Source organism: Leptodactylus fuscus, chromosome 1, assembly GCF_031893055.1.
Source record: "Leptodactylus fuscus isolate aLepFus1 chromosome 1, aLepFus1.hap2, whole genome shotgun sequence".
Lineage (NCBI taxonomy): Eukaryota > Metazoa > Chordata > Amphibia > Anura > Leptodactylidae > Leptodactylus > Leptodactylus fuscus.
In genome coordinates, this window is record NC_134265.1 from 30,239,789 (window position 1) to 30,383,967 (window position 144,179).

Genomic DNA, 144,179 nt, shown 5'->3' on the forward strand with positions numbered 1-144,179 from the left:
TATATATACTGATCTACTCTGATGTTGCTGAATACAGAAGCTGTTTTTGACTGTAGCAGTTTTTGATTTTATGTTCCATCTTCAGCTTAGGCTGCAATTTTCACACCGGTCTTTGGTACTTCATTGACATATGTAGTTAACACCCTGTACTTTGGCATCGAGAACTCATTATAGCTCAGTAACCCCGCACTGGAGCCATGTAACATAAGCTCTGGAGATCCAGTGAAGAATATATTTTCTATTTCTTAACAAAGCTTTTATTATATTACAATCTGTTTCCCATTACTATACTATTAGATTTCTCTGTCTACGAATGCTAATGAAGGCTTCTTTCGTGTTTTTGGATGGAGTAGTTGAGTTCTACATCATTTCACGGAATATCTGAGGAGGGGACACTGCTGTAAAAGAGGCGCAGGCCTTATTTATAAAGACAATGGGCGACATTCTAAGAAAATGTTCCTTATAAGTATAAGAAATGTTCTATGAATTGTATTATGTCCTGATAAATGGGGGGTGGAGATTATTATAAAAAGATGTAATGTGTGCTCATTAGCGTTACAGCACATAAAGAATAATAAGGGAATGTTCTGCTTAAAGGGACACTCTGGGCAGAACACAATGGAAGGGGGAGGTCCATGACGCCAGTGTTCTTATTGAACCTTAGCTGCTGCACAATGTGTTACTTTACAGAGTACCTGAGGTTCCATGGAAAGTTGAAATATGTGCAGGGTCTTGCCGGGTGGTCTGTTCTCTAGCTGTATAAGCCTTAGTGGAATAGTAGTGGAATATCAGTTTTACTGCTGCTAATAGCCCCATTATGGCTGTAGCACATTTTACTTTTCTTCTTAAAGCTGGAATTAGGTACAATACACAACCCCCCCCAAACATCCCTATTCATTACTACTACTGATTTCTTTACATGTAATTCTTCCAGGAGTAACTGTAAAATAGCAAACAATTAGGTGAGAGAAGCCCACTAAAATATAATACAGGGATTCAGGTCTGCAAATACAGTGCTTGATGCAGCTAAACATATCCCTGACACAGAAAAAGATAAAGGAAGGCTAGTCAGAAGTAAATAAAAGTTCTTTCAGCACCTGTAGTGTACAGAAAAAACTTAGTGGAGTCTGTATGAAGAGAGAACAGACCTTCCTAATCCACTCATCGAGAACCCAATTTTAGCCTGATGTTTCTATGGAAGGAACTTCCCTAGTGACAGGGAGTGAACACCAAATTAGTTAGAAGGAGGCATCCAGGGGCATGGACTTTATATAGGTTTTTCAGGCAGAAAACAGCAGAATTTTTAAATAATGTGTGTTACATTTTGGTCTAGAATCACAAGCTTTATTAACCAAGACTAAATTGTCTGAAAAGTTAATGACCAATGAGAGTTAAGTTATGTCAATTCCTTAAACAAAAGCATAATTGTAGATTAAAGTGGCTTGATATGCAACGATGAGAATTTGTCCCAATACAAATAAGAGATGACATACCATTATACGTTGTATCCAGGGTGGATAGATGTTTTTTATTCTTGTATGCTCTACATTTTAGACCCAATTTGGTCTTCCCATAACACACCAGAAATGATGATTTGTGAACTGTGCCCTGATAACAAGTCAGATGTTTCCTCTCCTATTGAGTCTGCAGGACATGGCGTCCATGGTTACTATAAAGAATTTCACATTTTGATTCATCTGACCACAGAATAGTTTTCCATTTTGCCTCAGTCCATTTTGAATACACTTTGTCCCAGAGAAGCAGTGCGTCTGGATTATGTTTTTATATGCCTTGCATTTATAGCTTTAACTTGCATTTGTGGATTGCACTGTGAACTGTGCTCACAGACAATTCATACTTGCTGTTAATGCAGCACTGAATGTGGCCCTGTAGATCATCCAATATTGACAGATGGCTTTGTTCCATGTGAACATGGAATTCTCCAGATTTTCTGACTCTTTTGATGTTTAGTATACATAAGTAGTAAGCGAAAGCAGAGAGGAGATCTCAGCTATTGCAATTTTTTTATTCTTTTATGATGGTGGATTTAATGACCATTGAGAATTAAATTATGGCCTCAAATATGTCAGTTCCTTAAACAAAAGGAACAATTGTAGATTAAAGTGGCTTAAAGTGTATTTGGAGTTAGGGCCCCTTCACACAGCTGATTCGCTGGCTGCTTTAGACTGTGTAAACGTTCCGTAGCAGCGGCGTCTAAAGCAGTTCCCATTGTTTTCTATGGGTGCGCTCCCCATAGAAATGAATGGAAAAAGCAGCCCATTCATTTCTATGGCGAACGCGCGTCTGCCGGCTCCCATAGAAAACAATGCGATCTGCTTTAGACGTCGCTGCTACGGAACGTTTACATGGTCTAAAGCAGCCAGCGTATCAGCCGTGTGAAGGGGCCCTTAGGAGGGAATTTGGAATTTTAACTCTGCCTAGGCATCCGGCCTAGGCAGAGCCGACTGCGCATGTGCGGGTATGCACGCGCATGCCCGCGCATGCGCAGTCGGCTCTGCCTAGGCCAGATGCCTAGGCAGAGTGAATTCCACCCGGAAGAAGACGCAGGGACAAAGCGCGGAGAAGACTTTGGAAAGATAAGAGAAATACCAGCGTTGATGGGCAGAATGTATAGCATTCTGTCCAACAACACTGGTTCTGCATCGAACCTTAAACTTCGAACAGCTAGTAGTGTTCAATCGTGTACGAGTATTTCGAATACCATAGTATTCGATCGAACACCTACTCGATCGAACACTACTCGTTCATCTCTATTTGTCACCCATGAAGCACTATTATACTCTGAGTCTCTTAAGAGGTAATACATGGAGGTCCAGTGGATGTGTGGTGACATTACAAACAGTAGCATTCACCTTCACTTTCATGGGCATCTGACAGTTTGGTCAGCAGTCACATGGGGCTCGCTCTTGTCACGATGCTTTATATGCCCAGGAAAGGTGAGTCAAGGTGAGTATATCTGTCTATTATGTTGCCGCATTTCCCCTGGATCTCCTCTTATTATACTTATAATAATAGCACTTCCACTTCCATCCGAACAAGTTCAGAAACAAACTGAATGGCTGAACTTCCCGAATATTTGTCTAAACGAATTGTGAAAAAAAACAAAAAAACTTTTCAAGTCTTCAGTAGGTGATACCTTTTTTAATGGCTAACTCATAATGATGACAGAATATGACGTTTCAAAGCTTCCTCTGAGCTCCTTCTTCAGATATAACTAAAAACACTTTCTAGAGGCTGAAGTGTTTTTAGTTATATCTGAAGAAGGAGCTCAGAGGAAGCTTCGAAACGTCATATTCTGTCATCATTATGAGTTAGCCATTAAAAAAGGTATCACCTACTGAAGACTTGAAAAGTTTTTTTGTTTTTTTTCATATTTCATAACCACTGGCTAACACGGTACCAAAACAAACATTTTCCTTTTACTAAACGAATTGTGTGAGGTTCTCCCAACATGTGGCTCTCGGGCTGCCTGATAATGTAATCTGCAGCCCCCTGCCTTCTCCTTGGTTTTTCCAATCACCATGAAGAAAAGAACCCCAACTCAATTCTAAGGCTTCCCAACCTTGTAGGCCATAAACCTATAACTTTAGTGTAGATTCTTACCTCTCCACTCCCTGGCATTTCATACTTTCTTCTCCTGATCCGAGCGCACTGCTTTGAAGTATATGTACCTGGAGCAGGAGAAGAAAGCATTATCGAAGCAGTACTGGCTGGGGGCTACTGGTGAGGGACAATGAACTTTGTGGGGCCATTGCTGTAGAAATTAAACTGTGTAGGTCTACTGCTGGAGGGGCATTAAACTGTGCAGGGCTCACTGATCAGGGAACATTAAACTATATAGGGCCACTGATGAGGGATATTAAACTGTGCAGGGCCACTGGTGGGGGACAGTAAATTGTGCAGGGTCACTGGTGGGGGACAGTAAACTGTGCGGGCCACTGGTGGTGGACAGTAAACTGTGCGGGGCCACTGGTGGGGGACAGTAAACTGTGCGAGGCCACTGGTGGGGGACAGTAAACTGTGCAGGGCAACTGGTGGGGGACAGTAAACTGTGCGGGCCACTGGTGGTGGACAGTAAACTGTGCGGGGCCACTGGTGGGGGACAGTAAACTGTGCAAGGCCACTAGTGGGGGACAGCAAACTGTGCAGGGCCTCTGGTGGGGGAAAGTAAACTGTTGCAGGGCCACTGGTGGGGGAAAGTAAACTGTACAGGGCCACTGGTGGGGGACAGTAAACTGTGCAGGGCCACTGGTGGAGGGCAGCAAACTGTGAAGGGCCACTGACAGGCACAGTAAACTGTGTGAGGCCCCAGGTGTGGGATCTTTATCTGTGTTTGGTCATTGCTAAGGGAAACTAAATTGTACAGGGTCACTGCTAGGGGGAGACTAAACTGTGTGGGGCCACTGCTAAAAGACATTAAACCATACAGGGTCACTGGTAGGGTTATTTAACAATCAATTTGTTAACAATGGAACTTGAACTTGTAAAGAATGCGACCCTTCAACTTCCATTTTTTTTCTATGTACAGCCCATTTGCCTTGCTGAGTTTGAGACCGACCTGTACAGGGACATACACTCAACTGGCAATGCCCAGTTGCCAATTTATTTGTAAGTTTCAAGCAGGAATTAAAGGGGTTGTTTCTTTTTTTAGTCCTTAGGATAGATCATCCATAAAAGATCAGTGGGAGTCCGATACTTGGGATCCCCTCTGATCACATGTTTTGAAGGGACCTTGGCACCATGAACCCCTACAGCCTTGTCCTATTTACTTTAATTGAGTGAAGGACTTTTTCCTCCACCAATTTTCGAGAGACACTCTGACGGAGTCTCCAAGGAGCCTAGGCAGAAGAACAGCAAGTCTCAGAGATATAAAAAAAGATGTTCCAGAATTGTTATCTCATTCCAGGAACGGGTCCTCTTTACGTATCCAATACCTTCTGACCTCCACCAATACGATGGCTATAGAGTAGCACCAGTGACATCACCGACAGCAGTCAGCGGGGTCAAGTTGTATAAACAGCTCTGAATCCAGCGGGCTCCATAAAATCTGTTCATGCAGCATTCAATGTAAAGATATGCCACTATAACATTTTATTGGAAAAGTTCCCAAAATGAGAATGAAGTAGCAGAAGGTCTTATAGGGAGGAAGAACGAGACATCCCTGGCCTTTATTAATGGCATGAATAATCGTATGTGAAGAGAGGAGACATGTTCATTCCAGATCTTGTCCCATTAAAGCCAAAGTGTTTCCCTATGTTCAGCAATAATCTTGTTAATCCTGAGGCTCTCGCATGGCCTGACTAGAAAATAACGTTACCTATCCATTTAATGGTATCCCCTAGGAGCGAGTAACTGGAAAGGCCATTCTATGAACTTCCTGTTCAGCTGCAAAACTGGAGATTTTCAGCTGAAAAACAAACTGCTCCTGGTTTTCATTTGCTGCGCACGGCTCGGCTTCTCTCTGCCTTCACCTATCTCTCCATCCGAGCTTGTCTCTTATACGGCACAGTCTACATTTCTCTTCTCTATTGGTGGCCAGAGACGTTGGATTTTTTCTCCGTGGATCGATGAAATATTGATTCTTATTGACTTCGGAATAGGAGTATGGAAGTATTAAAACAATGAGTTCAGACCAAGTTGCACATCTGTGTTTATGGAGACTCCTGGGTTATAATTGATACTATACCTATAGGAGGTGCAGAGGTTTCAGCCGAACCTGGGTCTTGGAGCCTAAGGGTCCATGCTGGAACATCTGACAGATTTCCTAGTCCAGACGTAGTCCAAGAGACTGGATGCCTTGCATCATAATGACCAATAATGGTGGAAACCCCTGCCTGTCCGTAGTGGTGTAACTAAAGTCTTGTGGACCTTGTGCAGTCTTTTGCCCAGTGCCCCCTACCTCATCCCAATAGTGATGGCAGCGCCGCACCTCCCATGAGGCGACCTGAAGCGACCGCTTCAGGCGGCGCTATGCCAGGGCCCGGGGACAAGCTGTCCTGGACTGGCTTAGGGTCACCGTCACTGAGCGGTGGATTGGGGAAGCCGCTGGAGCAGCGCTGCTCCAGCGGCCACCCCTCACGCTCAGGCAGAGAGCAGGTCCTCTCCCTGCCTGCTCTCTGCCTACTAAAGACGCTCGCTCTGCTCGGCCCTGCCCCCTCCGCTCGGCCCCACCCCCTCTGCCTGGCCCCGCCCCCTTCGCTTTCTGACGTCCGCCTCAGGCAGCAGAAACCCATGGTTCACCCCTGAGTGATGGTTATGGGTGCTAAGTTCAATGTACCTTAGTGTGATTAAGGTAATCTGTGGGTCTCCTTGGCTTATGGGCCAGATGGAAGCTGTAATCTCAATACTGATGCAAGTGCTTATGGCCCCCCTAAGGCTCCTGGGCCCTGATGAGACAGCACCCTCTGCACCCCCTCAAGTTACGCCCCTGCCTGTCCATGGATTCACTGTCCTAAGCATAGTATGGACAGTACAAGGAGGCAGGGATCACTATGATTCAAGGCATCCAGTCCCGGAGCGCTGGTCCAACTTGAATAAATCTTTATTCCAAATAGGTGTACCGCACAACGCGTTTCTGGTAAAACCCTTTCTCAAGGGTGCATCAGATGACTTGCCACAACCTTAAAAAGCAAGCAGCCAATTGCTAGCTATCCCTCATATTTATTCTTACTGTATTACATTATTAGCGCTCTGTGATGTTGTTATAAGTATGTTCTATATGTTCTGTTCTGCTTACTTATTCTGCTTTGTCTGCCTAGCAACAGTGAGGTAGTAATGGAGGAGGAGCTGAGCTTAGGGGGAGGGGTTGTTAGACAGGGAGCCATGATGGAGCATGGAATAAAGTGTTCTGATCTATAACAGTAACCATCTCACTGTGGACTTATTCCAGAAGACCTGCATCCTCACTACAACACTACACGCTCCGCGACGTCTGTTTTTCTACTTTCTTGGTATCTTTTTTTTTTTTTTTTTTAAGTAGATTGTGAGCCCCATATAGGGATCACAATGTAGTTTTTTTTTCTCTTCCTATCAGTATGTCTTTGTAGAATGGGAGGAAATCCATGCAACACAGGGAGAACATACAAACTCCTTGCAGATGTTGTTCCTGGCAGGATTCGAATCCAGGACTCTAGCGCTGCAAGGCTGCAGTGCTAACCACTGAGCCACCATGTTGCCCCTTACTTTCTTGGTATCTGACTACATTCAGACTAGGAAATTTCTGCCCAGTCTGACACTTTCCAAAATTTTAGGCATGCTTGACTTGCACCCTCTGACTTACTCTGCAGCAAGGTGACAAGGTTAGCACTAGAGATGAGCGAACAGTGTTCTATCGAACACATGTTTGATCGGATATCAGGCTGTTCGATGTGTTCGATTCGAATCGAACATCACGTGGCAAACTCCAAAAAAATTCGATTCCCCTCCCACCTTCCCTGGCGCTTTTTTTGCACCAATAACAGCGCAGGGGAGGTGGGACAGGAACTACGACACCAGAGGCATCGAAAAAAATCGGAAAAAGTCATTGGCTGCCGAAATCAGGTGACCTCCATTTTAGACGAATAGTGGATTTCAAATCCGGGTCATATGAGAATGTGAACTTTGTGACTATGAGACAGGGATAGCTGTACAGGCAGGGATAGCTAGGGATAACCTTTATTTAGGGGGGAATGTTATTAAAAATAACTTTTTGGGGCTCTATCGGGTGTGTAATTGTGATTTTTGTGACATAAACTTTTTCCAATAGGAATGCATTGGACAGCGCTGATTGGCCAGAGTACGGAACTCGACCAATCAGCGCTGGCTCTGCTGGAGGAGGCGGAGTCTAAGATCGCTCCACACCAGTCTCCATTCAGGTCCGACCTTAGACTCCGCCTCCTCCGGCAGAGCCAGAGCTGATTGGCCGAAGGCTGGCCAATGCATTCCTATGCGAATCAGAGACTTAGCAGTGCTGAGCCAGTTCTGCTCAACTACACATCTGATGCAAACTCGGCTCTGCTACATATGATGCACACTCGGCTCTGCTGCTGCATCAGATGTAGCAGAGCCGAGTGTGCATCAGATGTAGCAGAGCCGAGTGTGCATCAGATGTAGCAGAGCCGAGTGTGCACACTCGGCTCTGCTACATCAGATTTAGCAATCTGATGTAGCAGAGCCGAGGGTGCACTAGAACCCCTGTGCAAACTCAGCTCACTCTAATAGAATGCATTGGCCAGCGCTGATTGGCCAATGCATTCTATTAGCCCGATGAAGTAGAGCTGAATGTGTGTGCTAAGCACACACATTCAGCTCTACTTCATCTGGCTAATAGAATGCATTGGCCAGCACTGATTGGCCAGAGTACGGAATTCGACCAATCAGCACTGGCTCTGCTGGAGGAGGCGGAGTCTAAGATCGCTCCACACCAGTCTCCATTCAGGTCCGACCTTAGACTCCGCCTCCTCCGGCAGAGCCAGCGCTGATTGGCCGAAGGCTGGCCAATGCATTCCTATTCGAATGCAGAGACTTAGCAGTGCTGAGCCAGTTCTGCTCAACTACACATCTGATGTAGCAGTGCCGAGTGTGCATCAGATGTGTAGTTGAGCAGAACTGGCTCAGCACTGCTAAGTCTCTGCATTCGCATAGGAATGCATTGGCCAGCCTTCGGCCAATCAGCACTGGCTCTGCCGGAGGAGGCGGAGTCTACGGTCGGACCTGAATGGAGACTGGTGTGGAGCGATCTTAGACTCCGCCTCCTCCAGCAGAGCCAGCGCTGATTGGTCGAGTTCCGTACTCTGGCCAATCAGCGCTGGCCAATGCATTTCTATGGGGAAAAGTTAGCTTGCGAAAATCGCAAGCTGACAGGGATTTCCATGAAATAAAGTGACTTTTATGCCCCCAGACATGCTTCCCCTGCTGTCCCAGTGTTATTCCAGGGTGTTGGTATCATTTCCTGGGGTGTCATAGTGGACTTGGTGACCCTCCAGACACGAATTTGGGTTTCCCCCTTAACGAGTATATGTTCCCCATAGACTATAATGGGGTTCGAAACCCGTTCGAACACACGAACAGTGAGCGGCTGTTCAAATCGAATTTCGAACCTCGAACATTTTAGTGTTCGCTCATCTCTAGTTAGCACTAATCCTTGCAGCGCTGGAGTCCTGGGTATGAATCCAACCAAGGGCATTACCTGCATGGAGTCTCTGTGAGAATAGCGTCTTACAAATATTTGTCATTGCTTTAACCCCCATTTGCAATTGACTCAGCAAGACTACACAGGACCCCTATATAAGATTACAGCTACATTAGTATATTATTAAGGGTGTATTGCTGTGTCACCTTTATCTTATATAAGAGATGGAGGTTACATGTTCTGGACTCTTCAGTCTCTGGACAGTAGAATATGATATATTTAAGCAACAGCGAAGGCCCCATTTTTTGCCCCGGGGCCCTTCTGCCCTGTATATGCTGTTTGCATCCCTCTGATGTATAAGTAGGTACTTGGGACAGATCCCATATACGGCTCAGGATGCCCGCTCTAGATCATTATCATAAGTGCATTTTCCTATTTACTTTTCTGCAATTAATAAAAAAGCATTTAATTCTAGAAGGCCTGGAGGGTTTCTATAAACTCATTATATACAGGATGCATTTGGTGTTCCTGTATGAGTGGATTGTATGAAGGAATTCATCTAAGGGGACACATCCCTCGGCTAGGATAATGGCTATTGAATTAAGCAGCTATGTTGACAGGAACAGCCATTATGATAATAGGGTCTTTATTTACTAGACCATCCCATGGGAGTTTATTCCTATAATATAGTGGGTATGAGGAGCGCTCGGGTTCACATTTTCTATTTCACGTTAAATAATTAAAAAAAAAAAAAATATATATATATATATATATATAATATATATATATATATATATATATATATATATATATATATATATATTTTTTTATTTAAAATCCTATTAATATTATAAATGTGAAAGTTTGTGGGTTTGTGAGTTTGGATGTTCGGATGTTTGTTCCTCAATCACGGAAAATCCGCTTGACCGATTTGGCTGAAATTTTCCACAAACATAGTTAATACACCCGATTGTGCAATAGGCTACTTTTCGTCACAATAGCGCACATACGTTTGTGCCAGGATCCCCACAAAACCCAAACTCACACCACCATCTCTGCAATCTCACACAGTTTGGACCATAGCAAGCCACAAAATTCATATTGCCCTCTACAGCCTAGCCCCTAACCCCACACAATCACATATACATATACTTTACCACTTTGCCCCTCACCTTACCGATACTCCAGGAGGTTCTCTTTAACGCTCCGGAGCAGCCATGTTTGCCGCCCCCCACCGCTCTGACAATCCGCGACACCACCCACCCATGTCAATATCCCTAGGCGGTCTAATAAATGCAAAAAAAAAGTTTACAAAAAGTAAAAAAAATATAAAAAGGATTAAAAATTCAAATCACCCCCCCTTTCCCTAGAACACATATAAAAGTAGTTAAATACTGTGAAACACATATACGTTAGGTATCCCCGCGTCTGAAATCGCCCGCTCTACAAAGCTATACAAATATTTTTCCTGTTCAGTAAACGCCGTAGCGGGAAAAATGGTCAAAAGTGCCAAACCGCCATTTTTTGATTCTGATAAAAAATTGAATAAAAAGTGATCAAAGCAATAACATTTCCCGAAAATGGTAGAACTACAAAGTACACCCTCTCCCGCAAAAAAAAAAACGCCCTATACATCCCCGTACACGCACGTATAAAAAAGTTACGGCTGTCGGAATATGACGACTTTTCAAAAATAATTTTTTAACAGTTTGGGATTTTTTTAAGGGATCAAAATGTAAATAAAACCATAGAAATTTGGTATCCCCGGAGTCGTAACGAAACACAGAATACAGGGGACAGGTCATTTTGGTTGCACAGTGAACGCCGTAAAACCAAAGCCCCTAAGAAAGTCGCAGAAATGCATTTTTTCTTCAAATCCACCCCATTCTGAATTTTTTCCCTGCTTCCCAGTACATTATATAGAATAAATAATGGCGGCATCATGAAGAAAAATTTGTCCCAGGAAAAATTAAGACCTCATATGGCTCTGGGAGCGGAGAAATAAAAAAGTTATGGGGTTTAGAAGGAGGGGAGTCAAAAACGAAAATCAAAAAATGCCATCGGCGGGAAAGGGTTAACTTCAAATACTTCTGTCCCAAAGTCACTATGTAAAGTTTCTCACAACACCGTATATATAGCGGCTCAAATACAAATTAACTTCAACACAAAAGTCTCATGTATTCTCTGAATTACAGAAAAAACAAGATACAAAGTTACATTTCATATCCCATCCCTTATACACACTACGAAAACCTTACCCACGCCTGTATATACCCACTGCTACAATCACCGCAGACGAAGTCGCGGGTAACAGCTAGTAAATAAATAAATATGAGAGACATAAAGATTGATAGACAGATAGATAGATAGATAGATAGATAGATAGGAGATAGATAGATAGATAGATAGATAGATAGAAGATAGATAGATAGATAGATAGATAGATAGATAGATAGATAGGAGATAGATAGATAGATAGGAGATAGATAGATAGATAGATAGATAGATAGATAGGAGATAGATAGATAGATAGATAGATAGATAGATAGATAGATAGGAGATAGATAGATAGATAGATAGATAGATAGATAGATAGGAGATAGATAGATACATAGATAGATAGATAGATAGGAGATAGATAGATAGATAGATAGATAGATAGATAGATAGGAGATAGATAGATAGATAGATAGATAGATAGATAGGAGATAGATAGATAGATAGATAGATAGGAGATAGATAGATAGATAGATAGATAGATAGATAGATAGATAGATAGGAGATAGATAGATAGATAGATAGATAGATAGGAGATAGATAGATAGATAGATAGATAGATGACAGATAAATAGATATGATAGATAGATAGATAGATAGATAGATAGATAGATAGGAGATAGATAGATAACAGATAAATAGATAATGTATAGATTAGATAGATAGATAATAGATAGATAGAAAGATAGATGATAGATAGATAGATAGATAGATAGATAGATAGATAAGAGATATAGATGATAGATAGATAGATAGATAGATAGATAGATAGATAGACAGACAGACAGACAGACAGACAGACAGACAGACAGATAGATAGATAGATAGATAGAGATAGATAGGTGATAGATAGATAGATAGATAGATAGATAGATAGATAGATAGACAGATAGATAACAGATAAATAGATAGATAGATAGATAGATAGATAGATAGGAGATAGATAGATAGTTAGATAGATAGATAGATAGATAGATAGATAGATAGTAGGGTTGAGACGATCTTGAGATTTCAGGATCGTTTTTAAAATCCGATTTATGATCATTTTCCAACCGATTGTGATCGTGAAAATTGCTCGATCGTTGATCAGGATCCGATCTTTCCCAATCCCGATCACTCAACCCTAATAGGTAGATAGATACAATGATAAACAGATATAGGAATTTTCTTGGACAACCCCATTCTTGCTCCCTATCTTTGGGCTCGTTGCTCTCTTACTGGAGATTTTTCATACAAATTCATGGACAGAATTCGTTCTGTAATGGAGCTCTGCTGTCCAATGGAACTTACCATAATCCTTTTATGTATGATACTAGGGGCATACAATAGGAGATATTATGGATACAGACAATCTGGAGGGTTCCGATGGATCCAAAGACACGGACATTATTCTGTACTGACCAAACGTCCTACTTAGGAACATCCGTGAGATCAGACAGATTTAGATAATCTATAACAACTATCAAGTTTAGATCAGACAATGTTATTGCAAAATTGAGCCAATAGACTCCCAACGTCAAGCATGACCATAATGGCTTGGACAATCTTGGTCACTACTTGATATTCAGGAAACCGTTTTTTTCCCCTTCTACTGTCAAATGAGCCCAGTTGGAGAGGAAATAGTTAACATTTTCTGCTGCAATCTGTACAATACGGCATTACATAAAGTACATTTGGTTGCTATTAAGGGGGTAAGATAGCTAACATGCAGACAAGATGTGAAATGGTAAAACAGACTGCTCTGCAAACTCCAGCGTATGTGCGGTTCTCCATGTGAGAGGGGTCAGTAAAGTTCATCAGGGATACACCATGGATCGAATGATGAAATCACAACCATATATCATATCTCTTTATCTACTAGGCCAAGTGTCATTGACATGCTTCTAAGAAAAGAATCTTAGAAAGGGGTAAGGGGTAATAGCATGAAAGCAAAGTGGGTTGGCGGAATAATTTTAGAATGCATGAACTGGAACCCTGAAGTAATGTATAGCAGAGGAGCATCGGGAAATTACAATATATAGCAGTGGCATGGCAGATTCCAGGGACTTGCAAATTGTCAATGCTCTCAGGACTCAACAAAAACAACCTGTATTTTGCATGCAGCTGGACTTGAAGGTGGTCAGGCTTCAGTGGTGTGATATGTCGTCCTGTGTGGGGTTGCGGACCTTACTGGAAGTGATATAGATATACTCAGTTGCTACAGAGGTGGCTTATGGATCTGGGATTCACCCTTCAAGTCCTATACAGTGATCTGGACTTTGCTGCAGATTTCCGTAGTCCTTGTTACCAGCAATTGACACAATTTTGCATGTGGTACCAAATCAGCAGGCAGAGGTCGGGGCAGGTGGAGTTTGTGCAAAACAGTAGACAGGTCAGGGATAGCAACATTCATTCACAGCATTAGTCAGGCAATAAGTCAGGACGGGGGACATACAGAGGACAAGTCAGGTCAAAAGCCAAGAATACAAACAAGAATCTTAGTAGTATCTGAAGAATCCTAATGCTAAGGCCCAGTTCACATCTGCGTTCACATCTTCCTCCCAGAACGGAATACCAAACGCATTGACAAGCGATAAGCTTATGAAAGCACACGGACCCCATAGACTATAATGGGGTCCGTGTGTTTTCTGCGCACTGTCCGCACGAGTCATGAGGAAAGAAAAGTACTTCATGAACTACTTTCCTCTCCACATGTTCTGTGCACAGACCGCGCGGAAAACACATGGACCCAATTATAGTTTATGCTCACCACTTGTCAATGCATTCATTATTTTGCTAGGGGGTCCAAACGTAGATGTGAACCAGGCCTAAAGCACAAGAATATAGGAGAAACCTGTGAGGAATATATATTGGTTAAAGGGCTGGAGTAACCAACCAATTAACCAATATACATTCCTCACAGGTTTCTCCTATATTCTTATGCCTTAGCAATATGATTCTTCAGAGACTACTAAGAAGCTTTCTTGTTTATATTCTCAGCCTTAGACCTGACTTGTCCTCTGTATGTCACCTGTCCTGACTTATTGCCTGACTACTGCTGAGAATGAATGTTGCTATCCCTGACCTGTCTACTGTTTTGCACAAACTCTACCTGCCCCGACCTTCTGGTGGCTAGCTGCTAAACTGTGTCAATTGCTGGTGACAAAGACTACGGAAACCTGTAGCAAAGTCTGGATCACTGTATAGGACTTAAAGGGTGTATCCCATATCCATAAGCCAACTCTGTACCAACTGAGTATATCTATATCACCTGCAGTAAGGTGCACAACCCTACAAGAGCAGAGAGCCTTGCAGAGCAATGATGGGGAAAACGAGTCGGGTTTTCAACAACCTTGGGGAAGGGCTGCAAAGAAGTGCAGGACATTGAGCGTGCGGGCATCGTGGAATAGGACTATCTGATGGAGGGCGATAATCATGATAGAATCTTAAAAATTACCAAATCTGAGGGATAATTGACAACTTTTGTGGCTTGCAAACCCTATAACAGGGTCTTGTGTCAAAATATTAGAGGATTCTTATGTGCCTTTGGAAATCTGTGGTCAGGGCAGGCCAGGTACAATTGCTATTATTGCACCCGCTTTAGCTACTACCCTGGACCATACCATTTTGCGTAGCTGGCAGAGGTAATATCATTATTCTAGTAAACAAATAACCATGGCGTACAAACATAATGCAAAGCGGGGACATTCCGAAACAAGCAACAAATTTCATTACATGTTCAAGAGCAAGAATTGGTGGCGTGGGCCAAGTCGACACCACAAACCACATATTGTTGTTCTCGGTTTTCCTAGTACTTGCTAGGATAAAGTATCCGTCACGTAAACACACTGAGTCTTAAGCAGATCTTATCGTTCTCAGAGATAACCTTGGCAAGATTGTAAAATGTTCTACAAAACATCAGGAATAGTGGTACGGAAGAGATGGGGAATGGGCTGAACTTGAGGTCTTCTGATGTTACAGAATGCTGCTATTACATAGAATCTGGGCCAAGAATCTGCAGATCTACTAAGTGTGTGTTGGCTACTTCATCCACGGCCATTGCCAATGCAAAGTCAAGGAATCTCAATAGATAAACATAATTGTAGTATGGGTCAAGCAAGAGCTTAGTTGCCTTCAATATAGCCAGTACTACCATAGTACAATGTGTATGGCGACCTTAAGTGCAGTTGTCCTTGCAAACATCTAGAAAGCCAAGTGCTCAAAGTGGATAGTCCATAAGAATTGGCTGTACGGGGTCCCAACACTTTTTAGATGTTAAGTGGGGGCTTCATAGATTAGGGTGCCGCGCCTGAGCCCCTGTCATGCCAACCATAGCTGGAATGGTGTAAAACTAGCGACAACCTAATGTACAATATCAGGATATTTCAGATCTGATCGATCTAACAGAGGATGTAGTAGATAAAGGATTTAGGTTTTTATGGCTTAGCTTTAGGATAGGCTATGATATTAGGGCCCCTACACCGATCAGCTATATGGGGTGGGTTGTTCCAGATTTAGGGTTTTTTTATATCCTGACCTTAGGACACGGCCATAAAAACCGACCACTTCTGAGGCTGGTACTATACACAACAAGGGGTCAGGAACAGATAGCTCCAGTCCTTGTATAGGGGTTGGGTGTAATATCATTGCACACCCATTATACAAGACACAGAGCTAACTTCTAGAAGGAGGGGACAGGTTCTGAGGAATAGAGTCGAAAGGATATCTTTGGATAAAAAATCTGATCAGATTATGTAATAAGCCACCTAAACAGTGTTTTTAGGGCATGTTCGAGGCTGCCATAGTTGGGTAGCAATCTGTTTGTCTGGGGTAAAGCATTCTAGAGCATTGGTGCAGCTCAAGAATAGTCTTGAAGATTGGAGTGGGATTTTTGGATAACAGAGGATACAAGTCTAAGATTCCTGGCAGACCAGAGAGGACGGTTAGGGCGTTAGACAGTGATGAGAAAGGAGACATAGGGGGTTCAGCGCTATGGGGGACTTGTGGATGAGTGTGATAATTTTATATTGTATTGTATGGTGGATGAGCAACCAGTACATAGACTCACTCAAGGTAGATGCCTCTGTGTACTGGAGTGGCAGAAAGTTGAGCCTGGTGGCCGCATTCAGGACGGATGTGAAAGTTTAGTAGGAGGAAGTCCAATACGAAGACCTGATGTTAGAGACAGCAGAGAGACAGTCATTGGTGGTCTGTATTAGTGCAGGGGTGATGTCACGGGATGAGGTATATAGCTGGGTGACATCAGCCTAAACATGGTCAACTCTAAGTTCAGTATTCCTGGTACACTTCCACTTTTCCTTCTGTTTGTATAGGCTAACCATACTTTTCTCGCACGTTGTGCTTAATAGTTCGTTCACTCTTTCTGCACTCTCCAAGACCAAGACGTTCGAAACACTGCAGGATCGTGGATTAGCAGCGGAAAGGGCCATAAGCCGCTGCTTACTTCATGTTTAAGACATTTCAAAGGGAAAAGACAAGCTTTCTTGTTCTGTGGCTGTTCCTTAATACGGAGCAGTGCACGTCTGTCTGCACCTCTTAAGAGTCCAGCATAAACTGAGGATCAGAGACTTGTATAGCCGGAGCATTCCTTGCCTCTGCTTATGTATGACAATGCCACAAAGCGCCAAGCTTAAACCTGTGCGGGAAAATCCCCCAGTCTGCAGGTGAAGCCAAAAACCATCATACGTAGCGTGCACTAACTTAACCATGCGAAATCCCAATAAGGAGCCTTGTTTTTATCTTGAAATAATAATTCAGTCAATTTCGTTTTGTAAAGATTTTTAACATCTGTTTTATTGTCTTTCGGATTCGCCTTTTTTACTTTAATCTCTTGTTGACAAAACATCATCAAATTAATTTTCGACTTTTTTTTAGAGAGTTGAATGGAAAACATGTTCTAAGAAAACAGCGACAGAGGAGATAGTGATTTATCAGGATCTTTCAGCAGGGTTATAGAGTGCGACTGCAGGTGGATTACGCGTATCCTAAGCCATGTTCTAACTTACTTATCTACAATTAACACCAAATTCAGAGATAATTTCTTATCAAATGGAATTTTACAGATAAATTACAGGGTTTTTCTGGATAGATTATTAATATTTCATCAGTGGGGGCTTAACAACTCACATGAATGTTGACTCTGCTTCACAGACCATTGTCATCACATTTGTTTGGCCTCTGTACAGTTCAGTCCCATTCAAGTGCTACTCTTGGCATTCAGTGAATACCATACAGCTGATCAGTGAGGGTCCTGGGTGTTGGGCTGCTACCAATCAGATATTGACTTATCCTAGGGACCATGGTCACATGACGCCAATAGGATATGTTGGATACTTGGATGTTGTAAGGAGGGCTAAAAGAGGAAAGATGAGTTTTTTGGTTTTTTTTTTAAATCTTTTTCATCTCCCTTGGGTCTCCATCTATTATACTCTGGGGTCTGAAGAGATCTCAGAGTATAATAATGTCACTTTCACTGTCATATAATTTGGCTGTGTTTGCCTTAGAGAGCTAGAAATTAGACAGAGAGGTTCATGGAAGCCATGGCAGTGTCCTACACTATGCTTTATAGATAGGTTCCTAGGAGACCTGACAGTGTTATACACTATCTTTTATAGATTGGTTCCTAGGAACCTTGACAGTGTCCTACACTATGTTTTATAGATAGGTTCCTAGGAGCCCTGACAGTGTTCTACACTATGTTTTATGGATAGGTTCCTAAGAGCCCTGATAGTGTTTTACACTATGTTTTATAGATAGGTTCCTAGGAGCCCTGATAGTGTTCTACACTATGTATTATAGATAGGTTCCTAGGAGCCCTGACAGTGTTATACACTATGTTTTATAGATAGGTTCCTAGGAGCCCTGACAGTGTTATACACTATGTATTATAGATAGGTTCCTAGGAGCCCTGACAGTGTTATACACTATGTTTTATAGATAGGTTCCTAGGAGCACTGACAGTGTTCTACACTATGTTTTATAGATAGGTTCCTAGGAGCCCTGACAGTGTTCTACACTATGTTTTATGGATAGGTTCCTAAGAGCCCTGATAGTGTTCTACACTATGTTTTATAGATAGGTTCCTAGGAGCCCTGATAGTGTTCTACACTATGTATTATAGATAGCTTCCTAGGAGCCCTGACAGTGTTATACACTATGTTTTATAGATAGGTTCCTAGGAGCCCTGACAGTGTTATACACTATGTATTATAGATAGGTTCCTAGGAGCTCTGACAGTGTTATACACTATGTTTTATAGATAGGTTCCTAGGAGTGCTGACAGTGTTCTACACTATGTTTTATAGATAGGTTCCTAGGAGTGCTGACAGTGTTATACATTATGTTTTATAGATAGGTTCCTAGGAGCCCTGACAGTGTCCTACACTATGTTTTATAGATAGGTTCCTAGGAGCCCTGACAGTGTCATACACTATGTTTTATAGATAGGTTCCTAGGAGTCCTGACAGTGTTCTACACTATGTTTTATAGATAGGTTCCTAGGAGCCCTGACAGTGTTCTACACTATGTTTTATAGATAGGTTCCTAGGAGCCCTGACAGTGTTATACACTCTGTTTTATAGATAGGTTCCTAGGAGACCGGACAGTGTTCTACACTATGTTTTATGGATAGGTTCCTAAGAGCCCTGATAGTGTTCTACACTATGTTTTATAGATAGGTTCCTAGGAGCCCTGATAGTGTTCTACACTATGTATTATAGATAGCTTCCTAGGAGCCCTGACAGTGTTATACACTATGTTTTATAGATAGGTTCCTAGGAGCCCTGACAGTGTTATACACTATGTATTATAGATAGGTTCCTAGGAGCTCTGACAGTGTTATACACTATGTTTTATAGATAGGTTCCTAGGAGTGCTGACAGTGTTCTACACTATGTTTTATAGATAGGTTCCTAGGAGTGCTGACAGTGTTATACATTATGTTTTATAGATAGGTTCCTAGGAGCCCTGACAGTGTTCTACACTATGTTTTATAGATAGGTTCCTAGGAGCCCTGACAGTGTTATACACTATGTTTTATAGATAGGTTCCTAGGAGCCCTGAGAGTGTTCTACACTATGTTTTATAGATCGGTTCCTAGGAGCCCTGAGAGTGTTCTACACTATGTTTTATAGATAGATTCCTAGTAGTCCTGACAGTGTTATACACTATGTATTATAGATAGGTTCCTAGGAGCCCTGACAGTGTTCTACACTATGTTTTATAGATAGGTTCCTAGGAGCCCTGACAGTGTTATACACTATGTTTTATAGATAGGTTCCTAGGAGTTCTGACAGTGTTCTACACTATGTATAATAGATCGGTTCCTAGGAGCCCTGACAGTGTTATACACTATGTTTTATAGATAGGTTCCTAGGAGCCCTGAGAGTGTTCTACACTATGTTTTACAGATAGGTTCCTAGTAGTCCTGACAGTGTTATACACTATGTATTATAGATAGGTTCCTAGGAGCCCTGACAGTGTTCTACACTATGTTTTATAGATAGGTTCCTAGTAGTCCTGACAGTGTTATACACTATGTATTATAGATAGGTTCCTAGGAGCCCTGACAGTGTTCTACACTATGTTTTATAGATAGGTTCCTAGGAGCCCTGACAGTGTTCTACACTATGTTTTATAGATAGGTTCCTAGGAGTTCTGACAGTGTTCTACACTATGTTTTATAGATCGGTTCCTAGGAGCCTATGCACATTGTGACCACCATTTTAGTTTGTCCAAGGCAAATCCCCAGTTGTTCAAGTTTGTTAAAAAACCAAACAATTTGGAATATTTAGGTTGAACCCAGATTGGAGCGAATTGATTCAGCTATCTCTAATGGTTATAGTCCAGACATGGTTGTGTCAATATAGTCTAAGGGTACGACTAGATGATATGGTTGCACATGGCCAAAGCCCTGCCCATCTATAGTGCCCAATATCTAGTGGATGCAGCAAAAAGATGGCTATACCCTGCAGCTTGTCGTACATATAAGATAATTGTCATAAAAAGGAAATAATGATCAGCTAGAAGAAACTTTGGATGACACTTATTATCTGGAAGGGACAAAGGACGGAGCAGAATGAAATCCTACACGTCTAATCCTTGGTTCGATCGAAGGCAGAAGTTGTGGGGAAGTCAGCATGCCCCTATATACATACTGTATATATTTATCTAATGTATGTGTGTGACAAGTAAAGCCTCTAATAATATCATGTAAGAGGATTACTCGTGGTAAGCCGACGGGCTCAGGGTAGAAACGGAAGCATTTCTGCTTGTGTTTCGTAATGGCATCTTGAAGAAGTTGGAAAGGACTAACTTAAGAAAATCTGATAAAATAGGGTGTCGAAGGTGCGGTTAGGACATTGAAGAGTGACAAGGAAAGTCTAGGAAAGGAGTGGACATAGAACAGGAAGAGCCAGTCAAACAATGAATCCACTATCTGATAAGTGGGGACCATCACACAACAATGGGAACTAGGGAGAACAGCAAAAACTTTGTTCTTAGTAAAATCTTATTGTTAAAATTACTGCAATTACTTAGAATTCCAACAATGTAGTTTTAGTCATTTCTTATTCCTTGAAGGAAAGTAAGATGAATGATCTTTGATTTAGGGTATATTATATCTTCTTGGGCAGTAATTGGTTAAATTTTGGACATAATGGTAAATCTGGCCTTAGACTCTGGACTTTCTAGACCATCTAATACTAAGGCCTTAGTCACACAATGACACTGTGTTGCTTTTGGAACAGCTGTTAGGTGCCCACTTTACTTGCTTTGTTTTTTTTGGGCCAAATACTGTAGAAATCAATGGATCTTTTTTTAATGGATCGGTGAGTTGGGTCAAAAAAGAAATACCAATATCCATTTTTTTCACTGACTGGTGACACTTGGCCATCAAAAATGGAAAAACAGACTTGTACGCTTGTTTTTAGATACCATTAGATCCATCAAAAATCTTACTGTCTTATTCACATAATAGTGCTCCTTTTCCATAGACCTAAGGTCTGTAAAAAAACAGCAGCGTTGGTCCTTTCAAGTCCAAGGAAGGGACTTATTCACTAACTTAGGAAGGATTACTAGCATTAAAGCAGTTATACATAATTTGGTATTTTTGCAACTGATGCTGTGATTTCCTACTGGGAGAGAGAGACAGCATCTACCAGATACACAGTATGGACTGACATGACTTCTGTCAAATACAGGCAAGAATTTTCGAAGGGTCTGAGCGAAGAAAACATATGCTTACCTCTAGATAGATTTTCATTCTTTTCTGAAGAGAAGGCTGACTATTGTATTACAATAATTGTGATAAATACTGTACTTCAATAGCAGTGGTCCCCAACTAGTAGCTCAGGAGTTACACGTAGCTTGTAATGCCCATGTAGCTTGCTATGGAAGCCCTCCATTATGGCTATGGCCCATTAAATGGCTCGCCATGGAATCCCTCAGTTATGGCCATGGCCCATTATGTGGCTTGCCATGGAAGCCCTCAGTTATGGCCATAGTGGTAACTATGAAAAAGGTTGTGGACTAATGTTTTAGGGTTAGAGATGGACGAAACCCCCCAACATTCATTTCAGGTTAAAGAGGTTTGGTGCCCCGATTCCTTTCGGGTCAAACAAGTTCAGATAGAAGCATAGGTGACATTATTATACTCTGGAGACTCTTAAGATCCAACAGTCTAATAGATGGAGACTCAGGGGAGGTGCAAAAAATAAAAAACATTCCTACTCACCTTCTGTTACATCTTTTGGGCCTCAACACAGCGTCCAGCAGTCTCTCTCGGTTTCCTCGATGATATCATGGTGCTTAGGGTGCCCATGTTAACGTTATGGCCCAATCACAGGCCGCCGTGGAGACTCCAGGGTGTATGATGTCAACAGGAGAACACCAGACACCACGACGAAGCCCAAAAAAGGTTATGGAAGGTGAGTTAAAATGTTTTTTTATATTTTTCACCTCCCCTTAGTATAATAACTTCCTGCAATGCATATTGCCTTGACCATTTTAGTTCATCCGAAACAAATCCCAAATTGTTTGGTTTCATTAAAAACGTAACAATTTGGAATATTCAGGTCGAACCCTGCTTGTGATCAAGCAGATTGCACTTCTCTATTTTAAGAGTAGCTTTTGGAAAAGATTTTGAGGTGGCTTCGTGGAATCTGCTCCCGAAGGTGAGGTTTCTTTTGCGGGTTTGCATACACTTGGGGAGATTTACCAATCCCTCTACGCCAGTAGAATGGAACAGATGGATGACATTGTGGCCCACATTTGGTGCGAGAGCCTTCCTTGTACCAAACCTCAATTTTGCTTCATGCCGGAATTTGTCTCATTGGAGATTCTTGGAGACAAAAGGAGAGAGACACTGAACGCACTAAGTGTAGTATTTAACCTTGGTGATATAAATGTGTTGTAGAAAAAGCAGATGGCCTCTCACCTCGTGGGGTTGTGAACAGTCACAACACTCTATAGCTCATGTAGATGTTGATTCAAGGTGAGAGTGGCAGCGGTTCGACCTGTAGCCTCCGGAAGACCGGAGAGTTTAATGGACAGCAACAGCAAAGATCAGAGGTCCGTACCAGGGGATCCACGCTCATTGGTGATGAAGGCCTGGTGGACCTCTGGTACTGACCCCTGGACTTTGCTGTTGCTGTCCATTGGAGATTCTCGGACAGATTTGGCAGACCACTTCTCTTTAGAGTGCATCTCCATCATGGCCATCATGGCTTCACATTATTTCCAATAGTGGACAGATTAAGACTGATTTTTGGAGAGGATTTTAAGGTGCAAAACGTGGAAATGGTCCACGGTATAGTCCTAAAAAGTGGCACTACATGCAGGAGTAACGTGACACAGGTCTGACAAGCATGTTATATTATCAGCTTTATTGAGGAAGACCGCACAATCTAACCATTTTGCAATTTATGGGAAAGCTCCTTTAAAACAGCTAGTACTTAAATAAAAGATTTTACATTGGAAGTGCCGGTAAAAAGCATTGACTCAAATAACTTATAAAACCACGACCAGTATTTCTAGTGGTTAAATTTTTAGTAAAAAGACACATTAGTAAGTATCTCATTTGTACCAAAATACAGTTTCCAAAGAATAAAAATAAAACATTTTTTTTTACAAGAAATTTGAAGGTAAAACTGCAGCATCAATATAATCTCATATTACCAGGTAAAGTGTTTTAACAAAATAATATTCTTAGACTACATTACTCTTAGAAGGACGCTGGTTAAAAAAAAAAAAATCATGGTAACACTAGTGTTCTGTGATGCCTGTTGTGCGTATAGGACGTGGGATGTTCTCATCTGTTCATAAATTTTTTTAAAAAAACTCAAATAAATATTTCGGCTAGGTTCACGCACATTTGGGTCAAAAGATGTCCATAGACTTATTAACTTATTTGTATGTCAAGAGTGCCCTTAGTATATTGGTATAAGTTTGCTCCATGAAGATAATCATATGGGAACCAGATTGTTCAGTTGCATAGGGGCTTAAAGACTGGAAGAGGCCAACTCTGTCCATGGGCAATGGACGACAAATCTCCTGCTTTTCTTACCCCCTTACCCTGCGCAATCTTCACGTTTCCTCATACATTGTGCTGCAAAGTAAGAATGCTTTCAAAAATAAAACCGCTAATACTTTATTGTTTTCAATTTTTTTTTGGTATCATTTTTGATAGAACTGGGCAGGGTTGTTCCCGCCATCTTGGAGAACTAAGCACAGATCTTCTGTGGATGTAGGCTTGCCCCAATCCTTTTGTCTCTTCATGTCTTCCCAGACAGATTGGATGATGTTGAGATCAGGGCTCTGCGGGGGCTGTATCATCGCTTCTAGGACTCCTCCTCCAAAGGACAACCAAATATTGATAGGATTTAGATTTCACTTTTCTTCATTCATTTGATAAAAAATACTATTAACATTTCAATTTTCTTAAAAACATTCTTACTTTGTAGCCTGCTGTTGATTAACCTGAGACTGCATCGTACTAGTTGGCCAATCACAGAGACTTTTATTGTCTATGTCTGAGCAGTCCACAATCCTAGACCACCAAAGAGGTTATTGATATTTCCTTCATTGGCCCTTTGAACCAAAGACCCCCTTGGACTGCCTTGGACACAAAGTCTAGGGACTCAAGTGGGCCAACAAGACAATTTGGTGCGGGGTTCCATAATATCTGTGCCCACCTTTGACTCAGATAATGGATACGATGAAGTGATGTGAAGAGTCTGCCAAAAGAGAATAGAGGGGCTCTTCATTCTAGGTCATAAAGAGAGTCCTAAGTGATGGAACCCCTTACATGTCTACAATCTATAGGAGAGTCTTCTCGGGAGAACATGTCATTGCATGTTTACAGATGACGTACGCAACTGCATAGACAATGTTTGGATCATTTGAAACAGTCTGGCCAAACTTCTTACCCAAACCTGGTGTGAACCTAGCCGTAAAAAGGAAGGAGAAAAAAACCCTTACTAATTTAGGTGAGAGAGTATTAATGGGTGGATTGAATATTAACGTATGATAATGAGTCTTGAATATTTTATATCTCAAGTTGCAAGAGTCCAGATATGTAATTTTTTTGTTTTGAAAAGGGAAAAAAAATTGAGAGATTTTGTAATTTTTTTAAATTAGTTGCCAAAAAAATTATAAGATAAAAAAAATTTTCATAGTCTTTAACTTTTTTTTCAAACAGTAAGAGACTCTAGGGATGGCTGGCCATTTGTATTGTCTCTTTTAAAAAAAAAAAAAAATGAAATCAAAGATTCAAATTTGGAAATTTTTGAAATTGTACTGATTTTTTTAAAATTTATATTTATTTAATTCTATTGACTGTATTTTTTTTTTTTTAAATTAGAAATATATTTATCCTTGGGCTTTAAATATGGCTGTATTTAAATAATGTACGTGTTATATGCACTTTTTTTGGGCACTAAATGTATATAACCGTACATGTATTTTCAAAAAAAATTCTTCAACTCTATTCCGATACAGACAATCAGACAATGATTTCGATGTAGAATTTTGATTATAAGTACTCGTAGAATAACAGGCATTATACACTGTATCATAACTCTACAACTGAGACCATTGGCTTATATCGTCTAAAAGAGGTACATACTGTACTATAATAAAAGCGGTAAATATGAAACCGATATAATTTCTGCCTCAAGATAATATTATATGACCCAGAGTCGTAGCTAGGCTTCATTCGGAGCAAAGTTTCAGACTTCTACCCTAGTCCTGTAGCTAAATACTCTGGCCAAGGCAGAATGGCTTGTTGGTGTTCCCATTTGGTACCCAGCACCTGGGGGAACACGACCCACCAGCCCGGCCTAGCTACGCAACTGATGTTACCCATCCATAATAAAGTCAGTTGTTATAGGTTATTATCATCTCTTTATGTAGAAGACATACACGACATGGAAATGGCACAGAACAGATTACATGTTACATTGATGATGTCTACACAAGCCAATCTCAATGCAGTAAAAAAAGTCAGTTCTCCTCTTGGTGACATCAACCGTAATGCCGCTTTATTAATATGGCCCAGCGAATCCCTTCTTTTAGGTCCTTACAAGCCATAACTTACAAAATGACGACGGTAGAAAAAAAATAAAAAAATATGGTAATGAGTTGTAAAAGAGAGCTGTTAATGTATCACTATGATGTGTAGACTATGGCCCTAGTAAACTCTCAAATTTTTCATTTCAAAAACATTCAAGCCTCTATCTTCAGGCCTAGCCGCTAGGGTTGAGCGATCGGGATCGGCGAACGAGTAAATTTCACAATCGCAATCGGAATTCCGACCCGATCTTTCCCAGCGGGATCGAGATCGGGGGTTATCTCAAGATCGGCTCAACCCCAAAAGTGACTTTTCCCATAGAAAAGCATTGACTAGGGTTGAGGATCGGGATCGGAAAAGATCGGATTCCGATTGGCGATCGAGCTTGGGATCAAGATCGGCTGGAAAATGATCGGAAATCGGATTTTAAAATCGATCTTGAAATCTCAAGATCGGCTCAACCCTACTAGCCGCCAAAGTAACCTGCCTATAGGATCAACTGATAAATAGAGTTTTTCTATTTTTTCTTAGATAGAAATGTCTCCACATCTTTTCAGAACTAGAACATTGTCACGTAGGATGTTTAAGCAGAACAAAAAAAAAAAAAAAAAATCTTAGGCCTAATGTATCGAAGCTGCTCAACCAGGCCAAGGAGGAAACGCAGCTTTAATTGTTGGAGATTTTGGTTTTTTTAATGCCAAAGCTAAGAGTGGATTGAGCAGAAGTTAGAAGGGTAAGAACTTTCTATATAGTTCCGATTCCATTTGTAAACATTCTTGGCTTTGGCTCAAAAAAACCGCAACAGAATCTGCAACAATACAAAAAAGTTACGTTTCAGCGATATGGGGCCTCGGTTTTAGACAGTTTTGATAAATAGGGCCCAATCTCGTTTTATTAATGAGATTAAAACAGATGCAAAATTTGTAGACACACGACTCAAACACTGAAGAGACATAGTAAACGTTCTATTAAATAAATAACTTACAAAGAAACAGAGAAGGGATAGGGGATGGTAGAATACACAGGCATAACACAAGAGTCATTTTTTTAGAACAGCTCGATCATGTTTCCACATCTTGATCCTATACATTCTTTTTGGGTGTCTCGTCAGAAATATCCGTTATTCCTGTAGGGTTGACCCAAGTGCTTCTTATAATTGCTTTTGTGACTTCTCATTGGGCCCAAATAAGCATCGATGATCTCGGATTTGAGTTAGTATTCCATAAATAACTTTCCCAGATGATCGTCTGTCAGATCGTCTCCTATCCATGTATCGTACAAATAAATCCTCGAAGAGCTTTAGCTTTTAGAATTCCGACTATGACACTGTACCAACCAAAAATTCTCAAATGTTCCGACACACACATGGTCCACCATAAACGTCCTTCTTTTACGAGTTCTTTAGAGCGTTCGTCGCAAGGCCTTAGTCCAAAAATACCTCAAATCCTTCATGCAATGTTATAAAGGCATGGGGAGAAAATGGGCGTTCATGTTTTTCCTCCTCGTTTTTGGTCCTCTCTTTGGGGTTCCTTTCCCGTTTAGTGCCACAAACATTTGTCTCTCATTATTTTTCCATGTGAGTGATGCGTACGTGTTGTAGCCATTCTCCTCTATTCTCTCCCTTAGTTTACAGTCTATATTAAATTCTTTCTGTTAATATAGAAGACAAAAATACATGATGAGTTAAAAATTTATCTAAAACATAAAAATTGGGTAAATTTAAAATCGGTGGAAACAAGACAATTCGACACTTTCCCGATTTTTAACTTGTATCATTTTACTTATCGACTGCTTTGTGTTGTTCCATCGTGTAAAATCTCAATAACATACATTTAAGTTTCTGGTTGTAAGGTGGCAAAATTTAGGAGATAGTTCATCCTGATGCTAGGTACACACTAACGTTGACGTTTCTGTTGTTTGGGTCCATTTGGCCACCCAAACACCCACTAAAGCCCATAAACCCCATAGACTATAATGAGGGCTGCCGGTTTTCTTCCTGGTTTTCGTCTGAAAAATGTGCCATCCACAGAATCCCTGAAGGGTCACCAAGCGCAGATGTGAACTCAGCCTTACACTTTCTAACTCATTCCACAAATAGGTTAATCTGCCTTCCATGAATGACCCTTAGTTAGAGATGAGCGAGTAGTACTCGATCGAGTAGGTGTTCGATCGAATACTACGGTATTCGAAATACTCGTACTCGATCGAGTACCACTCGCTGTTCGAATGTAAAAGTTCGATGCAGAACCAGCATTGATTGGCCGAATGCTATACAGTCGGCCAATCAATGCTGGTTCTTCTCCTACCTTTAGAAGTCTTCTCCGTGCAGCTTCCCCGCGGCGTCTTCCGGCTCTTCATTCACTCTGCCAGGCATCGGGCCTGGGCAGAGCCGACTGCGCATCTCCGCTTGTAGTGTGGGCATGTGCACTCGGCTCTGCCCAGGCCCGATGACAGAGTGAATGAAGAGCCGGAAGACGCCGCAGGGCCCCTGCAAGGAGAAGACTTCTCGGAGGATCCAGCCCGACTCTCACTCGTGGACTTGGTAAGTATAATTTGATCGAACGTTGCCTACCCCTGAAACAAGCATTTTCCCCCCATAGGCTATAATAGGGTTCAATATTCGATTCGAGTAGTCGAATATTGAGGGGTTACTCGAAATGAATATCGAACCTTGGACATTTTACTGTTCGCTCATCTCTACCCCTAGTCTGTGAATATGTGAAGCGCACGAACCAACATCAATTAATAATTTTCCTCTCTCGAAAACCCTCCCAAAAATTAATTTAAAAAAATAAAATAAAAAAGTGAAATACTTACAGAGCCATATACTTTGCCTTTTTTACTCATGGCTAAATAAAAATTGCTTATGACGGCTCTGATGGCCACAATCCCCCCAACATCCACAGATGTTATCTCCAATGCACCTAGAATACACAAAAAGAAGAAGGTTAAAATTTTTAGATCCAATTTTACTTAAAGAAAACAACATTATTTTGAAAGAACCGGAACGAACTGAAGCTCACACTGAAAACTTGTGATGTTAAATAAACCTCAATAGACTAGCAATTACAATTGTCCAAAATGTTTTTTGAAACCATTGGCCTTAAAGGAATTTCTTTTAAAAAGTTGGCAACAAACAGAATGTTAAAAAAAAATCAACAAAAAAACATATTTTTTCAATTTCAGCCAGCACCACCACTCCAGCGGTTAAGGTTGGTCCTTACCGACCAGTCATACATGTGGCCACTGTAACTAATCACTGGTCTAAAGCAGTAATACAGATTGAACAAATGGCTAAATTTTGTAAATCCGAGAAAACCACTTTAATGTATTTTAGAATTGGGATAACCCCATCCATGTCAAAGATAAAGTGACTCTCCACCCTCTATTTTAACCCTGCATTACCCTCCCTTGAAGTCATCAGGTACCCTCCCAAAGATCAGCTCTTCTAGTCCCCTTGTATCTCCAGGGACACTGTCTGTAAATTATGCCTCCCGTCCAAGCCCTTGGCATGGGAAGCTCCTGATTTTAGTCCCAGTCTTCTGTTCCCATCATTCCCAAAAGATCACTGCATGCGGGATCAGCCCTAACACAGCCTGTGCAGCGTTGCTTATTCTCCTGCCCAGAATGGTTCCGCAGGGGTGTGTCATGGCTGTTCCAACTTGCGGTTATTTTTTAGTAATGCCTAGAAGAACCTGAAGAATGGGATGACATCATTGCTGCTATGTCATTGGAAGGGATTAGGTATTCTCTGATTTATAGACAGGGCCCCTAAAGGTGCCAATGACCATTTTATAGTGGAGGACCAAAGAAATGGGGACATGGTTTCTGGAACGAAGAGCATTAGGCAAGTAAATGTCGTATAGGTAATGGATATATATATATATATATATATATATATATATATATATATATATATATATATATATATATGAGTCACTTTAAAGTTAAGTCTGCCTTATGTAACACATACAACACAATGGAAAAAATTGGAGTGACTGCGCCAGTCTCCATCTGTCAATCAAATAACAGCACGTCCGGTCTCATTGACCACTCTGTCTCCTATTGGTCACCTAGGAGTATAAATGGGAGCCTGAGGGAGAACAGGGCAGGGGAACCCTTCCCCCCATTAAGCTTGTCCAAAGTGGTCAACCCATTTAATGTTTACTCCAGCCAACAAACTGGGACAAGAGGTTGCGACAAGGCAAATCTGTCCATAAAGTCATCACCATTGGTGCACTAGAAATGGAAGTAACAAACAGGAAAAAGAAACAACGTGAGTGCAAACAGGGGCAAACCTAAATTCCAAGCCAGGCTCTGAGACACATGCGTCCAATAGCTGCAGGCACATGGAACATGTTTTACTGGTGTCAATAACCAAGAGATTACAGGAAAGAAAACAGAGTTAACTAGTCACTTGTGCCAAGTCAACGTGCTGAATACTTAACATACTTCAGCGGCACAGTCTTTCGCACTATGGTGTTCTGCCAAATCCACCAAACAAGTAACACGATAAACAGATGAAGTGCCGGCATATGTAAAACAGCTGCAGTTCACATCTCTATGCATTTTATGGATAAAGCGTATGGAACAGATAACAGCCGTCATGGCAGCCTATGGCCGCGCACAACAGATAACTGGGCGGATCGCTGTGACATGGACTGCAGGTGTTGGACTAATCTTCACGGCCAAAAAATATTTTAATTGCTTAGATTTTTTTTCATTATAAAAAGTAATAAAAGGTAACGGCTGATGGGAAAAGCAGACGTAAACTATTTCATATGGAATTTGGACATCATTAGGGGTAATATATACAGCTTGAGTGGGCTTTATTTTCACTTTATTATCCTACCATGTTGTAGTAAAACATATTAACACGTGTTATTTGTTTTTGCACATTTTCCACATTAATAAGAACATCTTTCAGCTTCCCAAGAGGGAGAGGTGTCAAATGGTCGATGCATAGGGCTGGATTTACCTATAGGTACCCCTGGGGGGATCCAGGACAGCTGGATCCTGCAGGCAGCTATTAGAGTTGAGCCGATCTTTACTTTTCAGGATCGACTTTAAAATCCGATTTCCGATCATTTTTCATTCGAACCCGATCTCGATCCCAGTTCCGATCCCAATGCAAGTCAATGGGATTTTTTTATTAATCGGAGATCGGATTTTAAAAGCAATCCTATTCACTATACAGCATGGAATCTAACAATTGAACGCTTTAATTGTTAGAATCCATGCTGTGTAGTGAATTACTAAGTAGCCAGAGGATTTTTTTTTAAACCTCTGGCTACTTAGTCCCCCCTGGTGTCCACTTACCTGCAGAGATGGCTGCTCCGGTGCCCGGAGTTCTTCTTCACCTCGCTGCCGCTCCACACTGCTCTTCTCGCATGGCTGACCCCTGTCTCCCAGATTAGGAGAATGTGGGCGGGTTAGGAGAGTGTGGGCAGGTACTGGGAGGGGAGACGTCACGTCTCCCCGCCCTTTACCCGCCCACACTCTCCTAAGCCACAAGCCCCGCCTTCCTAGCGCTTTAAACACTAACCTGGGAGGCGGCAGCAGCGAGGCGAGAAGAGCAGCATGGAGCGGCAGCAAGGCAAAGAAGAAGGAGAACACTGGGCACCGAACCAGCCATCTCTGCAGGTAAGTAGCTACTAGAGATGTTAGTTTAGTCTCCCATTAGAATGAATGGAGGCAGCCGGCGCGCAGGGGGTTAAGGCTGTGTGCCGGCTGCTTCCATTCATTCTTATGGAACCAGAGCAGAGCCATCACACTGAGTATACACTCCACTCAGAATAAAGCGGAGCATATACTCAGTGTGAAGGCTAAGCAAAGCATTGTGGGAAATAGTACCGATCGCGATCGTGAAATTTTCTCGATTGCCGGTCGGAATCCGATCTTTTCCGAACATGATTGCTCAACCCTAGCAGCTATATGTCTATGGGGTTAGCTGGTATAATTTTTTTTATTTATATGTAATATTGTGATTTAATGGTCATTGAGGGGTCAAGGGGCACTATGTGGGGGCTACTTTAGGGGACACAATATTGGGGGCACTTTTCAATGCTTTGAATTGGGTCCCCCAATATGTAAAAACCTCCCTGTCTATAAACTAAAATAATGTAGAAATCTGGTACTATATGACCACAAAAAACATAAATTAATCTAACAATAAACTGTATAATAGTAGTATACTGTTCTGATCAAGTTGCGAAATATCCGCCAACAAAAAGTATACGGTTATTACACTGTTACATAGTAGTTATTCATTCGAATGATCTATTCTCATTGGAGAAGAAAGTTGCTTTTTGTCTTTTCCCTGCTGTAAAAGGTCTAAACACATATGACTATGTCTGGAGTAGACACGAGTAAACTGGTTCATATCAAACTGGATTCGACCAAAATTTTCCAAAATTTTCAGAAGTCACCTCTGATGGGCTACATTGCGCCATCAGGTGCTCCCTTGGGCTCCTCTTCCGGGATCCTGACATGGACATCATGGCCAGATGGGCCTCCAATTAATATACACTGGGGTCTGAGGGGAACCCAGAATCTAAAAATTAGCACTTATGATTCATGCCGAATAAGTTTGGGCTGAAACAAAACAAGTGGACGAACCCATAAATATTTGTCAAAACAAATCTCTTAAGGTTTGCCCATCTCTAGTGACTGGGCTGTTGGCGACACACCTAGGGGTCTCTCAAGAGACCTTGTGAAAGAGCTAAAAATTCAGAATGGGTCTTGAAAAAGTTGCATGGGGAAAATCCTTAGCAAAGGGCCCTCCAGGGCTCATGAGTCTTTACCTATGCCCCTATATTACCTTATATGTTTTTGTTGGTTCTTAAAAGCATGGTTGGATTAAACCTTAAAGATAGCAAATATATAGGCATTTGAGTGTTTCAAGTTTTTGAAAATTTTTGAAAAAGTTAGTAAACCTATAACAACTTGAACTTTATGCTATGGGTGGACACCTATTTCTAATGTAGATAGATGAATATGTAACCTTACTGTGTTACAGGCCCATTCAGAACATGATGGCTCAAAAAGACTATATCCAAAATTTTTGGAAGTGAAATCAGAAGGTAAATGAAGAACAATAACAAAAAGTTGATAGGAGATTGCAGAATATTCTTTAGACGCTTCTAGTTCTCGATGTTCGTTGTACAGGGTTTTGATCTGCACATGTGCCGTCTTCCCCGCGCCTGTTTTTGTTGGTGTACATTTCCAGAGTTAACAATCTGTATCAGATTTATTGGGATTTTTTTGATTAATTTGACACAAAGATAAAACTGTCCAGTCCTGCAAAGCATTCAGCGAAGAGAAGGGATGTTTATAGAAGGATTCCAGCCACAATACATGAGGTGGGGGTGGAGGCCGGAACACTCAAAAATAGCTCAAAATTTATCAGTTAAAAAAAATTAAACAAATATGTCCCTACTCGACTTTGATCGACCATGACTTGTATTATAGATAGAGTAAAATAGACGGAGAAACATTTTGCGATAGATAGGTAGGTTACTTGATAACAGATAATGTAGACACATAGATAGGAGATAGATAGATAGATAGATAGATAGATAGATAGATAGATAGATAGACAGACAGATAAATAGATAGATAGATAGGAGATAGATAGACAGATAGATAGATAGATAGATAGATAGATAGATAGATAGGAGATAGATAGATAGATAGATAGATAGATAGATAGGAGATAGATAGATAGATAGGAGGTAGATAGATAGATAGATAGATAGATAGATAGATAGTAGATAGATAGGAGATAGATAGATAGATAGATAGATAGATAGATAGATAGATAGATAGACAGGAGATAGATAGATAGGAGATAGATAGATAGATAGATAGATAGATAGATAGATAGATAGATAGATAGGAGATAGATAGATAGATAGATAGATAGGAGATAGATAGATAGATAGATAGATAGATAGATAGATAGATAGAAAGATAGATAGACAGGAGATAGATAGATAGATAGATAGATAGATAGATAGATAGATAGATAGAATAGACTGAAAGATATTATGTGACAGAGATTATTTGATAAAGATAATGCAGATAGACATACAGATAGATAAATAAATAGACTATGAGAGATAGATATAGATAGATAGATAGATAGATAGATAGATAGATAGATAGTATATAGATAGATAGATAGATAGATAGATAGGATATAGATAGATAGATAGATAGATAGATAGATAGATAGATAGATAGAATAAAATAAAATAGACTGCTAGTTATTACATATGCAAGTAGACAGATTATTTGATGATAGATAATTCAGGAGAAGGAAGGGAGGAGGGACTGTAGTATTTATAATGGAGATTCTAAAAGCATGGTTGACAAATCTGACAATTTACGTATTCAAATCCTCCTCTGGGTTATATAAACCCTATAGATTTTTTTTTTTTTGTAGATTGTGAGCCCCATATAGAGATCACAATGTACAATTTTTTTTCTTCCTATCAGTATGCCTTTGTAGAATGGAAGGAAATCCACACAAAAATAGTGAGAACATATAAACTCCTTGCAGATGTTGTTCCTGGCAGGATTTGAACCCAGGACTCCAGCACTACAAGGCTACAGTGCTAACCACTGAGCCACTGTGTTGCCCCTAAAATCCTATAGATTCTGTAACAGAAAACATAACGGTTGTCATCCGGATTTCTCAGAACAAGATGAACAGTAAAAATAAAACCTCTCCAAAGTAAATTGCGGCCCATTGAGAAGGATTCCCCACCTTATCTAAACCAGTTTTCCACCATATTTGACATTGACCTTCTTTTAGAAGACAAGTCCTCCTTTTCACTTTTCAATGTGTTTTTAGTGGTTTTCTCAAACCCCTGAGTAGAATATTAAGACTTGACACATAATATCTCTCCTACTAATTCTGAGATCCACCTGTAGCCCGTGATGGTTTATTGCCCCTGCAAAGTATCATCGTCTTGGTCCCGGCTACTAGTCCTAGAAAAACTGCTGGAGAACTTGAGTCTCTTCCCAGACATCTGGTTCACGTCGCCTCCTCTCCCAACACCTGCCCTTTGGTCAGACCCTTTTAAATCTAGCTTCTTTGAGACGTGTTTCAGGTGTCTCATTTGCAAAGTACAGATAAGACACTCAAAGCATTAGACGGAAAATTAAGAGACTCTCATGGGGGTCAAACTTCGCCTTTGAACATGAAAGTCTCTGAAGCTGTGAGATCACTGACAACCACCTGCGAGAACATAGTCCATTAGGAGGTGTGAACATGATTATGAGGTGCAGGGATTTTTTTTTTTTTTTTTTTTTTAAAGAACGGCAAAAAAACAAAAACATTTTTCTCATGTGTTCATGTTAGCTCACCAAAATAATAACATCCCCACTTATGTGTCTTCACAAGTACGTTGTAGCCCGGGGCAATGAATTAGGAAAGGCAGAGAAGTTTTCTATGTAATATAGAGAGTGAACAGATACAGATGTAGCAGAGCCAGACATGTGCACGGAGCTAGTATGGCAGCACGCCTAATGGTTGACAATGTAAATTTAGATACTACACCAGATTTATTACAGTGACTAATGCTGGATGATCCATTTGGTATATCTTTACACTGTCTAGGTTTATACCACCTGTTATTAGGAGCATGGTAACTTGCTGCAGCGTGATATCTAATGACAGAAGTGCCATTTAAAAGCCAATGAAAGAAACAAGTTAACACTCAGTCCCAGTGTTGTTAACATGTTAAGTGTCATGTTTAACTGCGCTACATCTGCAGGTCATAACAAACTCGACCACCCACACATTGACCATATTGGGGGTGAAACATGTCCAGAAAAGAAAATTGGCACTGGGAAACTGAAGATGGGATGGCAGGGCATAGGACAGGTGAGTATATTTTATTTTTTATTTTAACCCCTTCCCTGTCTTTGCTTAAATTTAATCTAGAGACCGTAAAACCCCTTTAGGCCAGGGCCCCATGTGGCATAAACGCCGTGGTTTGGCTTCAGCGTTGTACAGTCACTGCAACGTGGATGGGATTCTAGAGCACAAGAGCACCAATATTATTAAGAAGCTGGAGCCCAGTGTTGGAATCAAATTTCTTGGGCCCATAAGATGGAATGATTCTGGGAGCTCACCCTTTAACAATCAGTAGGGAATAGACCATAGTACCATGGGTGTAACTACAGGGGTAGCAGCAGTAGCGGCTGACACAAGGCCAGGGACATTAGGGGGCCTCCAGAGTATAATTATCGGAGGGAAGGTGATGGAACATAAAAAACACTTTCACTTACCTCTCCTGGCTCTGGCAGGCTTTCGGGCCTACTTGGTGACGTCGTAGACATCACATGGGCCTATGTCCTTATGCGTTGCGACGCAAGACCCGGCTCAAATTATGTCTCTGCCATCATTGAACATGGCTGACATCATCAGGGAGCCCAGGAGAGGTAAGTAACAGTGTTCTTTTATGTTTGTATCCTCCCATAGTCGTGGATCATTATACTCTAGGGTCTCAAAAGACCCCAGAGTATAATAATTGTTCATGGGTGGTCCACAATGGGGCATAACAGTGTGTGCAGGGTCCACTATGAGGGATAATACTGTGTGCAGGGTCCACTATGGGGGATAATACTGTGTGCAGGGGCCACTAAAGGACATAATACTGTGTGCAGGGGCCACTATGGGGTATAATACTGTGTGCAGGGGCCATTATGGGACATCATGCTGTGTTCAAGGGCCACTACGGGGAATAATATTGTGTGTGCAGGGACCACTATGGGGAACATTACTGTGTGCAGGGGCCATTATGGGGAACAATACTGTGTGCAGGAATGTGGGGAGGGGGGTTATTCAGTTGGCTGGGGTCTTCGGGAAGGGGGGGAGCCCATATCAAAAATTTGCCATGGGGCCCTGCCATTCCTAGTTACGCCACTACATAGCACCCTTTAAATTTGGGTGTTTACTGCTGGCCCATTTTTGTGTTAGAGTCTGAGCCCACCAGAGGATCCTTTGGTTGTCTGGTGAACAAAACCAACCGTCTTCTTGCCTGTCGGAGAATGGATGAAGGCTTCATGCCCACCAAGTGTGCTATATGTCGAAGCCAACTGTCTTCCAGGAGCTGATATTCTTTAGAGCAGGTCCTATTTGGATCTGTTGGACCTGGGAGACCTGGAAGGTAGTTGTCTTCGAATCATATAGCCCACTTGGTGGACATGAAGCCTTCACCCATTTACCAACAGGCAGGAAGAGGGTTGGTTTGGCCCACCAGAGAACCCCAGGATCGTCCAGTGGAATACAATTCTCATACACAATGCCAGTCTTAATAAATTCCATCCGTTGTGTCACATGACAAACACAGCGTTGCTACATCTGCACCGACTTCCATGTATGAACATAATAATAGTAACTACCAGCGTACGGCTATAAGTAGCTAGCTGAAGAAGCTGGAAGTGGCTTTGCTGTGAAGGCTTCTAAGCTTTTCCTTCAGACTTATGCCAAAGAAGTTTGTCTTTATGCCTCATCCCAAATGATTTCTTCACCCAGAATGAAAAGCAGCTGCAGCGCAGAATACAAGGAGGAGAAATTAATTATCTGGTAAATCTGGAGTAGATTAGACTTAAATAATTGTATTCTGTCCTGTAACATAAACAGTCCCCCCCCCCCCGATACACGGACGGTACACGATGAATTCATAAACAGTCATTCAACACCCCATCACACTATGATAAAGACTTTCAACTCACCAACATACTTGAAAGGCCATCACACCGCGGCCATCATCTAACACCTTGGCACATTCATTACCTTCACATGCATTTTGCAGGACGGAGTAGTTACATCACGTAGCTGGATGTCAAGAGGACGTCCAGACTGACACTGTGATCTAACGTTGCGTGTGAATACGGGGCGACTACAATGGCGAGTGATGACAACTCCGTAAACTATGCAAAACATTAACTGTGTTAGCAAGACGCTACGTTTCAGAGTGAGGGAAGGGTAGATTTGTACCCAAAATTTCAGGTGTACCTTATTCGTTACTAGAGATGAGCGAACACTGTTTGGAACAGCCGTTCCGAACAGCACGCTCCCATAGAAATGAATGGACGTAGCCGGCATGCGGGGGGTTAAGCGACCGGCCACCGGCAAAGTGTACGTGCCAGCTGCTTCCATTCATTTCTATGGGAGCGTGCTGTTCGGAACGGGTGATCCAAACAGTGTTCGCTCATCTCTATGCGTTACAAGAGTTGTCTATTTTTGTGTTGTCCGGGATAAACAGAAACTCCATTCCTAAACTAAATTCCCTCCCCCCAACTAACTTCTAATTGACTTTTTTTTTTTTTTTTTTTTTAAATCTAGATTTACCTATATACCTGGGTCGGTCACGTGAATGCTCCAGGCACATTTTCTGCCGATCCGGTGATGTTCCGTTTCGGCATTTCCGGAAAGGAAGTATCACCAAAACTCCCCCACCCCCGTCCCTTATATACTTACCCATTTTCATTCTGGCACTTCCTCCGCTTCTGCCAGCACCTGCGCGATAGAGCTTTACTGTACAGAAGTGAGGAGCACATATCACGCATGCGCAAGAAGTCCACAGAAGAAGATGCCGAAGGGACCGAGGACGCTAATCTCCAGGACACAGAAGACAGGTAAGTATGATTGCGGAAGGGGGGGGGATTGGGGCTCAGTGAGGTAGGTAGATAGGGCAAGTAGTCCACGTGCTAGCTAGGAAACAGGGAGGGGAGTGAGAGTGGAGGATCATGGGAGTTGTAGGCTACGACAGCAGGAAGTTAGGGAAGCTGTAAACAAATGCAGAAGATACCATGAGGTTCCAGAGATAGCCAGAAATCCCTCAAAAATGCATTTTGGTGCAATTATTAACCCATTAATAGCACTAAAATACCTTTTTTAAAAATAAAAAAAAAAGTTTTTTGTCCGGAAAACCCCTTTAAGGAAAGGTCTATGCAAATAGGTGTTTCTGAATGGTATAAAGGAGTATTGTCCTCTATGCCAACTTTATAGAAAGGTAAGGTAGTTCTCTACAGATCAGTGGCCTTCAGGAAGCCTAGTGATATGATCTGGGATTATTCAAGTCAGAATATCTCCTAAAAAGTGAAGAAAGATCCATCCATAGTCAACTAGATAACTGTATTGTGGTTCTTGCCCCATCATCAGTGCGAAGCATGGGTACTTGTGGACTAGATGAGAGGCCATACATGTGGGTCAGGAAGGCTACTATGTCTCCCCAAGGAGGCCATCTGAGATAAGGTTGTCCTGCTGCTGGATCTCTTAGAGATTAGCTGTAATCTGAAGAGGGGCCAAGAAGCAAATTTAACTTCCCTTGAATCACCCCCACAGAGAAAGGAAGCACCCCATAAAGTTCCTGTGAAAATGAATGGGTTGTCCATGTAATTGGTAGACCATCTGGGACCTCCAGAGACAAGGAACCTCTTATTACCAATCCAGAGTGTCCTAGAAGGTTAGTGAAATAAGGTTTTCTAAACCAGGTGACCAATCTAATAGTGGACCACAGCTAAAATGGTCTTCTAATCTATGTAAAGGACATGGTCAAGGTTAGACCACCAATTTTACCATCAAAGTGGTCTCTCGAACCACCCAAAGATGTCCTTCGGTCCAATTCTCAAACACATCTTAGATGTTGTTTCAGAAATTTTCCATGATATTGTGCCAAGGGTTTCGTTTTAGGAATATGACAGGGGCCTGAAGAGAGAGAGAGATAAACTTTTTTTTCTGCACTTAACTTAGTAACATAGTTTGTTAGAACGAAATCCATCTAATTCAGCCTACTACCCGGAAAAGGACAATTTTTTTTTCTCCTTTTTTGCAAAACTGACATTCACTCTGAAATCTCTTCCAAATCTGTCTTTGTGTCCCAACACAGACTGCTCCTCACTGAAGAGTCAAACTACAGCTCACAATATAAGTCTATGGGGAGGAGAGTGAGGAGGAGAGGCGGAGTGAAACAGAAGGAAAAAAGGAAGAGATGCTGCTGCAGCTAATAGTAAGTTTTATAGCTCAGCCTGTGTTTGATCATTACTAGTTAATATTTAGATACAATGTCGTATATATGATGTTTCTGAGTGAGAGTTGTGCCATCTATGGGAGTAGCTAGTGCCCACTCCGCAGCTATCCAACACTGAGAATTACAGATACAACCTGTAAAGGGGAAACGTGCTAGAGAATGTAGGATATACAGTAAGTCATATGGCCAGAAATAGTGATAGTCCTTATTTACACACATAGGGTTAGATACACTACAAATACTCTCAAGGAGTGTTGTTTCTCCTTGCCATAGGCAATGCTGAGAAAAGTTAACCTGGCTCTCTAATGCCACCTATAGGTTGCAGCCATGTAAGTCAATGTCTGACCACTTAACTTGAAACTTGTCATATCAGCCATTAAGAAGGAAACCTATTTCTAGGTTTAGTGAATATAAGGTTAACTTGACAGGTAGCTCTCGGAGGGCACTGTTTCTCTGTTACAACCAATATGGCCGCCATCACGTAACACTTTCCCAGACCCTTACATGTCAAATCCGTCTTGCCAATTACTTGATGGACTTTTTTTGACTCGCTCCAAGTGACCCAAATACCTACCCCCTACCACAATAACTGGACCTACACTGGCCCCTACCTTATAACAAGAGACTCATAGCACTCCCATGGTCTTCCACCAAGGAATGACGTCCATTGTTAATCACAACCCATGCCTTTGAGCAGAGTATTACATTATACATATTCTAGTCATGTTTGCACCTCGTGTTCTTCTATTACACTTCTGCCAAGTAGGAAAAAACCCAGTAAATTCTTGATCCAGACTTCTGCACTTCCCGTCCAATCTAGTCTATTACGCCATCCGTTCCGTCCACTAATCATTACGCTTCCTGCATTCTTAAAATTATTTGGATATTTTTTTCTAATGCAGCCTTTTTTTTCTACCTTCCAAGGCGAGATATCCAGCATCTCGGAGAGACTCGCTATCTACAAGCTGACAGATGTTTAGAGATGGATCACAAAAGAATGCACGGCCCAGGTTTTTGATTTGCATAGCGATTCGCAGAAACAAAGCGTAGGAGCGCAACGGTGCCTCAGCTAATAGCCTGGTCAGAATGTAACCGACTTTGTGCTATAGCAAACTTCCTCCTGTCTCCAATATATGCTCCAAAAACATGAAGTACAGTGTGTTAGGGCCCCTCCAGTAATGAATATGGTTAAATGCAGGAAAATTGGAAACACATTGATGCGTAGCCGTACTGGACCTGAGCTCACTAGGCTGCATATGCCCAAGGTTTGACTTTTCAATAAAGTTTTTAGAAGTGATATTTGAAGGCGGGGGTCAGGCAATAGGTCAGTGCACAAAGACCTAGTAGATGAGAATGCCCGCTTTAAGGTAAGACGCCATGTTGCAGAAATGCAGTTTTGGAGGTTTTGGATAATCTCATCTATACATTGTTGCATGGTCATCACATTGCACGAATGGGGTAGAATGGGAACAGGGTGGGAAGGGTCTTGGGTGCCTTAAAGATTCATTATAAGTCGCGACAGACTCTCCATTCCGGCCCTGATTTATGAAGGAGCCTTCTCATAAACGGCTCATTCCTTGCACCAGTTGCGGCCTTTAAGACTGGTGTATGATATTCCGGTCTTAATAAATCTTCCCTAATGCGTTTTTTCTGCGTTCTTGGCTGCACAGGGATTTAGCCTTATAGACAGAAATCTGTGCAACTGTCCCATAGATTTGAAATAGGGTCTATAAAAAGTCAGGTGTTGCCACAATAATCACCCCTTTTCTCGGGACCCTCCTGAACCTTCCAGAAGAGTTGATGTAGAGGTAAGGGAACCTAATAAAGGAAGCAAGTGGCTTACAATAGCTAATAATGGAAGACCATGAAGAAGGATCCGATGTATGAAAAACTAACTTGGTTAACTGACCAAAAGGGCCACTTGGCTGACACAAGCTTTTACAATAAAGGGGCACTACAGGGAAGTTTTTTGAGTTTTCTATGGAGTATAAATCTTTGAGTCTACCATTGTATCATCAATGTATTGTGTCTACCCTTGGTTGCAATTATGTTTCGATCACCACATTCTACACCTAGCAAGTCTCAATGCAGGTCATGTGATTGAACAGGGAACCTGAATGCCCCTGGTAAATTGAGGGCACAATAGAACAACAGACCCTTCACGCTTGGCAGAAAAGATACAAATTTGCTTATACATTATACTTATACATTATCCTTATACATTTTATGACAAGTCTTTTATGCTATCCTATAACATTTATCAGTTATCCTAATTTCAATGCTGTATTGCAAGGTGTAAAGTATTGAGCAACTCCCCTGAAACTTAGGGTGAAACAAGGGGTATTGAAGAAGCAGTCACACCCAGGACTCAATGGCTTCTCTGCCACATAAGGAGACACCACATGGTGGCTGTGACGAAACAAGCAGTGAGTGTCAGGGCTCGTTCACATCTGCGCCCAGTCTCCGTTCTGCAGGTTTCCGTTTCCTGCACAAAACTGATCAGGAGACGGAAACCTGCAGGACTCTTTCAAACCCATTCATTTGAATGGGTTTGAAAGGTGTCTGACCGTGAGCGGCGGCGAGGGTTTTATGCTCTCCGTCGCAAAACCATTTTTTTTTTAAATCGGACACAGAGTCAGACATGCAATACTCTGTGTCCAGTTTAAAAAAAACAGTTTTGCGGCACAGAGCATAAAAAGCTCACCGGTGCTCACGGCCGGACCCGGTCTGACAGGATTTCGTCTTCTGCATGCAGAAAGCTCAGAACGGACTCCGGGCGCTAGTGTGAACCTAGCGTCAGATGTTTACACCTGCATTCGGTATACCATTTGGGGAGTCTGCTTGGAGACCCCCACAAACGGAATACCGAACGCATTAAAAGGCAGTGAGCAATACCACACGGACCCCATAGACTATAATGGGGTTCGTGTGTTTTCCGCATGATGTCTGCTTGAGTCATGTGGAGAGAAATGTGCTGCTTGCACATTTTGTAGGGATCTCAGTTTGTGGGGGTCTCCATGTGGACTCCCTGAATGGAACACCAAAAGCGTTTCGAAAGTGTCTACAAAGTTTTAAATGGTGAATAACACTGGAATTCGGTGCATTTTGCTCAATTTGCCCGCTATTGATCGGAACTGTTCAATTGAGGCTCTGTCAACTGTGTAGTTTTGACACCTGTAACTTCTGTGAACAGCTGATCAGTAGGGGTGCCGGGTATTGGACCTGATACCGATGACCTCTACTGAGGATGGATCATCACTATCAAAAATGGACAATTCCTTTAATTCTACTGGAAATTTTGAATTTTACAAGGTGTTACCATTCCCCTTGCCAGGGGGATGCCACAACACAGTTTGGCACTAGCACCACTGACTGTCCCCTCTATAAAACTTGTTTTTTGTTTGTTTTTTTTTAAACTAAATCCATTTGAGGTTTATTTACCTAAAAAATTTAAAAAAAATTTTTAAAAAAATTCCTTACGACCAAGGAAAAATTTAACAGATGGCCAAGTCTATATATATTCTTCCCATCGACAGAGATGTTGTAGTTTCTGGGGGAAAAAAAATCCAGGACCAAATGTTAGCACTAAATAATTTCTTCTAACATATATGCTGACTATAAAATTCTCTCCCCATAGTGATAATATCACCGGGCCACATCCTACAGAGCCGCCTCGGTGACCTTCTCAATAAATATCTGCAAATCGTTCTGCATGTCAAGAAAATAATAATGATGGCGGGAGCTCAGACATTACTTAAAGTGGATTGTAATTTCCCTTTAATTGCTTCTGGAGTGTGGTGGGAAAATAAAGTAGCTGAATGAGCCTCATAAAACATGTGCTGGAGACAGTTGGAACATTATTCTTCCCTCCCTGCAAACATGGATTATGTTACTTTAATAAGAATACTATGCTTTCATCTTAAAGATTTGTGAAGGTCAGCGGGGTCACTCATTAAGGAACCTTAGTGCTGATTGTGCAACTGCCACTTGGAAGCTGCCAGTCAAGCTGCCACCAGGTTTAGGGCCATAGACAATGACAAGAAACACTAAATAAGTGTGATGGGGGTTGTTACTATAAAGTGAGAGTTATACTTATAACCCTTTGGTTATCTGATGTATTCCTTGGCCAATGGGAGATACATGACCCAGCTGTGGTGAGCCTTAAAGATTAAGACTGGTTTCACAAAACCAAGTTTTATCCAAGTTACTTTATCAGCCGAATTTATCGGCCAGAACCTGGTTCTATTCAGCATTTGGACCTCTAATCCTGGCCAAGCCAAACTTGACTGTTTGAGACTAGAGATGAGCGAACAGTAAAATGTTCAAGGTTCGATATTCGTTTCGAGTAGCCCCTCAATATTCAACTACTGGAATCGAATATCGAACCCTATTATAGTCTATGGGGGGAAATGCTCGTTTCAGGGGTAGGCAACATTTGATCAAATTATACTTACCAAGTCCACGAGCGAGGGTCGGGCTGGATCCTCCGAGAAGTCTTCTCCGTGCAGCTTCCCCGCGGCATCTTCCGGCTCTGAATTCACACTGTCAGGCATCGGGCCAGGGCAGAGCCGACTGCGCATGCCCGCACTACAAGTGGACATGCGCAGTCGGCTCTGCTCAGCCCCGATGCCTGGCAGAGTGAATTCAGAGCCGGAAGACGCCGCGGGAAAGCTGCACGGAGAAGACTTCTAAAGGTAGGAGAAGAACCAGCGTTGATTGGCCAACTGTATAGCATTCGGCCAATCAATGCTGGTTCTGCATCAAACTTTTCCATTCGAATAGCGTGTAGTACTCGATCGAGTACGAGTATTTCGAATACTGTAGTATTTGATCGAATACCTACTCGATCGAGTACTACTCGCTCATCTCTATTTGAGACCCATCCTTTCTGCACCTTCCATTATACTTATAACATGTCATAGGTTTTGCTGACTCGTGATCTGGGTGGACCACATCAACCACTGAAATGAAGAGTAGAACTACTTAGCCAAATACTGTGCCCCTTTGGTTCTTATTGGCTCTCCATAAAGTGGTTAGCCCTAGACATCTTCAGATTTCTTTGAACTGTCTTTGGTAGCCCAACCTCTCCGAAGACATTTCCGAGGACCACTGCGGTTCAATGGTTGGTTTGGATCCAAGCAAAGCTTTTGACATGTTACCATGACAAGTCAAAAATATCATGAAAGGATAGATACCGTTTAAGGAAAACATTCACATAAAGCCACATTGCAAGGATCTCTTATGGCACCCTTAAGACGGCCATGGGCATCTAATGTCTTGGAAATAAAATGATGTGCCTTACCTCATGCCATATGAGGAAGGTCTTAGAAGTATTTAAAACTGAACTTCTGCAGCCCATGAGCGTGCTCCTAGCCAAGCTATATTTACATTGACCTGTGACTTTGTAGTAACATGGTGTCTCTCCAAAGACAAAAAATGGGAGACAGAAGGGCACATGTACATCTAGGAAGCCCATATGGGTGTTGTGGTGCGCTTAGAGAGAAAGGGTCCTGTCCTGTTTGGTCAACCCAAGGGTGAGGACCTAGACAGGAGAAGAACTGGATTATTAGCAATCAATTGGCAATTGGCCCATGGGTTATGGAAAGACAAAAACTAGATTCTTCTACCTTGTTGGTGGCAAACCTTGGCACCATAAAGAGTGTTTGTTTGCTTGTTGCTCCCGCTCTTTTTCATCTTCACATTCACACAATGTTAGGTAATGTAAGATTTTCAAGGGGTTGGATTTTGAAACATCTCTGGACAAATAAATTTTCACTTTTGGGTCAGACCCACTAGAGGTCAGCTTTTTCATTCTAGTAGGTTGTTTTGTGCTGTATGTCCAGCCCTGTATTGATTGCTATAGGGGCAGTGATACGTATATACTGTACTAATGGTATCGATGTAAAGCACCAGATGGACATAATAATCAATATGGTAATCCCTCTCCAAGCCGTTATTCTTAGAGTAGCATACTGCAGGCAAAAGAACGAGAAACCAAGACTGTACGCATTGGCTGGATATTGGACACATCCAGTAATTCCTGGTCCGTAACACAAACTATCATGTCCCCAACGTCTACAAACATTCAGCCATTATACAAAGAGATGACTCCAGATAATCGTACATAGAGCCCATTGGAGTTTACAAAGAAGTATATACTGGGTGGCTTCATTTGTAATACTTTTTGTTACTTCTATGACCCATATTTTACTTATTTATTTTTGCTTACTTTTATAGTGCCATCATATTCTGCAGCTTTTACAGATATTGTCAAGACTATCCCCAAATAGGGCTCACAATCTGAATTTTCAGTATGGGGGGAGATTGGAGTAGAAGCAATTCCCTTATATCAAGTTATTAAAGAGAACTGTATACATGACCATAGCTAGTGAAGGCGACATTACAGCTGCCAGCATGTGAGTAACCTGTAATTCATGCCCATATATACAGGAAGCCTGTGTCTTGCTTCTTATGCCCATATATACAGAAACCCTATGAGTCCTGCTTCTCCTGCCCATATATACAGAAAGCCTGTGAGTCCTGCTTCTTATGCCCATATATACAGAAAGCCTGTGAGTCCTGCTTCTTATGCCCATATATACAGAAAGCCTGTGAGTCCTGCTTCTTATGCCCATATATACAGTAAGCCTGTGAGTCCTGCTTCTTATGCCCATATATACAGAAAGCCTGTGAATCCTGCTTCTTATGCCCATATATACAGTAAGCCTGTGAGTCCTGGTTCTCCTGCCCATATATACAGAAAGCCTGTGAGTCCTGCTTCTCCTGCCCATATATACAGAAAGCCTGTGAGTTCTCCTTCTTATGCCGATATATACAGAAAGCCTGTGAGTCCGGCTTCTCCTGCCCATATATACAGAAAGCCTGTGAGTCCTCCTTCTTATGCCGATATATACAGAAAGCCTGTGAGTCCTGTTTTTCCTGCCAATATATACAGAAAGCCTGTGAGTCCTGCTTCTTATGCCCACATATACAGAAAGCCTGTGAGTCCTGCTTCTTATGCCCATATATACAGACTTTGACAAAGGAAAACTTATCCGAAATGCGTCAGTCTGACGCCCAGATTCCTGTTTTGTACGTGTGCTGCTGTGGTTTTGGAAATATTTTAATAATAAAGAAGAAGCTTGTTTTCACCTCTCCACGTGACCTGGCTGGAATCAATTTTTCTTATTTGGATACACCATATATACAGAAAGCCTGTGATTCTGCTTTTCCTACCCATATATACAGAAAGCCTGTGAGTCCTCCTTCTTATGCCCATATATACAGAAAGCCTGTGAGTCCTGCTTCTCCTGCCCATATATACAGAAAGCCTGTGAGTCCTGCTTCCACTGCTCACCATAGAGGAACCCCTCAGACAAGATCCCAAGCAAAGCCCATCTGAGTATTGTAGCAGCCCTGAGACTCTTGGTGCCTAATACTTTAGCTTTGTCTGCTGGGCAGTGGCGAGGAATTTGATTTCCCCACCGCCGCTATGTTCTGTTGTTGGAACTGGTTCATCTATAATAACAATATAATATAAGAGAATCTCTTAATCTACATTTCCCTAATGTTATATATGTATTGTCAGAAATAATCACCAACATATAGCACGTAACATTGCTGCTATCCATACTGGGACCAATCCTCGACACCACCGTCACTTACTGTATGGGTAAACAAATAGAATAGGTTACTATATTTGCATAATTGAAAGAAGTTTTATAAGCAGAACAATATGTTCTCAATCTATTAGGAATTCTCTCAGAACAATGACTTACAGGCGAACAATAAAAGAGGCCTCAATATTAGAAGAAGGATATGAAAATACTTCAGCATTGCGGATGCCAAGCACTTTATGAGGAGCGTAAGGAGCAGAGTCGCCATACTGTGTCACATGGCAAAGGGCAGAGGTGACGCATCAATGGTCCGCAACCTGGGGCCGCCCCAGATCACTGCCTTACAATAACATAAACTGGAGATTAATATCTGAGTTTTTGGATGATGGAATATTTATTTTGACTGAGGCTGGCCAGAAATGTGCCGATAATTTGGCTGAACCAGTAAAGGAGGATGCTGAGAAAGCTGACAAAACAATGAGGAATTTACAGGAAATGACAGTCAATGAGAAACAAGATTTGCAAGACTATGACTACATCTAAAAATAGATATGTATGTTATCTGTCTATCTTAACTTCAGGCAAAAACAGTGTGAAATAAAATCCTGCTCGTCCGAACTATAACTCAGCAATAAGTACTAATTGTACATGTGTCTTACTACCAACCACACAAATCAACAAAAAGTGCACAATACCGCCTCAGCAGACTATCAGTGTGTCAGGACAGACCCAGCCACTTCCTTTCATTCCCAGGATCTGCCCTGAAGTGCCTTTTATGGCTCAGGGAAAAGCCCAGGACTCACACTATCTATCTATCTACCTATCTTCTATCTATCTATCTATCTATCTATCTATCTATCTATCTAACTATCTATCTATCTATCTATCTATCATCTATCTATCTATCTATCTATCTATCATCTATCTATCTATCTATCTATCTATCTATCTATCTATCATCTATCTATCTATCTATCTATCTATATCTATCATCTATCTATCTATCTATCTATCTATCTATCTATCTATCTATCATCTATCTATCCATACATCTATCTATCTATCTATCTATCTATCTATCTATCATCTATCTATCTATCTATCTATCTATCTATCTATCTATCTATTGTATCTATCAATTGTATATATTGTCAGGGTCTGGGGTGGCATAGACACACAAGTCCATTTTCTTTTTAGTCCAAAACAAAGGTAGAGTTTATTTTCACTCAACAAGGTAGTGCAGCAACAAAATACAAAAATAAATCCCTGCCTGGCTAGGCTCTAACTAAACATAGGTTACCTCACCTAGAATAACAGAAATCCAAAAGCCAGTAGAATCATTCAGGACACAGCTCCAAAAATATGACCTCTCTGTTGGCTCTCCAGCCAAACTCTGCCCCCAGTCTGCTGCTGGAGCTGGCTTCTTAAGCTCCCTTGATGAGCAGACTCTCTGCAGCTAAGTCACTGCCAGAACATCCCCAAAGTGTGGACTGGAGGGGGGTGGAATGACAGGTCCCGCTACCAACCTACCTGCCATTCCTAAAAATCCAGCCAAATACTGAGCATTTACCAAAATGCTCAGCAGACGAAAGTTGTCTGCTGAGAACAAACATTCCTTCTGGAGTTTTCTCATCTCACCCACCTTAGTAGTCTGGGTGAAATGTACACCCCCTCCATTACCTGACCAGCCATCGGCTTGCAATATCCATCTATTCTGTCTATCTATCTATCTATCTATCTATCTATCTATCTATCTATCTAACTCTTTAGAAGGTATCCAACAAGCAATGCATTAGAGGATTCTTATATGTGGAGGTTAAGTGGATTTATGGTGGTTATTTAGATACATAGACATCTTTGTACATAGCACCTCCACACAGTGATGTCACTGAGATCTTGGCTCAGGAATATATTTATTACATGACTTTTGACTATACGATCGCTCTTTCAAAGTAGATTAAAAATCAAATGAGAACCAAGAATAATCGGGGTTAGGTAAAGTACCAGTAATTGGGATGGATCCTCCAGATCTCAGACATATTGTACCAGAGTTGTAGGGGCCAAAGATATCAATGTAAAAAAAAAATCTATTTCTATCCTTTTTTTAGAGGGACACCAAAAACTTGGCCGCCTGACTCCTCAACCACCAGAGATGAGGCCACTAACATTCTAACTGGACATGATCCAGCTTTCTAGTAAAGACAGATGTCCAATATCTCAGAAATCCTATGTTACTTCCTTAGGTAACTTATATGCAGCAGAATGAACACTAAAACCAATTAGTTTTCTATGTCCGTGGATGGCAAAATTTCCCATTTGCTATTCAATCTTTTAGTATCTAAATTTTGCAACGTGTGCACATCCATAAGGGTAATTTCAGAATTGATCCTAGATCCAAATGTTGGACAAGACGCCCTACTACATACAAATAGTGCACAAGAGACTTTCACTGTTATGAACCCTTTATAGCACTGAACATGAAGAGGCCCTGTCACCAGGTGTGAAAAGCCCAGTAATATACATTATCTGATAGCCGCTAACATTGTGAGCATTTTGATGTTTGTTTTATGTAAATCCGTTCAGCCATTCCTAAGCTATAAGCCCTTTAAGTATTCATGCAAAATAGGGTCTACTGGCCAAGTAGCCAGTAACACTGCATGACCCCGCCCCCAATCTTACTGCCCACTTGGCTAGTAGACTGTTGTTGCATCAACAATAAAGAGGCTTATATCTTTGGACTGGCTGAACGGATTTGGATAAAAAAAAACTTCAAAATGCTCAGGGTGACAGCACCGATCAGATGATGTATGTCATCGGGCTTTTAACCCCTGGTGACATATCCGCTTTTAGGAAACCATTTTAAAAGAAATGTATAAGTTATTTGATATCAATAAAATGAATTGGAACAATATTATCTTGAACAGGTTTAGGCGTTTTGAGCCAGTTCTTACTTATACCATGTTATAAAACAATGGCCGCCTGGTAAACATCACCCACTACATAATAGGGCCAATCACAACATGTAAAAATGGAACAGTATTGATGAGTCCACAACCATCAAATTTAATACCCCAAATATTAACGCTTTGGAACCTGCTGGTTGAGGGCAATTCAATTATTATTATTATTATTATTATTATTATTATTATTATTGTTATTATCATCCTCTATAATAACAATAATAATCAAATATTAATACTAGGATTGAACAATCGGGATCAGAAAAGATCGGATTCTGATCGGCGATCAAGTAAATTTCACGATCGCGATCGGAATTCTGATCCCAATCTTTTCCGGTGGGATCGAGGCCGGAGGTTATCTCAAGATCAGTTCAACATTATTCATGTATATATCATTAGTAGGGTTGAACGATTGGGATCGGGAAAGATCGGATCCCGATAGGCGATCGCGCAAATTCCACGATCGCGATTGGGATCGGCTGGAACATGATCAGAAATCGGATTTTAAAATCGATGATGAAATCTCAAGATCGGCTCAACCCTAATTAATACCATAGATCATTATTAACAATCATCATTGGCATTCAGAAAATCATTACGTCTATGAACAAACACCTTTATGCACACCTAAACACAACAAGGAACGCTATAGTAAGAGCACGTTCACACAGGGCAAGAGGGGGCGGATTTTGGTGCTGAATCCTCCTCAAAATCTGCCCCCTCACAATAGAGGTCTATGCAGACTGCTAGGGAGCTGCCCTTTGTTCAGGCGGATTCGGTGCCTCGCGGCAACACCCTCCGGACTAGGACCATTCATTCGGGCCTACTCCAGAACGGGAAGCCGCGACTGTTGGAAGCCATGACAGTCACAGCAGGCACATTCTGGTCCTATTCTGTTGCGGTTTCCCGCGTCAAAATCAGGATCAAAATATGTGGTCCCTATCCCCATGTGAAAGATAAGCACAAAAATTGATCAGGCTTCAGGCACATGACCATGACTCTGAATACAGGTTTCAAGTTGTATGGCGGTACATTGAGGTGACCATAGAAATATGTAACCTGGGCCTATCTGTACAATGGAGATTTGTTACGACTTGCTCTAATATACAGCAACATATGGAGGCGTCATACAACTAGACTCCATGTGCCCCATGTACAAGCTCTGTGCGGATACTTCGGCCATGTGCATGTAGACTTATATACCGAAGTAGAGAAATGAAACCGTCATTAAAAACTAAAAAACTAACCAAATCCAAAATCTGTGGAAGGATCCGAAACCAATCATGTGTCTTTTATTATGCTAGTGCCAACCAACTTGGGTGAAACTTGGGCCCCAATGCAAAATTTGTCTCGGGACTACTACCCCTGCACTCCCCTTAGCCACGCCCTTGGTGCCACCAATGGAACCAGGTCCCTGGTGCTGTTGCTACCTCTATACCCCCTATAGATCTCATTCTGCCCTATATAGACCATGAATAAACCTCACCAGATAGATCAAGGGTTCCCGTTTTGCACACAGGTTGAGCGCAAACATCTACTGTGGCACATCCTATGGTTATGCCATACATTTCCAAAGTTGGACTACTTTATTAACACCTGGGACCAGTCCAACCTTGTTGTAAGGATCAGTATTAGTTCCTGGGTCCACTCCTGGTTTTAATACTGCAACACAACTCAGTACAGTATTATTTATGGCACAGATTATGCAGTATATCATAAAGATCTTTATACTTAGTGCCAAGGACACATCTCCTAGGACTGCCATGTTGACGTGTGAGATCCCAGATGACATTGCGCTCTTGCATCCGTACGGGAGTGACATCCTTTTGGTGGCAGTGTCCCTTTAAAGGACGGACACAATTATGGAGTATTATTTATTCAGCACCTGCAGGTTTATTTATTTATACCAACACTTAGACTCCGATAAGAGAGCCGCGGCTGTGATATGAGACTGATCTTTCCAGCTCTCCAATGTTTCCTATAGGATCAGGTTGCCATTTCCACAGGACAGGTAAGATAATAGCATTCCCTCCCCAGCCTCGGGTTTAACTCAAACACACACAAGGGAAGGAAGGGCGACTCAAGATAAAGACAAAGATGCTGAGAGATTCATTCTAAATCCTTGGTGATCAAAGATAGCAGGAGCCCGATACAAAAGAATTTCATGAGAAACTAGGGGGAGTTGTGGCCGCGACGGCCTCCTCATCCTCTCATTATATCTTGTTTTCTTCATCGAAACAGAATACCGCGCCGCTATAGAGAAGAAAATGAGCCACAATTCACTTTAACAAAAGCATCTGTCCTACTTGTTTAGATTTTCCAAGGCTTTGATGTGACGTTAGAAATATCCGCGTGGTTTTACCCTTGACTACCCTGATTTAAGGTTAAGTTCAAAGGAGCGCCCAATACCATCAGGTCGTGTCATTATCGGAAGAAACATCTTTGAAAAGTAACAAACATCGCCTTCTGGGAATCAACAAAAACATACAAAAAATTGCACAGACAGCAATTCCCTAATGTGGTGTTATTATTGAAATTGCTTCCTTCCAATAGTCAAATAGCGGGTTGTAGGTGAAGTCTGCAACGTCTGTAGTCTGTCAATGGGCTCAGATAATGTAGAATACATCTAACAATCTAATAATCAACATTGGGTTGCACTTTGTCCTCCGGAGCAGCTTTTCCTACCTTGCTTGCAAAGAGGAAGTTGCAACTACACTCAGTCATCAAACGCCATATAGTCGCCCAGTCATCCAGGATGTATATAAATAGTCTTTACACTTCCTTGCTTGATCCTCCCTTTTCTCCATTTGTGTCAGTTCCATAGTCCAAAGCTTATGCTGGAAGGAACCGCAGCTGAAGCAGGGGGGGCAACGATCGTGAACAGAGGGAGTTCGATCGCAAGGTATGGGGTCAGCGGCCAGCTGGAGATGGTAGGGGCCTCAATCAACTATGACAGTGGTTGGAGAAAGCCTGGTTCGCTGACCATCCCAAGGGTACAGCAGATCATGGACTAGCCAGATGGGGTATCAGGCCAAAGGACAGTGCTCACCCGGGTAATTCCAAAAATCTTCTTTAATGGTAATCAAACATAGCGCAACGTGCTTCGGACACGTGATGGTCCTTTCTCAAGTGCACAATCACTGGCCTGGATGGCTCCAAATAGCCCAGGGGAGGTGAATTAAGGTAATAATTAGTTATACTCACCTCTCCTGGGCTCAGCATCCTCTCCAACACTCTTCCGTCTCGTGACTGAGGCCTGTGATTATGCAAGGGACACGACAACGTAATGACGTCACTTTACCCCCACTTGACTGCTGAGGACCAATCACAGACCTCAGCAGGGACGTCTGGAAGATGCTAGGAAGGGGGTCCCGTACACAAGTTTCAAGACACTTGTTACGCCACTGCAAACACTTAAAGCAACCCTCGAGATTGCAATAAAAATTCACAATAAATGCATGTACAGTACATGAATGAGCAAAAGAGAAATAAAATTCCATCTATATTTGGTGTGACCTTTGCCCTTTGCCTTCCGCCAGTTCTGCTCAGTACTTGCAGACAGTTTTTGTCAGAACTCAGCAGGGAGGTTGTTGCTGCCATCTTGGAGAACTAAGCACAGATCTTCTGTGGATGTAGGCTTGCTTCAATCCGTCTGTCTCTTCATGTCATCCCAGACAGACTGGATGATGCTGAGATCAGGGCTCTGTGGGGGCCGTATCATCACATCCAGGACTCCTCCTCCAAAGGGCAAAGGTGACACCTAATATTGATGGGATTTACATTTCTCTTTTCTTCATTCACTTTATAAAGATAAACTATTAACACTTCTATTTCTGTAAACATTCTTACAAGTGCTTCCTTATGCGCAGCCCAAATGTAGGTATTCCCGCAACCCTAAAAGACTATCATGGCATCATACCATGACCACTAAAACGATCACAAATAATAAAAACAATAATTATTAAATAATAAAATACAAACACTACAAGAATCAAAGAAACAAGTATAGCAATACCCTCATTGATGAGAGCTGATATCTCAGAGTAGGTAGAACCAGTCTAGACAGGAGAATCCGGGACGGACTTTGAACCACACAGACGTTCCCGATCAGCTCACATGTCCTCGGCTTTCCAGGAATTCCAACTAGATAAGACTCCTACAAGGTGCTTTCAACTGGAGCTGTGCCAGTAGTGGTGATGAAATGTGGTTGTCTTAGACTACGTTCACATCTGTGTTGTAGGTCATTATAGAAGCCACCATGTTGCCTAGTTCCATACTATGATGAATTCAATTGATGTTCTATTATTCCAGAATATCAAGGTTTTTGTCAAAACATAGCCCAAGTATTATAGCTTTCTTGCCTCTCCGCTCTACCATATGTAGTTGTTCAACTTTAACCTATTTGCGAAGAGTAAGTCTACCAAGTCATCAATACAAGAGAAATTTAACAAATTTGCAATTTAAGACCATAAGTAATCTGGTTGACAATTTCTCTAGGAGCTATAATGGTGGACTAGTCATCATACAAGACAATAAAAAATGGATTATTTATTGGAAGAGGTCAACAAAAGCAAGGGAAGGCATACAGTACCATAGGTACAATGTATAAGACGCATGGAAGAAATGGATCATACTTTTCAATGAGTTCAAGTACTAAAGAAATACAATATATCCCATTCTAGGGCTGGACCAACATATACTGTAGCATCCATTTATAACATGGAAGACTAGAGACTTGTTTGCCTCCAGTCTTCCAACAGCTTCGAGCTTGCATGTGTTTGGAATGGTTGCAAGGAAGTAAGCCTCTGCCAGATACCCCTAGCCCAGTATACTTTGCCTGTAAACCGGGGATGTGACTTGAGGGGGTGCAGAGGGTGCACCGGGCCCAGGAGTCTTAGAGGGCCCCTAAAGCACTGGCATCAGTATTGAGATTGCAGCTTCCATCTGGCCCATAAGCCAAGGAGACCCACAGATTACCCCAAGCACACTAAGTTTGGTTATACTCCTTATCACCCGAAACCATCACTATCTAGAATTCGCTGTAGGGATAAGATAGGGGGCCTTGGACAAAAGATTGCAGTGGAGCCCACAAAACGTATGTTATGCCGCTGCTGAAAAGAAAAGGATCGGGATTGTTGAAATCCAATTGCTGATCATTTTTTTTCCAACAGAAAGCATTGGGGCACCTCCATATACATTATAGAGTTGACTGATCACGTTGATATTGGTGGGATCAGCTAATGTGTATGACCACCTTAAATATGACCAACATCAACTAGTTACTTCTATCACTTCCTTGGGTAATGCATGGTAAAAGGCTTAAGATATTAAAGAATCTTTCCAGGCTTAATAATTGATGACCTACTAGTGTCTTTAGGATAGGTCACCAGTTGAAGCTCAGCAGAGGTCTTGGTATCACAGCTCAACCCATTCACTTGAAGGTAACTGAGCTGCAAACAGGTCATGTGGTCAGTGAATATAAGGAAGCTTTGATCCTCAGGGATCATCTGATCCTTGGGGTTCCTCTGATCCTCAGGTTTTCAAGTGTCTCTACTTACCTTCAGATGGTGGTCTACCTTAAGGATAAGTCATCAGGTAATAAGTCCCATAAAACCCCTAGAACCCATCCACTCCTAGAGATCAGCCTTTATCTGACCACATCCAGTTCTGGTATATCTATAGAGGTTCTCCTCATTTTGAAGGTACCTGACAAGGGGGGTCACACAAGCTAAAAAGCCAATTATAGAGGTCAAAAAGCTAAAATAGCAAAACAAGCGGTGACAGCCACTTCCACACAAACAGATAGAAGTTTCCCTGACCAGGATTATGAGAGGACTGGGCTGCTGTTGTTGTTTCAGAAGTTTTGGGAATCTATCCTCTTGTATTACCCAACGACACCGGGTTGGAATTAGATTTCTGTCATCCGCATTGGCAGCTCGAGTGAAAGACCTGGAGCTAAAGCTCATGACAATTTACAACTGTGCTTGGCCCATCTTTTACGACACATCTGCTATAAAGTTAAATGAACATTTCCTTTCTGGCTGACTCTGTGTACATGTTTGCATCAAATGCTTGTGGCTGACACCTTTGATCTGGCCAGTAAGTGATGTTCTTCTCCAGAGCTTTTGTAGTTAAGCAAGAGGAAAAGATGGCTTGAAGGGTGCTAAAAACTACTGTCATTACGTTAGGACAACCCATCCTGTACGTTTCATCGGTGCTACGTGTCAACAACATGTGAGGCTATTACTTTTTATTGTGCACTTCCACATTCAGCTCCGAAATTAAAGGAAAACCAAAAATGTCATCTATCAGCATTCCATAAAAGATGGCGTAGTGGGGGAGCTCCGTGTAGTTGGGACTGGATTTGGTGTAGTCAGGAGGTATAACCAGGTCTGTAGAGTCAGAACTGCGATGCAATTTTGGTCGGAGTTGGAAAAGAATTGCAGACTCCGACTTCAAAATGAAATTATGAATTATTTTTAATTATATTGAACAATTATTAATATTATTACAGTTTGTTACATATTTACTTTCATACGAATCCAACCATTGGCTTTTTCATGATTTAGAGAATCTTTACATCTTGTGTCTGACCATGGCTGTAGCCGGGGTCGGAGAAGGAGTTGGAGTCAGGATGTGGTAAAATAGTGGATCTCGAGACATTGGCTTGGCCAACTGATCCCATAGCCCTGGATATAATGGTACTGTATATTGGGATCTTTGTACCAAGTGGTTGCCTCACTTGTGTTGGAGACTGGGCTATTGCTGTATATCCCAAGAGAGATTCCCTTAGTTGCTGGTACGGTCCAACCAAACAACTGTGGTGGCTGGTTGTCTACTTGAGTCTAATAACTTCTTCATAAACTGATGGCCTATCCAAGTATGTAATTATTTTATAAGGTGGAAATACTTAAAAAGAGGGAAAAGGAGCAAAAAACGTTCCTAAGATTGAGGTTACACGTTGCAGAAAAGCTGATTTTTTTTGTTAAAAATGTTGCTGCACTTTTTTGAGCCAAGACCCAAGGTGACATCAAAAGGAGTAGCAAATAGAAAGGAAGATCTTATATACTTCTTGTGTCTGCTAAAGACACTCTTGACTTTGACTTAAAAAGAATGCAAACTGTGCAACAAAAAAAGCAACGTTTCTGCAATACGTGGCCCCAGACTTAGGCTAAGGCCCCATGGGACGTCCCGCAGCAAAAAAGCACTGCGGGAAAAACTGCAGCGGCAACGCATCAAGGTTCTTCCCGCAACGCTGAGTTTTCCTCTGCTGACTTTCTGTTACAATTATATCTATGGGGAAACCGTTGGCGTTTCCATAGATATAACTGACATGCTGCGTTTTCCAAAACCGTGCTGGTTCCCATCCACTTTGCCCTTACAGTAAAATGCCGCAATTTTTCCCATGGTGGCAATTTCGTCCCATGGGGCCCCGGCCATAAGAGGTTTTGCCATAGGTCTGGCTTCTGACGCCACCTACAAATAACTGATTTTTTGGCCGGAGGATGGGGGAGGTGAGACCATACAATTTTCCTGTAGCAGTCACTCCAAGGGAAACGTACTATGACAGAGCTCACATATCGGGGTCCTAAGTAGGGGATCCCCCCACGGCACCATCCATGTCTTACTGTACTATGGCCTAGTGGTGGAGAATATCTTTAAGAACAGACCCAACAAAGTTAACTATTGTTCTCAAATTAATTTTAGTGGCATCTTGTGGGTTTGAAACATTTTTATAAATTTTGGTCGCAGCATGTGGGTGAGATTTGCGATGGCTTACCTGCTACGATTACTGCTCGTGTGGCCCCTGTACTCACGTAGGTTTTTTATTTTTTACTTTGTCATGTTTTTTTTTGCCACTTTTTTATTATCCTTGTAATAAACACTAATGAAAAGCAAATCTCACAAGGAGATATTAAATCTCCAGAGACGGCCAAAGACATAAAAGAAGACCAATTACCATGACAAGGAAATTCTAAATTCTGCAGCAGCAAAACTAAGCCTAAAAGACATATAATACCGTGCGGCTACGTTATTAAATAAAATAAGGTGTCTGCTCCTTTTAAGTTGACATGCTAATAAGAAGGAGGCCATTTTAATGGAGCCTTCTGAAGGAGTAAATTTGGCCAAACATGGCAAATTGTCAGCTATAAATTAGACGTTGTAGAGATGTTGAGTGAAAATTCACAGGAAAGGCTTTTTCATAAAAGTTTGGGTTATTAAAGAATAATAAAGCAGCTGGGGATTTCATTCTGAATCTGTGATGGACACACTCCAGAGCAGGGAGCACGGCTACTGCATGTCCTGAGTCACACCAATCACTTCTAGGAACACATGTAACATATTAACAGGCCAGTAATTAGCAGACATTCCTACAAGCTTCCCTCCCGCACACTCAGCCTCTCCTCCTCCTCCTTCGGGTTTTATTACCTTTCATGAATCACATTAGCCCCTAGCATGCACCGCTCTGCCCTCCATATTGTGGCTGCACACAGACTTCTCCACCAATTTTATAGACTGGGTTTAGATATGCAAGTGCAGTTTAGAAATTTGTTCTGAATTTCTAAAAATTGACATTTGTCAATCTGAAATATTATTTCATAGTATCTTAGATTGAACCTTCCCAAGGTAAAGATGGCCGATTTGGCTTGTAACGAGTCAGGTTCCTCGCAAATAATTCTAGCTCTTATTTTTTTTTACAAAACCGAACAAATGGAAATACATCACGGGCAAACTAAAATGGATGCTGCATTATACTGTAAGGTGTCTTCAGAGTATAAGAGGTGAACGCTAAGGTGAGGTGTAAAAAAAACAAAAACTCATACTCAACTTCTGTTATCTCTCTTGGAACTTCTTCTGGCACTCTTTTGTGGCATCACTGGCCTGGGCTCAGTGGGGACCTGGGCATGCTGAGCTTCATGACAATCAGCGAGCCCATGTGACTGCTGGTAACCCAATCACAGGCCTCAGCCATGACCACTAGGCTGATGACATCACATGAGAGCACTGGACATCACAAGGAAAGTGACAGACGCCGCAAGGAGACCAGAGAGGTAAGGAAAGGTGAGAATGATTTTTTTTTTTTAACACCTCCCCTGGGCCTCCACCTATTATATTCTGGGGTCTGTGACTTTTCAATTTGAGATAACTTTCACTATGTTGGCTTTGTTTGCTTTATAGAACTAAAAATTGGATAGATGGGTTCCTAGGAGCCCTGACAGTGTCCTACACTATGTTTTATAGATTGGTTCCTAGGAGCCCTGACAGTGTCATACACTATGTTTTATAGATAGGTTCATAGGAGCCCTGACAGTGTTATACACTATGTTTTATAGATAGGTTCCTAGGAGACCTGACAGTGATCTACAGTATGTTTTATAGATAGGTTCCTAGGAGTCATGACAGTATTCTACACTATGTTTTATAGATAGGTTCCTAGGAGCCCTGACAGTGTTATACACTATGTTTTATAGATAGGTTCCTAGGAGCCCTGACCGTGTTCTACACTATGTTTTATAGATAGGTTCCTAGGAGCCCTGACAGTATTATACACTATGTTTTATAGATAGGTTCCTAGGAGACTGGACAGTGTTATACACTATGTTTTATAGATGGGTTCATAGCTTCCCTGACAGTGTTCTACACTATGTTTTATAGATAGGTTCCTAGGAGCCCTGACAGTGTTGTACACTATGTTTTATAGATAGGTTCCTAGGAGCCCTGACAGTGTTGTACACTATGTTTTATAGATAGGTTCCTAGAAGCCCTGACAGTGTTCTACACTATGTTTTATAGATAGGTTCCTAGGAGACCGGACAGTTTTATACACTATGTTTTATAGATGGGTTCATAGCTTCCCTGACAGTGTTATACACTATGTTTTATAGATAGGTTCCTAGGAGCCCTGACAGTGTTCTACACTATGTTTTATAAATAGGATCCTAGGAGCCCTGACAGTGTTATACACTATGTTTTATAAATAGGATCCTAGGAGCCCTGACAGTGTTCTACACTATGTTTTATAGATAGGTTCCTAGGAGACCGGACAGTTTTATACACTATGTTTTATAGATGGGTTCATAGCTTCCCTGACAGTGTTATACACTATGTTTTATAGATAGGTTCCTAGGAGTCCTGACAGTGTTCTACACTATGTTTTATAGATAGGATCCTAGGAGCCCTGACAGTGTTCTACACTATGTTTTATAAATAGGATCCTAGGAGCCCTGACAGTGTTATACACTATGTTTTATAGATAGGTTCCTAGGAGCCCTGACAGTATTCTACACTATGTTTTATAAATAGGATCCTAGGAGCCCTGACAGTGTCATACACTATGTTTTATAGATAGGTTCCTAGGAGCCCTGACAGTGTTATACACTATGTTTTATAGATAGGTTCTTAGGAGCCCTGACAGTGTTCTACACTATGTTTTATAGATTGGTTCCTAGGAGCCCTGACAGTGTTCTACACTATGTTTTATAAATAGGATCCTAGGAGCCCTGACAGTGTCATACACTATGTTTAATAGATAGGTTCCTAGGAGCCCTGACAATGTTATACACTATGTTTTATAGATAGGTTCCTAGGAGTCCTGACAGTGTTATACACTATGTTTTATAGATAGGTTCCTAGGAGCCCTGACAGTGTTATACACTATGTTTTATAGATAGGTTCCTAGGAGCCCTGACCGTGTTCTACACTATGTTTTATAGATAGGTTCCTAGGAGCCCTGACAGTATTATACACTATGTTTTATAGATAGGTTCCTAGGAGACTGGACAGTGTTATACACTATGTTTTATAGATGGGTTCATAGCTTCCCTGACAGTGTTATACACTATGTTTTATAGATAGGTTCCTAGGAGCCCTGACAGTGTTGTACACTATGTTTTATAGATAGGTTCCTAGAAGCCCTGACAGTGTTCTACACTATGTTTTATAGATAGGTTCCTAGGAGACCGGACAGTTTTATACACTATGTTTTATAGATGGGTTCATAGCTTCCCTGACAGTGTTATACACTATGTTTTATAGATAGGTTCCTAGGAGCCCTGACAGTGTTCTACACTATGTTTTATAAATAGGATCCTAGGAGCCCTGACAGTGTTATACACTATGTTTTATAAATAGGATCCTAGGAGCCCTGACAGTGTTCTACACTATGTTTTATAGATAGGTTCCTAGGAGACCGGACAGTTTTATACACTATGTTTTATAGATGGGTTCATAGCTTCCCTGACAGTGTTATACACTATGTTTTATAGATAGGTTCCTAGGAGTCCTGACAGTGTTCTACACTATGTTTTATAGATAGGATCCTAGGAGCCCTGACAGTGTTCTACACTATGTTTTATAAATAGGATCCTAGGAGCCCTGACAGTGTTATACACTATGTTTTATAGATAGGTTCCTAGGAGCCCTGACAGTATTCTACACTATGTTTTATAAATAGGATCCTAGGAGCCCTGACAGTGTCATACACTATGTTTTATAGATAGGTTCCTAGGAGCCCTGACAGTGTTATACACTATGTTTTATAGATAGGTTCTTAGGAGCCCTGACAGTGTTCTACACTATGTTTTATAGATTGGTTCCTAGGAGCCCTGACAGTGTTCTACACTATGTTTTATAAATAGGATCCTAGGAGCCCTGACAGTGTCATACACTATGTTTAATAGATAGGTTCCTAGGAGCCCTGACAATGTTATACACTATGTTTTATAGATAGGTTCCTAGGAGTCCTGACAGTGTTATACACTATGTTTTATAGATAGGTTCCTAGGAGCCCTGACAGTGTTCTACACTATAAGAAAAAGTGGTGTGTGCACTCAGCCTCATTTCATTTTATTTTATTTTGTCATCCATTCAACCTTTTTTTTTATTATTATCTTTATTTTTTCATTATATTATTCTTCATTCAATATTCAATTTTCAATTTCATTTCCATCGATCTATTTACTTAATACATATATTATCATTGCAATTACTATATATCTTGACATTAAATACACAATGCATAATGGAATATACTTTTTATACTTTATATCACATATTTTCGGATTGATCTTCTCCGCAGCACTAACACTGAACCGACAGGAAAATCCTTCCAAGGTACAACATTGGCTCTACCGTAGACAGTGACCACTTCCGTCTATGATGCGGTAGGGAGGTACTTTTTAACCCCCCCCCCCTTTTTGTTTGTACGTATTTGTCACGGGATGGTTAGAGTCTATACTATAGGCAATGTGTAATATATATTTCATGTGGAATGTATTCTCTAACCTGTTGTAAACATCAGTGTGTAGTTGGCTGATTAGGGTCTAGTGTGTTAGCACATTGTATGCAAATACCTCTAACTAGTGAGGACCAGTGAGGACAATGGGTGGAGATAATCTGATCAGTGTCTCCAAGAAGATGTTGGACGGTGCATTGTCCACAGGAGACAGGGAGTCTGCTCTCCTTGGTATAGGTGAGGGGGGAAGGATCTGTGACTCAGCCCTCCCCACCCACAGATAGAGGAAGTAACAGTCTTAGTATATAGTTGTAGCTGGAGTTAGTATGTGTTAGCCGGCCTGTGCACAGCTCTGCAGAGAGCCAGGATATAGTTACAGGACCAAGGAACCAAAGTTATCATTGGATTGTGACTTCTGTGGACTTATTGTTATTACGGTTGATGTGACCGCTGCCGGCTACTAACTTTGTGGATTACAATAAATTGCTGTTGTCTCCCGACCTCTTGCGTCCGTGTTGATTCAAAAGACCATCCGGAGGAAGACGTATACCTTTGCTCCGTGACAACTGGTTGGCAGCGGTGGGATCAACAGCGGACAGCGAGATGGACTACAGCAGCTCAGCGATTAATGGAGCCACAACCTCAGAATACAGGAACTGGACTATGGCAAGTCTACAAGTAAGGGCCCGGGAACTAAACCTGAGTTACCAGGGAAGAACGAAAGATCAACTGATCGAGGCACTGGAGGAGATGACCCTGCAAAGCGACCATGAGGAGGGCTGCCCCCAGGAGACTGGAGAGATACAGGAGTGGCAGGTACAGACCCAAAAGAGCAGATGGGTTGTTTTGTATGAGGAGGAATTGGCAGTGCTGGGGCTAGAAGCAACTGCAGAGCAAAGGAGTAGAGCGTTACAGAGGGCTCAGGAAACGGAGAAGGAGGAACAGAGAATGGCGCATGAAAAGGAAAGAATGGCGCATGAAATGCGAATGGCTGAGATAACTATGAGGAATTATAATCAAACGTCGACCCCCAGCCCAACAGTGAGAGAACCACCATATGTCTCCCATAAACACTTCAAGACCTTTGAGGAAGCGGCTGGGGATGTTGATGGATATTTTCAGGACTTCGAACACCAGTGCCGCCTGATGGAAGTCCCAGAGAAGGATTGGGTCCGGTATCTGGTGGGGCACCTACGAGATGGGGCTGCGGAAGCTCTCAGAGCCATGGACCCTAGTGATCAGCGGGACTATGAGGCCATTAAAAGAGCGGTGCAGAAGTATTATGCAGTCACTCCAGAGACCTACCGAGTTCAGTTCCGCTCTTTGTCTTACAATGGGGGAAGCTCCTTCCACATGTTCGCCCACAAGTTGAAGCAAGCATGCAAGCGCTGGCTAGAAGGAGAGGAGGCTGTCACAGTCGATAAGATCCTCCAAGTCATACTTAAGGAACAGTTCTTTTCCCAGTGCCCCGCTGAGATCCGTGAGTGGGTGCTGGAACGGAACCCAGCCACAGTTGAGCAAGCTGCTTCTCTTGCAGATGAGGGCCTGACCATCAAGCCGCAGTGGAAGAGGTTGTTTGCAGAGGAGCGGAAAACTACCACAGTCCGCCAGACACCCTTCAGCCAGCCAACCACCTTTCGTGCCCGGCCTCAGGATTACAATTCCCCCTCTACCCCTGTCCCAGCCCATCGGCCTCCAGCTATGAACAACCCTGTCCCTAGACAACGACCTACTGGAAGAATGCTAGAGCGCAGATGTTTTGGGTGCGGGCGGCCTGGACATTTGCAAGCTAGTTGCCCTGTTAACATGGGGGCACGGGCCACCGTGGCATCCCGGCCTATTCACTACCTGGGAACCACTCCTAGGACAGAAAGTTTGGCCCCATTTCCAGATGACTCCATGAATGACACATCTGTTCCACCTCCAGGGGTCTATGGGATTCAGCCTTCCGCCACACATCCCGCAAACCTTCAGAGGAAGCACTTGCAGGAGGTCCTACTGGATGGCCGAACAGTTGTTGGATTCCGGGACTCGGGAGCTTTCCTAACGGTAGCGAACCCCCGAGTTGTGCGACCCGAGGCCCTAGAGGAGGGTCCTGGCATTTCTATCAAGTTGGCAGGGGGTACTCAAAGACGTATTCCTAAAGCTACCGTGGAACTCGACTATGGTTATGGACCAAAACGATGCACAATTGGTGTGATGAGCGGGCTGCCGGCCGATGTTCTGTTAGGCAACGATGTTGGAAATCTACAGTGCCACTTTGTGGGAGCAGTGACCCGAAGCCAAGCTCAGGGAGAAGCCAACATGGATCCACCGGATTTTCTGACAGATGCCAGCCCTTCAACCCTACAACTTTACCATTCAGTACCGCCGAGGGAACCAACACCAGAACACAGATGGGTTATCCCGGCAGGAGGAAATATGAGCTATAGAGACTGATGTGCATTCCCCAATTTACCTGTGTAGGCCAATTGTGTCATGCACATGTTTTGAGAGGGGGAGGGGTTGTCACGGGATGGTTAGAGTCTATACTATAGGCAATGTGTAATATATATTTCATGTGGAATGTATTCTCTAACCTGTTGTAAACATCAGTGTGTAGTTGGCTGATTAGGGTCTAGTGTGTTAGCACATTGTATGCAAATACCTCTAACTAGTGAGGACCAGTGAGGACAATGGGTGGAGATAATCTGATCAGTGTCTCCAAGAAGATGTTGGACGGTGCATTGTCCACAGGAGACAGGGAGTCTGCTCTCCTTGGTATAGGTGAGGGGGGAAGGATCTGTGACTCAGCCCTCCCCACCCACAGATAGAGGAAGTAACAGTCTTAGTATATAGTTGTAGCTGGAGTTAGTATGTGTTAGCCGGCCTGTGCACAGCTCTGCAGAGAGCCAGGATATAGTTACAGGACCAAGGAACCAAAGTTATCATTGGATTGTGACTTCTGTGGACTTATTGTTATTACGGTTGATGTGACCGCTGCCGGCTACTAACTTTGTGGATTACAATAAATTGCTGTTGTCTCCCGACCTCTTGCGTCCGTGTTGATTCAAAAGACCATCCGGAGGAAGACGTATACCTTTGCTCCGTGACAGTATTGTATATTTTTTTTGTATATAAAGCTTTTATTTGATAGTCACCAACATGCCATGATTAAGGTCAGGGCCGCCATCAGGAATTTTGGGGCCCCATACAGCCTAAGTGTCTGCCCCCCCCCCCCCGCCATTTTAAAACGACCTTATTTTGCGACATACCAATTCTGTATCACATTTCCCTTTATTTAGCAGCATTACAAGGCTTAATCAGATTCTATTTGCAGGTATCATCTACTATGTGTAGAGAGCCAGCACCATCTATAAGAGCCCTCCTAATAAATCCTCAGGGTTTATTCACATTGCGTTTTTGGCCTCCCTTGCCGGGATACGTTGGTAACAAGTCAGAATCAGCTGTCAACTTATCCCTGCACAAAGAACTGGCCATTAAAAAAAAGGGGGGGCCTGCAGTTCTCCGTGCAGGGATAAGTGGGGAGCTGATTGTGACTGGTTACCAACGTATCCCGGCAAGGGAGGCCAAAAACGCAATGTGAATACTCCTTTAAAGTGAAAGTCCCACCCCCAAACAGGCTGCTATGCTAGTAGCATAGCTGCCTACATCATTATTAATACAAAGCACACATAGCTTTGGAGCTATTGTGTGCTTTGTAGTTCTCCAGCTAAAAACTTATATATTATATATTATTGCCCCAGCTTCCTCTCCGCAGTGCCGCACACCCGATGTCCCAACAATCCCCCTCCCCCCCCCCCCGTCCACCCTCTAACATCTTTCCATTGCTCCCAGTACCCATATCTCCCAACTTTTGAAGAACCATAAGAGGGACAAAATGTGCGGCGCGCTTTGCGCGCCACAGGAAATTTAGCCCCACCCACTGTTATGTTGACTCCGACAACTCATTAATTTTTCATGTGCCCGCACACAGTATAATCCTCCTACAGTCACCTGTAAACTATATGTCCCCCCTCCGTCTCTCCCCCAGCTTCATATACACCCTTCATCTGCCTCCAGATTCATGTCCCCTCCATCTCTGCCCCCAGATTCATGTCCCCTCCATCTCTGCCCCCAGATTCATGTCCCCTCCATCTCTGCCCCCAGATTCATGTCCCCCTTCCATCTCTGCCCCCAGATTCATGTCCCCCCTCCATCTCTGCCCCCAGATTCATGTCCCCTCTCCATCTCTGCCCCCAGATTCATGTCCCTCCATCTCTGCCCCCAGATTCATGTCCCTCCATCTCTGCCCCCAGATTCATGTCCCCCCATCTCTGCCCCCAGATTCATGTCCCCCCCATCTCTGCCCCCAGATTCATGTCCCCCATCTCTGCCCTCAGATTCATGTCCCCCCATCTCTGCCCCCAGATTCATGTCCCCCCATCTCTGCCCCCAGATTCATGTCCCCCCATCTCTGCCCCAGATTCATGTCCCCCATCTCTGCCCCCAGATTCATGTCCCCCCATCTCTGCCCCCAGATTCATGTCCCCCCAACTCTGCCCCCAGATTAATGTCCCCCCTCCATCTCTGCCCCCAGATTCATGTCCCCTCCATCTCTGCCCCCAGATTCATGTCCCTCCATCTCTGCCCCCAGATTCATGTCCCCCCAACTCTGCCCCCAGATTCATGTCCCCCCATCTCTGCCCCCAGATTCATGTCCCCCCCAACTCTGCCCCCAGATTCAAGTCCCCCATCTCTGCCCCCAGATTCATGTCCCCCCATCTCTGCCCCCAGATTCATGTCCCCCCAACTCTGCCCCCAGATTCATGTCCCCCCAACTCTGCCCCCAGATTCATGTCCCCCCTCAATCTCTGCCCCCAGATTCATGTCCCCTCCATCTCTGCCCCCAGATTCATGTCCCTCCATCTCTGCCCCCAGATTCATGTCCCCCCAACTCTGCCCCCAGATTCATGTCCCCCCATCTCTGCCCCCAGATTCATGTCCCCACATCTCTGCCCCCAGATTCATGTCCCCCCATCTCTGCCCCCAGATTCATGTCCCCCCAACTCTGCCCCCAGATTCATGTCCCCTCCATCTCTGCCCCCAGATTCATGTCCCCATCTCTGCCCCCAGATTCATGTCCCCCCATCTCTTCCCCCAGATTCATGTCCCCTCCATCTCTGCCCCCAGATTCATGTCTCCACAGCTCTGCCCCCAGATTCATGCCCCCCATCTCTGCCCCCAGATTCATGCCCCCCATCTCTGCCCCCAGATTCATGTCCCCCCATCTCTGCCCCCAGATTCATGTCCCCTCCATCTCTGCCCCTAGATTCATGTCTCCACAGCTCTGCCCCCAGATTCATGTCCCCACAGCTCTGCCCCCAGATTCATGTCCCCACATCTCTGCCCCCAGATTCATGTGCCCCCATCTCTTCCCCCAGATTCATGTCTCCACAGCTCTGCCCCAGATTCATGCCCCCCATCTCTGCCCCCAGATTCATGTCCCTCCATCTCTGCCCCCAGTGTCATGCCGTCCTCTCCTTCATCTGCCCCAGTTTCACGTTCCACATTAGACTTACCTTCTCCTTCGTTCCCCCGTTGCTCTCTCGGCGCCTCTCTCTCTTACTGGCGCACAGTTGTAGACGCGATGCGACGTCATCACATCGCGTCTACACTGCCGGGTAGCCGGCGGCAGCGCTGAAGCGAGGAGCTGACCTGTGTCAGCTCCTCTCTTCGCTGCTGCCGCCGGTCTCGCTGACACATATGCGGCTGAAGCGAGGAGCTGACCTGTGTCAGCTCCTCGCTTCAGCCGCATATGTGTCAGCGAGAGAGGCGGCAGCAGCGAAGAGAGGAGCTGACATAGGTCAGCTCCTTGCTTCAGCCGCGTATGTCTGCAACTCAGATCTGCGTCCTCTGGACGCAGATCTGAGTTGAAACAGCAGACATAGAATGACTGCTGCCGATGCCAGGGGGCCTGGGCCCCCCCCATTTTTAAATTTGGCCGGGCCCCTGACGCCAGTAGCAGTAGTACTGGCCTATCGGCGGCCCTGATTAAGGTGCTTCGGCACTGAAACGCGTTGGCGAGAAACAGTACCACCTTAGCACATGGACCCTGTACTTTGAGATGTCTGTGAAAGCAAAGTTTTTTTAATGAAACCAATAAAGATGAAGTTTTGATTTGAAACTTACGAGGAGTCCCCGGTGCTGGATTTTTCTTCGTTTCTAAGTGTTCTACACTATGTTTTATAGATTGGTTCCTAGGAGCCCTGACAGTGTTCTACACTATGTTTTATAGATAGGTTCCTAGTAACTGAAACAAATAGAATTGACTGCCCAGGACCAGATAGAGCTAGATAAAAAAAATTCCAACTGTGCCAGAATCATCGGAGCTGCAGCTATTGAAGGATGCAAAGATTTGGAGTTGGTGGAAGTGGTGAAAGATCGTCTTTTAATGCAAAAATGCCCAGAATCCTACAGAGAAATGACTTGTAGCTGCTTTCAAGTCTGGCTATTCGTTCAGCATCTTAGGGAGCCTTCACTCGGAGTTTACGCTCCGCTGATTCTGAACGTAAACTCGTTCACAGTGAGCGGCGTAAAAAATAGATCCCATTGACTTGAATGGGTTCCGGCATACGCGGGCTACCCGTTGAAATCAACGGTAGGCTTTTTTTTTTTTTTACCTATTGCTTTCAATGTGATACGCGAGTATGCCGGCACCCACAGAAATCAATGGGATCTGTTTTAATGCCGCTCACTCTGAACGAGTTTTACGTTCAGAATGAGCGAGCGTAAACTCCGTGTGCAGGCTCCCTAAAATGGGGTTTTCAGGAGCTGTTTGCTTACGGAGCACTGCTTTCACTTCAGAAGCCATGTGACATCACATTCATCAGTTATATAGCCTGATTGCAGCTCAGTCCCATTCAAATGAAGGACCTGAGCTGCAAAACCAAGATAGCTAGATATACAATATCTACCACTGATAGCATTCCTAAAGTAGTCAGCTGACTTCAGGAGAAAGTCATTATATAGCATTTTATACTATAAGACCATAATATGACATCAAACCTACAGATCTATACTCATTTACCTTTGCTCAAATTTGGATTCCAATTTCTCATTAAACAAGTTCAATACAATATTGAGACATGCTAATATAAGTTTACAGGTTGCAATTCAGAACACAACCACAGATGACTATAAGTAAGCACTTATAGAATGGGCATCTCATGACAGAGTATCACAAAATTATGTTTTTTTTCAAAGCTGGTCATGTACTAGAAATCTCAAAAAAAAAATAATTTCATAACAAAGTTTAACCTAAATCTTATAACTTAATATTCAAGGTATGAAACAAAAGCCATTGAAAAAGTAAAAATTTCCTTAAGTATTAAGTTAACTTTGCTACATCTGTACCACAAATTCAGTGCCAACCCTAAACTGAGTTATATCGGTTGCCTTTATAAATACGGCTCTGGTTATATGTGACCGAAAGCAAACTGCAACATCTTATGTCAAAGATTTACACTTAATGGGGTTGTCCAGGAATTAGAGAAAACTCAGAGACTTCCAGGTGTGGAACAAAACAAAGTCCTTCTACAATTCCTGTCCTCTTTAACTCCTGTACCAGAACTCACCAGGCTGGAAGCAGCCAGACATCACTCAGATACATCACGGATTCCTTACCCGTGACTACTAAAGCCACCAATTGGTCTCAGTGGTCATGTGAGCCTCTTCACTTCTAGAACTGAAAGTCCTGGCATGGGAAGGAAAGGGCCGAGCATAGGTAAACATGACTTATTTTTGGTTTACACCCACCTCAGCCACCTGTGAATTTTCTAGAATGGGTCTTCCATTTCAGAGTCCACAGGGTGGTCGGCAGTAGGTTGGTTATTGGTTAACTTAAGGGTTCTCGCTAGAGATTTCTTTCTCAAAAATGTCTGCATGTCATTTAATAGTCTTTGAGGTTTAGGGATGGATGGTGGTTCCAGGGCCTTATTTCCACCATTGTATCTAAAACACAGAGTAATACGGTTGTCTGTGTGCACCAGGAAAAGGCCTTTATTTAGTAATCAGTCCTAGCAGGAAAGCAAGAGGGAAATCAAGGTCGCGGTAGGGTAAGTAAGAGTAGGCTATATCCCCGAAGTGGTCAGCTGCTACAGTGATCTCTCTATTTCCAGGCGGGGGATGGTGAGGAACCCCTTATGTTGGAGTAGGGGCTCGGCACTCCCTTCAGCTCACCGTGGCTACTGCCAGGAGGAGCAACTGAGCAACAGAGTCTTTTTTGCAGGTTATTGTTAAGAGACAGTAGGGGTTATCTGACAACTCACTGCAGCAGATGAGAAGCTATGAAGTTGTACTTCTAAGTCTATAGGTTGTAGGATAAAGTCCAGTACCATAGAGGTCAAGGGGCTTAAGTGAGCAGCTGGGGGGGGGGGTTATTTTTTGTAAAATTTTTCAAAAACATTGAGGTGTACATGTCTCTAATACTTGGTTCACACTAGAGCTGCCTCCATCGGAGGACCAGAACACCAGAGAGGTGGACCAGTAAATAGCCTTAGCACACGGAGTTGGATGGACTCCATTGACTATAATGGGGGCGGTTATTTTAAAACTGCAAAAGAACTTTTTCCTCCACTGATTTTTAGACAGACCCTGTAGTGACAGCTTTAAAGATAGCATGCTATAATATTACCAGTCTCTGATATATTTTGTGTTTTTGGAAATTACCATTTCCTTTACGAGGCCATAGCAAGATTACAGCTAACCTAAGAAGCAGTACAAGAAGTCATTATTCTTCTTTTCAGCCTTTCTGCGGTTGTTATAGATGGTATCCATATGCAACTCTTGAACACCTTAACAATTGGCAGCTATTAACCTCTTTCCCAATCTCGCTTTGGGAAAGGTCATTCTACTTCACTGAAGTAACAAATGACATCCTCTCAAGCATGGTCCAAGGTCAATACTGCTTTTATTGACTTGCCAAAGGCTCTCAGTCTGATAAACTCTAAACTGTGGCTTGGAGTAACAATTAGGAAAAAACGCCAAGATGATCAATCAGAACAGATGTCAAAATTGCTTCTGAAATCGAGACAAAATAGAATGGTAACGTTTGATGGTCATTAAAGAAGTTCCTCAGCTCCATCAAACTCAATGACAGAAAAGGAACCACACGCACACACATATGAAGCTCCTGAGCTTCCTTGGCATAATGGTCAAGAAGAGTTGACTTTCTAGTTACATCTGGAGAAAAAATAATATTTAGAACATTTGTTTCCCAGGGACATTTCTGATGCAAGTCAGAAAGTTCATTTGTTTAAAAATGTTTTCTTTGTGAGAAAAGAACCTGATCTGAGCCAAAAAGTAATACAATGGAAGCCTGCGGAGAACATCTGTGAGGTAGGGAAGCTGGCAGATCATTGATGGTTTCTGCTGTCATCATGACACATACATTGACAGGATACTTACATTCCTAGCCCTTGTGATCATTGGAGATCCAGTCCCAAGGTCAGGTTTGGCCATAGAGAGATGACCATCCCATCTGCTGATGGGAGATCCAGTCTTAAAGTCAGGTCAGGACATGGACCGATGAACACTTCATCTGAACATGGAAGTCAGGATTGGCCATAGACAGATGACCATCTCATCTGCACATGGAAGATCCAGTCCTAAAGTCAGGTGTGGCCATAGACAGATGACCATTCCATTTGGTGATTGGAGATCCAGTCCTAAAGTCAGATGTGGTCATAGACAGAGGAACATCTCATTTACAGACTGGAGATCCAATCTTGAAGTTAGGTTTGGCCATAGACAGATGACCATCTCATCTACAGATCAGAGATCCAGTCTTAAAGTCAGGTGTGGCCATAGAAAGAGGGCCATCTCATCTACAGATGGGACAACCAGTCTTAAAGTCAGGATGGGCCATGAACAGATGACCATTCCATTTGGTGATTGGAGATCCAGTCCTAAACTCAGATGTTGTCATAGACAGAGGAACATGTCATCTACAGACTGGAGATCCAGTCTTGAAATTAGGTTTGGCCATAGAAGATGACCATCTCATCTACAGATGGGAGAACCATTCCTAAAGTCAGGATGGGCCATAGAGAGGTGACCACTGGTAAGTCATGGTCCAGTACTTCTACCCAACAGCATAACAAACATATCAAACCATGTACTTCATAGGCAAAATTAGACACTTGTAGGGTAGTTGGGAAAACAACTTGAGGACAAGCTTCAGATTAAGCAGATCCTCTACTTCTAACACCTTTGGGTACTTGACAATGTTGCAAAATCTTTTACATGTATGACCCACTATGACCTGTACCATGTGAGCACAATAAAAAATGTTACAAACTGCTTTTACCCCCATCCAATGACTGTGATTCTTTAACCATCTCAGAACTAAGTCTTTTTGTTCCTTACAATAAAAATTTAGTCGAAGAAGGTTTTCTGACTCAGATGTTTTTGCCATATAGGGTGGATGGTGGACATTATCTAGTGAGGGAAGTGGGCCAGTGTCAACCACATTTATGTAGCTGCATCACCTCACCAATTACCCCTGACTCCAATTTGGTGAGGTGATGCGGCTACATAAATGTGGTTGACACTGGCCCACTTCCCTCACTAGATAATGTCCACCATCCGCCCTATATGGCAAAAGCATCTGAGTCAGAAAACCTTCTTCGACTAAATTTTTATTGTAAGGAACAAAAAGACTTTTAGTTACAAGATGGTTAAAGAATCACAGAGGTCACACGACCGTTCCATTGCGGGAACTTTTATATTTATTTTTATTGTCAAAGGGTAAAAATAAAATTCTAGCAAACACTTTTCATCATGAAAAGCAAATGTGTTCCCTCAAGCCATTTTTATTGTTACACAGCAGATCCTATGTATACACATCACAGCTCGGGCCGGGGGCCAGGATCCTGTATGGGTTGGATAACGCAGTGCTCGACATGTGGATGATGGCAGTTGCATCTTGTCATTCGCGAGGAACATTAGAACATAAACAAAGCGAGGCCGTGCCAGAAGAGACAGTTGTGTTCTGTGCCTCGAATAATCACGTTTTCACACTGCGATTTATCTCTCCATTCTGACAGCCTCCAAATATTCCACCTCATAGCTCAGCTTAACCATTATTACGCATAAGGCCACCTTATCTAATTCATTCTGCTCAACAAATTCATTATTCCGCTCTTCAGGAGCTTTCCCAAAACCACATGTGCCTGGCTGCCCAGAATTGCCGTCTTCATACCTGTGCTTTGGCAGTGGGATGCAGGTAGCAGTAACACAATCTGCCTTTTATAGAATTTTCTGGGGCCGTGCTTTGATGACAGGGACTGGCAGCTTTTTGACTCCATGCCCTATACTTTTTACTTGTGTTGCTGCCCAGTTATTGTTCGAGTGTGTTACGGGAAATGCACCATTTCTGGGCCAGGGAAGCGTTCACGCCGTGTTCTAATCAACATGAGGTTCTTGGTGTGACTTCCAATTATGAACAAACACTTCCATAAAGTCATCTGCTGTGGCACCGCAGCCTGTGTGGTCCACAGGCAATGCCGTATAATGCCATAATCAGATCTGACTGAATTATTCTCAGGCATGTTGAAAAAATGAGTGATGATATCTGGTATCCTCTGTTTCTGTTGATTTTCCAACAGACCAAAAAGCCACAAAGAAATCGGATCTCTTAGCTACCCATGAGTCCGTAGGCCAAACCTCATTTGACCATCCTACTTCTAATTTGGATGACCAGAAGGGATAACAAACACTACAATTCCTCTTCTATAGGTGACTGACATTGGCGTGCCGAAGTTACAACATTCCAGACAACTGATTCGTATTGTGCCAGATTGGACTCGAACTTTTCAAAAGTTCTGAGTTCGACTTGAACCTGAAACTTTGGGGGGTTGTCACCCACGATCTACAAGTAATATTACTATACTCTGGGGTCTCTTCAGACCCCAGAGTATAATATGTGGAGGACCAGGGAAGGTGAGAAATAAAATAAATATTTATACTTACCTTCCCACACCTCTCCTGGGCATTCTTGTGGAGTCCGGTGCTCCCTCTGGGTCTTCTTCCAGCTTTCTAGGTGATGTCACATACCCTAGGGTTACCTGTGACTATGTAGCATCATGATATTGGCACACCCCATGTGACCACTTAGGCTCAATCACAGACCTCCGTGGTGATCCTGGGGCACATGATGTCACCCAGAAGAACGGAAGAGGACCTAGAAGGAGCTCCAAAGATGCCCAGGAGAGATGAGGGAAGGTGAGTAGAGATGAGCGAGTAGTATTCGATTGAGTAGGTATTCGATCGAATACTACGGTATTCTAAATACTCGTACTCGATCGAATACTACTCGCTATTCAAATGGAAAAATTCGAGGCAGAACCAGCATTGATTGGTCGAATGCTATACAGTCGGCCATTCAACGCTGGTTCTTCTCCTACCTTTAGAAGTCTTCTCCGCGCAGCTTCCCTGCGGCGTCTTCCGGCTCTTCATTCACTCTGCCAGGCATCGGACCTGGGCAGAGCCGACTGCGCATGCCCGCGCTACAAGAAAATGGCTGCTTTGACTGTAAGCAGCCATTTTCTTGTAGTGCGGACATGCGCAGTCGGCTCTGCCCCGGCCCGATGCCTAGTAGAGTGAATTCAGAGCTGGAAGACACCGTGGGAACGCTGCACAGAGAAGACTTCTCGGAGGATCCAGCCCGACCCTCGCTCGTGGACTTGGTAAATATAATTTGATCGAATGTTGCCTACCCCTGAAACGAGCATTTTTCCCCCATAGACTATAATAGGATTCGATATTCGATTCGAGTAGTCGAATATTGAGGGGCTACTCGAAACGAATATGGAACCTCGAACATTTTACTGTTCACTCATCTCTAAAGGTAAGTCCAACTATTTGTTATTTTTCCACACACCCATCTGGGCCTCAACTCTGGGATCTGAAGAATCGGTGATTTGGGTGGACAACCGCAAGCCTGCAACTTCTTTCCACCACCAATCCCACTGGATCAAAGTTGACTAAACAAATTTAATATCTATCGGCAAGACACACATTCAGCGGTTAGCATGTTCTTCTATGAGAACAATGGATTGGACATACTGATATTCAACATGCCCAATCCTTCTCTCTCCACCATCACGTGGAATTGCCGAAACTGTTGAATTTGACCATGTTTGTTTTTATGTTTATGGGACATTAAGGATAGATCATCAATATCTATTCCAGGTTCTGAATTAACCAGGTGGCTAAGATCTGCCATCGGTATACAGTGTTTATAAAGCCTGTATACAGGCCATTGGTTATTCTATATATCCTATACATATTACTGATTATTACCACAAGTGCTAGTAATATAAACCAATGGCGTATACATGGTCCGGGCCCATAGTACATCACTATCAATTACACGTCCCATGCCCTATTATTTTTGTAGTTAAAAATCTTTCACTTTCAACACGTTTTATACAAAATCACCTAAACTTTTGTCTGTCTACCAGGTTTCTTCGGCCCGTCATATTGTAATGTTCCCAATGATAGATTACACATGCAAATGTCATGGCTACATGTTTATTTAACAAGGATATATTTTTTTTTCTTCTCGGCAAGGTCATGCTTCACACACTTTGTAAAATAAATCCAAAGCTTTGACTCATTTTTAGCTTACTCCCAAATGTTAACACAGGAAAGCTTGTGGAAACATAATATTTTGTATGATGCCCTCCTTCTCACATGCAAAGTCATTAATAAATCAAATAAACATGGCCATCCAGCGAGAGGGGTCCCGGGCCCGAAGTAGTGTGTGCTGACATGAAAGAGCAGTGTACAGAGTCTATATGTGTATATAGGAAGGGATAGACGGTTCGAAGTCTAGCGGGACCCTCCCCCATAGCTTTCTCTTAACTAGTTCTCAGAATATGGTCCATGATACAAAAAAACACGACGCGTTTCCACCATGATCTCTTCTGCAGCCTATTTTGGCTACGGCTCGCTACGTCAGGTCTTAGCCTAAATTCTTAAGGATGAATCCATTTTAAAAAAATGAAAGGGGATTCACCCAGTAGATGACTGAGGAATGGGTCACACCATGTGGAAGTGATATCATGTTGGTTCTCTCCGTATGTCTTAGTGTAGGTCATGTGGGTGTTACTTCCAGTAAAATAGACTCATTGAGGTGAGTGCCAACGTGACCATCTACAAGTGGCACAGCGTATCTTTAGACTCTTCTGTTTTCCAGTCGAGAGGCCATTTAAAGGGAGTCTGTCCTAGAACCCAGCATATCAACCCAGCCCCGAAGATAGATAGATGTAGGGGACCGAAGAACAAGGACCGCGCTTCACCCGTTCAGATAGGTTCAATACATAGATTTATTACGGTTCACACACAACACGTTTCAAGTCATAAGAACTCTTGTGGACAGCTGATTGATCGAAGATAGATAGGTTATTGTCACCTGAATCAATCAAGAAACTGGGTTGATATGTTGGACTCTACTGATGTAATGGATATCCTTGTATGGCTACCCCTTTAAGGCCTCATGCACACAACCGTAGTGAATTTATGGTCTGCAAATTCTGATCCACAATCCTCATATAGACATGTCTGCATACCATCATGATCTTGAGATCAGTTGCCCCCAAGGGTATCTGGAAACAACTTAATTCCCTTCCCTATATAGTACACATGCACGCTTAGTTAGGGTGAGGCCCAGTTCGCATCTGCATTCGGGTTTCTATTCGGGGAATCTGCTTGGGTAGCCACGCTGAATGGAAACTTAATCCACATAAAAAAGTGGTTACCTAAGGAAACCCATGGACCCCATAGACTATAAAGGGGTCCGTGTGGTTTCCGCACAAACTTTTTTCTCCACATTTTTCACGCGGAGAGGGGAGCGGAATGGCCCAAACACAGATATGAACCGGGCCTGAGATGACCAGTTTATAACCAGCTTATGGAGTCGTTCTACAACCAGTCCTATATACATTTGTCTTCCAGTTCCCATGCCAGGATTACTGGCTGTATCTGGCGCTTTAACAGTTAAGAAAAAAAGACAATTTCCAGGGGTAAGTATTTCCTTCTGTGGTCTTCTCCAGCACTAATGTCCGGATGTGGCTTCCTAAGGCATTTAATAGGCCCCAGAACTAGTTATAGAGAAGTGGGATCGACATACTAAATAGAGATTGAGGATCCAAAGGGGTTCGGGAACAAGTGCAAATAAAGAAGTGACGGAGTTTATATTATATATATGACTGCTAATGTTACCATATTGTTAATGGACAAGAGCGAACGCCTCCACCTACTCCATAAAACACATGACAAGGCTTCATGTTGTATTATAGCCGGGTCTTTGAGTAGGCAATAAACATCCAGGGCAAGACATTTATTGGACATTTCCAGGAAGGATTTGCTCTATTATTTAGAAGGCATCACAAATATTATCTAATATTTATTTTATGTGTGAGGAGCCTATACAGTCCATATGTGTAGCCATGACAAAACTCAGACAGGATATGTAATATATAGGTAATATATAGGTAATAGACATAAATTTAGTATTAGTAGTAATGAAGGTTCAGTCCATTAGTAAAATGCTTGCAATACACTACATCCACCAGCATGGGCGCTGTGCTCACATCATATCCTATAATTGTCAACACAGAGGACCACACGGACCACTCAGGTCACAGTTTGGACATGAGAGATGCATCAAGTGACTGCATGATGACAGACACACTGTGGAAGATGTCTCAAAAATCGTGTATACAGTCTGATGAGGGGCAATGACCAAAAATCAGCACTCGGTAGATCAGACTCTCTTCCTTTTGTTATACAGTATATGTTCTGGTTTGGTTTTAATCCCAGTCCATACCACTTGGTTTTTTAGAAAACCAGGCATTGATGTATAGGGGGCTACCTTCCGAAAGGTGGTGCTAGAGCAAGTTTTTCTTTTTGCATCAAGGAGAATTTATCTGCATATTCTTTCCAAGACAATTCTATGATAATAGTTCAGGATTAACACCTCTTGACCAGAGAGAAGAGGACTGACAAAGAGTCTTACTCTGGAACTCTGGTGGACCTCACCTGCCCTGCATTACAAAGGCAGTACATGTATTACAAAGGATATCATGTAATATCTCATTTGGTCTGTGGTGGCGTTGCAGGAAAATGTTAAGGATCCCCTGTAGATTCCAAGGGGAAATGTTATGATCTACTTATTGTCAGGGAAGTCTTCTCACTAGTAGGGATTGTTGAAAGTGAAGACCTCCTTAAAAGGACCATGCTCCATCTTGACTAGTTTGTTTCTGTGACAGAATTAAAGTCCCAATATAATCTAGGTATATTGGTATGACTGGTGTGCAGGAGAAAACCACTCTTAGGCTGAAGCTCCCACATTGCGGAAATGCAGCTTTTTTTGTTGCAGATTTTGCTGTGGTTTTTTGAGTCAAAGCCAAGAATGGCTATGATAGGAATGGGAAATATATAGGGAGTTCTTATACTGCTACTAGGGTTGCGCAATCATGTTGGGAAAAGATCGGATTCCGATCGGCGATCGAGAAAATTTCACAATCGTGATCGGAATTCCGAACACAATCTTTTTATGTGGGATCGAGATCGCTGATCTTTTCCCACAATGCTTTGCTTAGCCTTCACACTGAGTATACGCTGTATACTCATTGTGAAGGCTCCGCTGCAGTTCCATAGGAATGAATGGAAGCAGCCGGCACATAGCCTTAACCCCCTGTGCGCCGGCTGCCTCCATTCATTCGAATGGAAGGCTAAACTAAACATCTCTAGCAGCTACTTACCTCTAGAGATGGCTGCTCCAGTGTCCTCCTTCTTGCCTCGCTGCCCCGCCTCCCAGGTTAGTGTTTAATCCTCTAGGTAGGCGGAGCTTGGGCTTAGGAGAGTGTGGGCGGGTACAGGGCAGGGAGACGTGACGTCTCCCCTCCCAGTACCCGCCCACACTCTCCTAACCCGCCCACACTCTCCTAACCTAAAAGGTAGATGGGATCAGGGATCCGCGCTCAAAAGGTCGTGGAGAGAAATGGGTCCAAAAACCATTTAGTTAAAAAATGAAGATTATTTATTATGGAAAAAACAGTAGGCACAACGCGTTTCGGATTGCAAAAGAATCCTTTTTCAAGTGCTGGAAATAACTGGCCTGTGTGAATCCTCCCATTACTCTCTCTGGTCATGGTAATGGGAGGATTCACACAGGCCAGTTATTTCCAGCACTTGAAAAAGGATTCTTTTGCAATCCGAAACGCGTTGTGCCTACTGTTTTTTCCATAATAAATAATCTTCATTTTTTAACTAAATGGTTTTTGGACCCATTTCTCTCCACGACCTTTTGAGCGCGGATCCCTGATCCCATCTACCTTTTGTGCTTCTCCCGGTCCTCCGGTGTTTTCTGACGGAACCGCTGCCACTCTCATTTGGCCCATTCATCCCTCAATGCGGAATCAGGTGTTGTGACTTCTTCACAACCCCTCCAGGTGAGAGGCTTTATTGGTCGCTTCTTTCCTTCAGTATAAATTATAATTTTTTCTCTCATAAGTGATAATACGCTTAGAGCGCTCGGTGTCTCTGTTCTTGTTTTGCACACTCTCCTAACCTGGCAGGGAGGGGGCAGCGAGGGGAGAAGAGCAGCGTCCAGCGGCAGCGAAGTGAAGAAGGAGGGCACTGGGCACCGGACCAGCCATCTCTGCAGGTAAGTGGACACCAGGGGGGACTAAGTAGCCAGAGGATTAAAAAAAAATCCTCTGGCTACTTTAGTGATTCACAACACAGTGTGGATTTTAACAATTGTTAGATTCCCTGCTGTATAGTGAATAGGATTGCTTTTAAAATCCGATCTCCGATTAATAAAAAAATCCCATTGACTTGCATTGGGATCGGAATTGGGATCGAGATCGGGTTCGAATGAAAAATGATCGGAAATTGAATTTTAAAATCGATCCTGAAAAGTCAAGATCAGCTCAACCCTAACTTCTACCTTTCGTTCAATCCATTGCTGGCTCTGGTTCAAAAAAAGTAGCAAAATCTGCAACAAAAAAAGCTGCGTTTCCGCAACATCGGACCTTAGCCTTAAAGAACATTTTTTCGGCAATGTTGTAAGGTTATCTCAAGAAGGTTTCAGTCTCACATAGTAGTACAAAAATATAGAGGAGAAAACTCTACAGTTTCTGGAAAACCTGGCAATCAATTGATTTTAATGCAATTCCTAATTTGTCCTGTGGAGGCACTGCAGTGAAATTGAACATTTGCTGTCAGGTCTACCCTACACTACAGCTAATCTCTAGGACTACCAGCAACAGATACTCTAAAATTAGATTATATTTGGGATAGCCATCCAACAAAATGGGATTGTAAACAATGAACAATCCCTTTACTGATGGGGAATGTTACATTGATATATAATTCCATTTTCAGGACAGAGAAAACATCTCCTTGGATATAATTCATATCAACAAGAATTCTAGCTACTAATGTGACTCAAATAGACCCTTGTCATCCTAAAAGCGGTTTAAAACCCCGTAACTCGATTTGTTTTTTACGGGAGAAAAGTGTATAATTGTAAGACAAACATTCGGGGAGTTAACATGAGATTTCCTTCATATGTAGACCGCTCGCAGATCCGAATGACATATCACCACGACTTTCCTCTTCCAGGTCTTAGTAATATAGGAGACCTACAAAATTAGTCTGAGGAGGAAGAAAGAATTTGACAAGCCAAAAAGAATTTAGTAAGCTATTTAGTACGTGAGGAATGGTTTTCATTACGCTTAAGTGAATTAGGCTGTTTCCTTTAAACAGGGGAGATTAACAAGCTGCCCTCAACCGCCTTTGGGATTTTGACACTTTTAGTGGCTTGTGACATATGACTTGTGAACGACAACCTTCCTCTTAAGGCTAAAATGGCTTCCACTGCCATGGGATAATCCACCATTTCACGGGATGCATGTCTTAAATTTGGCAATTCTAGTTTTTTGTCTTTTTTTAATTTTGACTTTTCCAATTCAAATTTTTTTATTGAATTTCAAAAAATATAAAAGATGTAGAACGTATCTAGGGAAAGAGTTTCCCAAAACTGAACCCGGTTGCGCGCTCTCTTGGATGACCAGGAATCCGTTAGGCAGTTGTAGTGGCGAAAGTGGATCTTATTGGTATAAGCTAACGCGTTTCAGGGTATCAGTACCTAGCACAGAGGCACCATCCCTTTTTCAGATCTGTCCATTTGGCAATACCGCCATCAGGAAGATTTATAAACTGAGGAACACGCGTTTAGCGTCCCAAGTGCCGGACCTCGTAGTAGGAGCGAGTTCGGCAGGCTGCGCCTGAACTTAGAAGTTCTTAGAAAGTTATTTTTCTAATTCCAAATTTTTTTTTCCAATTTCAAAAATATAAAAGAGCAAAAATAACCAAAAACATGGATAGAAAATAATCAAATTATACAATATAATCCAGAAGGTACAGGAAAATCCAAAATGGTAGACGAAGAAGAGAAGGTCAGAAAGAATGAGGGAGAAAAAAGAAAAAAAAAGTTTCATTAATTTTTTGATTACCCGTATATACTCGAGTATACTTATTGACTCGAGTATAAGCCGAGGGGGGGAAATGCAGCAGCTACTGGAAAATTTCCAAAATTAAAATGGTCGGAGCTTTTGGGTGCAGTAGTTGCTGGGGAAGGGGAGGGGGTGTTTTGGTTGTCTGTCTGCCCCTTCCCTGAGCTTGAGGACTGAGTTTTTTTTCCCCACTTGGAATTCAGTCTGGCTGAATATAGGGGATCTGCAGTGCTCCTATTAACCCCTTCCCAACAGAACAGGAGCACTGCAGATCCCCTATATTCAGTAGACCGGGCACTGTCAGACACAGGGATACCTAATGTGTATGTGTTTCATAGTAATTTTCTACTTTTATATGTATTCTAGGAAAGGAGGGATTTACAACTTTTATTTACTTTATTTTTTTTTTTATATTTTTTTAAAGCTTCCCCCCCTCCCAAAAAAAAAATATATATATATATATATATATATATATATATATATATATATATATATATATATTTTTTTTTTTTTTTTTTTTTTTTTTTTTGCTTGACTAGAGTATAAGCCGAGGGGGCTTTTTCAGCACAAAAACTGTGCTGAAAAATTCGGCTTATACTCGAGTATATACGGTATGTCTTTATCAATATTTTTATATCAATATTTTTAGCAATTATTTTATCAATTTACTTTTAGCAATTTTTTTTGTCTTTATCAATATTTTTTAAATCTTTTTTTTTAAACTCAATTTTTAGGCTAAATTCACATGGAAATTTTTTGCAGGCTGAAAAAATCTGTTTCACGCTAAGGCCCCACATAGCAAACTATAGCCAAAAAGCACTGCGCAGAAGGCCATGGTGGAAACGCACTACGCGTTTTCTGCCCGGTTTTTCACAGAAAGTCCACAGAATATTCCTCTCTGGACTTTCTAGCCCCTATTAAACTTATACAGAAAACTCTAGCGTTTCAGTAGGTATAAATGACACACCACAGATTTTTTTCTGCGCTGTGTGGATCGGATTAACCATCTACTTTACCAGGGCTGTAAAACGCAGTGTGGGCTATTGTATTGCACTTTCACCCAAATTTTGCTCTTTTGGGAAATGTATGGAAATCCTAAAGCCTTATGCACATGTGGATTGTTCATGTATATCTGTTATCAGTGTTTTCTACTATTTTAGTTATTATAGTAAAAACTGGACAGAAAACGGCTGACTCCTGTACACTGTCCGAATTTTTTGACCCATAGACTTCAATGGATATTCATGAACCATAAAACGGACCAAAATAAAACATTCATGCGATTTTATTTTTGCAGACTCACAGTCTATAAATAAATACGGACGTGTGAATGAATACCTTGAAATCAATATGTCCATATTCCGTCAGTAAAACATACAGAGGGAACATGTTTGTAACTACATGTAGTCTAGGGCCACGTCCAACAGGGAGCAAGCACTTCAGCGCTCAGGACTGGTGGGGGTCCCAGAAGCAGTCTATACCTTTACAGACTAGCTAGTCAATCTACTGCAAAGGGCCTATTGTGGAAACCCCAATATGGCTACTGACAAAGCCATAATAAGTAGAGATGAGCGAACACTTCAAATCAGCCGATCCGAACAGCACACACCCATAGAAATGAATGGAAGCACCTGTGACGCCGGCCGGCCGCCGGCAAAGTCAGTGTCACAGGTGCTTCCATTCATTTCTATGGGTGTGTGCTGTTCGGATTGGCTGATCTGAAGTGTTTGCTCATCTCTAATAATAAGAGCTTGCTCAGTGTTTTCCAAAAAGTTTTGTGCTGCCTTTCAGATTCCTCAGTGGTAAAACACATGTCTGGAATTATACATGTGACACAAATCTCAGATCCTAAATTGAGGATGATCTCATTGTCATTAAGCAAATTCTCAAGAACTGGGCAGATCTTCAAGGCACAACTCTGACCTTTTTCATATATTTAGGGCATTCAGCAAATGGCTAAATAAGAAAATGTCACCCATAAAGTATCTACTCATTAAAGTCAAGATGAATGAAATTAAGTTTATAAGGGTTTCATGTTTCTTTCATGGGCTTAACATGTGTCACTAAAGCTTGTCCCCTTCTCCTGTTTCATGTCACCATGTTTCTATTACTTGATGGGAATATTATTGTGTGCAGTGAATCAAGTGCACTATCCCAAGTGCTTTCAGATGTAAACTCCGCTACTGAATATTAGAGCCAAAATTTCTTAGTTATACTGGCAAACTTCAAGGTTTTATAGACAGATGACCCTTTTCAAGATAACTAAGTAGCAGAAGACAAAATGTATATCATGCAGACAATAGCTGTTCCAACCAGTTCTACGACCAATAGTCAATAGACATGGGCAAACCTCTCAGGATTAATTTCGGGTTCGGGAGGCTCAAGTCTAAGATTCATTTCGGTTCATTATGAATTACACCTTAAATTGGTTTACCTATCTATCTATCTATCTATCTATCTATCTATCTATCTATCTATAAAACATAGTGTAGAACACTGTCAGGGCTCCTAGGAACCTATCTATAAAACATAATGTATAACACTGTCAGGGCTCCTAGGAACCTATCTATAAAACATAGTGTATGACACTGTCAGGGCTCCTAGGAACCTATCTATAAAACATAGTGTAGAACACTGTCAGGGCTCCTAGGAACCTATCTATAAAACATAGTGTAGAACACTGTCAGGGCTCCTAGGAACCTATCTATAAAACATAGTGTAGAACACTGTCAGGGCTCCTAGGAACCTATCTATAAAACATAGTGTAGAACACTGTCAGGGCTCCTAGGAACCTATCTATAAAACATAATGTAGAACACTGTCAGGGCTCCTAGGAACCTATCTATAAAACATAGTGTATAACACTGTCAGGGCTCCTAGGAACCTATCTATAAAACATAGTGTATAACACTGTCAGAGCTCCTAGGAACCTATCTATAAAACATAGTGTAGAACACTGTCAGGGCTCCTAGGAACCCATCTATAAAGCATAGTGAGAACCTATCTACCTAATTTCTAGCCAAGGAAAAAGACAACCAAATTAAATCACAGTAAAAGTGACATTATTATACTATCAGGTCTCTTCAGTTCCTATAGGTCCACTTATTGTAGGCACCCGTGTTGTTGTCTGCTTTCTGTATGGCGGCCATAGAAATAAACAGTCACCCAAGCCAAAATGTTTATGGGGAGCAATAATCCATTTAGTGTATTGAAGAGACTATCATGAAATATCCTTTATCCTGCTCAGACACTAGGGTGTGGAGTTTATTTGTTTTAGATTGTCCAAGCATGACCATTATTGGGACAGTCATTTGCACAGTAGTTAAATTTTGCAGGTGCCACAAAAGCAAAAGGTAAGCAGGGAGGTTGTTCCCACCATCTTGGAGAACTAAATCCAGATCTTCTGTGAACGCAGGCTTGCTCCAATCCTTCTTTGCCTTCATATAATCCCAGACAGACTGGATGATGATTAGATCAGGGCTCTGCGGGCGCCATATCATCATTTCCAGGACTTCTCTTCCAAAGGCTGCTAATGCCAAATAATGATAAGAGTTTCTTTATTCACTTAATTTTGTTAAGTGACAAAAATAATCTAGCAACACTCCTATTTGTGAAAGCATTCTTACTTTGCAGAATTTTTTTTTCCACATTGAGCCTCAATTTTTCCACCATCTTGAAAATCTACCATTGCAAAAAGTCACTTGCTGTACCCAGTCCCACCCTACAGTATACATTTTATTATCACTATGGGGTCTGTTTAGCTTAGAGTTACCAGAAAATGAGGATGGACATAAAAATGAGATCAAGTGCGCTAATACTTTTATGCTTTTATGTTGCCATATCAGAAGGACTTTGAAGGCCCACGATAAGCCATTAGAGATAGGACGAGGACTTTGAAGATCATTGCTAAGATATCACCTTGAACACTTGGACACCTTGTGAACTCTTCACCAGTAATGAACATAAATTTTCAGGATGCTCTTCAAGGAAGGACCATTAAAATAACACACATCCTCCATCATAAAATCCATTAGGAAGGCTTGAAGACACAGATATAAACCTTGACAATGAAATAACTGTGTCCATGCCATCCACCTAGGGGGAAGATTGAGAAAGAAACAGAGCAGATACGCAAGATCCACAGCTTGTCCTCGGTCACAAGTGCATCTTCAAAGTGCTTTGTTTGACTGGTCAAGTGCTTAGTGATCTAATAGCAGAGATGAATGGTCTGTATGGTAAGGTGAACTTTATTCCAATCGTATTTTAGAAGGAAATGTAAAAAATCTCAACATTGCCAAAAATCTGTCTCTAAAAATATAATGCAATGGGGTTTGACTGTCCTTGCAAACATACTTTGGACAAGGCAATCCAATCCTATTGTACCAAGGACCATATTATAGCTGGTCATGGCCTCATCTCACCATCTCACCGAGTTGGTCCTCGCCATTGAAATAAATGAAAGTTATGAAGACAAAACTAAAGACTCCCTCCAGATTCCTTTAAAACAAAGAACCAGCACTCCCGTCCCCCTTAGACGGATCACCCAACAGATGTCATGGAGGATTGAAAGTTGAGCGCCTACAGGTCCCAAAAGTGGTGAAGGATCCAGAACATGCGTCTCCATGACGTGGAACTTTGTCACAGTCATAAGTGTTTGATATATAAGGCTCCACTTCTGAAGAAGTAGAGGAGTTATCTAACCCATACTGGGTAAGTCAATGCAGAGCCATAAGTACATGTGGCCAGATCGGCATTCTGCCTTGCGCTATAAAGATGGCTGTAAGTGGCTTGGTATCTCGTGATAGGCGGAGGATCTATAAAAAGGATACCCAACTATAAGACATTAAAGGGGTTTTTGAAGATTACAATATCAATGGTCTAACCTTAGGATTAGGGTTGAGCCGATCTTAAGAATTCAGGATCATTTTTAAAACCCGATTTACGATAATTTTCCATCCGAACCTGATCCCCATCAGGTCCTAATGCAAGTCAATGGGATTTTTTAATGATCGAAAATCAGACTTTAAAAATGATCCTATTCACTACACAGCATGGAGTCCAAAAATTGGAGGCTTCAATTTTTGGACTCCACGCTATGTAGTGATTAAAAAATCCGCTAATTAGTTCCCCCTGCTGTCCAGTTACCTGCACAGAACTGCTGCCGCCTCCCCTACCAGTGTGTATGAGCTCCGGGCTGTTGCTCTCTATCCATTTCTCTCTTCTCTCATTCAGAAGCTGGCAGAGCGTCGTACGCGCCCCCGCCTCCCTAGTGAATCACTCACGTCTCCCCGCTCTGTACCTGCCCACACTCTCCTAAGGCACAACAAGCCCGGCCTACTCCCAGCATCAGTAACACTAGCCAAGGGAGGTGGAGGCGTGCATGGTGCTCTGCCGGCGTGTGAATGAGAGAGGAGAAGATAGAGAACAAAGGCCCAGAGCTCGGGGGAGCGGCAGCGGTTCTGTGCAGGTAACTAGGGTTGTAATTCTGTTACTGATCTTTTTTAGGTGGGATCGGAACCTGATCGCGATCGTGAAATTTACTCGATCGTCAATTGGGATCCGATCTTTTCCAATCCTGATCACTCAACCCCACTTAGGATACATCTTCTATATCAGATCAGTGGGATTCCCACTTTTGTCACTTGGTCAATCAGCTAGTTGAAGGGGCCATAGTGTTTGGCCAGTGATGCAGCCTCTTCATTGTTCATTTATATATACATAAATAAATGGAAATTCTTTTTGAGCTCAAAGATCCCTATTTAACTCAACTTCCCAGAAAGTCAATATGTAGGTAGAAAAAAAATCTGGAATATCCATACGTTCTTAAAATGGAAAGTATGTTCTTGAGCATGGGGAATGTTTGTTAAGATTAACACGTATGTCTTGTGTAAATGTCTATTCAAATCTCTTAAATGTAAAAATAGTAAAGTGCAATGTGCAAGAGTCCCTGGCCCACGGGTCTATAAGCTGCAGACAGTTTGTTGAACTGGTGCCAGTTTTGCCAGACTAAACAAGGTAGGGGTTTTCCATTTGGTGTAACAAATTGCTAGATGCCACTTGGGATCCTGGTCTTTAAAGGACCCCCTAAAGGAATTGTCCTATGATTAAATATTGAATTTCTCGTGTTAGCATTTTGAACTCCAATTCAATTACAATAATCTTGAATTAGAATTCTAATTGAGAAATGGACATGTTTTGAGTTTCCTTCCCTTTGATAAAGTAGTCACCATTCACGTCTTGTTATCATCTGAGAGCTATAACGTTTCATCCATGGTCGTGTTCAATAAGAACAGCTGTTACGTAGTTGTCTCCAGTCCTTAATTTTATAGGATTGTCCCTGTTTCTTAATAATACTCCGTTAAAATTGAGACTACCTCTAGTTTGTACAAACCCTTCCCCCAAACAGATATTCCTCCAACACTTCCTCCAGCAGTTCCTTAGTAAGATCTGTTAGTGGGTTAAATGGATGATAACCAATATGGTCATTGCCACAGGGAACGTCAATTGGTATTATGTTGGCACTATTACGTGGGCTGAAATTCTAGAAAAAGTGATTAAAAATGGCAAATTTGATGCCATCTCCTCCAATCCTTCTCATTTTGCTCATTTACTACAATAAAACTCGCTCTGGGTGAAAACCAGTCCTGAATTTGCCAGGATTGTACCAAATTTTTTACAACATTCTCAAGAAATTTGGTCTGACCAGCTCAGTGGGCAGAGCTTGTACATACCCTACTCCCAAAGACATTACCAGTCATTTCCAAAGACAAATCCACCCATAGTTCTGACATTGCTGGTCCCCAAGGTTTATTCGATTGGTTTTCATGGATCCAAAATACCAAATATGAGGCCTCTAGTAAGAGTCCACTTCTCTTTGTTATTGGATGGTAATAGCTTGAGAAGAACACCCCTTCTTTGTAGTTGCCAACTGCACCAAATTTGCAATGGCAGAGTTTTTTAAAGCAATCCTAGCAAATTTGGACCAAGTCTTGGTCCAGAACGGGAATGTTCCCTTCTGTTCCTCATGGTATTTCTGATCATTAGAAAGGACCACATTGATGAATGCTATGGAGTCCCTTTGTCTTTATATACATTCCTTCCAGGTCTACCAATTTCTACAAGTTACATCTACTGCTTTACTATTGCTGCATAACCAGTCAGTTTTGTTTCCCAAATCACCAAAAACATTGGTAACAATCCATGTAATGGGGCCATATTGGTTGTTATCCTGATTTCCAAGCAAATGTATGGAAGTACAACGGCTTGACTAAAATGGCCACCTCAATGGGTGAGATTTATGAAGACTGGTATTGCCCTCACCAGTCATATCTCCAGTAACGGAGGATGTATGGTGCTTGCCTCTTCCCATAAACCAGGACTCTCAGTAGAATCCTCCAGAAGCCTACAATTCAGACATCAATTACGCCTGCAAACCGGATGGTAAATCTGGATGCTCTGACCAAGTTCCCTTCTCAAAAAGTAACAAGGGCAGCGTAAAAATACTAGTAGAGAGACTTTTTGCAATTGGCCTTTAAGAAATCGCAAACACTCGAAAACTAGCGTAGGCAGATAATAAGATGACTGACCTCTTCTCGATCTATCCATCCACTAAAATTTTTTGGCTAAACTTCACGTGAATTGTTAGAAGATCTGATATGAATCACAGTAAATTCCCTTTTTTATAGAAATATTTATCAACTTCCATGAAAATGGAAAAAATCTGTTTCAGTGGAAAACGGGGTCAGATGTGTATAATGTATATCATAACTGTGGTGTAATACTTCAACTTTCATGTCTACCAAAAATGTAGATGACTAAACGAAGAAACAAAGTTTTTGGTAATAAATCACCTATTACATGGGGTTCTAAGCATTACTCATGTTACAAACATCATGCAGTCTTCATACAAACATTCATGAAGGTTACGGCTGGGATTTACCGTATCATGGTTATTACCCAGGAGAACTTGATTATTTCAAGGGGGTGTCATATTAGGACAGAGGTCTTTATATTCTTGGACCTTCAATAAAACGAGGGGATTTTTTACAGCGTTCATAAAAATTTAATTTTGATGAGATCAAGATTTTTCTGAAGCTGGAGCAGGTCGGCAATCTGGCTCATAGACCGAATTCACTTTTGTTACTTGTGATAGTTATAGTATCCCAAAGTGTTCCCAAAAATGGTGGCTGGGTGTTATTTTTTTGGGGTCACGTCGATGTGAGCTATAGGGCCATAATACAGACCCATAAGTGTTCCATGTGTCATGTGGCTTGAATGAAATTGTATGGTTTTCGCCAAAGGTTCTACCACTGCAGTTGAGTCGTCTTTTGAGAGAAATAGAGCCGATGAGGGTTCGGAACCCACAATATATGAAATTTTGAATTTCACTAATATCTCAGATTTTAGTTGGAAGTTCATCAGCAATTTTGCTGGTGGCTAATCCGCTCTGTCAATGTCTCGTGTAGTCATTGCCTCAATGGAATCTGTCGCTAGATATTTGGACACTCAACCACCGCTCTTTCGTAAATCAGTCAGTATCCTCAAGTGATACATTGTCCTTACTTGATTGATGTTCTACAGTTTTCGATACGTAATTACAAGCCAACTGTGGTGGTATCTTGAGTAGAGATGAACGAGTAGTATTCGATCGAGTAGGTATTCGATCGAATACTACGGCATTCGAAATACTCGTACTCGATCGAGTACCACTCGCTATTCGAATGGAAAAGTTCGATGCAGAACCAGCATTGATTGGCCGAATGCTATACAGTCGGCCAATCAACGCTGGTTCTTCTCCTACCTTTAGAAGTCTTCTCCGTGCAGCTTCCTCGCAGCGTCTTCCGGCTCTTCATTCACTCTGCCAGGCATCAGGCCCGCGCTACAAGAAAATGGCCGCTTTGACTGGACATGCGCAGTCGGCTCTGCCCAGGCCCGATGCCTGGCAGAGTGAATTCAGAGCCGGAAGATGCCGCGGGAACGCTGCACGGAGAAGACTTCTCGGAGGATCCAGCCCGACCCTTACTCGTGGACTTGGTAAGTGTAATTTGATCGAATGTTGCCTACCCCTGAAACGAGCATTTTCCCCCCATAAACTATAATAGGATTCGAGTAGTCGAATATTGAGCGGCTACTCGAAATGAATATCGAATATCGAACATTTTACTGTTCGCTCATCTCTAATCTTGAGCATTCGCAGTCAATTGAGTACCGGCTCTTGAGTCACAGTCCCTGGTCTGTGGGATTCCATTCAAGCCATAGAGAGAAAGACCAAAAGAAGATCTGGATCATTGAACCAATCACATGGATTGACAAGAAGATCTAGATTCAAGGCACAATGCTGCCCATATAGTGGCCAAAAAAAATCCTTTATTGAATGGTTAAACCAATCAAGCCATGACTGTATGACTCCTCAAGAAACCAAGAGAACCCACATGACTCCTGCCAGGTGATTTACATCCTGCACACTATATTGTAGGACAATTTTATGGACACTTGTAACAATTGTATGTTGACAAGGTTATTCCTAAGCAGAGTAAAGGTTTAGCGGCCAAAAACTAGCCAAAAATTTACATGTTCAGTTTTACAAAAAATCACCTAAATTTCCATTTTGTGGCCTAGTCCCTCTTTGACCTGATGAATCTATGATATTATATAGTATGAAAAATAATTCCACTCCATTGAAGACAATATATTCAATAGTATATGATCCCTCACATCCGTCTAAAGATCCAATTACATGGACCACTGATCCCAGGAGAACTCATTTGCTCATCGGTCCATGTAAACACTTCAACAGTCTACAGACATAAAAGGTTGTTCTTCAGGTGATCAGATCATAACATAACAATGCTTGCTGGTTGGTAGCACAGATGATCGCTCCTTCTCCATGCAGTGCACACTGGCCTGAGTAAAAGTGCTACTCCACCCATGTAATAGAACCTTAAAGAGGGCCTTTCACCACCTCCACCATCTCCAAATCTTTGTATCATTCAATAGGCACCGCTTCACTGATTCTGGTCCTGTTCGAATTTGGAATTTTTTCTCTAACCCCCACCGCTCCTGAGAAATGAGCACTGTTAGCTTCAGCACCTAATAGGCTTACTATACTCTCTACTGTAAGGTGGGCAGTCCTAGATGCTCCATCCTAGGATCGTCCACCTGGTACTAGGGAACATAATTAGCCTACTGGGTGCTGGAAATAACAGAACTGATTGTTCAGAAATGGTGAGGGGTAGAGAAAAAATTCCAAGTGTACCAGAATCAGTGGTGCAGCACCTGTTGAAGGATATAAAGAGATGGGGTTGTTGGTGGAGTACTAGTCATACTATAGGCACAAAGATAGCCATCACTTAAACGGTTCTATGGTTCTTGCAAAACCACCATAAACATGTATTGCTCATCTAGACACCTTTGACAGTGCATTTCATTCTGCCCAATCTTCAACATGTGCCATCAGAAGAATGCAGAATTATTACACTGAATTATTTTGTCCCTAATATAATACGTAGCATGGTCTCACACCCTTACTGAACTCTCCCCTCTACAATCTATTCTGAATGCAGCGGCCAGGCTCATCTATCAGGCTAGACGCTACAGCGATGCCTCTGGTCTGTGCCAGTCACTACATTGGCTGCCTATTCATTATAGAATAAAATATAAAGTTATCCCCCTCCTCCACAAGGCTCTCCATAATGCCGCACCTCCATACATTTCTTCCCTCATCTCTGTCTACTGCCCAACCCGTGCTCTCCGCTCACTCAATGACCTAACACTTACATCCTCTATTATCAGAACCTCCCACGCTCGTATACAAGACTTCTCCCGAGCTGCACCACTTCTCTGGAATGCTCTACCCCGGACAATCAGATTAACTCCCAATTTCTACAGTTTCAAACGCAAACTAACGTTTTATGTTTGTGTAATGACCTCTATTACAGAATTATCTGACCCCCTATATAAGCAATGCCGCCCCTGCTACCTCTTGTGTCACCCCCTCTACCTCATAGATTGTAAGCTCTTGCGAGCAGGACCCTCAGTCTGACTATTTCTTTGTAATGTATCTTTCTGTCTGTATTTGAACCCTACAAGTTGTACAGCGCTGAGGAATATGTTGGCGCTATATTAATAAAATGTATTATTATTATTATTCTATGGTTTAACCCTTCATTGTCATTCCGCGATTCAGCCTTTTATTACAAACATAGATTTCCCTTCACAGAGAACATATCAGTCGGGGCGGATTTTCGGGAGGTTCAGATTTATAAAGCAATTAAACGTGTAATGAATCATGAAAGCCATTGTACATGGGTGAGTGCATTAACTATATTGCAACCTCAGTATATCTTCCTAAATATGACAGCAGCTGGTGTAGTTTGACATTGTTGGGCACATTTCCAAGAACAGCAAATCCTGTTATGGTATAGCTGTCCAGAATTAAACACATACATAATCACTACTTAATCCCCCTACCCTAAACATTTATGCCAAACTGGCACCTCAGAATTTACAGTATATAAAGCTAATCCCATTGACAGGCCTTGATGGCTTAAAGTGTAAACCAATCCCTGGAATGTTCTAATGTTATTACTCTTTGCCAATTAAATAAAGATACAATATGTCCTTATTTTCATTCCTTTGATCCATTTTCAGCATCTGTGATTTTTCATATTATATTTCCCGTCCACCATAGATCTAGTGCAATAGATTCTATGGGTTCTAACGCTATGGCTGCCATTGGTATCACTTCAATGCATCAAAAATAAAAAATGACACAACTTTCAGGATAGTCTTGATGAAAAACCTCCTGGCATTTTGTGAAGCTCCTTTGGTTACAGACTACAAACAATGCCATGGAATACTGCTATAGTCAGAGATTTGTCCCCATAATACAGGCCCTATACCCAATTCAAAATTCAGACGTCGGACCAAAAATAGAAACTCACATTACAAAAGTCAGATCTCATATGAGGTTCTTTTGATTTTTCACCAGTCCTTGCGCCTTTCTCCTCTTTCACAGGCCCAGATCCTCTTCTTATCATACATAACCTCATAAGCTTGGCTGCATGTAGGTCCGAAAGCCAAAAATTAGTCTAAAGTGCATAGGGGCAAGGAGAGGTGAGTACACAATACAGGCTGTTACTGATTGCATTAATCTTGAACATGGATGAGAAAGCTATTTAGTGGAGTTGTACCACAAGAAAGATAGATAGATAGATAGATAGATAGATAGATAGATAGATAGATAGATAGATAGGAGATAGATAGCTAGATAGATAAATAGATAGATAGATAGATAGATAGATAGATAGGAGATAGATAGATAGAAGATGATAGATGATAGCTAGAGATAGACGATACATAGATAGATAGATAGATAGATAGATAGATAGATAGATAGATAGATAGATAGATAGATAGATAGATCAATAGATAGATATGAGATTGATGATAATAATAGATAGATGATAGATAGATAGATAGATAGATAGATAGATAGATAGATAGATAGAATAGATAGGTAGATAGATAGATAGATAGATAGATAGATAGATAGATGATAGATAGATAGATGATAGATAGATAGATAGATAGATAGATAGATAGATAGATAGATGATAGATAGCAGATAGATAGATAGATAGATAGATAGATAGATAGGTGATACCATAGATATAGAGATAGACTGTTTTATACTGTAGATAGATGATACATAAATCGATAAACATATAGATAATATATAGATAATTGAATAGATTGATAAATAATGTGATAGATAAGATAGATTATTTGATGATAAATACTATCCATGGAAAGATGATAGATAGATAGATAGATAGATAGGAGATAGATAGATAGATAGATAGATAGGAGATAGATAAGAGATAGATAGATAGATAGATAGATAGATAGATAGATAGATGATAGATAGATAGATAGATAGATAGATAGATAGATAGATAGATAGATAGAGATCCAACAGAATTGCGGAATTCTTGTTAATTTGATATCCAAAATGATGAAGAACAGTAACATCCCCGCGTCCTGTGCAACACAGAATTTTTTCTTGATTTATATAGAAACAGTTCTCTGAAACCCGTTTGCCTGACTCGCCTCCATGCCCATTGTCAGCCACCAACCAGCATGGGGATTCCGCGACATCCCTAGAACAGCCACGCACATTAAGACAAAGCGCCAAACATGACCCGCCATACAATCTTCTGTGCACTACCTAATTCCCATCATCCACTTCTAAGGAGGGCGCACCTAATCCCTCAGCCGGGCCGGATCACGTATAGCAGGTATGTGTTTATTTTTCAATACAGCGAGCTGCAAGAAGATAACCACTAATCTAAACATTTATTTAGAAGCGGCAAAAGGGCACGCCATTAAAATCCCGCGGCTATTTATATTACGAACAGCTTGTACGCTTCACCCTTATAATATTTATAGAGTGACCATGTGATCAAGTGGTGGAGATACCGGTGGCACGTCGCCATCTACTCCGCAGATTATGTTCTTTATGACTAAATATCTTATGGCTTCTCCGGGAACTGGACAGATGTTCTTTTCGTCTTCCAGCGTGTAATTTCTTTTTTTTTGTAAAGGAAAGGGATAAAAGGAACATATCAGGTGTGGGTTTAGGATCAAAACTATCTAGCGTTTACTATCGTTTAGACCTCCTAATTGGCTACAATTTACCATTTGGTGGGTTGACTAAGTCGCCTTTAGGCATAGTAAGATCCCGTTCCCATGTAATTAGGCAACATTTAGACAATATCTTAATGACACCATGAACTTGTGCTGAGGGACTCCAGCTGCAAACCACAACAGATTTTCGGATTGCACAACCCAATGTGGAATTAAGACTCGCACAACCTATACTTTTACCTCCAAAGTTTTTTGACACAGATGTTCATTAGGGACAAATTAGAGCACAGGGGATATACGGGAAGCTATACGTTGTCTTAGGGCCGCGTCTATACAACGCCGTCTGCTGACATGTTAAAGATCTGTAGGCTCTTTGATCTCGAAAAGTTCTCAGCATCACTAAAGCCGCCCCGTTCCCATGTCACTAAGTACTTGTGTTGAGTCAATTGTAGCGAATATCCTTTACATCCCAAAAATTTCCTGCGTAAAGTGCGGCCCGGCGTAACGCAGGACGGATATATAAGAAAGAAGGTCAAATCTGTAATATGTTCATCGCACTACAGTTAATGTCTAGAGATGAGCGAACACTAAAATGTCCGAGGTTCGAAATCCGATTCGAACAGCTGCACACTGTTCAACTGTTCGAACGGATTTCGAACCCCATTATAGTCTATGGGGGGAAATGCTCGTTTCAGGGGTAGGCAACATTCGATAAAATTATACTTATCAAGTCCACAAGTGACGGTCGGGCTGGATTCCCCTTGAAGTCTTCTCCTGGAGCAGCGCCCCCGCGGCGTGTTCCGGCTGGAATTCACTCTGCCTAGGCATCGGGGCCTAGGCAGAGCCGACTGCGCATGCATGAGTGAATTCCTAGGCAGAGTGAATTCCAGCCAGAGGACGCCGCAGGGAAGCTGCACGGAGAAGACTTCTAAAGGCAAGAGAAGAACCAGCGTTGATTGGCAGAATGTATAGCATTCTGCCAATCAACGCTGGTTCTGCATCGAACCTTAAACTTCGAACAGCTAGTAGTGTTTGATCGAGTACGAGTATCTCGAATACCGTAGTATTCGATCGAACACTACTCACTCATCTCTATTAATGTCCATTGCTTTCATCCCACGATGGATGACAGCAACGGACATTAAATAGTGATAATGTCAACCCTCCCTTATACTCAACAGAGCATAGTTCACAAAAGAGTGATCAGTATCAGGTGAGCCCTTAATCTTCCCAAGATTACTGATGTTGAGGATGAAAGAGGACTTTTCATCACCCCCATCAACCCAACTCTTTCCATCCTTCACTGGGAAAAGCTCCATTTACCACTATTCCAATGCAGTTAGAATTTTTCTAGCCCCACCATTCCTGAGCAATCAAAACTGTGAGTTTCTGAACCTAATATTCTATATAGAATCTCTACTTAGAATCTCTCAGATGGGTGAACCTGCTCCAGACTGGGACCGCCTACTTGACAGTAAGAAGCCTAATTAGCATGTAAGATGCAAAAACACGTTGGACACGTTGATCCAGGGTTTTTATACTGATTGCCAGATTTGGAGGAAGGAATTTTTTCCCCTGAAATAGGGCAATTGGCATGAGCCTCATGGGGTTTTTTGCCTTCCCCTGGATCAACACTGTAGGGATTGTAGGGTTATAGGTTGGACCTGATGGACGAATGTCTTTATCCAACCTCATCTACTATGTAACTATGTAAAACTTACAGCAATGATTGCTCAGGAAGGGTGGGGGGTTAGAAAAACTCTAACTGCATTGGAATCAAGCAGCTATTGTAAGATGCAAAGATATGGATTTGACGGAGGTGGTGAAAGGTCCTCTTTAAAGGGGTTTGTCCAAGACCCCAAGTGTTTTGGATACCGATCATCTATCCATAGGACAGGTCATCAGTATCTGGTGGGGTACAACATCTGGTAAAGCTCCGTGTATACTTTGGCATCTGGAGTCGGAAGGATTAGCTGATTGGTTGAGGGTCTGGTTTTTGGATCTCTAAAGAGGCCTTGACCAACCCCTTTAAGCTGGCCTGAGCAAGCTAAGCACCACCAAAGGTAGGACAGGGACAGGTGACTAGGCCATTACCTGATACCTCTGGTCATGGCTTATCTCTACAAGAACAAAAACAATGGTCATGTTGAAATCCATTATTCCAGACCTACCCCCTCCCCTATCACATCTACCGCAGGGGAGAGCTAAGAGAACCCCATGCACCTTGGATGGCAGGTTTACCAGTTCATCTAAACTATATGGACAAGGGTATGCGACACTCACAATGTCTCATATATCGCTCATCCCTATAAACACAGAACAGCAATAAATAATGCAATAAAATCCAGGGTGTGAACTAATACAGAATTATTGACAGTCCATTTGTAATCCATATGAGAAACATTCCAGGAGCAAAAAAAGAGACGCCCAGGTCATAAATGAGGACTGGCCCTTTAAAAGGAGGAAATATTAGAGCGGTATATACATTTATATAGAGCGCTGTTCACACTGGTGAGTTTGCCTGTTTTATCAAGACTGTGGTGTTTGTCATTGCAAAAAAAAATTGCAGTCCATTACATCCAATCTTGTAAAAATAAAGGGATCCCTAAAACTCCCATTATATGGGGATCCGTATCAAATAACAGAAGCCATGACACCAATATAGCAGAGTAGACGTCCATTAACCCTTATCCTTCCATCCAGATCTTATATAGCCTATAGGAGACATAGATAACGAAAAACAAAATAAAACTAGAGACTGGTCCATTTGTGACATACGGCCCCTTATGAATTAAAGGTGTCAGAGGTGGGAAAAATTAATAACAATTTTCGAGCAGTTGAATATTGAAGATCCATAGGATAAGGATAATATTGAATATCCTTAGGATTAGGGTTGAGTGATCGGGATTGGAAAAGATCGGATTCCGATCGGCGATCGAGTAAATTTCACGATCGAGATCGGAATTCCGACCCGATCTTTCCCAACGGGATCGAGATCGGGGGTTATCTCAAGATTGGCTCAACCCCAAAAGTGACTTTTCCCATAGAAAAGCATTGACTAGGGTTGAGGATCGGGATTGGAAAAGATCGCATTCCGATCGGCGATTGAGCAAATTTCACGATCGAGATCGGGATCGGAAAAATGATCGGAAATCAGATTTTAAAATCGATCTTGAAATCTCAAGATCGGCTCAACCCCACTTAGGATCGTTCATCAATATTTGTTTAGTTGAGCACTATCAAGCACAGCACTGTCCATTGTATAGTGGCGGCGCGTGGTAATGCAGCTCAACCTCATTCATTTGAATGGGACTGATCAGCCATCGGGTGATTTGACGAATGAACATGATGTCACTGGCCTAGGAAGCAAAAGTAGCGCTCACCCCACCAGCTGGTTAGTGGCGGTCCTAGGTGTTGGCCCCCCCACTGATCAGTTATTGATGACCTATGCCATCAATAGGTATTACACAGCCTATGGACACCTTTGGAACACGGTGGTGCACCATATACACCAAAAACGAACCCACTGAGACGAGTCGATGATGGATCCCTGATTCTTTACACACCATGTCACACACTTCTTCGTGTCCCAATGATATTTTGTTTGGAATACAAACAAGTCTACCAACTTTGTAAAGCACTTTACCCAGTGCAACATCCATTTAACTATTATTTTCAAGCATCAATGGAGGTCGATACCTTTGCAAATATAACATGTGTATCTTGGCAGTGTAAAAACAACAAGACATTAAGGATTAAAGTCAGGATGATCCCTGGAGATGGGATACACCCATTGACTCTACAAGACATAAAAGTTAGAAACTTGCAGTGAGCTGTTAACCTATCAAAGGGCAACCCTGTGATGCTGAGACTCAGCAAACAAGAGGTGTAATAGCTACACTGGATGTCTGGCTGCATAACAATCTGCCTGGATTAACAAATGGGAACGGTAGCACGACAGTGACAACATCAAAGCGGCCTAGCTTTATTGACTTGATTAAAGAGCAAGGAAACCCTGCATGTGTCGCACCACAACACAATTACCAAAATGATGTATCATAATAACTCGCTGTCAGGTTAGAACAGCAACAAGCAAACAAATGGGAAGCTGCAAGCAGGACGCACGGAGACGTACAGGCCTGGCCAGCAATAATACTGCAAAGGAGTGTCCTATAAAACAATAGGACAAACTGCGGGAAACAATAATATAAAATAATAATAATAATAATAATAATAATAATAATAATAATAATAATAATTACAAAGACGAAACAATAACAGAATAAAAATAATAGGAAACAATAATAATAACAAATAGAAAAATAGGGAACAAATAGAAATACTAATAATAGGAAACAATACAAAAGAAAAACAATAATAGAAGATAGAACAATAGGAAAACGAAAGGCTCGAATAACGTTGCTGATTTGTCTCCGGCGACTACCAGATGCAGTGAGACCTCTCCTGATGTATCTCACACACGGGACTACTTACAGCTGCCATTTGCTGAGATACATTTACAACACTTTTGCAAATTTTAAAATGTTGCAAGATGTTTTCTGCACATGTCACACAAGCATCATGTCTGCGAAAAGGTTCTGTCTACAGGGTCAAAACATGATAAAAAATATCTCACGTGGCGGCTCTGCTTATGGCGATTGTATAGACACATCTCACAGATGAGACAGACAGGAGATCCACCGGGGCCTAAACAGTCAGGAGGTCAATAAAGCATCTCAGTCAGAGGCGGATATTAGAAAAGTTCTATCAATCTACACATGTACCTATCTATTGTCTATCTATCTATCTATCTATCTATCTATCTATCTATCTATCTATCTATCTATCTCCTATCTATCTATCTCCTATCTATCTATCTATCTATCTATCTATCTATCTATATATCTATCATCTATCTATCTATCTATCTATCTATCTATCTATCTATCTATCTATCATCTATCTATCTATCATCTATCTATCTATCTATTGTCTATCTATCTATCTATCTATCATCTATCTATCTATCTATCTATCTATCTATTTGTCTATCTATCTATCTATCTATTGTCTATCTATCTATCTATCTATCTATCTATCTATCTATTGTCTATCTACTGTCTATCTATCTATCTGCCTATCTATTTATCTATCTATCTATCTATCTATCTATCTATCTATCTATTGTCTATCTATCTATCTATCTGTCTATCTATCTATCTATCTATCTATCTATCTATCTTTCTATCTCCTATCTATCTATCTATCTATCTCTCTATCTATCTATCTATCTATCTATCTATCTATCTATCTATCTCTCTATCTATCTCTCTATCAATCTATCTATCTATCTATCTCTCTATCATCTATCTATCTATTGTCTATCTATCTATCTATCTATTGTCTATCTATCTATCTATCTATCTATCTATCTAATATCTAGGACCGAAATGTCGCACTTGTCACTAGTTTTCTGCATCTTTTTGGAGTGCTGCCATTTTTCCTTTATTATCTAACTTTGAAGGTATTGCCGCCCTCTGTTTGGACTTGCACCTGTATTTCATTTTTATTTTGCTCTATGCTGCTTTAAAATTTTCTCATCTATCTATCTATCTATCTATCTATCTATCTATCTATCTATCTATCTATCCATTTAGCAATATATCCCAAAACAGAACTTCAATAAAGGTGAAGATCTATCTACCCATCTATCAGCCTATCATATCTCTATCTAAAAAAATAATGATAGATAGATAGATAAATAGAAGATAGATAGATAGATAGATAGATAGATAGATAGATAGATAGATAGATTACATAGATAGATAGATCGACAGATAGATAGATAGATAGATAGATAGATAGATAGATAGATAGATAGATAGATAGATAGATAGATACTGTAGATAGATAGATAGATAGATAGATAGATAGATAGATAGATGATTGATAGATAGATAGATAGATAGATAGATAGATAGATAGATAGATAGATAGATAGATAGATAGATAGATAGATATGAGAGATAGATAGATGATAGATAGATAGATAGATAGATAGATAGATAGATAGATAGATAGATAGATAGATAGATAGAACATTTCTGTTGACATATGGAACTTAACTTTCCTGACTATTTCTTGCTCTATTATTAGAATTAAATATATTAGAATTAGAAGGGAAACGTATATAGACATAAGATACAGTATATAATATATAAGGATTTACCGCCTCAGACCAGACAAGGACCCTGTGGTCAGCGCTGGTTTTCTTGCACTATTTCTTTCTTGCACTATTTGTATACTTAGCCTTGCTTAGAAATAGAGAATATAGATATGAGCTGAACATCATGGTGACAATGTGGTGGACAGGATGGATAAATGAACTACATGACCCGGTTCCACCCGTTAGATATAGATTTATTAACCCCACGATAATATCTACTATAGACAAGTAAGGAATAACCTTATTTTTTGTTCCAGAGGTAACTTTCTAGGCGCACAGGCTGCCTGGTTCCTGGAATGAGTCCGTCCGGCTCTATCAGCAGGAGTAGGCACAGATAGCTGAGGGCCCCTGTGCAGGAACAGTTATGGGCCCCGTTTTCCAGTATCTCAGCATAGAGCGCCCCATTATGTCTCTCTAACAATCCCCCCGTTATAATCAGCCATTAGTTTAGTTGTTTAGTCCACAACCTAATAGACAGTAGAAAGCTGCTGTAGGGTGATAGGGCCCCGAACCTACTGGGCCCCTGTGTACCTGGTGTTACTATGTCCTCCCTGGCTACCACTTGGAGAAGGTGCTAGACAAGAGACTATGTGCACATTTGTAGAGGACACTCACATCTTGTCTATAGACCCCGCTCATTGACATGTTACCATAATTATTGAATTAAATTGGAAACCGCGCGTTCCACCAGAAACTTCCATCATGTCACCCAGTGAATATAAGACCCTGTGCGAGTGAAAGACAATAACGGATGTAGCAGTTCTCGGTGTGTTATAGAGGTGCTTAGTAATATGTCACCTAAAGAATATAAGACCCTGCACAGATTAAATACAATACGGATGTAGCAGTGCTCAATGTGTTATATGTAGTAGTAATGTGTCAACCAGAGAATATAAGACCCTGCACAGCTGCAATACAATAGTGGATGTAGCAGTGCTCAGTGTGTTATAGTGGTGCTTAGTAATGTGTAACCCAGAGAATATAAGACCCTGCACAGATTAAATACAATACGGATGTAGCAGTGCTCAGTGTGTTATAGCGGTGCTTAGTAATGTGTAACCCAGAGAATATAAGACCCTGCACAGATTAAATACAATAGTGGATGTAGCAGTGCTCAGTGTGTTATAGCGGTGCTTAGTAATGTGTAACCCAGAGAATATAAGACCCTGCACAGATTAAACACAATACGGATGTAGCAGTGCTCAGTGTGTTATAGCGGTGCTTAGTAATGTGTAACCCAGAGAATATAAGACCCTGCACAGATTAAATACAATACGGATGTAGCAGTGCTCAGTGTGTTATATGCAGTAGTAATGTGTCAACCAGCGAATATAAGACCCTGTGCAGGTGAAATACAATACGGATGTAGCAGTGCTCAGTAATGTATAACCTAGAGAATGTAAGATCCTGCACAGCTGAAATATAGTAATGGATGTAGCAGTGCTCAGTGTGTTATAGCGGTGCTTAGTAATGTGTCGTCCCGAGAATATAATACCCTGCGCAGATGAAATACAATAAGGGATGTAGCGGTGCTAAGTTTGTCATAAACAGCAGAGCTGAATATGTCACACAACAACATGCACTGCAGGATAAATCACAAATTCAGCTCTGCTACATCTCTCTAACAAATTAAGGAACTCATGCACACACAAGAAAACCTTTACTCAACAATATACATCTATTCTTTTTAATAGAAATGCCTTTTTAAGGTTTACCGACCCCGCGCCAGACCCCCAGCCAGAATTTATTTGTAATATATTGGACATATGCTCAGCCAAGGAGGTCAAACCCATTAGGTAACTCACACCCTACCAGACAACCATAGGGGTTTTGTATAAGTCTAGATTTATGGGTCTCTTATGAACGTAGACCTGTGCTCACAGTAAAACATAATAAAAAAAATACAAGCTGTAGGTATGTAAACCAGAGACTAGCATGCGAATGACAGTTTCAGGTCCCAAGTCTACTGACACAGATTGTAGACTAGAAATCCACCATGAGCGAGGCATTCCGGCAATCATCGGCCATATGTAAGCGAGTTGTGATTGCGTTTCGTCACAGAATTCAATGTATCCAAACAAGGCAAGAAAACAGTGATGTAGTCATTATTATTGTTGTCTACTTGTAAGGTTTGTACATAGTACAGTATATGATCCCTTACCCCGGCCCTGCACCATAATGAAAACCAGAACTTGCTCCTAAGCAGAAATCAACTCTTTTTCATTTAAGATCATATACACTCCTTAAATAATAAAGGATAATTACTCTCAGACTCGGAAGATTTACTCCTTCAGATCTCTATCATCCTGAGGTTTTTTTTTTTCTGTTTATTTAGAAACAAATGGAACATTTACAAATAAACGTTCCAGAGTGAAATGGATACATAGTTGCAAATGTATAGAGGACTAGAAGGGGAGGGGGGTAAGAGCCGAAGGGTCTCCAAGCAACATTGTAACAAGGAGGAATGGACAGAATACAATAAAGAAAGAGAAATTCTGCTTTAATATCATGTACAGACTACAAGTCTCAGCTTAACCCGGGCTCCTGTGGACCGAATATTGATAAGAGTAGGATGTGACCAATCTCTTTAGGAAGGGTAAGGCGATGTTCTTGACACTTTTAGGTCATTTATAACCCATCCTGTCACTTTGCATAGGCCAGGCAGGGGATATAGAAGGGACAGATGGTTGATAAAGACGATATCTATATACAGTATGTATCAAAACCGTGCATAGCTATAATGTCACAAAATCTCAGCCCTATATAAGCAAGACCAGAGGTTAACACAGCAATTTAATGAAAACTAAAGAAGGGGATTGCACAAGCCAAGCATGTCCACAGACCTGACCTAGTGACAGCCTAAATACAGAAAAAAATAGTGCCGAGCTTGCATTCTGCAGATCTTCAGCTGTTGTGCAAGCCCAAGCTACAGTATATCCTGCTGGGACTTCTAGTTCCACAACAGCTGAGGAGCTGCATGGAGCCCCTGCCTCAACTAGTAAAGGCAATGTCCAGTAAAGTTCACAGGTCTGCATGCCAGGGTTTATGACCCTAGTGGTGCCTTTCTGTCCCAACAGTATGCAGACAGGGTGTCAGGACTACAAGTAGAGCTCATTAACCCCCTAGGATTAACCGACTGTAAAATGACCATTTCCACCCCCCACACTCTTAGTCTGGACCCTATTAGTCAGGGGCACACTCCATGTCATAGCCATGGCTAAAGAAGTAGGCTCCATGACACTGCACTATTCATCCATTATCCTTGTACTACACTGGTTACCACCAAATCCCAATCCCTGTACTAGTCACTGACAGCCGCAGCCTTCATCCTGTTCATCCACATCTCACCCATATCCTTAGTACTAGTCATCCACAGTCACTATAGGAATTACTTGCAGGTCACCCACACTGCCTGCACTGGTTATGGTCATTCATCACCCCTTGACTACAGTAGTTACTAATATTCTTTCTATGAGTTGTCCACACTTTCTGTGCTAGCCACTCGCCCTCCCTGGATTAGTTCCCCACATTTCCTATACTACTTAGTTACCTAAACTAGTTATTCACACTTTTTATACTATTCAACCAGACCCAGATAGTATGTACTAGTTAAATACCAATCCTCTCTGTACTAGTTACTCACAGTCCCTCTACCCATACCTGTACTAGTTAGTTGCCCACACTCTCTGTTCTAGAGACCCTAACTTCATGCACTACTAGTACCAGCATTGTGTACTATTCATCTATAGTCCATGTACTACTAAATTACCCACAGTCTCCCTGCTGGTTACCCACAGACACTGCACTATTCAACCCCAATGTTGTCACAGTTGTACTAGTTAGTTGTCCACACTCTCTATACTAGGTATGTTCCTAATTCATGTACTAATGTATTACCATACTGTTTCTGCTAGATATCCACAACTCTACTGTAATGGTTGGTTACCAACCTCCTTGTACTAGATAGTTGCCTACACTGTACTAGTCCTTCACACTCCATGTACCAAGTATCCACTCTCCTACACTAGTTACCCACTGTCCTGTACTAGTCACCCACTCTCCAGCTACTAGTCACCCTCACGCCTGGACTAGTCCCCCTCACTTCTGTACTAGTTACCCAGTCTTCCATTACCATCTTCTTACCCAGACTCTGCACTAGTCCCCCGGTACACAGTCTCCCTTTACCAGTTAGTTGCCCCCACTCTCTAGACTAGTCACTCACACTCCATGTACCAAGTACCCAGTCCCCTTGTACTAGTCACCCACACTCTTATCCTAGGTACCCAGTCTCTCTTTACCAGTTAGCTGTCCATACTTTTTATACCAGTCATCCACACTCCATGTACCAGGTACCCACTCTCCCTGTACTAGTTAACCCATTCTCCTTGCCCACTTTATTACCACATACCGAGTTCCCCACAGTCACGGCATTAGTGTTTGCTCCAGTCCATGTACTAGTCACCCATACTCCATATACCAAGTGCCCAGTCTCCCTGTACTGACCCACACTCCTATACTAGGTACCTAGTCTCCCTGTACCAGTCATCCACATTCCATGTACCAGGTACCCACTCTCCTTTGCCCATACCGAGTTCCCCACAGTCATTGCACCAGTGTTTGCCCCAGTCCAGGGGCAGGTAGGTCTACTCACTGTAAGGGCAGTCATTCTTCTTGGTCCCACTAACCCTGCCGGTCTCATCGATCTTGAGGAAATACTTGTGGAAGGAGAAGAGCCTCCTCTGGCGAATATCTCCTTGAAGGTAGTTGTAACTTCGCACGTGTCTCCCAGAGGAATAGTTGGAATAGTTGGAGGAGATCTCCGGGGGGTGCACTGACCCTCTAGCCCACACCTCATTACAGGTGACAGACAAGGAGTAGACCAAGAACAAGAAGAGTACAGACAGAGGCAGGTGACATAAGCCTGGGGCACCATGTGTCAGTATCCATTTCCACATTGTACTGAGGCTGAGGGCTTCAGAAGATGCCTCATGGAAAGACACATAATGAAAAGATAAAATCCAAGGTGGGGTGATGTGGGATCTGGTGGCCACTGACTCCCAGGACTCTGCTCTGTTCTGTAGACCTCAGTGCATCACCATCCATAACTCCTTAGGAGACCATCCACAGCTGAGGAGCTCTCATGCCTCTGCTCACTTGGAGATCTTCATCCAAAAGATGCTGCTGCTGCTGACTCGCACAGCCCTGTCTGTCTCTTACTTCATACACCCACTTTCCCAGCAGTCTCCCAGCATGTTGTCTGCAGCCTGGAAAAAAAGAGATGACATCTTCACTTCCCCCCAAAAGTTCTAATCCATGGACAAGCCCTCTCCTCCTCCTTCTTCTTCTGGAGATGAGCAGTCAGATCTGTTGTAGACAGGTTGGAAGCTGAAGTGTAAATGACAGTGATTACAATGCAGAGGTGGGATGTCTCCTGATGGGGTCAGGCAGAGGTGGTCATCTGAAACCCAGGAGTTAGGGGGGAGTCCCACAGGAGGGGAGGGGGGACTCTGTATAGAGACAGAGATCACTGATCCTTGCACTGATCTGGATGCTACTAATTGCTGCTAACCTCCTGTGCCTGCTCTGCCTGCTGCCCACCAGCAATGCTCCCAGCCCAGCTCTGCACACACTGATGTCTGCTGCACAAGCCAATCCCCACCAGGGAGCCCCTGCTTGTGTTTTTGGCAGTGAAGTGCTCCACCTGGAGATTGTTTTACTCCCCTCTACTAGAGAAATGTTGCAGACAAGCACAGGACAGGGTGGATGGGAACAAAAAAAAAAGAGCTTCCTATTGTTAACCCTTAAGTGCCCCCAGACTCCGCGCATTAGTTGGACATCCTATAGTGCTGGAGTCAGGAAATAACCAGGCTGCAAAATAATCAGGATTAAAAGCATGGAAAGCCAGAGCAGCAGAACTATCTATCTATCTATCTATCTATCTATCTATCTATCTATCTATCATCTATCTGTCTGTCTGTCTATCTACAGTATCTATCTATCTATCTATCTATCTATCTATCTATCTATCTATCTATCTATCTATCTGTCTGTCTGTCTGTCTGTACCACATATAATCAATGCTTATTCAAGCTATCTATCTATCTATCTATCTATCTATCTATCTATCTACAGTATCAATCTATCTATCTATCTATCTATCTATCTATCATCTATCTATCTATCTATCTATCTATCTATCTATCTATCTATCTACAGTATCTAGCTATTTATCTATCTATCTATCTATCTATCTATCTATCTATCTATCTATCTATCTATCTATCATCTATCTGTCTGTCTGTCTGTCTGTCTATCTACAGTATCTATCTATCTATCTATCTATCTATCTATCTGTCTGTCTGTCTGTCTGTACCACATATAATCAATGCTTATTCAAGCTATCTATCTATCTATCTATCTATCTATCTATCTATCTATCTACAGTATCAATCTATCTATCTATCTATCTATCTATCATCTATCTATCTATCTATCTATCTATCTATCTATCTACAGTATCTAGCTATTTATCTATCTATCTATCTATCTATCTATCTATCATCTTTACATGGATAGTATTTATCGTCAAATAATCTATCTACCTATCTTCAAATATTATTTCTCAGTCTATTTTATTATCTATCTGTTTATAAATGTATCATCTTTCTATGTATCTACAGTATCAAATAATCTGTATCTGGATATTGCATATCATCTCTGTCTATTTCATTATTCTATCTATCTATCTATCTATCTATCTATCTATCTATCTATCTATCTATCCATCTACCTCCTATCTATCTATCTATCTATCTATCTATCTATCTATCTATCCATCCATCCATCTATCTATCTCCTATCTATCTATCTCCTATCTATCTATCTATCTATCTATCTATCTATCTATCTATCTATCTCCTATCTATCTATCTATCTATCTATCTATTTATCTATCACATATTATCTCTCAGTCTATCCTATAATCTATCTATATTTATACCTATTTCTCATCTTTCCATTTAGATATCTATCTACAGTAACAATCAGCAAATAAGACATATCTACCTATTATTACATATTATTCCTATTATTTCTACACATCTACATATGATTTCTCATTATATTGTATTATTCTACATAACCATTTGTTTATAAGCTTTATATCTACAATATTTATCATCAAATAATCTATCTACCCAGCATTTTATCTTTCAGTCTATTTTACCATTATATCTATTTATCTTTCCAATATTTGTTCTTTCTTTCTTTCTTTCTTTCTTTCTTTCTTTCTTTCTTTCTTTCTTTCTTTCTTTCTTTCTTTCTAAATGTAAAGCACCATGGAATTAATGGTGCTATATAAATAAATAAATAATAATAATAATAATAATAATAATAATAATTTTTTTTAGCTTCATTAAACATTGCACATAGTGTTTGACTTGCAGGAAGCGGGTTATAAAGCAGGGAGATGAGCAGATGGATATAGTTTTGTGGGAAAAGATTTAGTGTAACCTGTCATTTATTGATTGAAATCTCTGCTCCTTTTGGTTTCAGGAGTCCAGTAGGCGGTCCTAAACAGCCATCAGCAGTTATCTCTGAATAGATAGATAGATAGATAGATAGATAGACACCAATATGCCTGCAGTTATATCTTTGGGCTTCTTTAGTAGCTCCATACAGTTCCCATCATCGGTGGGACACACAATAGAATCTGCCACATATAATAGAAAATTGATCTAGAAGTATTACATTTTTTGAAGAACAGGGACGGACATACTGTGCCTTATTTTTTGTAGTATCAGCCAGACTTTAAGCTTTTTATGTTACAAGGTATTTTGGGCGACTTTTTTTTATATTTTCCTTATCTACATTCCAAAATGTATAACTTTTTTTTCTTGTCCTATCTATCTATCTATCTATCTATCTATCTATCTATCTATCTATCTATCTATCTATCTATCTATCTATCTATCATCGTCTATCTATCTATCTATCTCCTATCTATCTATCTATCTATCTATCTATCTATTATCTATCTATCTATCTATCTATCTATCTATCTATCTATCTATTATCTATCATCGTCTATCTATCTATCTATCTATCTAATATTTATCTATCTACAGTCATGGCCAAAAGTTTTGAGAATGATACAAATATTAATTTTTACAAAGTCTACTGCTTCAGTTTTTCTAATGGCAATTGGTGAATCCCACCCTAGCAGCATACATCCCTTCCATACGGGCTCCATCCCCGGAGGTGCGGGCTGCTGTGCACAGGGCTTTCTACAAGACTTGATATTATTAATCTATGTCTGCCATTGCTGTGTTTTCTTTGTCGCAGTGGTTGCGTGTTTATTAAGCGTGATTCCTCATCTCATCTGAAATCCATTTCTTTATGTGGTATTAATGTGCAAGTCCATTAACAAGAAGGGGCTGACAATTAGCTACACGGTGGAGCGTGAAGGGGCTACCTCCTATTCTCCACGGCTCATGTCTAGCCAGGTCATCCAGATCTGAGAGCAGTAAACTGTGCAGTCACCAGTGAGGGATTACATGACCTGCAGACATGTTTTCTAGTGATGGATCTTGCAGTGCAGGTAGGTATCCGGATACTGTTCTTGTACAAGAACCCCCTGGTGTCTATGTCTGCCTGTGCTTCAAAGCAACCCTGAGCCACCCACCATGACCAGAAGGTGATCTAAGAGAAGTTTCCTTGAGGTGGACTTGAGCCCAGTAAATTCCCCTTCCTCCCCAAATACAACAAATATAGGGCAAGCTTCCGTATCGGCACATGCCACCAAGTACATCAGATGAAAATGTTTCCCATACTTATAGTGGGGAGAATTTATCAATCCCTCTGTGAGAGATTTCAAGCATATAAGTGATGACATTGTGGCCATAATCTGGTTGGCTCATGCACCTCATTGTGCAAATGGCGCATGCGCGAGCGTCTACTTTATGACGAAGCCAAGGCCTCCTTATAAATGAGCCGTGCCCTGCGCCTGTATTAAAAGAGTTGTGCAGGAGTCGAAAACATGGCTGCTCTTAGGAAGTGACATCATATTTGTTGGTCACATGTCCATGCCACATCACCGTCCCATTGAAATGAATGAGACTGAGCCGAAGCATGGTCATGTGACCAATAGACATGATGTCACATCTTGAGAAGAAGAAAGCAGACATGTTTTCAAAACCCTATACAACTCATTGAAGACTGGCATACGATGTACCAGTTTTAAAAAATCTGCCCCAATATCTTGCAGTGCCTTCCTACCAGAGCTGTTTTTGGCTGAGTTTGGGCTAATAAAGAGGGTTCCCCTTTTCAGGACCCTCATGTATTAGTAAGAGCAAAGAGTGACTACAAAAAGTGTCCCTAGTACAGAAGAACCCAGTATATCTGTGCAGAACTATGGCAGCCCATTCCTTTCAATGATGTAATACTTTGTTTCCCCTGTGGTGGCGCTGCAGGGAAACTTAACACTTGTCGCATTCCTTCACAGATTATAGTTGAATGCTGGGATCGCATCAATGGGAAATTCAGACTTTTGAAACCCTATAAGACTAAGTAGGAGAATTTTGACTTTTGAGATTCGGCACTCAAAATGATGGCCAGTGGCCACCGTTTTATACAATGGCAGAAGACAGAGAAGCATCGGCCACCATCTGGCCATATACAGTTGCTGTCACTTACATTGCTAATGCTGTTGTGGCATTAAAGAGATTAAAAGGGGTTGAATCCAGTTCAAGGAGACCTCAGGGTGTCATATACAATTTATCGGGGCTCTCTCGATTCAGACCGATCGAATCTGCCAGCAGATTTGATTGAATTGCACCCAAGCCAAATTTCAGAAAATTTACTAATCTCTAGTATTAAATAGTGGCCCATATATTTTTAGGTTGCCAATGCAAGACACAATATAGCCAGCTTATTTTCAAAATCAACTTGCGCATTTTTTCCAAACATGCTATGTATCCTGTAAACTTTCATACCAGAATTCCCCAACCCGGGGCCCACAAACTGTTGCAAAACTACATTCTCACAACTGTTGAAAAAATGGCTACAAAAACAGAAGAAGGGAAAAAATTTTCATGATCCTTTTGTATCTGTGGGGCAAGGGACTGGACACATTGGAATCAATGGGGGGAAATTTAGTTAGTGCAGTTTTTGGTGTAGATATGTGATAGTGTGGCGCCCTTTCTCGTGGCAAATGTTCTCCATTTTTTTCCATGTTCTGCATCTTGTTGGCCACTTTTGCCAAATGTTGACGAAATGGGGTGGAGAGCGAGCTGTGTTTGGGATGCCTCTTCCCGACATATTTTTTATAACTCATCTCAGTTTTCTGGCATGGGTTATACTTGAAATCAACCCCAAATCCTAATTGAGGTAGCTCTCCATTCTAGTGGACATCTAAGTCAGCACTTGATAGCTCAGACATGCCGTGCACCTTTTTGAATCTGTATTAAGACAGGTTACAAAATTAAGATTATTAAGACTAGCATGTCATATAGGGCCTAGCTAAATTATAAAGAGGCCATTTCATAAATCGGGCACAATCCTGTGCACCAGAATGGAGATTTACACCAATCGAGAACTATTCTGGACTCTACGCTAATTGGGAACTATTCTGGACTCTACACCGATCGAAAACTATTCTGGACTCTATACCAATCGAGAACTATTCTGGACTCTACACCAATTGGGAACTATTCTGGACTCTACACCTATTGGGAATAGTGTTGAGCAAATAGTATTCAAAACTATTCGTCGAATACCTCTGCTCCCATAGGAATGCGTGTAAGCGGCCGAACACCAAGGGGTTAAGCACTGTGAATCTGTGCCGGCCGCTAACATGCATTCCTATGGGAGCGAGGTATTCGAATCTACTATTCGCTCAACACTAATCAGGAAATATTCTGGACTCTACACCAATCGGGAACTATTCTGGACTCTACACCTATCGGGAACTATTTTGGACTCTACACCAATCGAGAACTATTCTAGACTCTACACCAATCGAGAACTATTCTGGACTCTACACCAATTGGGAACTATTTTGGACTCTACACCAATTGAGAACTATTTTGGACTCTACACCAATTGAGAACTATTCTGGACTCTACATCAATCGGGAACTATTTTGGACTCTACACCAATTGAGAACTATTCTGGACTCTACATCAATTGGGAACTATTTTGGACTCTACACCAATCGAGAACTATTCTGGACTGAGGCATCACCTGTCTGCCCTCACCCCGATACACTCCGTTCATACTCACACAATGTGGCCTGTGAAGCACAGAATGAAGGTTATGGTTGACAATTTTGCACAAGAAAGGGCCAAAAAACTATCGTAGACGGATTGATCAACTCCCACCCATTTTTGAAATCAAGTTGGATGGCCCAACCTTTGTAAAAAAAAACAAAACAGAAACATCTTGGAATTAGAATTATCCCAGGGTATCCTTGTCTATAATCCTAAGACTTTAAGGGTTGACAGGTGCGGGACATAAATTCATAGACAGATTTTTCTTCTTTTTTTTTTTTCCATATTGCGCGATGACAGGGAGGGCATTTTAGAAACAGAGACCAAACGAGAAGCTGACATAGCTCTTTAGATTATATCTCGGGCTTTTTTTCTCTTTTCTGTATAGCCTTTTCTTTTACAGCACAGTCGGATCTCTAAATACCCCACTAGCCGGCATTGTTTGTCCACCATTTGGTTTAGCCTGAGAAAGCCTGAGAAAGGTTCCTTAGGAAAGATGCACTATTTAACGGAATTTAATCTGTCCCAATAGATTTGAATCACTAACATAAATGTATGAATGTAGATTATATCTCTGTAATGAGGCCTGAATCATTCTCAGTTACTTCAAAGGACTGAAACTTTACCTGCCTTTTTAGCAGCGATAATCAGAGCTTAATGGGTTTCTTTATTAATTGTTTCACTGCTAGGTTTGGAAAAGACACGCAGCCTTGCAGGTCTCACAGAGGAGGTAGCTCCGACAGCGCTTTATCCGACTTTTCAGTCTCGGGATAGGCTTTAATGCGCGGCAAGGGTCTCCAAAACTGGGTAAAGCAAAAAAAAAAAAAAAAGAAGTGATTCCTATATAGTGATACCCTATCTGGTATAAGAAAAATCGTAAAAATTCAATTCTGACCCATATAATAAAAAAAAAAAATACTAAAAAGTAAGTGTGCCCCGTAGCAAAAAAAATCATGTCTCATGACCATCATGCTGTGTGAAGCATGTTCTTTACTATAATATCTATGCACAGGTACTGAGTCCATTGTAAGACGGCACATGGAGGATCCCCATGCGCAGTCCCATTAATTTTCATCATGCCTGTCTTGAGTTTTGCCCCGGGCTAATAGCCACATATACAGGCCCATGAAAACACATGGATGTGTACAGGGCCATAGAAACAAATGAGCCAGTGTGCTAGCCGTAAAAAACACAGCTCGCGTACTAACAATGTGCACAATGTCTGTAGCCTTAGGGTAGACTCCTGTCAAGTTGTTTCTCAGGTTTATCTGTTTCTATGAAAGTGGAGTCAGATTATAGGGTGGGCAAAGGGGTGGTCCAGGGACCTCCACCACCTAGGAGTTTTCTTCTACCTCTATGTAGCCGTTCCCTGATACTCCCAGTGAAGGTGCATGTACCATAGAGGAAGCTGGTTAGAGACACTGGAGAAAAGGGAGCAAGCCCTGGCTAGAAAATGTGCAGTATTTAGTATTCCTGATAAACTAGTGTGGTGGCAACAAAAGAGCAAAGATGGTCATAGAAAAGTTATTAAAGCAAACTTCTACAGTTTCAAACGCAAACTAAAGACGCATCTTTTCAGACAAGCCTATCACAATTCCTAATGCACAAAATTGTCTGAACACTGTATAAGCAATGCCGCCCCTGCTACCTCTTGTGTCACACCCTCTACCTCATAGATTGTAAGCTCTTTTGAGCAGGGCCCTCAGTCCCATTGTGTGAAATGACGTTCTTTGTTATGTATGTCTGTATCTGAACCCTATAAAATGTACAGTGCTGCGGAATATGTTGGCGCTATATAAATAAAATGTATTATTATTATTATTATTATTATTATTATTATTAGGAGTTCTGTGATATATGGGTTTATAGGATAGAGGAGAGATGCTGAGCTCTGTGATACATAGGGTTATATGATAGAGGAGAGAAGCTGAGCTCTGTGATATATAGGGTTATATGATAGAGGAGAGAAGCTGAGCTCTGTGATATATAGGGTTATAGGATAGAGGAGAGAAGCTGAGCTCTGTGATATATAGGGTTATATGATAGAGGAGAGAAGCTGAGCTCTGTGATATATAGGGTTATAGGATAGAGGAGAGAAGCTGAGCTCTGTGATATATAGGGTTATATGATGTAGGAGAGAAGCTGAGCTCTGTGATATATAGGGTTATGTGATAGAGGAGAGAAGCTGAGCTCTGTGATATATAGGGTTATAGGATAGAGGAGAGATGCTGAGCTCTGTGATATATAGGGTTATATGATAGAGGAGAGAAGCTGAGCTCTATGATATATAGGGTTATATGATAGAGGAGAGAAGCTGAGCTCTGTGATATATAGGGTTATATGATAGAGGAGAGAAGCTGAGCTCTGTGATATATAGGGTTATATGATAGAGGAGAGAAGCTGAGCTCTGTGACATATAGGGTTATATGATAGAGGAGAGAAGCTGAGCTATGTGATATATAGGGTTATATGATAGATAAGAGAAGCCGAGCTCTGTGATATATAGGGTTATAAGATAGAGGAGAGAAGCTGAGCTCTGTTATATATTGGGTTATAAAATAGAGGAGAGAAGCTGAGCTCTGTGATATATAGGTTTATATGATAGAGGAGAGAAGCTGAGCTCTGTGATATATAGGGTTATAGGATAGAGGAGAGAAGCTGAGCTCTGTAGTATAGAAGATTATATGATAGAGGAGAGAAGCTGAGCTCTGTGATATATAGGGTTATATGATAGAGGAGAGAAGCTGAGCTCTGTCATATATACAGTGTTGGCCAAAAGTATTGGCACCCCTGCAATTCTGTCAGATAATACTCAGTTTCTTCCAGAAAATGATTGCAAGCACAAACTCTTTGGTAATATCTTCATTTATTTTGCTTGCAATGAAAAAACACAAAAGAGAATGAAAAAAAAGTCAAATCATTGATCATTTTTACACAAAACTCCAAAAATGGTCCGGACAGAAGTATTGGCGCCCTCAGCCTAATACTTGGTAGCACAACCTTTAGACACAATAACTGCGCACAACCGCTTCCTGTAACCATCAATGAGTTTCTTACAAGGCTCTGCTGGAATTTTAGACCATTCTTCTTTGGCAAACTGCTCCAGATCCCCCCTGAGATGTGAAGGGGGCCTTCTCCAAACTGCCATCAAGCGATCTCTCCACAGGTGTTCTATGGGATAAAGGGCTGGACTCATTGTCCTGCTGGAAGACCCCTGACCTCTGAGGGAGACCCAGCTTTCTCACACTGGGCCCTACATTATGCTGCAAAATTTATTGGTAGTCTTCAGACTTCATAATGCCATGCACACGGTCAAGCAGTCCAGTGCCAGAGGCAGCTCAATATGGTACACACAAGGACACAGGACAGAGGTTGAGTCAACTTTAATCCATTTCAGCTGGCTGCAAGTGTGATTTAGTTATTGCCACCACCTGTTAGGTGCCTCAGGTAAGTAACAGGTGTTGTTAATTACACAAATTAGAGAAGCATCATATGATTTTTCAAACAGTGCCAATACTTTTGTCCACCCCTTTTTTATATCCAATTTGGCTTTTTGACAATTCTTTTTGTGGTTTCCCATTGAAGACAAATTAAATGAAGATAATAATACCAAAGAATTTGTGATTGCAATCATTTTCTGGAAGAAAATGATTATTATCTGACAGAATTGCAGGGGTGCCAATACTATTGGCCAAGACTGTATGCTCTATTGTGTAACTTTCACCTTCTGTTATGTGTAATATGGTCTATTGTGTAACTTTTACCTTCTGACCTGTGTTCCATGTTCAATTGTGTAACTTTCACCTTCTAATATGGGTTCTATTTTCTATTGTATATCTTTCGCTTTCTGATATGTAACATATGCTCTATTGCGTTACTTTCACCTTCTGATATGTGTTCTATGTTCTATTGTGTAACTTTTACCTTCTGACCTGTGTTCCATGTTCAATTGTGTAACTTTCACCTTCTAATATGGGTTCTATTTTCTATTGTATAACTTTCACTTTCTGATATGTGTTCTATATTCTATTATGTAACTCACCTTCTGATATGTGTTCTATGCTGTATTGTGTAACTTTCACCTTCTGATATGTGTTCTATGTTCTAGTGTGTAACTTTCACCTTCTGATATGTGTTCTGTCCTATTTTGTAACTTTCACCTTCTGATATGTGTTCTATGTCCTATTGTGTAACTTTCACCTTCTTGATATGCGTGCTATGGTCTATTGTATAACTTTCACCTTCCGATATGTGTCCTATGTTTGATTGTGAGTAAAATATGGTTAGCTGAGATTTCCAAATCATTGCATTCTTGTTTTCTTTACATTTTACACAGCACTCCGACTTCTTTTGAATTTGGTGTTTTATGATTTTTTTAAAACTAGGTTCAGCATAGACAATTTGGAGGATGTGTCATGTAATTCAGGACAAGTCTTAATAACTGTTACATATGAAGGAAGTCTCCCTAAGGACACTAGGTCATTCAGAGTTGTCCATGGCACATTCATGGTATCCTGCTGAGAGTGTCTTATTTGGAGGTTTAAAAGAAGCTCAGGGCCTATTTTTATTGTGCTCCGAAAGGTTTTGGTTTTTGGTAGATATCACAGGCTACACAGCAGGTACAATACATAAGGAAAGCTTTGACACCTTTAATACATTATATATTTTTATCTTGTAGATTTTTATAATTTAAGGCACGAATTGTATAACAACAAAGTTTGTAACCTTCATGTGTTTTTAGATTCCGTGTTGTCACTTCCCATGACTTCCTTGGCCCATCGCTCACATTCAGAACAATGAGTGGCAGGGATCCACAGGAACCTGAGGCAGGAGAACAGAAAAGAGCTTGAAAGGTAAGTAGATGGCAAAGTTTGCTGTATCGTGCTCACATTCTAAGCACACAACAAGTCAGGCCAAATATTTCCACATTTTCTGCTTCTTTGGCAGAGGGGAGAATGCTCTAGGAAGGAGAACACAATACTGTGTATAACCACTAGGGGCTCTGTATTTAAACTTTAAAAATTCTACCTAGTATAAGAAAGGTTCAGCCTGGCAGAATACATTTACATTTTATATTGTTCGATCCTTTTTCACTTATGGATGATTTAAGAAAATTGACATTTTATAAATTTACCCTCCGGTGTTCATGGATGGAACATTAAGAGATAGAGTGACATGCCAGTGTCACAAGTAGGTGACATCAGAAGGACACCAGATTTCCTTGCCTTTAGTGTCAAAGGCTTTGTTGTTCTTAACTGGGACACTTCCTCACCAGACTGAATGTACTTAGATGTAAGAAGATAACCCACAGTCCGCAGTGCAGCTCTAATAGACAACACAGCTGTACAATAGATGATAAAGGTTACAAAATGAGGGGCCTATTCACATCACTTTTTCAATCATCCGCCTGGCGGATCCACCTTATGGATACAATATAAACGGATGCAGATGGGAGACGCAACTGCTTACATAGAGGTAATAATCTGCTAAACTGTTGTCAAAAATGTGATGTCAATGTTCTTTAAAACTGTGGAGCCAGCAGGAGGTGGATATTAAACTGGGGGCAAATGGAGGGGCAAATTATAAGGTGGGGGCAGTTGGAGGAGGACGTTAAATTGTGTGGGTAGCTGAAAGGGAATACTAAACTGTGAGGGTAGATGAAAGGGGGCATTAAACTGTGGGGATAGATGAAAGGGGGCATTAAACTGTGAGGGTAGATGAAAGGGGGCATTAAACTGTGGGGGTATATGAAAGGGGGCATTAAACTGTGAGGGTAGATGAAAGGGGGCATTACACTGTGAGGGTAGATGAAAGGGGGCATTAAACTGTGGGGGTAGATGAAAGGGGGCATTAAACTGTGTGGGTAGATGAAAGGGGACATTCAACTGTGAGGGTAGATGAAAGGGGGCATTAAACTGTGAGGGTAGATGAAAGGGGGCATTAAACTGTGAGGGTAGATGAAAGGGGGCATTAAAGTGTGGGGGTAGCTGGAGGGTACCATTTAACTGTACTGTATATTAAACGGTGGGCCCACTTGGATGGGGACATTATTCCGTGAGGGCAACTGGAGGGGACATTATAATGTTGGACATACCATGTTGGGGTGACTTTGGGGGCGTTATACTTTGTGGGGGCACAAAATAAATGAATGGGCAGAGGTCTGGCAAAATTCCATCCCTTTTTCTGTAATGGAAGTTGGAAGGTCATTGAACCACTGGGAGGCACTATACTGTTTAAGGGTCATTATCTTTTGCGGATCGGGAATTTCTAAGTGGTGGGGATGGGGGGTGCTCTATTATGAATCCTTTGCACTGGGCCCACCAATGTGTTAAAGTGGCCCTGGCTGTTATATCTGTCTGTATGTAGCTACAATATATCACCTACAGAAGCCCAAGATGGCCTATTGTAATGTACCTCCATAAGCCCATAAAATAGCAACCTGAAGAGGGCCATCAATGGGTGTGCGAAAAATTAGGAAATGAATATTGATTGGAGTTTAAGGCTAGCACTCCATTGCTTCTAGATAGCCAATGCTTCAATATAGCTAATATACAGGTAGACCAACGGTCACAACATAAGAGGCATGGTCCAGCATTCATCTACGACTCTGTTCACATTAGCACTGGAGACACTGTCAGGACATATTTGATAGTTGAAGTGTCAAGTTTGTCGGAAGTAGAGATAGGTGTTTTGTCAATTAAGAAAATTAAATGAATGAGGAAAAGAGAAATCCTATCAATATTTGGTGTGACTTTTGGCTTCCATCTATTCTTCTTGGTACACTCAAGTGTTTTGAAGGAACTTGGCAGGAAAGCCATCTTGGAGAACTAAGCACAGATCTTCTGTGGATATTGGCTTGCTCCAATCCTTCTGTCTCTTGTAATCCCATCTTCTCTATGTAATCCCAAATAGACTGGATAATGTTGAGATTAGGACGCTGAAGATAGCTCTTAAAGGGGTTGTCCAGGACCTGAAGGTAATTGACACCGTGGATAGGTATGACTTGTGCTGGTGAGTTGGGGTCAGTATAAGGGCACCATGACAGTCCAGCCTCTTGCACGGTTCTCCCGGGGTGGTCACACTAGGTATACGGCCATGAGCATTCCTGCTCCTATTCTAGTGAATGGGAGCAAGACGACATTTACAGACACCACAGCTACACTCTACGGAACAGAGACTGTATACAGTGTACAGAGTGCCATACACTGTAGTGGTGATGCCTGGAACTGCAGCCCTGCTTGAAAGGGCATAACTTGAGGGGGTGAGGAGGGTGCAGTTTCCGGAGCCTTAGGGGGCCCATAAGTACTGGTATCAGTATTGAGATTGCAGCTTCCATCTGGCCCATAAACCAAGGAGACGCACAGATTAACTTAACCATACTAAGGATGAGATCAGTCCTCTCTGCGCCAAGCTGATGAGATGCAAATACATCAAAACGGCTGTCCTTGGCTGAGAAGACTGTATCTGGTATAATCCCAACATCATTGCAAACAAAGGCCTCTGAGAAGGTCGGCATGATGTTAAAGGGAGCGCCCTCTATAGGTTTGTTTGACTGAGACTCTGTCTTCCTAATTACATCATGGAAGATAGACTTGCACATTCTCAGTCAGCGCCCTCTATTGGTGTGCATACTTGGGGCACTGACATCCTAATTACATCATGGAAGTCAGATTTGTATATTCTTCCCATGTTCCTTTGCACAGTAGAGCGCTCATGGCTTAATAAGACTCCACACACCTTAATGGTGCTTCTCTCCTTATGGAGTGACGATATCCCCTCAACCCATACTGAGGATGGTGAAACTCCTTAGTACCCATAACCATCACTATCAAGAATTCCCAGTAGGGATGAGGTAGGGACAAAAGATTGCATCGGGAACGACAAGACTTTAGTTACGCCACTGCCCGTTTCCATTCCCTTACCTAGTATATGGCTTTCCGGGGGCTCAAACACCTAATAAGGACGCGGACCAGGTATCATATCCTGACCAATCTGATAGTGATGACCTATCCATACACAACATCTTGGCATGGATTAAGGCCCAATTATCTGATATTTACCTCCGCTTGCTTATTTTTCTCATCCAAACACTCGGAGTGTAACTTTGGTGATTTCAGATGCTAAGATAGGACATTGCAACTCCTGTCCTCTCCGAGCTATTCGGTTCACACCCTCGCATTTAGTTTAAGATCTAGGAAAAGACTTCACATCAGGTCTAGACTTCTTCTTCCAGCAGCTTCCTCAGTAGTCTTTGATCTCCAAACGTCAATACATTTAAAATGATAAAAAATGACCTCTTGGCCCCTTAATGTGTTTTTCTTTTCAAGAGCAGGACCATGCACCCAGAATAGTATCTCTGTTTACATAACCCACCATCTCCTTGGCAGTAATTTATTGATGGTCACCACAACCAATATAACAGCTGTTTTACCTGTTGGAAGCTGTGCAGACATTAATCCAACGGGATGGTCCTAGGATTCTTGTAGGAATGGGCTGCTCTCTGGTTACCACAGCTTCATGGTGATTTTAGCTTAGGTCTCACGTTGCAGAAACGCAGCAATTTTTGATGCAGATTTTGCTGCGGGTTTTTGAGCCAAAGTCAAGAATGGCTACAAATAGAGATGAGCGAGTAGTATTTGATAGAGTAGGTATTCGACTCGCTGTTCGAATGTAAAAGTTCGATGCAGAACCAGCATTGATTGGCCGAATGCTATACAGTCAGCCAATCAGCGCTGGTTCTTCTCCTACCTTTAGAAGTCTTCTCCGTGCAGCTTCCCCGCGGCGTCTTTCAGCTCTTCATTCACTCTGTCAGGCATCGGGCCTGGGCAGAGCCGACTGCGCATGTCCGCTTGTAGTGCAGGCATGCACAGTCGGCTCTGCCCAGGCCCGATGCCTGGCAGAGTGAATGAAGAGCTGGAAGACGCCACGGGGACGCTGCAAGGAGAAGACTGCTCGGAGGATCCAGCCTGACCCTCACTCGTGGACTTGGTAAGTGTAATTTGATCGAACGTTGCCTACCCCTGAAACGAGCATTTTCCCCCTATAGAGTATAATAGGGTTCGATATTCGATTCGAGTAGTCGAATATTGAGGGGCTACTCGAAACGAATATCGAACCTCGAACATTTTACTGTTCGCTCATCTCTAGCTACAAAAGGAAGGTAAAATATCTAGGAAGTTCTTATACTTCTACCTTCTGCTCAATCCACTCCTGGCTTTGGCTCCAAAAACTGCAACAAAAAAACCTTGCGTTTCTGCAACGTGGTAGGCCTTAGCCTAAAGGGCAAAACTAGAAAAATAGCTACAGCCCTCATCCAAAGTGACATACAATTCAAAAATAGGTAAAAAACCTTGTGCACTCACTCTGTCCGTTTGCTGGTTGCTGTGAATCGTGGAACCTCAAGACCGGTGCCAGGAAATCTCTCTCGGCTGAGATGAGGTCAAATGGAAGCAAATTTGAAGAAAATCCAGCACTGCAGTCAGGTATCCGTATAAAATAAAACTTAACTTTTATTGACTTGTAGTTGCTACATTAAAAAATCTGTGTGCAGCAATAGGAGTAGCAGAAGCCTACGCGTTTCGGGATAGACCCTTACTCATGGCATGAGTAAGGGTCTATCCCGAAACGCGTAGGCTTCTGCTACTCCTATTGCTGCACACAGATTTTTTAATGTAGCAACTACAAGTCAATAAAAGTTAAGTTTTATTTTATACGGATACCTGACTGCAGTGCTGGATTTTCTTCAAATTTGCTTCCACTTAGCCTAAAGGGCTTTACTATGAATAGAACCATAGTTAAATTTGTAGTCAATTAATATTTTCTCTAGCCATCTAAGGCCAGGTTCACTCAGGGTTTTTTTGATGCGGAATTCTCCTAAGAATCCGTCTCAAAAAAACGCCTCCCATTGAAATCAATGGGAGCCGGTCATTTCCGGAGCTGCTTGCATAAAAAAGAAGCGACCTGCCCTTTCTTCAGGCGGATTCCACGGCTGAATCACCACCTCGCGAAACCTCCCTCCCAACTAGGCCCATTCATTTGGGCTTAATCCGGAGCGGAATGCCGCGACTGGATGCCGATGTACTACACCAGCATCCACTTGCGGCTAGCCGTTTTTTTGGACCAGAATCTGAGGTGGCCTCCGCGTCAAATTCCGGTCCAAAAAACTCACATGTGAACTGACCCTAAGGGAACATGGAGTTTACGCTCTGCTCATTCAGACACGTAAACACATGTCAAAGTGCCCGCTGTAAAACACAATCCCACTTCAATGTGTGCCGGTCTTACGCGCGCTACACATTGAAATCATTGGGAGGCTTTTATTGGAGGCTGATTTTGAGGCGAATTCAGTGTCAAAATCAGCACTAAAAAACTCAGTGTGTACTGACCCGTGTTTCCCCGAAAATAAGATAGTGTATTATATTAAATTTTCTTCCGAAATATATATATATAACCTGTCTTATTTTCGGGGGATGTCTTATGCTGGCATGACTGCCGGTTGTAGGTGGTCCAGGAGGTGAAGGGGGGGAATGTCTTATTTTCGGGGAAACATCTTTTGTCTTCATTGGTTACCAGTGGATATGACTATAAATGCAGGAACTTTCATGGTCTAGGACTTGGGATTGGTTAGGTGAGTATGGCTTACTTTAGTGTTTTGTGTTTTTTGGCTGGACAATCTAATGTATATGGCTCGTACTTTAATAACGATGGCTAAAAATTCACAAAGTTTTGTATGCTTTACTTACTATTACCCTGTATTTTTGATGGTATTCTTGTTGTATAGAGTGTTTTATTTTAGGCTGCCTGGGTCTAGAAAACCACCATTGGAGTACATGGAACTATTTGTACCGGAGTGGGTACAAACATGTATATCTGCTGTACAGAGAGTCCTCCATTTACACCGACTTGTGTGATATTCTTCCCACAAATACCAGAAATTATGAAAAGTATGCAATAAATCACACGGATTGAAGATCATGTGAGGAATATGCAAATCTGTCTCCCAAGATGTAAATAGGGAGACGGTGCCTCTGTTATGCTGCCCTCTATAGGAAGCACCCTGAACATCATGCCCGACTTTCCCAGAAGCCTTTATTGCATAATTTGAGATTTTTACCAAGTCAGTTTCTCAGCTATGGATGGCTGTTTTGGTCTGGTTGGACCTCGTCAGCGCAGCGTAGAGAGAACCTGACTTGGTAGAAGTGAGAGGCTGAGAGACCAGATTATGGGGATAATGTTTCTCCTTAGGGAGAGACCACCTATTAGGTGTGTGTAGACTTATACAGCCATAGTCGCTCCACTGTAAGGGATCATGGGAGGAATATGCAAATCTGTCTCCCAAGATGTAAATAGGGAGACAGTGCCTCTGTTATGCTGCTCTCTATAGGAAGCACCCTGAACATCATGCCGGACTTTCCCAGAAGCCTTTATTGCATAATGTGGGATTTTTACCAAGTCAGTTTCTCAGCTATGGACGGCCATTTCTCTCTACGCTGCGCTGACGAGGTCCAACCAGACCATATATATAGTATCTATCTATCTATCTATCTATCTATCTATCTATCTATCTATCTATCTATCTATCTATCTATATTAGATTGATGGTGATCAACCACTGTGGCTGCCACATCGAAAGGGAATGAATCACCAGAAAATGACCAATTTTTAAAGAATTTTGGTTAATCAATGTAACGTTAGGTTCACACTAGCAATCGACCACTCCGTGCCAGATTCTACATAAAATCGGAGTCTGGGATCGGGAATCTCCACCGATTTGATACTGAAACCCAGTGGACCCTATTATAATATGGGGTATATGGGCTCTGTATGTAACCATTTTTTAAGCTGTCAGGGATTCCATCTTTTAGGTCCCCATACGGACCCAAACAGAGACCCGAACGCTAGTGTGAACCTTGCATATTTTTCATCGGGTCATCAGGAATTAGACAAATGCTTTGCTCGTGACTACATTAGGTTGATATTTTTGGGCCTTGCACCATTTTCCATGTCACTGTTACTTATCAGTAATATACTCTGGCAATTGTTCCCTGATGTCCATTTCACCTCTCACTTTACAATGCTCTTTAACTTTTCACATAGTAAATTCTAATCCTCAGGGGTAGACAGCTGACTGCTCCTGTCTTTCCTGGTCTGGACAAAGATAAAGCGATGGACAAGTTCACCCCCCACATGATTTATAGCACGTACACTCTCCTGGTGACTCCCTAGGTCCTGACATTTTCTTGAGAGCCAATAAAAGGGAAGTGGTGCCACAATTTCCAGCATAGACAGAGGTCAGACGGGGTGCTATGTCTCTCATCCAACCAAACCAGTACCCTGCTTCACACTGACAAAGGGCAATAACCCCAAAAACTCTATCTGTGGATGGATCCCCCTTCCTTTGGGCTTTAATAACGGACAGTATCGATTTTGAAATCCCAGAATTGATCTGTAGGGGGAGACCTTCCAAAAGGTGGCACTAGAGCAAGTTTTTCATTTTCCATCAAGGATAAGGGAACATTTATACTACTGTTGTTCTTATCCGTTATAGGATGTCTAGATAAGGTTCCCCACTTGACCCTAGGATTTTTTTCATATGAGTTGAAACATTATAACTTATTAGATGTTATATGTCAGACAAAAGTGGGTTTAGTTCCGGAAAACTCAAAAAGAAAAATGAGAATGAAAATAGAATGGGTCCGAAGACTCCTACAAAAATGGTGGTGGATCATAAATTTAGCCGATTACTCGACTCTCCCATATACATGTACTCTTGTATATGTACTCTTGGACCTCTCTCCCAATGTCATGGTCATAGTCATGTATGTAAATGGCTGGCTGAACCAATGGGATTGGTTAATACGTATTTAATGTGTATGGACAAATTTAGAGAAGTGAAGGAAGAACAAGGGGCACACTCTGAGATTAGTTGTTGGCCTTAAATTTCCATTGGCCATAAATACTTATAGCCTCTTCATCGTGATAATCCTGGCTCCCGAGTGTAATGTAAAGATACACTAAAGGTTTTATTTTACTAGGGTTGAGCCAATTTTGAGATTTCAGGATTAATTTTAAAATCCAATTTCTGATCATTTTCCAGCCGATCGCGATCGCCAATTGGGATCCGATCTTTCCCGATCCCGATCGCTCAACCCTAATTGTACATTATATATAGAGTAAGGTTGAGCCGATCTTGAGATTTCGAAATCCGATTTTTGATCATTTTCCAGCCAATCCTGATCGTGATCGTGAAATTTGTTTGATCGCAGATCGGGATCCAATCTTTTCCAATCCCGATCGCTCAACCCTATCTTATACACAATCCATAATTGGCATAAGAATCATCAATTTCCCATTATTGTCCCATGTCTACCTGGCAGCAACCAACCTATAAACAAGCAAACACACATTTGTCAATAATAAACCTGGTCTTTTTGGCCAAAAAGAAATGGCTTGGCAGTGACCATCTTCTTCCATAGAAGAAGTCATTTCTGTGGACACAGAGTGGTTGTTCCAAAAACCAGTTGACCTGACCATTAGATGATCCAGAAGGCACTACTATAAAGGTCTCCTCCTTGGCTGATGGAGAAGGGTCACCAGTGAGGACCTTCTTTTATATATCCATGCCCTGGTGGTCCTGTAAATAGTTTCCCATCTACTAAAAAGCACCACAGATCTTAGCTTCCTGAATTTGAGGACAAGAATTTTTAAGGACTATAAGGATTTGGTTACGTATAAATTTTCAGATTTGGGAAATGATTTTAGTAGATGATGACAAGCCATCCTCGTTTTATTGTTATCCATCATGTTATTTTTTATGCAGTTTCATTCTGGAGCAATAAAATGTTTCGGCAGGAAAACTTATACAGTTGCGTGTAATGAAAGTCCATGGTGTAGTAGGCCTCTGCGAGATAAAGGACATATTATGACATCAGGGAAGCAGATGTGACATTGGTTAAACATTGCGAGATATGCGAATGAGATAAGGCTGAGAAAGCTCAGGCAGGAAAGCAACTTCATAGGAAGAGGTTATCACTGTCTCAAGTACAAAATCATCATTCAGAAGTGGTCAGAACAAAGTGAAGCCACTTAACACATGGGAACAAGCACTGGGAAAAGCTGATGCCCGGCCCAAAGATGCAGATCAACAATGTATTAAGTAGTGTTAGTGTTATTAAGAGGTGAGGGAAGGTGAGTATACATTTTTTTTAATTTTACACCTCTTTTGGGCCTTGTCCTATTATACTCTGGATATGAAGAAGCCCCATAGTATAATAATATCCATACAGTTCTATTTGAAGAAGTTCGGACCAAACCAAACAGGAGGATCGCTTTGTCCAAACAGTGGACAAAACAAATCTTCAGAGGTTCAACAATCCTTAAAATTAACAAAAAAAATCCTTAACAAATGGAAATTTTTCATATTAGTATGGGCTGCATCACTGTTTGGCCGTTACAGTGGTGACCAAAAAAGATAATATTTATCAGATTAGCACAGAAGGAATCAGTGTTTTGACGTTAGGATGGTAGTTTATGTTTGTTTAATGAAGAAAAACTAAACCCTGGTTCAAAAACACCTTTAACAATAGATTTTTCATTGGCAGGACTGACTTTGTCAGTAAAAACATTGTAAATAACTTGGTGGATAATCACAGATCAAACTGCTCTATTGCAAGAAAAAAGTTAGAAAAAATTTGATTATCGTCAATGAAAGTGTTAACCATCTGGTATCTCACTGCACCGTTCAGAAATTCTCTCTCCCTCCACTCCTATGATTTATTTCACTATCTACCAGTAATTGGTTAAATATGACTAAACTTCATTCTACTTCTCCTACACCTATTATTCTGTAGTACAGTTGCAAGTGTTTCTGCTGGAGCAATGGATCTGGATCTTATAGTGATGGGAACACTTAACAAGTATAGGGAACACTTAACAAGTATAGGGAACACCCTAGCTTGACTACCATTAAAACGGCTCTTCTTCCTACCCATAGCATACTGTATGTGAGATTATCACTGTAAGATGTTCGCCTACCACCCATTATAGACTGAAATGCTGTCAGGTGATGTCAGGTACGGCAGGAATTCACACACACGTCTCCTCTGTATTTTCACAATGCTTGTCGGGGCAGCAAAGCATTCAATGTCACTAAAAACTGAACAATGTGAAAGATACGGATTGAATCCAGTTTGTAACGGATTGCTTTGCCCATCTCTACTAAATATGTGTATGTACATACACACACACGTGTGAGAAGGGCTGCCTGGAGAGCACTGACACTCCCACAACCAGGAAGTATCAACCAAGAAATATTGTATAAACCTGCAAATATGATAAATGATAATCAGTGTCCAAACACACATAAAGGTATCTTTGTATCTCTATCTTTGTTCATTGATATAACAAGCAATTCCTGCCTAGTCACATTTTCACAATGTCACTTCTCATATGATTTATTCATCACTAGGGTTGAGCCGATCTTGACTTTTCAGGATCGATTTTGAAATCCGATTTCCGATCATTTTTCATTCGAACCCGATCTCGATCCCAATGCAAGTCAATGGGATTTTTTTACTAATCGGAGATGGGATTTTAAAAACAATCCTATTCACTATACAGCATGGAATCTAACCATTGAACACTTTAATTGTTAGAATCCACGCTGTGTAGTGATTTTTTTTAATCACTAAGTAGCCAGAGGATTTTTTTTTTAATCCTCTGGCTACTTAGCCCCCCCTTGGTGTCCACTTACCTGCAGAGATGGCTGGTGCGGTGCCCGGTGTTCTCGTTCTTCTTTGCCTCACTGCCCCCTGCCTCCCAGTTTAGGAGAGTGTGGGCAGGTACTGGGAGGGGAGACGTCACGTGTCCCCGCCCTATGCCCGCCCATGCTCTCCTAAGCCAGAAGCCCCGCCTTCTTCCTATCTCTTTAACACTGACCTGGGAGGCGGGGGCAGTGAGGCAAAGAAGAACGAGAACACCCGGCACCGAACCAGCCATCTCTGCAGGTAAGTAGCTACTAGAGATGATAGCTAGTCTCCCATTAGAATGAACGGATGCAGCCAGCACACAGGGGGTTAAGGCTGTGTGCCGGCTGCTTCCATTCATTCCTATGGAACCGCAGCGGAGCCTTCACACTGAGTATATGTTCTGCTCAGAATGAGTGGAGCATTGTTAGCTTTTCCCACAATGCTTGGTCAGTAGCAAAGCATTGTGGGAAATAATCACCGATCTCGATCCCACCTAAAAAGATCATGTTCGGAATTCCGATCACGATCGCTCAACCCTATTCATGACATTGCATATTGGAAAGTTATACCTAGTTTTTGGATACTATCCCAGCAAATTTGGGTATATGTAGGCTTGACAATGGGTAAGGTGTACAAAACATTTGTCCGAAAATGGTTCTATCTGCTTTGGGGAACGTTCCTAAACGTCCCAATTTTTCCAACCTAAGTGTTGGTTAGTAAGGAATTGTACAAGGGACCTTGGGGCACAATTGCACTTGAAACAAAATCAATTTAGGCATCAATATAGGAAAGGTTTGTTTCCAGTTACAGCAAAGCAAATGGCATTCAGGTAAGTTCTAATTTTGCAGTGAATGATGTACAAAAAGTAAAATTGTTCATGCGATGGGAGGCAAATGTGGCGACATTATGACTAAGGTATTTGTGTTTTGCCTTCCCACAGGTTACCCATTTAGGTCTGAGCCATGTTGATCCAGGGTTTTATACTGACTGCCAGATTGGAGTCGGGAAGGAATTTTTTCCCCCTGAAATGGGGCAATTTGCATGAGCCATTTTTTTTTTTTTTTACCTTCCTCTGGATCAACACTGTAGGGATTATAGGTTGGACTTGATGGACTGTTGTCTTCATCCAACCTCATCTGCTATGCAACTATGTTGAAATTGATTGATATCTGTGCTTTTCTTTTTAAATCTTAGTAAGTATGTGACCCCTTTAAAAACGTATCGAATTTTTTTTTCATCGAAATAAATCGACTACGTGAGTCCGCCGGTTGCTTTTTTTGGTATGTTACATGCAAAAGTCTAAAGCTGATTGGAGAACTGCGCGGTGGTTAATCTAATTGTGCGATTTCTGCACGGATCATGTTTAACTTGTTGTGACTGTTCATCTATTAGAGAGTGTTCAGGTTTCTTTGGTTATTGCTATCTGAAAATCAGAAAATATTTCAGGACCCTCTGGGGGTTATTAAATATGCTCCAAAAATACAATTGTACCTAAATAGACTGAAAACTCGCTGACTTTAATTGTGGTTTGATGACCTGTTTCAAAGCACCTCAAATTACCCAGTGAGTCTACCCATTAAAATAAAGGGAACATTTCATGGTAAACCAATACTCGAGAAGAAGGAATGTTTGTCACTCCAGGAACTTTTGCCAGCTAGAAATATTCACAGGTCCGGTATCTTCCAGGTAGAATAATGAACGTTACAAAAGATGCCGTTTCTTGTTCTAGGGTTCAAATTCCGACTTTTTTTTCTTAAATTCTTTTTTTTCTGAATGTGCTGATTTTGTGGTTAGAATAGAAAAAATGCATTAAAGGACGTTTACGGCTAATAAAGTTCACTTGGGTTGCTTCATATTGTGTATAGTTTCCAAATTCAATTTCTTTAAAACAAAGGCCAGATGGGCTAAATCAGTATTTTTCCAATTTAGTTCTCAAGTACCCCCAACAGGTCAAGGATTTTTTGCAGTTGGCCATACATATTGGATAGAACGACTATTGAAACATTCACCTGGTGACCATTTCCCCAACATAGCTGTGCCTATTGATCAGCCTACTTGACAGGCTGATCAGAAGGGCCAGTTCTGTCCTGGGGAGCCCCTTGGACCCAGTACAGGTGGTGGGTGACAGAAGGATACTGTCTGTGGTGACCTCCATGCGGGAGAACAAATCCCACCCCATGTATGGGACCCTGATGGGACTTGGCAGCACTGTAAGTGACCGTCTGCTTCACCCCAAGTGTGAGAAGGAGCTATCGCAAGTCCTTCCTTCCAACCGCGACCAGGCTGTATAATCTACATCAGACCAAGCGAAGATCACTCCGCACAGAGAACTAATGATTATGACTATGAAGTCTTCCTTCTTTCTTTCTTCTGTTCCTTAGCTGCTATGGACTCCTAGTATATATTCTCTTCTCAGCATATGTGTGTCTACGTCTGTATTATATTACTGTGTATTATCCTGTATCTCTATTACTATGCTGCTGTAACATACTGAAATTTCCCCACTGTGGGACTATTAAAGGATTATCTTATCTTATTCTAATACATACCATTTTCTGCCTCCTATTCCTAGCCAGCTACAATATGCTTGTCCTATCTGCAGCCACAACTATCCTGTGTGTCCTAGCATGTTGCACTGGTCTTAGTATTAATACGGTCTGTAGAATGAGGGTTGCGTTAGATAAGCCAATAATGTTCTGTGCATAGCTTAGCTGCATTGTTTCACATCCTGGACATATAATATAGACAGTAACAATACTAATGCCAGTATGTTGTCCCTGCAGTCTATGACACACAGGATAGTTGTGGCTGCACATATAGTCAGCATGCTGAAGCTGGCTTTCAGGAAAGGGTTAAACTTAGAGACAGTATTGTGCATTCTGAAGAGGGAGGTGCACACAAAAGAAAGGAGCAATGCTTATGACTATGACAGCAAAGCCCTGTCTGTACTTCCTATCAGCTTTTCTGCTGCCATAGATGGTCTTTACCTGACAACAGGCTGTGGACAGCAAGTAAAAAATAAGGGAGATGCCCAATGTCCAGCACATTAAAGCAATATTTCAGCACATTTTATGGTCATCACATTGGCATGGCCATTACTACGAGAGCAGCAGACATAATGTTAGGTTAGCAGGTGCAGTTTAGGGTCAAAGTGAGAACCAGTAGTAGATACACCGATTTAAATGGTCAATACGGTGCCATGTGTCCAACACCCACCAGGCCACACTAACTCCAACCCAACAATGGTGTTCACCAGAGGCCCAGATGGTGGGAATGGACTTGGCTGCATTACAGGGTGGAGTGGTACAGGTCGGGAAACACCAAACACAGCGCACCACAAATCGCGGTAAACCAGACACTGAGATCTCTTACCAGCAGATGTTTTGGGTTGCATTGTAGGTCCAAGGATGCAGAAGGCTGAAGCGAGTGGGGAGTATGTGGCAGCAGAAAATAAAAGTGTAGTCGTATGGTCCGGGTTGTCAACCAGACGGCAATGCAGTACAGTGGGAAATTCAAAGGGAGCGTCAGGTAGGCCAAGTCGGTAACAGGAGCGTTAGTGTAGTACAAAATGCTGTTCAGGAAGCATAGGTCTATAGACGAGTTGTGGTCATAAACAGGAAAAGGAACAGTACAAAATCAGGTGCCAAAAGGCAAGGTCAAAGGTCAGGCAAGGGGTCAGAAACACCGGCATTAATAGAGATTGCTACTACCAGGACAAGAAGTACAACTGAATAGCCAGCGGCCCTCCTTAAATAGTCTCCGGCCTGCCACTAGGCCGAAACTGGAAGTACTTCATCTGGCTCAAGAGGAGACTGGCAACTCCCACACATCGCAGTGGAGGTTCCGGCGACCTGGAATCAGGGACTCAGGAGCACAGTGAGGAGATGGCTGTGGTTCTCCTTGTAACACATAACAGCTGCTAAGGAGCCCAACAACTAAGAAGGCCCATTACCAATCGAGATCAAGGGTGTGTTTAGTAATAACTATGGATGATGGACTACGGAAAACCGAATCCGTCTCCATTACTTCAATGGGATATCCTAATGCCTGTATGGCACTGTGTGCATTATCATTAGTATAAAACCACTATGTGCATTATCCCTATGTGTGAAAGAGACCAAAATAATTGTATATTTCCCAAGCTGGGACTTAACGTAGTAATGGTCAAGTGGGGCCCCATTTCAAGTTTTTCTTTGGGATATGAGCTCAAGATAATAGAAGTGACAGTGACCATTGGAGTGGGAACATTGGTTTTGTTAATTGGGTCTTGTGGTCAGCTCAGTTTACAGTAGGATTTGGTCTCTCTGTGGCTTTCATAGTTACAATATGGCCCGCAACATTCATTCATAAAACTATAGGTCTTGAGGTTTAGATGATATTGACCCTGGCACTGTGCATGTATATACTTTAAATTAGTCATTGTGCTCCAGCATGATTATGCCCCATTACCCAGCTTAATGGGCCACCTGTTTGTAATTTCGGCAACTACTCATCCTATATAAAGACCCTGTTCACTGATGTTGCTGACCAGTTCTATTCTATAGTCTTCGTTTTCATTAATACAGTCCAGATTTGCCTTGTGTTATGTCTGAGATGTCAAGCTCCGCTTCTGGGTCTTGGTCTTGTCCCTTTCTTGTTCTTCCAATTTGGATTTCACATCATTGACTCGTATCCTCTGGCAGCTGCTACAAGCTTCCTCTGACACTAATCATAGGGTACATGGTATAGCTGAAACCTACCCCCCGTTATACATCCCTTGACCGACTCTCTTAGGACATCTGAGGCTGGGGGATTTATTGGCTGATTGAAAGCTTAGGCACTTATGGCGCTTCGCAATACTTGCCAACTTTTGTTGGTTGACCTCCAAGATTCCCTCTGTCCTAATGTGCTTCAGAAGAAGAAGGGAGGCATGGGGACAAGATTGCTCCAGAAATTCCGATTCACAAGGGGAATACACTGTTTGCTTCAGATAACTCTATCTATTTGTGGGGCCAGGCTCTTATGACAGACCCTCTTTAAAATGGTCCTGTTTGTATCAAGTAGCCCCTTACGGACAAATCTATACTTACATGTACTGTATATGTAGTAGACAGTGGTCAGTAGTGAAGATCTTAGATTCTTTCAATTCCACAGCTCTGTCCACCCTACTCCAACTGGATTGCCTTCTACATGTCCTTGGTTTTCCTTGTAACCCAATTTGTCTGACAAGTTTTTTCTCCTTGACAGTTATCTCCTACATTGGCAGGGCCACATTATATGGTCCATCCTACTAGTCAATGGATCATGAAGAAAATAGGCAGTCTCTTCTGGAGCAAGCGACCATACCTATTGATGGTAGATGCTTCATCTTTCATATCAGCATGAACATTTTGACTGATCGTGGATGGGACTGCCAGAGGTCAATCTTGAAGCTCCTGGGCCTCAATGCAAAATGGGTAACTGGGCTCACTATTGTCTTCCTATGTTGTAGAGAGGCCTTTGGGCACCCCTTGCAGCTCCATGCCTGTCCACCACCACCAGCTGGGTCATGTATAGTATCTTTGCAGCCATCTTTGCTCATGGGCACTCGGGCTCAGACTATCTTCTCTCCTCTCTCCTTTGTAATCTGTATTGTTACCTATGTTTGTCACAGTAGCTCTGTAGCCTCCATTACAATTCAGTCCGACAGTCATATAGGCTTTTTCATGCAACTTATATTTGTTTAGGACATTGTTCAGCCTTAAACAGGACAGCCTATGTTATTGACCAGGTTCAATATGGCTCTTAAGACTGAGAATATGACATTGTCTTCTTCTTAGCCCTTATAAAGGCTTCTATAAGCACACAGGTGAAAGATGAGGCTTACCCAGGAAACATCTTCTTTCAACTTGACTAAGATCTCATTTCTAATAGTACTGAGAAATCATCTCATTCCTAACCACAAGAACATTTTCAGGACATTGTATTGTTGGTGAGATGGTCCTGTTGTTCTAGAAATGACAATTGTTTGAGAGCGTTCCTAGCAAACATACACATGACTGTGCAGATTCCTGTGTTCCTTGGGAAATGAGAGACAGACTTGGAGTATCCAACACATTGTGACCCACTGAGGTCCTCTATGTATTCTGTATAACAAGAAACTAAGCAGCGGAAAACCTTTCATTGCCAATAATCTGATATTGTGTAAGCAGTTTCATTTGTTTATGGTTTTTACTGACAGTCATTACTGTTAGTGGAAAATCTTTTCACTAATCACCTGCACCAATCTGAAAAAATCTCTGTTGTTTAAGCAATTTTTTTTTGTTTCACTCAATAAACAGTTTGACGCAGCTTTCTAATCTGAAAAAATATCTGTTTCTTAAGTGTTTTTTTTGCAAATCTGAAAAAAATTGTGCCATTTAAGCCCCAATTTCTCCATCAAAACTGTAATTTGTGAGGAATTTTAAATGTTAAAATGCGTAAAAGTAAGTGTCAGCTCAGTGTATAGTTAAGTTCAAAGTTTGTATCCACTGCTTACCATCTGTTTTTCCATTGACATACAGGAGCCCTGACAGTGTTCTACACTATGTTTTATAGATCGGTTCCTAGGAGCCCTGACAGTGTTCTACACTATGTTTTATAGATAGGTTCCTAGGAGTCCTGACAGTGTTCTACACCATGTTTTATAGATAGGTTCCTAGGAGCCCTGACAGTGTTATACACTATGTTTTATAGATAGGATCCTAGTAGCCCTGACAGTGTTCTACAATATGTTTTAGATAGGTTCCTAAGAGCTCGGACAGTGTTCTACACTATGTTTTATAGATAGGTTCCTAGGAGCCCTGAGAGTGTTCTACACTATGTTTTATAGATAGGTTCCTAGTAGCCCTGACAGTGTTATACACTATGTTTTATAGATAGGTTCCTAGGAGCCCTGACAGTGTACTACACTATGTTTTATAGATAGGTTCCTAGGAGCCCTGACAGTATTCTACACTATGTGTTATAGATAGGTTACTAAGAGCCCTGACAGTGTTCTACACTATGTTTTATAGATAGGTTCCTAGGAGCCCTGACAGTGTTCTACATCATGTTTTATAGATAGGTTCCTAGGAGCCCTGACAGTGTTCTACACCATGTTTTATAGATAGGTTCCTAGGAGCCCTGACAGTGTTCTACACTATGTTTTAAGTCAATTTAAGCTATGGTTTTACAAAAGTTGTTCGACCCACAACAAATCTGGAACCTGAGCCAACAAAACCTTCTTGAGAGGTGTCCTTTTACTCATTTGCTGACACTGCAGGTAAGGAGTGACCCCTGGAATGCAGGATTGTCTCCACAAGTTGTACAAGAGACATAAGTACCCAAAGATTTTGGGGTGCAAGTTCTGTCACTTGGATTGAGCCCTATCTGCTCTACAGAAATCTGTAATACTGTGTAAAAATCCCAGCATAGGACATAACTGTTGTGCTGTTGCAGCATAGGCTGGAACAGAAACCACTAAGATCAATAAATGTTCATGTGACTTTGAAAGTTTTAAAGGGGTTGTCCGGCTCCAAATCGATTTTTCATAGTGATGACCTATCCAACTGACAGCTGTATACAACTTCATCTTATATGACAGTTTTATTTTATAGAAAATGTTAGTGAAAGAAAAACTCAGCTGTCGCATTGTGTTTTATGTATTTCCCTCCTGACCTCTAACCCCCGGCTACCCCCCACACTTCCTGCTACAATCTGGTTTCTGCATTACAGCAGCTCATGTGCGTTAATACTGACACGTTTTTGTCCACACCATGAAATGTGTCAGCCGTATGTGAATTACCTATCCCTACAATGGTGTCAATTGGCAGGTGCAAGTAGTCATGTCATGTCTATGGTTCTGTTCACACTGAGCTCATGGCTTCTGATATTATAGGATTTAATAGATCTCTATGGTATAGTTAATTTTATTAGGTTGACTAGTGCAGAATTTTAACCTATTTTGACGTATGTGGGAAGATGTAGATTTGTCAGTCAAACTACCTAGTACTACTGGTGGTTGTGTTGAGTATTGCAGCCTGTCAAGAGTTTTGCTTGCACGTTGCGACATTTTATTGAATTGGTTGACCTCCTGTTGTGACCATAGCACATAGCACACAAATATTATTGAGTGAACCCTACCATGACAATTCCTCTGTAAGTTTTCATAAGACTGTTATAACACTATTTCACTGGAAGACATTCTTTACATCCCAATTGTTCCAGATTCAGCAGGACAGTCCCAGATTGCGGGTGCTGTCCTAGTTGGCGGAGGTATGTCCGGTCGCAGATCAGTTGAATTCAATGGTAGAGTAGAGAGCAATCCCTGTCTCTCGCTCCTGATGTCTTTGGAGACGACAGTAGGGGAACGACAGTAGGGGAACGGGGTGAGGTGAGTATTCTTGTTTTTTGTCCCAAAATGGGACTCTACATACTGTGGGCCCAACTAGTAGACGGACAATAAACTTTGCAGGGTGAAGAGGATTAATAAACTTTGGCGACAATTAAAGGGGGGCATTAAATTGTGGGGTAAAACTGGTGGTAGTCATTAAACTGTAAGGGCAACTGGAGGGGAACATTATAATTTGAGGTATACAGTGTTGGAGCCATTATTGGGGTATTATACTGTGTGGGGGAAAAAAGACACATTGATGGCAATGGGTGGAACCAGAGTGGAAATGCTTGGGCTGAAGGTCGGTCATACTATACATAAATTCCTTTAAAAGTTGCAGTGGCGTAACTAGGAATGGCAGGGCCCCATGGTGAACTTTTGACATGCCCCCCCCCCATGGCCAATGCCAAAGACCCCGATCGACCCCCTCCCGCATTCCTGCATGCTCTATTATGCCCCATAGTGGTCCCTGCACATACTATTATGCCCATTGTGGCCCCTGCACATACTATTATGCCAACTGTGGACCCTGAACACACCATTATGCCCCATAGTGGACCCTGCACACAGTATTATGCCCCACTGTGAACACCCATGAACAATTATTATACTCTGGGATCTTTTCAGACCCCAGAGTATAATAATCAGAGACCCAGGGGCGGATACCAACATAAAAAACAGTCACTTACCTATCCCCAGCTCCGCTGCAGTCCTCAGTGGTCTCGGCCATCTTCAATGATGTCCGGGACACAGGCCTGGGTCATGTGACGTCAGGAACGTCACACAACTAGGCCCGAAGCCTGCCAGGAGCGTGGAAAGATAAGTAACATGTTTATTATGTTCCTTTACCTTTCCAGGGCCTCCGAACATTATACTCAGGGGACTGAAAAGACCCCCAGTATAATAATAGTGCTTGTGGGGCCCGTGGTGTCACTCACCGATCCCGACGCCTGCCAGGATTGGTAAGTAAATAGGGCCCATTACCGGCTGCAGTAACTCCAGCCAGTAACGGCCTATTAAGAAAAAATAAACCCGCAGGCTGGGCCCCCCTAACGTCCCGGGCCCTGTGGCCGCCGCTACCCCTGCTACTCCGGTAGTTAAGCCCCTGAAAAGTTGGAAGGTATGTCTTTTGCAATGTTTTACCTTTGTTATCATGTTAGATTCCAGACTTCCATCCTGTTAAGCCATGCCATGGATGTTGCTCATGCGGTTCTGGCTGAAGCTCCCCATGGAATGACACATCACTGAAAATACTTGGCAACTTATTGGGCTACATATTACATGACGATGAAGTGTTAGAGTATCCGTGGTCCTGGAGCACAAACAGATGTTTTCGTAAGATCTAAGAACAAATCTGAATCCTGGAGAGGGTGTTATACATTACTATGAGACAAAATCAGCCAGAGACTGAGGTGTTGTATCTGGTTGTAGACTTGAGATGGGCTGTGTTTGTATTCAAGGAGATATTAGGCGAGACCAAGAGCTTTAGTTTAAATTTCTGGTCCTGTAATAGGTTCCCCTACCATCTACCTTTCATGTCATCTAACCTTGACTGTGTTATATACCGCTTCAAAGCTGAATTCAGTGCACCGCCAGACAGTATCTTCTCCGCTCAAAGATATATTGGTGCCATTAGTTTCAGTACCAATATCCCTGCAGTCATAGCTAGGCAATGGGTAACGCCACCCAAGATGGTTCACTTCTAAAGGCTTGTACTGTCAGGAGGTATTTCTTCCTGACACTGAGCTGTATGACTGGCCCCACTGACAGTGCAGGGATATAGGTAGCAATATCTTTGCAACTAGGGCAGATACTGGCAAACCTGACACTGTCAGCTTTCCAGGATTAAGCAAAATGGCCAATGTTAGAGGACATGTAAAGTCTTCTTTAGGCTGGGGCCCAGTCTTAAAATGTTGGTGTTGGTGTGGGAAAGATCCTTTGGGATTCCCTCCAATCCAGAGAAACATGTCCAGTATAGCAAACTACCTATGCATAATATCAATGAGATAGATCATTGGGGGAAATTTACTATCCCACCTACACCAATTTTTTGGCATAGATGTGTGTAAAGATGGTTTATTTTTGATGCACCTGGTCTGGCCACAACACAGAGCTATAGGATAGATTATCAGTATATTTAGCTCATTACGGATCCCTTTGTTACTAAGGGATAAAAAAAATCCACGGTGAACCCCAACATTGTAGCATGCAGACCCTACCAAACACCTCCATATATCTGAGCTCCATAGACTTCTGTTAAGGTGTTGTATAATATACTCGAGTATAAGCCCGAATTTTTTAGCACAGTTTTTGTGCTGAAAAAGCCCCCATTGGCTTATACTCGAGTCAATAAGTTTTCCCAGTTTTTTTGTGGTAAAATTAGGGGCCTCGGCTTATATTCGGGTCGGCTTATACTCGAGTTTATACGGTAACTTGAACTAGAATTAGAAAACCAACGTAATAGAAGAAGTGTCGACTATAGCAACATAAAAACAAGGATAAGAAGAAGAAGAGATGAATGGTGAATAGTCCTACAAATGTGGACATAAGACTACTGCAAGGAGCTCAATGCATATGCAATGCTCCTAGTACTAAACACCTATTGTATAGTTCTTGCCTTTTGTCACGGCATTGGGATGCCCAAGTGTTGGATCAACCAAATGGAACCGTCATCCTTCTAACCACTGGCTGGGTCACTGCCTGGGATATAAGACTCACCTGTGTAACCTGAGAATCCCCTTCCATCTCCCGCCTTTGATTTGACTTTCACAGACCACTACGTTCTGTTTCTTCCCATCTGTCTGCTATCATGTTAACAAGCAGAAGAGAATCTCAGCAGTTCATTGACAACATAATAAAATGGGATTTGAATTTCACTCTTCAAAGAATAGTTTCCTATCAGGCCGGGTCTCGTGTGTCTCTATAAGCCTCACTGATCAGGCCATTATGAAGTACTAGCTCTTTAATGGGCCACATTTCAGCCTAGACATTGACTTCCAGCTCGGAGACTTGTCCTGAAATTTTACAAGTTACGAAATTCTGCATTAATGGAATCATTTGTGTGACTGTTCGAAAAAGCTATAGATTCATTTTTATTTTATTAGTATTTTGCTACTAAGTTTTGACATTACTTTGACCATTGCAAAAAAAATAAAAATTCCAAAAAGGTTGGATTTTTGCAACAGCAGGATCACCCCGAATACTTGAGATGAAGGTATGTGTGTAAATCAATCTTTAGACATAGAACAAGTTGACATAATAGATATGATATTGGTTTGATCCATGATGTCAGACTATAGCTGGCCTCATGCATTAGATTTTAGACTACCATCACTCATCTGAAATGAATTGTGGTTGGTTGGTCGCATGGCCAAGTTTCCCAAATATATGAACAACCACGAACCTTCCAAAGACGATTCGTTTACCCAAGACACTGGGAAAATTAAAAGATGAAACTCGATCACTGCTAATGAAGTTCTGATGAAATAGAAAGCAATAGACACTTTGTTGGTGAAAAGTCGGTTGCTAATGACTGTATGACTGGTCAGTGTGTTATCCAGGTTTTTCCAGATTGCACACTATAGAAATGCCCCGCGAATTACATGGTCACGTATGCAGGTCAACATTCCAGGCCACAAAATATGGAACAGATCCTATTCCTGTCTGATTTTGCGGGCCTGCTTCTGCGATTCCTATTCATTGAATGAAGCATAGCCGATACACGGGCGACACAAGGTTGACATCTGTGTATTGCCCATGCTCCACTCATGCTGTTCACTCGCAGCCACCGGATAACACACGTGTGCAACCGGCTTTAGTAGTACAAACATATGACCACAATACAAAAATCTGCCACAGATCTGTCAGACTAGCCCATAAACAACAGATCATGGCAGGTAGATGGTAGAAAAAATCTAACACAACAGATTTTGGTTCTGACCAACTGTCACCAATTCATGGGTGTCTTTGGTTGACCTCCAGTCCCCTCGATGATATCACCAGCCCCACTTGTCACATGGGGTACACTGACATCATGATGTTGTATCAGCTCTGAATTGGACTTAATGAAACTGACAAGTAGGGTTGAGCCGATCTTGACTTTTCAGGATCGATTTTAAAATCCGATTTCTGATCATTTTTCATTCGAACCCGATCTCGATCCCAATGCAAGTCAAAGGGATTTTTTTACTAATCGGAGATCGGATTTTAAAAACAATCTTATTCACTATACAGCATGGAATCTAACAATTGAATGTTTTAATTGTTAGAATCCACGCTGTGTAGTGATTTTTTTTAATCACTAAGTAGTCAGAGGATTTTTTTTTAATCCTCTGGCTACTTAGTTCCCCTTGGTGTCCACTTACCTGCAGAGATGGCTGGTCCGGTGCCCGGTGTTCTCGTTCTTCTTCGCCTCGCTGCCTCCTGCCATCTGGGTACATCTGGGTACATCTCCCTACCCTGTATCCACCCAGACTCGTCTAAGCCACAAGCCCCACCTTCTTCCTAGCTCTTTAACACTAACCTGGGAGGTGGGAGCAGCAAGTCAAAGAAGAACGAGAACAGCGGGCACCCGGCCAGCCATCTCTGCAGGTAAGTAGCTACTAGAGATGTTAGCTAGTCTCCCATTAGAATGAATGGACGCAGCCGGCACGCTGGGGGTTAAGGCTGTGTGCCAGCTGCTTCCATTCATTCCTATGGAACCGCAGCGAGGCTTCACACTGAGTATACACTCCGCTCAGAATGAGCGGAGCGTATACTCAGTGTGAAAGCTAACATTGTTAGCTCTTTCCACAATGCTTGGCCAGTAGCAAAGCATTGTGAGAAATAATCACTGATCTCGATCCCACTTAAAAAGATCATGTTCGGAATTCCGATCGCGATCGTGAAATTTTCTCGATCGCCGATCGGAATCTGATCCTTTCCGAACACGATCGCTCAACCCTACTGACAAGTCAACCTCATGAATATTTGCAAAACAACCCTGCAAGTTTATTGATTTGAATTTTACAGAGCAAAGTTGGACATGCTCCATTGGGCGCTGCATGTAGGTCCGAGTAAGTAAGTGTTGCTTCCATATATTCATCGCCAATGACTCATTATTACCCATGCTCTATATTTCTCACTCCTCTCACACTAATTCCCTAAATTCAGGCAACATGGATACCAGGCCCTTTTTATTAGCCAATTAATAGCAGACCTGAACGGGGAAGGTTGCGATACAGTGTTCCTCTTCTTCACAGGTCAGGGAGATTTCGGTCACAAGTGCTGGTGGTTCTCATTATTTTTATGGGAGGTTGAGCAAAACAGCTTATTTCTTCTGATCTTCTATTTAAGACGGCGGAAGTGTTACAATGTGTAGCTTTGCTGTCCCCTTTCCCCTTGAGCCAAAGCTGCAGGTAATTAATAGCAGAGGTATTAGGGGTAATTCTGGAGCTTCGCCGCTGATTAGTCAAGTACCAGGGGGACGAGGCAGGTCTGGTTAGGACTAGAGTTAATGATTGTCCGCCTACAGCTGTAACATTTTCGGCAGCATCACCTCCTTGATAATTAGCTTCCTCTTCCCGTCTTCCTCACTACCCCCCACATTTTCGAGACCTGTCTTTTCTTCTATCCCAGGGTGGGCTTAGACCTTTGGTCGCCCCGAGGCAGTAACTTGAGTAATACCCCTCTCTATTCAATTTATATTTGTCTAATAGACACTATGTAGAGACGTAGCAGATCTGAACCAGTTTGTAAAGCTCGCCTATATATTTTTTATTAAGCGATACAAAAAAATTATCAAAAACATTTTTATTACATAAAGGTAGTCTAATGGGAAAAATCCTCTAGTATTATTATTATTATTATTATTTTATTTTTAGTACTATTAATCCCACGGTGCTTTACATTGTTATAATAATCCCATGGTGCTGTTCTGTACATTATTACATTAATTTACGGTAATGGTACTGTACATTATTAAATTAATTCCATAGGGTTCTGTACATTATTATATTAATCTCATGGTGTGGAAAATTATTATATTAATTCCATGTTGCTCTGTACAGTAATATATTAATTCCATGGTGCTCTGGACATTATTATATTAATCCCATTGTTCTCTGTATATTATTGTATTAATTCTATGGTGTTGTGCGTTATTATGTTAATTCCATGGTGCTGAACATTAATATAATAATTCTATGGTGCTGTACATTATTATTATTATTATTAATTCCATGGTGCTAGACATTATTATATTAATTCCATGGTGCTGTAAATTATTATATTAATTCCATGTTGCTGTATGTTATTATGTTAATTCCATGGTGCTGTACATTATTACATTATATCCATGGTGCTGTACATTATTATATTAATCCCATGGTGCTAGATATTATTATGTTAATTCCATGGTGCTGTAAATAGTTATATTAATTCCACAGTGCTGTACATTATTATTATATTAATTCCATGGTGATGGACAATATTATATTAATTCCATGGTACTGTACATTATTATATTAATTCCATGGTGCT

At 41.8% G+C, this 144,179-nt stretch overlaps 1 protein-coding gene across 1 annotated transcript; it reads right to left on the minus strand.

Moving 5' to 3' along the window:
* Positions 1-26,721: 26,721 nt before the first annotated feature.
* FGF10 (fibroblast growth factor 10) lies at positions 26,722-107,826 on the minus strand. The gene is made up of 3 exons (XM_075269189.1): positions 106,928-107,826; positions 28,791-28,897; positions 26,722-27,623 (listed from the first exon to the last, which is right to left on the minus strand). Exons 1-3 carry the CDS (start codon positions 107,229-107,231, stop codon positions 27,432-27,434), a joined length of 603 nt encoding a protein of 200 aa, XP_075125290.1. The 5' UTR covers positions 107,232-107,826; the 3' UTR covers positions 26,722-27,431.
* Positions 107,827-144,179: the final 36,353 nt, after the last annotated feature.

Coding starts and splice junctions, on each gene's coding strand:
- FGF10 (XM_075269189.1), bottom strand. CDS start 107,231: ATGTGGAAATGGATACTGACACATGGTGCCCCAGGCTTATGTCACCTG. Junction 28,898..106,927: donor GAAGAATGACTGCCCTTACA/GTGAGTAGACCT, acceptor TGTGTATTCTAG/GTGCATTGGAGATAACATCT. Junction 27,624..28,790: donor AAGGCAAAGTATATGGCTCT/GTAAGTATTTCA, acceptor CTATATTAACAG/AAAGAATTTAATATAGACTG.